The sequence below is a fragment of the Sus scrofa genome, chromosome 2 (assembly GCF_054392235.1).
Source record: "Sus scrofa isolate SSC_HxYL_T2T_F1_AM1 chromosome 2, Sscrofa_HxYL_maternal_Yorkshire_Landrace_v2.0, whole genome shotgun sequence".
NCBI lineage: Eukaryota > Metazoa > Chordata > Mammalia > Artiodactyla > Suidae > Sus > Sus scrofa.
In genome coordinates this window covers 20206932-20310573 of record NC_139384.1, presented here as the reverse complement: position 1 = coordinate 20310573, position 103642 = coordinate 20206932, and the positions used below count along the sequence as shown (strand labels likewise).

At 47.5% G+C, this 103642-nt stretch overlaps 1 protein-coding gene across 2 annotated transcripts; it reads right to left on the bottom strand.

Moving 5' to 3' along the window:
• Positions 1–10048: 10048 nt before the first annotated feature.
• Positions 10049–56455, bottom strand: SYT13 (synaptotagmin 13). Of its 2 annotated transcripts, none has more exons than XM_013994380.3 (6): positions 56064–56455; positions 27284–27509; positions 22702–22836; positions 20261–20562; positions 16232–16361; positions 10049–13889 (listed from the first exon to the last, which is right to left on the bottom strand). In XM_013994380.3, exons 1-6 carry the CDS (start codon positions 56301–56303, stop codon positions 13585–13587), a joined length of 1338 nt encoding a protein of 445 aa, XP_013849834.2. In that variant the 5' UTR covers positions 56304–56455; the 3' UTR covers positions 10049–13584. The 2 variants fall into 2 exon arrangements, with proteins under 2 accessions (XP_013849834.2, XP_003122894.3); XM_003122846.7 differs by having other exon boundaries at positions 56121–56455.
• Positions 56456–103642: the final 47187 nt, after the last annotated feature.

Genomic DNA, 103642 nt, shown 5'->3' with positions numbered 1-103642 from the left:
CCCACTTTTCCCTCCTTGACTTCCTGTCCATCGCACACCCAAACCACCACGTCTGCAGGACCTTTCCTTGACCATTGCACAGACTAAGATGGGTTGAAGGCAGAGACGGCTGGCAAGGTGGGCCAGAAACAGTAGGTGAGCTTGGGATCTTTTCTTCTAGCCAACAATTGCCTTACGCCTTCTCCAGCCCCACCCCCCCCCAGCACCTCCCCACCCAGCCCGCCAGGAGATAGGCAGTCATCCCCTAGACCACTCATTTGAAAACCAGCAGGAGAGGGTCACTGATGGCTGGCTGAGCACTGTATCAGGGCAGCAACTGTTGCCTCTCAGTTGGCCATGGCCAAAATTAGCTCAAATTTTTATCCAGAGCCGGGGGGGCGGGGGGTGGGGAATCCTTTGGGCTGGTGCCAGCATCTACTCTGTCATTCTGGAAAAAGCTGGGAGCTAGCCACCTGCCTCTGAACCAGAAGCATGAGTGGCGGCTAGCAGCACGGGGCTGCAGGCCATCGCCTGCCAGCCAGGCTCCAGACCTCGGAGAGGGTGAGCTCTCTGGTAGGTCCTGAAGTTTGAGAAGGCACCTCTAAAACTCCAGGCGCTCATGACACTCTGAAGGCCACTTGGCCTTGACAGGGAGCAATTGGGGTGACACACCACTGCAATTTACACAGAGTCTTTACGGAGGCTCCAGTGCGTCTATCCTGTGAATGCTGCCTGCCATTACCCATGATTTCCAGCCCAGGCGCCTCTCCTCTCCTGCCTCCTTGAAAAGGATTCTTGGGTTGAGGGGATCCTCAGGATCTGGCCCAGGAAACCACACGCCTGGGTAGTCCCCTCCCCCCTTTGCCAGGTATAAAAAGCTGTGGCCAGGCAGTCCTTGCATCGCGAATATGGTTCCTTCGGACAAGACAGAGCTTTTAAACTCAGCCCCTGGCTTAGAAGGGACATCCAACTGGCTTCGAATGAAAGGATTATGTCTCTGGCGTCGAGACTTGTTATCACTGGGTTGGCTGATGAGTGACTTTCTTTGGTTCACGGAAGGGGTGGGAAGTGATATCGGGCTTGTGGTCCATGGTGCTAAGCAAAGATAAGGCAGAGCTAGGGCGCCGTAAGGCCTTATGATTAAAATGGTCTGCTTTTCTTCAATGGAAGGGAAAAAAAGACCCACTGCCATCTCGTATCCATTTGCGAAGCCTGAGGACAGCTTAGCCGTGTCTGCAACTCTTGCCATATCAAACATGAGCGTCTGGGCATTTACGACACCAGATTTTTTTTTTTTTTTTTGGATGGCTGGGGGTGACATCCTCTAGTTCCAGGCAGACCCTCATTTCCTCACCCTCCTTTGAGGAGGAGACCAGGCTTCAACTCCTGGATCTCTGGATGGCAGCATTTGGCGCTGGGCCACGAATCTAGGGCAGTAGGGGGTCTCCACCCCTGTCCAAGTGACGTGTTTCTATGTCGAATGGTCTAGCTGAGCCCCTCTCTCCTTGACTTGCTTGGGTTGACCCTTCAATTCAGAGGAAGGACTTTGTCATGATGTAAGGTGGTGTTTAAGTATTTGCCATTTGTTTGGAAGTGATACCAAGAAGGAGAAAACCAGTGCAAGCATGTAGAATGCTGAAAAGGACCGCGGAGACACTGAAATGGACTAGATGTGGCCCAGCCTGGGCTGTGGGCTGGGCCTCTTTTTAGCTGTTCACCTGGAGCCTCGTGGGGTCCAGAAGTGGCTTGGGGGTGGAAATAGAACTTGTAGCTCCCACCCCCTTTGTTTTTTCCCCCACCCCCCTGTAGGAAGAGGAATTCTGTATCTAGATCTGGTTTTGGCTTCCGGTCTAGGTGGATTTCCAAGTAGAATTCGTGTTCTTTCTTGGTCCCTACACCAAGCATGGCCAGAAGGCTCCGGACCTCGTACCCCCTCGCCTCTGCAAGCAGCAGGCCCAGCCAGGCCAGCCTGGCACAGCCAAAGCGGGGAGGCCAGGCCTCCTTAGGCAAGAAAGGCATGTTTGGAGGGCAGGTGATCCGGAGACAGTCCCATTCCGGATGCTGGCCTCCTGGGGAGGTGGTGCTGGGTCCTGGGTCTTAGGCTAGCTTTCTGCTCCAATCTCCAGGAGGAAAGGATATGTCCAGAGACACACAGGGCTCTTCTCCTGCTCGGAGGAAGGTGTCTCTCTGCTCTCCGTTGACAAGGTGCTTTAGCTGAGTGGATGGAGCTGTGATATTTTAAGAAGCCTTTGAGGTGATCTTCTGTGTTAGCCAGAGGGAGAAAAAGTGCCCTTTGGGGAGGAAAATGGTACGTCCCTCCTCTTCCATCTGGCTCCCCCCCATCCCTTCAAGTGGTATCGCCCTGGAAATACCTATGCAATCCAGTCTCCCCAGGAGAGTGCATGGAAGCAGGGGTATGTGCAGTATATAAAACAGATGCTACAGCATATATATTGTATATATGGACATATGCAGTACGTATACACACAGAGTAAGAGATTAAATCACGTCTATATATCTATAAATAATATCCTATATATTTATACATTTCTATGTTTTAAATAGATATAAAAATAGAGTCTATAGAGAGCTGGGAGAGCAGCGGGAAAGCCTGTCGCTGTGTTGTGAGAAGAGGGAGGAGGCAGAGCCTTTGTGGAGGAGCCGGGGAGCTGAGCAGGCAGGGTTTGCTGGGAACGGGGCCTCCTACCCAGAGGGTTGGAGAGGAGAGCAGCCAGTCCCGGCCCTCTCCGTGCACTTTCTCTCCTTCCCCACAGGCTTGGTCTGAGGTCCGGAGGAGATGCTCACCCTTTGAGCTCCCCCTCAAGTGCCCCTCTCGTCCCCGCCCCCAGCCTATACGCTTGGGTGGTCACTGCTTGGCAGTGGGATGTGGTCTCTGACCCATGGTGAAGGGACCACCGCACAATTTCCCCCCAATAACCTCCCCTCCACAGGAATGAGCAGCGTTGGTGGCAATAGGAAAGATGCAGATGGGACCCAGCGAGGTCTAGGAAAGATGCCACCCCCTCCCCTTTAGATACTTTCTGCTGCCCCCTAGAGGCCAAACCTTTGCGGTACCGCCGTCCTGGCCTCCCTCGCCGACTCCATCACTGTCTACCAGGACAGCATGGCCAGCCAGGGCTGCCCACCATCCAGAGGCTTTCTGGCCAGGGCAGGGGGCATCAGCTAATGGGGAGGGGTGAGAGAGACATATCCGCACACTCATACATTCAGTAGCAACTCCAGTTCAGAAGCAGGGCTTTGGCCCAGCCCACTTTGCACAGCTGCTGCTGCTGGCTGAACTCAGGATAACGTTCTTCCCTCTCCTGCACGGAGGCCCAGTGACCCCGTCACCCCACCGGCACCATAGCAGGCAAGTTTAGTTCACGTACACTGTTCTGATTCTGTGACTCGAGGCAGAGGCTGAGCCGCATGCCCCAAGCTCATCCACTTCCGCTGGGGAGGGCACCTTCCTCCGCTTGTCCCTGCTCCCACCCCCAGATGGTGGGAATGTCTGGGGGCCAGGGGGGCACCAGTGCCACTGGCAGCATGACGAAGGGCTCGTGCAGCCCTGACAGAATCAGAAATCCGTTTCACTTCCAGGTTTCTCTCGATTGTTTCTTTCCCCGGAAGTTAGGGGAGGAGGGGCCGATGGGGCCACAGCGGAAGGGAGGGAGAGAGAGGGCAGCTGCCTCTCCTGCTCTCTAGACCCGCCTCTGCCTCGTGGCTCTCCAGAGGCGCCCATCGCCCATCTCCGAGCCTCCTCTGACCTCTGTCGTACTCTCTCCTACCATTTTACCAACGTACCTCAGTCTCCAGCAGACCCCCCCATACCTACAGTCCGGGGCGGGTCTGTTCTGCCAATGCCCACCTCCTACCCCGTCCACGTCCACCTGGGTCTCCTTGAGCCACAGCTAGCTGCCAACCGGGTCTCCAAACACCCTCCAGTGCCTGGCTCAAGAGAGACCAGGCCCGGTCCGAGCTTCCTCTTGCCGCGGTGGACCAGACCCGTGGCCAGAGGCTGGGCACCCCCGGGTAGCAATCCCACAATGCACTGTACCTCAGAGAGAGCGCTTCCCACGGGGCAGCACGGGCGCCGCCCTCCGTGCCAGGAGGCCGGCCGCTCACCACACTGCTCGCAAAAGACAAGGGCCAGGCTGCCCTCGGGGCACCCTCAGTCTTCACTTTTGTCTCTCCGGAAGAGCCAGCAGTCTGATTCCGTCTTTTTCAGCCCCGTCTCTCTCCTTCTCTCCACCCCCACGCTGCTGAACCGTTTCATTTCGATCACAAAGGAAAAATAAAGTGGGGGTGGGGGAAATACCTAGGAGTCTATTATCACATACATATTAATATGTTAATACTTTCTTTCTTAAAAAAAAAACTCTTGATGTTATTATTTTGCAGACTACGCTTTATAGTACCTGTGTGATGGGACCTAGAACACTGGATACAAATAGAGCTATGTTGGTTTATCATAATATGTACGCAGAAACTTTCCTTTTGTCATATTATCCTTGTAATGTAAGGAGATTGTTAATAAAAGCATTTAAATTTCCTCACCAAGGTGGAGTCTCTGCCTTCTTCTCTGCCCTCTAGCCCAGCCTGTGCTCAGGGTTGATTCAGAATGAGGCCCATGCTTGGGGGTCACGGTTAGATGCCTGTCTGCTGCTGGGTCTGAAGGAACTGGAAGAGTCCCTTCTTGCTGGTCTCAGGTCCCCCGCCCCGTTCAAGTCCCCTTCCGGGAGGTAACCCACAAGCCTCATCCACCCTTCAGGCCAAAAAGAAGTGTCACCGAGATCACTTAAAATGAATCTCTTTGCCCCCGCATGTGTTTATCCCACAAAAATCTTTGAGGAAACACGCAGAGCTACTGCGGGTACCTGTTCTTTGCATTCGCCCTCCTATGGCCTCACATGATTCTCCACTGGCCGGCCAGGGCCCCGGGAGGAGACCTTAGCCAGTAGTTTGCTAATGGTACTGGTGTGGAGGTGGGTGATAAGTGATGTTTTGCCCAATTTGTTTTAGAAAGCAGATAGGCATACATTCAGTAAAGACAAAGACACGGTTGTGTGGTTTCCTCTCAGGATGCTAAGCCCTTCTCCTCTCAGCTCCTGCTCACCTCAGCCCAGCTTCAGCCCCGGGCCTTCCCTCTCTCCTTTTCTGAACCTCTGCCTACTCAGGGTCCACCATCTTCCTCCCAGCCTGTGTCCCTCTAGGCCCCTCGGTCACTCGGAGGCTTCCTGCTGCAACGCAGACCCCACGGAATGTTCTGGTTCTTTTCTTTCCCCAGCGGAGGTGGTGTGGGGAAGAAAGAGCAAAGGGGCATAGCTGTCCGTGTCTCATCAGTCCAGGTGAACCAGGGTCAGCCCCGCCTTCTGCTGGCCATCGGAACATTTGCAACCACATCGGGAACTTGCTGATGAATTCATCGCTGGGAAGCAAGTAAAAGAATATCTCCCATCTGCACTTGGCCATGAGTTCGGTCTCCCCAAAGCAGGGCTTGGAGGATGTGGTAAGGGAGGAGGTCTAGTCTTCTCCCCAGCTGCCCCCAGCTTTCCTCTCCAGGGTTCAAAGACAAGCTGAGTTCATCCCAGAGAGAAGACTCAGGAGACCGGCCAGCTGCCTAAAGACCCAAATGGCTGCTCTTTGACAATTTTTTCAGTGCTCTTTTGAAAAGGTCCGGTCGGGGTAGCCTCTCTGCTTAAAACCCTCTAAAGGTTTCCCATTGGTTTTAGAGTTCAATCCAAAGTCTTGATCATGATCCATCAGCCTTGCATGACCCAGCCTCTGACTACCACTCGGCCTCCTGTGTCTTCCTTGGCCCAAGCTCCTTGGCCTCTGCTCTGTTCCTCAGCTCACGCAGCTCTTTTCCACTGCAGGACGTCCCAGCACGCTGTGCCCTCTGCCTGGGGTGGTTTTCCCCAGGAGGGCTGCCTGGCTGAGCTCTTCTCATTTTTACCTATCAGCAAAAACGCCTCCTTCTCAGAGAGGTCTTTCCTGACCACACGGCCGAAATAGCTCCCCTTGAGACACAGTTCCTCCTGATTTTTTCCTTCATAACACTTATCTCAGTTTGCAATTGTATGATGTGTGTGTGTGTGTGTGTGTGTGTGTTCCGTGTCTGGTCTTCCTCCTCTAGATCGTAATGCCCACAAGGGAAAAGTAGAGACTCTTTAATACCACTGTGTACAGTTCTTATCACATAATCGGAATCTAATCAATGCTCATTGAAAGAATGAGTGAATGAGCAAATTGAAGCGGCACGTGATGCAAGTGCAGTCCCAGCCACGCTGTGCTGGTCACCGTGGAAAGCCCAGATTCTTCCACCTTGCCCATCTCTGTCTCAGGTTCCTTGTTCCACTATGATACCCCTGCATCTGACCCCTGGCTACATCCAGCCTTGACCCAGCCCCTTCTCTACCAAGCTGGGAGGTGGCCCCTGAGGTGCTTACTTGAGCTCCCCTTCACTCCAGCTTGCTCTTGTCCTTTGGACAATGTCCCACCCTATCCAGGAAGGTGCACCTCAATTTCCCCCAGGGAAGTGAATTTTCCAGCGTGGTGCTTTTCAGAGTCCATGGGTCCAGGTTGCATTTTGAAACTGCTGTCTTTGCATCTGTTTCCTTTCCAATAAAGACGCTCAGCCACTGGCTATACGTCAGAGCCTGGACTTTCATGGTAGAGCTATACCAGATTCAAATCCCCCTCTGCAAATGGCATTATGTCATCCTTTTTTATGGCTGAGTAGTATTCCATTGTGTATATATACCACATCTTCCGAATCCAATCATCTGTTGATGGACATTTGGATTGTTTCCATGTCCTGGCTATTGTGAATAGTGCTGCAATGAACATGCGGGTGCATGTGTCTCTTTTAAGTAGAGCTTTGTCCGGATAGATGCCCAAGAGTGGGAGCTTGGGCTTATCAGACACTACCTAGAATAGATTTACAAGGAGATCCTGCTGAATAGCATTAAGAACTATGTCTAGATACTCATGCTGCAACAGAAGAAAGGGTGGGGAAAAACTGTAATTGCAATGTATACATGTAAGGATAACCTGACCCCCTTGCTGTACAGTGGGAAAAAAAAAAAAAAACAAATCCCCCTCTGCCTCTTACAAGCTGTGAGCCCTTGACGAGTCACTTATGTGAGTCTATGTCTTCAGGGGTCAGAACAGAGCAGTGACTCACACCATGGCAACTGTCATTATCATCATTCTTGTTAACCTCTTACATCAGGATGCTAGGATGTAACATACTACGCATAGTAGATGCTAGGAAGTATGGGATTCCCTTCTTTCACCAGGAATTCCTGGACCTACCCTGGGTGAGGGGTTGCCCTTTATCTTTTTTATTTTTTGCTTTTTAGGGCCGCACCTGTGGCATATGGAAGTTCCCAGGTTAGGGATCAAATCCAGGCTACAGCTGCCAGCCTACGCCACAGCCACAGCAACGACGGATCCAAACCGTGTCTGCAACCTACACCACAGCTCGTGGCAACACTGGATCCCTGACCCACGGAGCAAGGTCAGGGATAGAACCTGCATCCTCATGGATACTAGTCGGATTTGTTTCCACTGAGCCACAATGGGAGCTCCCAGAGGGTTTGCCTTTTAATACGGAGCCACCAACACCTATGCCAAAGCTGGTGTGGAAACCTCTGCCTCAATCCCCTCTTCCTTCTCAGCCTGGAGAGACAGACTCAGGGCATCTTCCTCTGCTCAATGGCTCATCTTACCTGGCTCTGGGGAGAAAAGACTGCAACAAGTTTTGGTTTGTCTGGTGCTGAAGAAACAGGTTTCTCCTTGCTGGTCCCTGATTTGAATCCCCGAGTTTCTGAAACAGGATTTCTGCCATCATGAACTTGCCAACCAGCTGCCCGGAGCCACCAAGAAAGAGTGTCAGGAGATTGAGATGTGAAACCAGGCTCTAGCCAAGTCCACCTTGAAAAGAGACCTCAGCCAGTTAAGGACAAGCTACCACCAGACTGGTTTCTATGGCAACGTCTGGCTTCCAGTCCTAAGACTGGCTTCCTCCCACCTCCTCCCAGGTAGGTGTCTGCCTCCATCTCTGGCTTGGGGAAGCTGCTGGGGTTCCTGCCAGGGCCGTCTGTGCTGGATCACCTGCAGGAGATGAGGGAGGGGAGCGGGGGCAGTTCTCCAAGGCTGATTCCGAGAAAAGGCCCAACCCCCTAAATCCATCCGCAGCCACAGCCCATGGCTCTATCCTTGTCCAGCATCTGCCCAGGGAGGGAGACAGAACAGATGCTTGAGTTCTGAGCCCTTGAAATGGCGGTGCTTCCAGCTGGCTCTAAAAAAATAGAAACTCCTGGGTGGAAAATTGCCACCGGCTCCATTAGAAATTAAGGAAATGAGAAGAGGCTGACTCAGAGCCTCAGGTAACATCACATGCTGTTTGGAAGAGCAGGTGGCTGTCAGACGGGACTGTCAGAAGATGCCAGGGGGGCATTACCAGGCTTGGGGCAGGGAGGGCAGGTACACATGTATTGGGTTTAATTTGTTTTGTCCATGACATTGTGCAAGATATGTGTGAAAAGTTTGGACTTCAGAATCACAAAATGTTAAAGCTAAATTTGGTCCAAATTTATTTTACAGATGTGGGAACAAGCCCAGAGGCAAGGAGGTGGCAGTGACAAAGCCTAGCTGGGTTGCAAGTTCTCAGCTCCTAAATGCAATGCTCTAGACTTGAGTTCTTTATGGGTAGAGAGCAGGGCCAGGGCCATGGAGGTGGCAGTGACAAAGCCTAGCTGGGTTGCAGGTTCTCAGCTCCTAAATGCAATGCTCTAGACTTGAGTTCTTTATGGGTAGAGAGCAGAATTTGCTATTTAGAGCGATTCAGTGGAAAGCCCAGGATAGAGTGATCAGCAAAGCCTTCTTGCCTCTTCTATTTCTCTTTTATATAAATCTAGACTCTCAAATATTAGTTTGGGGCTCCAGGGGCCACCTTCATAGTTACCTGTGAGACACAGTGTACTCAATATTTGGCTATGTGGGACAAGACCCACTTTTCCTATTTTATTAGGGAAATAAAAATCCTGGAATATATATATATATATAATATTTTATAATATATATATAAAACTGGTCACTTCGCTGCACAGCAGAAATCGACAGAACAATGTAAATCAACTATAATAGAAGAAATAAAAAAACTTTAAAAAATAAAATAAAAACTTTAAAAAAAGTAAAGAAAAAGATCCTAGCAGTCAGTATAGCAAATATACATATAATATAAAATAAGAAATTACAAGCACAGACTTGGAAAGCAAAGTTTATCCTTGTGGCTCATTCAGCCTTTTTGAGAGCCTCTGGTTTTAATGCCACATGACCACGTGATTTCCTACTGACCTGAGCATTTAGGCCCTGCCCCTACTTATGCCTGAGCCTCTTCCTCCAGAAGCCAGGGTTGCAACAGCCACCAGGAAGGCCTGAGATGACAGAACGTTGGAAGTCCCCTGCCTGCCACCTGGAACACAGGTGAACCCTGGGCCACTGCGCTGGCTCTTGCGGTGATGAGTGTACTTCTTTGGGGGATGTTAGAGAAAGAGATGTCTTTAGTTTTGATCTTATTGACGTTAAAGCCCCAAAAGGCCTTGCCCAAGAACATGCACAGCAGCATTTCCTCTAAGAGAAAAATAAGAAATATTTAAACACACAGTGACAGGAGAAAGGGATAGTGGTATAGTCATGCGATGGAATATAATACAGCAGTGAAAATGAATGTACGAGAACTGCATACATCTGCATGGATAAAGCTCAATATTTTAATGTAGAGCAAACAGTGTGATACCATTTAAAATTAAAACATGAACTATTCCACAGCACCCGGGGTTTACATATACATGGAGTAAGAAGATAAAGGCTGGGGGTGAGAAACCCCAAATTCAGGGTGGTTATCTCCTGCATGAAGGGATGAGGAGGTTTCTATTTGCTGAGTTTTATAAAACTTGGAAGGTGTTCATGAGTATTTTCAAATGATTTTTTTCTGCATTTTATATGTGTAAAATATTAAGTAAAAAGGGGGAAAAAAAAACAACAAAAAACACCAGGCAGGTGACCCTGTTGGAAATTATTTATTTACCACTGCAAGATTTCCAGAGTGTGACACCAGACATATGACTACAATGTCTCATGCGTCTTTTTGTGCTTCGGTTCATGATTGTAAAACAGACACACACTTGGCATGGACAACAGGAAACACGGGCAGCAAAAACAAATCACAAGGACTAACTCTCTCTTCTGGGTGGTCCTCACCTCCATTCGACGTAAGCTGCAGCCCCCAGCTGTCCAAGACTCCTTTAAAGCCCGAAGGAATTGCCCTGAAAGAGCTGCTCTCCCATCTTGCTCTCTCTACACAGCATCCTTTAGGGCGATTTGCCACTCAGTCTGGATAAGAGTCATAGCTCAGGTTGAAATGGACAGACGTGTGCAAGATCTTCACCAATAGGCGCTCAACGATGATTTATTAGTTTGACACAAGAAGTGAGTCACAGATAAATGAGATCAGACTCTCTCCCATCATCATATCGCGAGACAGAGCCAGGTCAACGCTGTGGGCAACAGCCCAGTCTGAGATCGTTTCCCATTTTATTTTCACCTCTGCTTCATGCCCTTCTTAGAAAATGCCCCCTGGCAAAGGACAAAGTGTTCCTTTCAAAAAAAAAAAAAAAAACTGATGCATTCACATAGACTCAATTACTCTAATTTGGCAGTAATTTGCAAATGCATCTGGTACAAAGTAAGCTGATGCAAAGATGACTGAAGGTTTTTCATCTGGCAGTCTGATACCTCTGGGTGATTTAAAATTCACTGAGATGGAGTTTTGGTGGAAAAGCACAGCTTTTATGTTCCTGTCTATCATTAATTACACTTACACAGCGAGCTATAAATTGCCATCAGGTGAATGGTCACACACAGTCTCATGAATTTCTAGACCGACTGCTGAGATGTCTGATGACTTGACCATTGAGAACTCAGCTAGGACTCTGGTTCTTATGCCACTTACATAAAAATAGGTCTTCTTCTGCCTGCTCTCCTGTCTGTCCTTCATTTTAATTCATCCAACAAATATATACAGAGGGCCCATGAACCAGCTTTGTTCTAGGCACTCGGAATATACCAGTAACACAACAGGCAGACCCCTTGCAAAACCTGTTTCATTTCAGTACAAGCTTGCCGAGGTGATGGCAGGCACCTAGGATGTTAAGCGGTGATACCTTTAGGGGCCACCTTTAGTTTGGATTCTGGAAAAGGAAACCTTTGAGATCCAAAGAAATGAATGCCTCAGATAGAATGACCGTGGGTAGAGTTGATATTCTGGAACCAGGGGTGCAATCAGCTCACCTCAAGCATCCTTTGGTGGACAGTAAGGCAGGTACATGGACTTAGAAGGAAGCGGAACCCACGTTTCCTGACTTTAAATCTGGAATCCAGACTTTTCTAGATTGGAGTGTGAGATGTCAGCAAGCACGGAGTAGCGGTCAGCTTCCATAGGGAGAGTTTTGCTCTGTTTGAGCACGCCGACCCCCAAAACAGGGGGGCCAGAGTGCTAAAGGGGGAAATGCCAAAACCTCTTGTAGGAAACCACTAACGAAGGCCTTGCCTAAAAAATAAAACTTGGCAGGAAGTGGGCAGCCTTAACGGGTGAGATTTCCAATTATCTGAATGATTTTCCCATTTAAGAGGGAGTCACTATTTTTTTTCTGTTTCTTCAGGGGATGAGTGGAAGTTATCTCTAAATGCTTTTCTACTTTTGTCCAGAATGGGAAAATAATGACAACAGGTGATACGTCCTTGCTCAGATTCTCAGGGCGAGGCCAAGAATGACTTGACTGAAGGAAAGAAATTCTTTTTTTAGGTCCAGGGGCGGGGGGGACACCTGAAGGCCCAGAGTTTAGATGTCGGTCATGAAGGGTCCAAATGCCGAACCGATGGTTCTGGAAATGCCTGGGATCGTTCTGGCACCTTCCAGGCATGGTCAACTGCCAGTATGAAGCTTAAAGATCAAGCTGGTGGCCTCGGAGTTTGTTCCTAGCCAGGGGGCATCTACAGCTCTTGAGTACGAGTTCATCTGCGGAATCGTTCAGAGAAGGTGCCACCTGCATTAGTGTCATTAGTCCTATTTTACGGATGGTCAACAAGAGAACCCAGGAACCCCGGTTCCCAGGCAGATATTACAGCCGCTCAGCAAGGCTCATGATATTATTCGTGATATGACCAGCTCTTGGAATGATAAGGTCGTGTTCTGAAACCTAGCAGCTGGTTATTTACTGATGAATGTGATAGGCCCTAAAAAGAGAGGGCACATTTGCAAAAGACTTCGTTTCCTTCTCCACCTCCACGGGGCCAGACTAAATTCATATGTGCTCCAAATCAAATTCCACCTCAAGTGGCTGGTGTGCTGAGAAGGGATGTGTCTGACTCAGAGGGTCACTTTGGTGATGCTGGTGGGTGTGACAACTAGCGCTCAATTAGTTCACGGTGGAGCCTACCTCTCCCTGGTGAAGGAGGGCCTTCAAATGGCAGATAAACGGATTTTGAGATGAAACAGTACAATTATTCAATAGGAAGCACAACGTTCAGTCCAACAGCAGGATCTGAGAAGCGCAAAGAAAGATGTTAGGAATTCAAATCATTAAATAATGAACACAGGCTCCCGCATTTCACACTGACGGCTGAGATGTCCAGCGTGGCCACTGGCCACCCCAGGGTGTTTGGCCCGAGGAGGACGAGGGACCCTGCCTGGAATGTTGGAAAAGGGATTTCTCCAAGCGCAGTACTTCAACCTCAGCATCCAAGCCACTCAGTGCTTATTAAAAATCAGGCTCCTGGGGTTCAACCAGGAAGATGGATTTGGAACCTCTCAAGCAGGGCCTAGGAATCTGCTGGTGATTCTTCACACACTAAGGTTTAAGAACTGCTGGGTTCGTGCCTTGGATCAGCAGCATGATTTGATGCTGGTGGAGACTCCATCCTGCCCTGACAATCTCTAATTCTTAGGATCCAGGATACTTTATTTCTGTCACCATTGTTTGTTGTTGTTTTTGTAGGGCCGCCCCTGCAGCATATGGAGGTTTCCAGGCTGTAGCTGCTGACCTGCACCGCAGCTCACCGGATCCTTAACCCGCTGAGTGAGGCCAGGGAGTGCCTGTGTCCTCGTGGATACTAGTCAGATTCACTTCCGCTGAGCCACAACGGCAACTCCCGTCATCATTTGAGCTGCTTATTTTTACAAAGCCACCATCTTTGCATCCATTAATTCCCTACATTTGGCTTTCTCTGCATCCAGCCTGATGCCCACTGCCAAAACATGTCACAGGCTGTATTTGATGAGTCTCTTCGACAACCAGATGAGACAAATATATTCTTCAGTGACCCAAATGTCCCCTCTCCATCCTGCCCTGCCCTGCTCGTTTTTAAGAAACGGGAGCGTGATGGGAGAGGAAGAGGGAGGGTCCTGGTCTTTGCACATAAGTCTGTCTTCGGGTGTCAGACCGTGGATGGGGCACAAGAGGAGGGCGCAGAGGACAGCTGGGGCTGACGGGGGTGGAGGGGGTGGCGGGCTGTGCCCGAGGAGGGCGGTGGCCTGGGCTACAGGTGCAGCTGGTGCCACATGGCGATCTGCCGGCGCGGGTTCTTAAGCATCTCCTCCCAGTGGCTGCGCTCGGAGCCCGAGGCGTGCAGGCCCAGGCTGCAGTGCCCAAGCGCACAGCTCTGCCCATCAGCGCTCTGGCCCAGCACGTCCAGCTCCACGCTGGAGGCCCGCAGCAGGTCATCCGGCAGCTCAAACATGATCATCTCGTTCCACACGGGGTTGATCTTGTGCTTGGCTCGTTTCGTCTGCTTCTTCTTCAGCTTCCGAGCCTGGTGCTTTAAGGTCACCTTGACCGAGACATCTGGGGAGGGACAGAGCAGAAAGAGACAGAGCGGAGGATCAAGAGTGAGGCTCTGGGCCGGGGCAGGGGGAGGGGGGGGCTCAGATGATGCACCCTCTTGGGGATGGAGGGACAGGGTCTCTGGCTCAAGATCTGCACTGAGGCTCCCTCTTTACCACGTTCCCCCGCCCTCCCCCAGCCTCATGGGCCATGTATTCATTCGGCAGTTATGAAATGCCCTCCATATGGCAGACACTGGTCTAGACATGGGCATTCAGCAAAAGCTCCGACCTCAAGTGTGGAAAACAGACCATAGCACAATATATATGGCTGGTCAGTGGGTAGCTCCCAAGAGAAGGGTCATGCTGCCATATGACCAAGAAATCATTGTCATGAGTCCTTCTGTGTGCTTCATGTCCCACATCAAATCAGATCTAGGATGGTGAGTTAGATGCCCTGCAACTTGTCTTTTTTTTGGGGGGGGGGGGGCTGCACCCGAGGCACATGGAAATTCCCAGGCTAGAGGTCAAATAGGAGCTGCAGCTGCCGGCCTATACCTCAGCCACAGCAACACCAGATCCTTAACCCACTGAGCGGGGCCAGGGATCGAACCCGCATCTTCATGGATACTAGTCAGGTTCGTTATTGCTGAGCCACAACAGAAACTCCCTGCAGCTTGATTTTAAACTCAGACCAGAAAATGAAGCCGTCCCTACGCCTTCATCCCCTTGATTCTGCATCCAAGCATTTTTGTCTCTTACTAAGATGGCAGGTCTCCTGTTGGTTGGTTGAGTTTTCATCTGTTCTTTTTTAACTTTTACTTGAGGATCCTGGCCTCATGCAGAGGGTGAGGGCAGCCTGGCTTGACCCCTAATACAGCTGCCCCCCCCACCCCCCCACCCCCCCACCCCAGGAAACTGGCCAACAGGTCAGACAAACCCTCTTCACGTCATATCATGAGGTTCAGGACCCAGATTGTATTTTCATTAGCCAAGGCTTCCGAAGCTAATGCGAGAATAATTGTTACTCTGAATTTATTGCTATAATTATCACCCCCAGGTGGTTAGTTTGTTATTTCAGCAGAGATATTTGAGAGGAAAAGTGCTGAGCTGTAATTGTCTTGATAGGAGCTATAAAAATTTTTTAAAAAAGAAGAGTTCCCCTTGCGGTTCAGTGGAAACGAAGCCAACTAGTATCCATGAGGACGTGGGTTCGATCCTTGGCCCCACTCGTGGGTTAAGGATCGTCCTTGTCCTGAGCAGTGGCGTAACTTGTAGACATGGCTCAGATCTGGCATTGCTGTGGCTGTGGCGTAGACCAGCAGCTGCAGCTCCCATTCGACGCCGATCCTGGGAACTTCCTTAAGCCACAGGTGCGGCCCTAAAAAGACAAAAAATAAAATAAAATAATAAAATAAAATAAAACAAAATAAAATAAAATAAAGCAGGAGGCAAAGAATTAGCTATAGGGGGTGAGGAAAAAAACATTCAATTCTGACCTTCGGTTCAGGAATCTGTCAGCCAGACTAACCCTCCTGATTTCATTCGCCCCAAATCTCTTGCTCGAAGGTTCTGAATGCAGAGCAATTCTTTGTCTCCTGCTGTAAATAGCTATTTATTTATATCTTGCTAGGAGCACTTGGCTCTGGATCCAGGCATCATAGAGGTGACCCACGTTGCCCTGACAAGAGAGCCTATTTGGTCCCTAAGACTTGGGGCCTGTGCAGGGGTATCCAGAAAGAAAAACTGAGGCTTCCAGAATGTTGCAGGCATGTTTATTTGGGTAGATGGGGCACAGGCGCTGCTTCAGCCCACGCACCCACACACCGTCTGCCGCAACCCACGCTCAGCTTGTATGGGGAGGGCAGGTTGGCAGAGGCTGGGAAGGGAGAGCAGCCTAGACTGGGTGCAGGGAGCAGGGTGGTGGCTAGACGAGACCAGAGAAGGAGAAGCCCAGCTCCCGGACACACCTGACCGTAAGGGGGGCCCAGCCAGGTTTAAGGCACAAGGGCTGGGTCAAGTTTCCCCTACAGCCCAGATACTCCATTTCATGGCTACTGTCTGATCTTTGGCTTCCTATGACCCCTGGATAACGTTTTTCATGGTGGATCTGCAAGATAGGGACCCCCAGGTAGCTCAAAAATCTGGGCCCTAACGGATGGGATTGGCCCAGGAGTCAATGAATGTGGATTTAGAGAAGTGAGCATATCCTTCGAAATTGGATGATGAGTTTGAGGTGGACACAGCTGAGGCTGACTCCACACATGTACTCATGCTCCGCCCTGCTCACCAGTCTGCACTGCCTCCCACAGCCCAGTCCTCGAGGCGGGAGGCCCCCTGGCTCGCCTCTCACACCTCACTCACCCTTCCCCAGGAGCTCCTTGGACTGGTTAGAGTGGAGGTTCTTGGCTTTAATCAGTACTACGAGGAGGCGGTTGGCAGCCGGGAGGTAGCTGATGGATAGAAGGACCTCCCCAGTCCCTGCGGACGGCTCCTGGAACAGAAGAGGGGATACAGGGGGAACCTCCTTTACAAGGCCAGGTACATGATGAGAGATGCTGGCAGTCGCTGCGCTTTGCAGGAGATGCTGATGCCTCTGAGAAGCATCCAGCATATCTGTCCCCCACCTGCAGCTTCACAGAGTGTCACGGAGACTGCTACAAGACTTTGTTTAGAATTTCACCAAATCCACTGAGGGACAAAAAATGACCAAGAGTCCCCGCAGGAGGCAGGTCACAGTCCAAGGGTGGTTTCAAGAGCACAGACCCTAGAACTTGACTATCGGGGTCTCGGTTCCGATCTCACCGTTTACTAGCTGTGTGACCTCGGGCAAGTTATTTCACTTGCCCAGACCTCCCTTTCCTCTTCCGGAAAATGGAAACAATATTATCTCCACCCAACGGGAGTGCGCAAATGAAATGAGGCATTATTTAATGGCTCAGGACCGTCCCTGGCACACACTACAGCCTCTGCCTCCTCGGTTTGATTATTGCCCTTCGTTATTCAGAAAAGACAATCACCACTTCTTGAGATCATTAAGTGGGACCGCTAGTCCAGTCTGGGTTTGGGGAGTGACGCTGGCCAGCCCTCTGCCCGGCTCCCACCAGGCAGGGTCTACAATCTGACCACAGCAATTCAACTAGCCCTCAGTGGCCACTCGGGTGGTGGAACGATTCTGGGAGTTACCAGGAACTTTGGCCATGGTGTGCAGGGTGGCAGGTAGCATGACACGCTCTGCGCTATGTGTGAGGACATTACCCATCCCTCAAGGCTGTCATCTCCACAGAGCCATCCCTGGCACCCAGCACACAGGTGACCCGCAAGAAATACTTATGAAGGCAGGGTGAGACATCTCGTTTCAACGTGACCCCAAGAGTAAGAGGGATGCTGACCTCACTCCCATTTTAAGCGTAGGACCCAGATGCTTAGAGAGGGTGCTGCATTGCCTGCGGTCACATAGCCAGTCAGTAGCAAAACGAAGCCTTGAATGGGGGGTCTGGTCTGATGGCAAAGCCCATGTCCTAAACCCGTGGTCCTCCAGCATCCAAGGTGGACAGCCCTCTCGTTTCAGACAGGGACTGAGCTGAGGCCCTGTGTCCAGGGCCCAAGAGGGGTGCCAGCTGAGCTGGGACAGACACCAGCCTCCTAATTTAAGGACACTTATTGGAGGCCCACGGCCGAACTGGGTTGTGGCCACAGGGTGGCCAGGCTTGAGCCCTCTGCCCCCGACCCGACCACATAAAGGGCTCAGCTCCTCCATGGAGGGTGCCAAGAGCCCCCCCAAAGCCCAGCAGGCTGCACCACAGCCAAAGGATGTTAACAGTATCTGCCCCATCGGTTCTGCTGTTTAATGTACCTGCTGACAGAAATAACGCTTTTTCTTTCTCCATCCTTTTCCTGTTTTTTTTTTTTTTTTTTTTTTTTTTTCCCACCCCCAGTTTTTCTCTTGAGCTCTCAATGAATCATTCAAGCCGCCCTTGGTGTGGGTCACTCTGTGGTCCCTGGTGACGCACATGCCACTTTTGGCTGAGTGTCTTCCGGGGAGAACGGGGACATTGCTGGCACCTGCTTTAACCCGTTCTGACCAAGAGAAGAAAATCAGGTGGGCCGTAGGGACCACTGGCCCCACCACTTCGCTCAAAACCACCTGCTCCCTCCAGCTGGGGTGAGGGGCTCCCTTGCCTGGCCCCGGAGCTCCCTCCTGCCCCATCACACCGAGTGCCATCTCCGACTTCCGACTCCACGCTCCTGCCTGAGATTAGTCACCTTCATGGAAAGCAGGTCCGTGGTCTAAGAGGCTGTGAAGGTGTATTTGCGGGACGGTGACGGCCACGAGCGGGATGATTATTAGGATGGATGAGCCGTGAGGGCAGGGCTTTGATTGTCCAATCTTTAAAAATTTATTTATTTCTTTATTTATCTATTGCCTTTTTAGAGCCACCCCTGAGGCATAGGGAGGTTCCCAGGCAAGGGATGGATTCGGAGCTGCAGCTGCTGACCTACACCACAGCCAGATCCAAGCCGCGTCTGCAACCTACACCACAGCTCACAGCAAGGCTGGATCCTTAACCCACTGCGTGGGGCCAGGGATCGAACCCACATCCTCACGGACACTATGACGGGTTCTTAACCCGCCGAGCCACAACGGGAACTCCAAGGGCTTTGTCTTAATTATTATGGTGAACCCAGCTCCTGGCAGAGGGTGGAAACCGGGTAAGGTATTTGCAGAATGAAGGAACAATGTTTGTTCTAGGGAAGAGAATAGAAGCAGGCGAGGTGCCTGAGCCTTCGGCCTAGATATGCTGGATTTCCACCCTGCGGGGGCAGCACCAAACTCCCCCAGGCCCTGCGGGGAGCCCCTCCATCTCTGGAGAAAGCTGGTTTGCCAGCTGAATAAACTGAAGTGATAGGCTCCTCTTCCCAGGGGCCCTGGCTGTGATTCCACGCAAGTCCCAGGTCACACGCTAATTAGACAGCGTGCTGCGGAACAGCCTGGTTCCAGCTGTGAGGGGCTGTCAATGTTTAGCAATTTTCTGAGCCTGGGAAAGAAAGGAAAATAAGGCGAAGAAGAGATCACGGTGAAAAGCGGAGCAGGTGGGAAGTAAAATTGCACTCTCCCCCCACCCTGTCCCCCAGTCCCACGGCGGCAGGAAAGGCACCTGCTGACGGCGCCTCATACCCTGTTGGGCACTTACCTCTCACGGGGGCAGGAGGACAAGGCAGGATTTACAACCAGACCAACCTGGCCTCGGGCCGAACGTCCAGGTCCCAGCTGGGCGACCCTGCGCAGGTTACTCAGCTGCACTAAGCCTCAGTTCTCTTGCCTATAAATGCCGTAGTCCCGGCATCTATCCCGCTTGCTTGACTGGGGACAGGGCTTAGCACAGTAACTGAGAGATGCTCAAAAATGAGCCCCCATGTAGTGTTTTTATTACTCTAGCATGGGGGGGCAAAATTTTCTGTAAAGAGCCAGATAGTAGTAACTCTTTTAGGCTTTGTAGGTGATATGGTCTCCAGATGAGCCACTGACCAGCTGGTTGAGAGACTGGTCATCCAGAAGTTTCCCTCTAGGCACCATCCCAGCAGGCCTTTGGATGAGGCCTTCACCCTAGGGCCTAAATAGCCACACAGTGTCCTGCAGCCCTGATCTCCCTTGACCCCCTCCCTGCCCTGGCCCTGGGGAATAATGGTTTGCTCTCCAAGGAACCCCTCTCCCAACAGTGTGGCATCTCAGCAGATACTTCCTTCCTAAGCATGGCTTCTGCAGCACCAGAGGGGTGGGGAGAACCAGCCCTGGCTAGAGCCAGCCCCGAGGCCCAGTCACTCCTTCCAAGCCCAGCACAAACACCATGACCCTCCCGGCCTTCTAGAACTTTCTGTCAGACCACTTTGGTTAGGTCCTGGTTGGATGTCTTATGTCAGATACCACCTTCATCACAGCCACCATCACTGTCATTGTCACTTGTTCCGACTGTTCCCTCTGGCCTGTACTGTCTATGAGTAGAGAGGCTTGGCCTGGGGCTCATCTCCCCTGTGGGGTCCGGCACACAGTGGATGCACAGGGGGGTACATTAAATGGGGATAATGTCATCAGCACCAGAGCAAACAAACTCATTAGGTGATGTTTTTCGTGACAGCCAGGCAGGGGGTTGGTTGGGGTGTCTTTGCACGGCAGGCTAGAAGCAAAACTAGACACTAGGGATCCCAGATCCTGGGATAGAGGTCCACTCCAGCCCTCCACCCTATTCAAGAGTCCACCTTCCTCCTACACCCTGCCTCCCTCCCCAGACCACCCCCACCCCCGGGCTGGGAGGCTCTCTGAAGCTTGTTCCATGACCACTGACTCAAGCCCTGCCATCCCATGCTCCACCAACGGGAGAGAGACAACCCTACCTTAACTGAAGTCTTCAGCTCTCCCCACTGGGCAACCCCCAGGGGCACCGACACCCCATCCAGGCCCAGGCACAGCTCCCCAGCCACACTGTGGCGGGAGAAGCGGTCGCAGGTCCTCAGGGTCAGTGTCAGGGTCGCTGTGCGGAGCTCCTCCTCCGCCAGGGGGAGCGCGAGGCCTTCCTCCCACACGGTGTGCAGCTGCCGCTTCTTCAGGGCCGTCTGGGCCTCCACGGAGCCCAGCCTGTTGGCCACGCTGCCCTGGACATAGCAGTCACAGCCTCCGTCCTGGTCACTGGTCACAGCTGCAGCCAGGGAGAAAGCAGCACAGATGGGGGCGTGCCAAGGACAAGGAGAGGAGAGAAGCGTGGCTCTCCTGTGAGCTGCAGATGCTGGCTTAGAGGTCATGACTTTGGATGTCCGAAAGACCCGACGGCTGACCACTCTGGCTACATGGAATCTCCTTTCAATGGGACAATTCCTTTTTAGGGCCACACCTATGACTGATGGAAGTTCCTGGGCTAGGTGTCAAATCAGAGCTGCAGACCCTAGTCTATGCCACAGCCGCAGCAATGCCAGATCTGACCTGCATCTGCCGCCTACGCCCACAGCTTGTGGCAACTCCGGATCCCTAACTCACTGAGCGAGGCCAGGGATCAAACTCACGTCCTCGTGGACACTATGTCAGGTTCTTAACCCTCTGAGCCACAATGGGAACTCCCAATGAGACATTCAGAAATAGGAGATATGGCAGAGCTTCCGTTCCTGTCTGCTTGCATCTTTCACAAGTGTCCTATCCTAATAAATCTATTTCTCACCTATCAAAAACAGACAAGAGAAATAGGAGATACTCCTCAGGACTCTAAGATTTCCCCAGGGCACGAGGGCCTGAAAGCTGCTGGTGATTTTTATTAGTCTTGCTGCTGATTCCATAATTTGTTCTGTATTTTATTTTATTTTATTTTATTATTTTATTTTATTGTTTTTGTCTTTTTGCCATTTCTTAGGATGCTCCCGCGGCATATGGAGGTTCCCAGGCTAGGGGTTGAATCGGAGCTGTAGCCACCGGCCTACACCAGAGCCACAGCAACGCGGGATCCGAGCCGCGTCTGCGACCTACACCACAGCTCACGGCAATGCCGGATCCCTAACCCACTGAGCAAGGCCAGGGATCAAACCTGCAACCTCATCGTTCCTAGTCAGATCCATTAACCACTGCGCCATGATGGGAACTCTAAGAAAGTATATGAAAATATTAAAAAAAAAAATCTTGAAAGAAAATAAAAGGGAAAAACACTCCCTCAAAAAAATTAAATTAAATTAGACATCCAATTTATCCTGTCCCCAGGTTCTAGTGTCCAGGAGCCATGGAGAAGTCCATTTTTAGCCCCAAATTCTTTGCAAAATCTGAGCTTACCTTGCTGGTGATAAAGTGAATTGTCAGGATAGGAAGATTAGGGACATCCTGACCCTGCAGGAAAGACTACCTGGTTCTAGCACTATAGATGCTTTTCGGAACATTCAGAACTCCCTCTGGGTCCAGCACAAAGCTCTGTCCAGGGTCAAAGGTCCCTGTGGCAGAGATGACGAGCTGTTCACCAAAACTCACTCCTTTTTAAAATTTTGGCTGCACCCGTGACAAGTGGAAATTCCCAGGGCCAGGGATTGAACCTGTGCCACAGCAGCAACTTGAGACACTCAGTGACCACATCAGATCCTTAACCCACTGCACCACAAGGGAACTCCCAAAATCCATTCCTTGTTTTAACTGGGCACCTACTAGGCCACACTTCCCAGCCTCCTTTGAAGTCAGTGGTCATGTGACTGAGTTCCAGCCAATGGGAAGTGAGCAAGAGTGATGCATGCCATTTGTAGGTTACAGCTTTTACGGAAGGGTTGTGCCTGCTTCTTGTTCTCTAATCCTTCTACCTGCCGATATAGATCACAAGATCTCAGATTGGGGAATACCTGTCACTCAGGGGTAATGAATCCAACTAGTATCCACGGGGACATGGATTTGATCCCTGGCCTTGCTTAGTGGGTTTAGGATCCGGTTGCCATGAGCTGTGGTATAGGTCACAGACGTGGCTCAGATCCCATTTTGCTGTGGCTGTGGCTGGCAGCTAGAGCTCCAATTTGACCCCTAGCCTGAGAACCTCCATATGCCACAGGTGGGGCCTTGAAATGACCCCCCCCCAAAAAAAAGATCTCAGATGGAAGGAGCCTGGTCCCTGAATCACTGTTTGGAGGAAAGATATCTGCCAACCAGGAGTCTCCACTTTGGGCTGGTATATGAGGGACAGAAAAACCCTCGTGTGTCTGAGTATCACATGCCTCCGGGTCTTGTTTGCTACAGAGCGTTAATCTGCCACCCAGTGCTCGCTCTAGCCATAGGGGAGACAGGAACACCCACAGAAGTCGGTGAAAGTCAGCTACGAGCATACCTTCCAGGCGAGTCACAAACAGTTCAGCCTTTTGCCGGTCATAGTCCAGACAGTAGTGAAGTTTGGGGGCTTGGTTCCAACTGGCAGCCTTCTCTGGGTTCCAGGTTTCCATGACACAAACATCCTCCACTACACCTGTCAAGGAGGTAAAGCCATTACTACCACCCACACCAGGATCCCGTCTGCCACCCTTGGCAATCTCTGCCTCCTGCGCTGCAAATCCAAAGCCACAGTTTCCTAACTGGATGCGAAATCATGATGGCTGCACCTGGGCAACACCTGTGGTCCTGGGTATTCCCTCTCAAGGGAGCATCACAGCCCAGTGGGTGAGGCATGGGCTTGGGTGTCAGACGTGGGCTGTTGCATAAGGGTTATGATGTGACCTTGCACAAATTACTCGACTTCTTTGAAGCTGAGTTTCCCCATCTTTACCATGAAAATGATAACAACTCCTTCTTGCTGGAGTAACTGTGAGTATTAAAGGAAATAAAGTGAGAAAAGTACTTAGCCCAGGGCCTGGCCTTGGGTGAGCTTTCAGGAAGGGAAACCATCAGAGCCTGTGTGGTTCTGGTCACCCTGTTTTAGGCAAATCAAGCCCCAGCCCTTCTCCAGCTCTGCCTCTCCCATAGATGCCCAGGAGCCTTGAACTCCTGATGCCCAGGAGTTCAAGGTTGGAGATAAAGGTCAAAGACTGTCAGGAATAGATGCTGGCGGGCAAGGTCAGGGATAGTGGGCTTGACTTTAGAGCATGTTCAATAAATACTTGCTGAATGAATGAATGACCTTATCTTCAATTCAGAAGCTCCTAAAACCACACATATTGCTCACGTTTCCCCTCACTTGGACAGGAGCCAAACATCCGGAAGATTCCCATTAGTCAAACCTAATATGAGAATTAAAGGATTCAGCAGCTGCAACAGACTCCACTTGAAACAAATTGGAATTAAATTTTTTGATTTTCAGAATGAATTTAAAGAGCAGGAACACAAAAGAGAATCTCATGTCTAAAAAGATTCATCATTGGGTTCCTGCAGGTAGTTGAAGACTCTCCCTGGTGCAACTAGGTGGGGAACGGACTGACCAGGATGTGAGCCGCAATGTGTAAAGCGTGACACGCCTGCACCCATGATGCAGGTGTCTTCCAAGGGCACCCTATGGATGGCTCCAGCAGGGTCAGTGCCAGAGGGAGCCTTCAGCTCTCAGACTGCCTCCACCTTCAAAATCAAAGCCAAAGCCAAACCAGCACCACTGGGAAATGCAGCAGCAGATTCAGCTTCAAGAATCGGGACTCCGAGTTCTACAAGGGGCTGGTGAGGATCTTTGCCGGTGGAGGTGGACCAAGGTGGACCCACGGCGGGCACAGTATCTGACAGATCCGGCAGCCGCCTCCCCCTCGCTCCCTCACCTATGGTCAATATCTCCTGAACCAATCAGCTCCTGCTAGATTTCAGTGGCATGAGAACTTGGTTACCTTCCGTAGTGGGGAAAGGAATGAAGAACAGAGGAAAAGAAATCCCGCAGCATATGGAGGTTCCCAGGCTAGGGGTCTAATTGCAGCTGCAGTCGCTGGCCTATGCCACAGCCACAGCAATGACCTATACCACAGCTCACGGCAATGCCGGATCTTTAACCCACTGAGTAAGGCCAGGGATGGAACCCGCAACCTCATGGTTCCTAGTCGGATTCGTTAACCACTGCGCCACGACGGGAACTCTAAATGAATGTGTTCTGAATTCTTCACAGTTTCAGACTCTGAAGGGCTCTGCTGTGGTCCTTGGTGGAGCGGATCCGGCTTCGTCTCAGCTTTGGGGAATCCAGGCTCCCAGACTGGTGATGATTATGAGGGCCCCTCCCAGGTCCTCATTCAAATGGTTCTGCATCCTCCAAGCTTAAGCTCTGAAGTCCTCAATAGGGAGTTCTCTCGCGGCACAGTAGGTTAAGGATCTGGCGTTGTCACTGCAGCAGCTTGGGTCACTGCCATGGTGTGGGTTCAATCCCTGGCCCAGGAACTACCACGTGCCAAATTGGGTGCAGCTCCTCTCCCCCCAAAAAAGTTATCAATAGGTCTATTTTAATTTAATTTATATTTTATTTAATTTTTATTTTCTCTTGGAATATAGTTGATTTACAATGTTGTGTTAGTTTCATGTGTTCAGCAAAGTGATTCAGTTATTCATATATATTTATCCACTCTTTTTCAGATTCTTTCCCCATATATGTTATTACAGAAGATAGAGTTCCCTGTGCTATACAGTAGGTCCTTGTTGCTTATCTAGTTTATATACAGTTGTGTGTATATGTTAATTCCAAACTCCTAATTTATTCCTTCCCTCCACATGCCTATTTGGAGGCTATAAGTTTGTTTGCAGAGTTTGTGGGTCTGTTTCCATTTTGTAAATACATTTATTTGTATTTTTGTTAGATTCCACATATAAGTGATATCAAATGTTATTTGTCTTTCTCTGCCTGACTCACTTCACTCAGTATGATATCTCTAGGTCCATCCATGTTGTTGCAAAAGGCAATATTTCATTTCTTTTTATGGCTGAGTAATATCCTCTTGCATATATGTACCACATCTTTATCCATTCATCTGTCGATAAACACTTAGGTGGCTTCCACGTCTTGGCTACTGTAAACAATGCTGCAATGAACGTTGGGGGTGCATGTATCTTTCTGAATTATGGTTTTCTCCAGATATGTGCCCAGGAGTGCTGCACCATATGGTAGTTCCAGTTTTAGTTTTTTAAGGAACTTCTGAAACTGTTTTCCACCGTCGTTGTACCAACTGACATTCCCACCAACAGTGTAGGGGGCTTCTCTTTTCTCCACGCCCTTTCCCACATTTATTGTTTGTAGACTTTTTGATGACGGCCATTCTGACCAGCGTGAGGGGATACCTCATTGTAGTTTTGATTGGCATTTTTCTAATAATGAGTGATGTTGAGCATCTTTTCATGTGATTTTTGGCCACCGGTGTATTTTCCTTGGAGAAATGTCTATTTAGATCTTCTGCCAATTTTTTGATTGGGTTGTTTATATATATATATATATATATATATATATATATATATTGAGCTGCATGAGCTGTTTGTATATTTTGGAGATTAATCCCTTGTCGGTTGTCTTATTTGCAAATATTTTCCAATTTAAAATGTAGGCTGGCAAACCTGGAGGCTAGAAGCCAACCAGGATTCGTTCCTGACACAGGCGCTGCATGCGTTTGTGCTTGAAGAAATGCCAGTGTAATCACTGTGGTTTGGAGCTGGGTTGGGGGCAAGGCAGGGGCATTTATGCATTGGCCAACGTGGGTACTGGACCCAGGCCAGGAGATGCCTTAGGAGTGGGGTCAGTGTCGGAACTGGTTATGCTGCTTCTGCTTCCACCTTCCTTTCCAACCACACTAAACAACACCCCAAACCATGTCACAATCCGTTCTCCTGGCTGTATTTTTTGTCTCCGTAAGGACTGTCTTTGCTTCCATATCTGCCCCAGTGCCCAGCATGGGTGTTATACACCGAAAGGTATTACACTCTTGATGTTGATGCTGCTGAGGAGGAGAATAGAAACAGCAATGACAGTAACAAGGTTTCAATGACATCCTCGGACCAGGCCCTGAGGTAAGCACTTCGTATGCATTATTGTATTCACACTTTACAATGACCCTACGGGACAGGTGATCCCATTTTATATATGAGGAAACTGACGACCCAAAAGATGAGCCACATAACTGACGTCATACAGTGGGTATATCAAAGGGGAGAGAATTAGGAGTTCCTGTTGCAGCTCAGGGGCAACGAACCCAACTAGCGTCCATGAGGACCAGAGTTCAATCCCTGGCCTCCCTCGGTGGGTTAAGGATCCAGTATTGCCATGAGCTGTGGTGTAGGTTGAAGGTGTGGCTCAGATCCTGTGTTGCTGTGATGTAGGCCAGCAGCTCAAGATCTGATTCGAACCTAAGCCTGGGAAATTCATATGCCATGGATGCAGCCTTAAAAAAGACAAAAAAAAAAGGGAGAGCCCATCATGGCTCGGCAGTATGAACCCAACTGGGATCCACGATCGATGTGGGTTCGATCCCTAGCCTCGCTCAGTGGGTTAAGGATCTGGCTCTGCTGTGGCTGTGGCTGGCAGCTGTAGCTCCTATTTGACCCCTAGCCTGGGAACTTCCATATGCCACAGGTGCAGCCCTAAAAGGCAAATAAATAAATAAATAAATAAATAAATAAAATAAAAAAGGCAAAAAAAAAAAAAAAAAAAAAAAAAAGATGTGGGTGGGAGGAGAGAATTTAACCCATGACTCTGAAGCCCATAGTTTAACCACGACTTTTTATCCCCTTTCTATAGGTTGCTACCTGGCTTGAAAGGGACTCTCCATTTCCCAGGGAAAAGCTGGAGGCCTTGGGGAGAAGCAATTTGAAACACAGAGGGAAGAGAGGACTGTCATTCCAAGGCCCTGAGCCCTCGGCTCGCCCAGGGTCACATGCCAGGGAAACTGGGGCTGGCCGCGCCCACTGTGTGCAGAGCTGCTTTCAAATCCTGCTGAGTGTCGCCCACAGAAGTGCGGGCAGGAGAACCCTACCATTCTGAGGAAGGACGAACAGCTCCTCTGTGACCTGCCTCTTGAGGCGGCTGTCATTTGGGGCCTGGGGGCTGGCAGGTGCAGCGGGCTCCGCCGTGGTCCTCAGCGTATAGTCTGCGTAGTTGATGACCTCCGGGGCCGTCACAGCCGGCCTGGGTCCGTAGATGTCTGGGAACTTGAGGAGTGCTCGGGGCTGGACGGGCTCCGTGGACTTTTTGACATTGAACTGCAAACACAAATCACTCCAATTAGGCCACGAGAGGACTTCTTGCCTATTTCCACCTACAGAAGCAAGAATAGATGACCTGAGCTTTCATGAGAGACAGAGGGAGGGCTACGGGTCCTTTCTGCTCTGGGGAACACGACCTGGGGAGGCCAAATGTCCTCTCCAAGCCCCACAGAATGTACAACATCACGAGTCATGCTGGGTCCCCTGAGATGTCAGCCCCGTCCATCCATCCCCCAAGCACCCTGCCGCGGTGCCTACAGGGGTTCCCTGGGCCTGTCGCCATCATCCACCCCCCAACACACACACCCACTCTCATCTGTGCCATCTGCTTCTTTGTTTTCTCTCATTGCCTTCTTCTCTTATTCCTTTTCCCACGTCCCTTCTCCACCCAAAGGCTCATACATGCCCTTGATCCCACTGCATTTAGAACAAAATCCAAACTCCTTGCCATGACCTTCAGGCATCACTGGCCCTGCCCACCTTTCTGACCTGGACCCAAACCCCTCTCTAGCCCCAAGCTCCCTGCTTCTTCTCAAACAGGCTGAAAGCTTTCTGAGTCTGGCTTCTAGCCTCCACCCCTCCCCACATACCACCCATCCCACCTCCACCTACTCTGAGTTAGGTCCCTTCTCCCTCCCCTTTCCTGTCACCAGGCTCTGTTGTGTCTGATGGCATTGCTCTCATCCTCTATGGTTTTCATCATAGTTTGGCCTGTTTGTGGTCAGTCTCTTCCACTAGTGTGTGAGCTCTGTAAGTACCGGAGTTTTGTCTTATCTTGCTCCTGCTGTAGCCTTGGTGCCTAGCCCAGCCTCTGTTCGCAGGGAGCATATAGTGCATACTCGTGGCTAGGGCCACCATGTTCAGCTGTGGGGTTTGTGCACTGCAGAAAGATGAAGGGTAAGTGGGGGCTGGAATACAATTTGCACACCACTTGCCCAGCTCTGTGCCCTGGGGTAGGGCTTAGTCCACTTAGAGGAAAGGGCATCTTTTTTACACAGATCCACCTGCTTGGCAAGCCTTAAGATAAGCAAGGCTGGGAAGCTCCCATCATGGCTCAGTAGAAACAAATCAAACTAGTATCCATGAGGATGCGGGTTCCATCCCTGGGCTCACTCAGTGGGTTCAAGATCCAGCGTTGCCAGTGAGCTGTGGTGTAGGTCGAAGACGTGGCTCAGATCCCACATTGCTGTGGCTGTGGCGTAGGCTGGCAGCTGTAGCTCCGACTGGACCCCTAGCCTGGGAACTTTCATGTGTCACAGGCACAGCCCTTAAAAAAAAAAGTAAGCAAGGCTGCCCCACACAAGAGTGAAATCTTTTACCTCTGCCTTCCTTGGGGACCGAGATTTCTCCTATGTGAGGGACTCAAAGTTGTATAACAGTCAGCACTACTGCGCAGTCCCCAGGAAATCACGGATGGATGACCAGATCTAGAGCTTGAGGGGCTGGCACCCTGGGTGGGCAGCCCCCCAGATGGCCCTCACACTGAGGCAGGTACCAGCCCGCAGCAGAGCCCCCCAAGAAGTTGTCTGCCCTCCATGCTCTCCTCTTGCCCCTCCCCTCTCTGTGGCTGCCTGAGGGGCTGGCCAGGGGTCAAGGCTGCTCTACCCAGGGTCAGGAGTGACCCGGGGCCTGGGAAGTGTGGCGTTGGGGGTGGGTGCTGTCCTGTGGGAGGGCAGTGATTGCACTGCTTTGAAGTTCATGTTTAGTGTTTGCATCTGTACATTTCACAACCCCAGGACATCTCCTGGATATTCTGTCTTTGTTGAGAGTTTGCCCCCAGCTCTTCCCGAGGGAGCCTGGAACTTGATGACAGGGACCTTCCTAATTGTCCCCCTTGACTGGACAATAGGGGGAGATTCCACAAGAAGGGGTTAAAAAGAGGTGAGAAGCAGGAGCCAGCCTCACCCCAACACCCCCTTCCTGTGGGTACCCTGAGGGCTACTGCCCCTGCATTGACTCCTGTGTCCTTCAGATGCCCCTAAGGGGCTTAGCAGGGGTAAAACATTTCACAGCTCCCTCGAAACACTGCCCCCTAGGCTATCACACAGCCAAGAAGGGACGCCTCTATCCTGACCTTTGCTGAGTGCATCTGGCATGAATGAGCTCAAAAGGCACTTCTGACTTCAACGGACTGAGGTTACCAGGGACCAGACAGTGAGGGCGGTGACAGGATCGAGCTAGACCAGCCTGGCCCCAAAGCCCACTGCCCCAGTGGCTCCCAACCTTCTTTCTGCCTTTAAGCCTTTGCCAGGCAGCACCCACCCATCAGAGATGCTTGTCATGATTATGCATTTCGTTCGCCTAGCACCCTGGCAGAGTTGTATGATGTGCCAGGTCAGGTCCCCTTTGCACCTCCACCCCATCGAAAGTGTCACTGGGCATCCGGGGGCTTGGCTTCTGGAACTGACCCAGCTGTCCAAGCTGAGTAACTTTGGGCAGGTCATTTCACTTCTCTGAGTTGTCACTTCAAGCCACAGGTGATTTCAAGGCTTGCTTCACCCCCACACAGTGATGGGAGGTGGGAGACACAGTTCTTCGTTTGCAGGGCCAGGTGAGTTGGGGAAACCATCACAAACAGGAGGTGAATAGCAGTGTATTTGGCAGCTGGGGACCACATTTCAGCCGTAGGCAGCAGACGGCCTGCGAAAATTACAGATGGGGGGGCACATGCGAGGGGGCAACAGAGGCGTCCCCAAGGCCAGGGAGGAGCCAGGGCTTGAGCAGGACCTAGAAGGAAAGGGGGTCTGGAAAGCGGAGGGAGGATGCAGGGATGAGGATGCAGGAATGAGGAGGCAGGGAGGAAGATCTGGGCCCTGGGAAGGTGACACACACAGCAGTGCCTGATGTCCTTATGCCCTTTTGTCCTCCACAAAGTGGTGTCCACCTCCAATATTTCATCTAAGTCTGAAATAGGCCAGTTACACTATTTCACACCAAGGACATAGGGAATGGAGGAAGTTCAAGGCTATACAACTGACAGGGTGTATGTTATCAAGCATCTAGATATTTTCACTTCAAATCTCTATTATCTCCACTGCCCTGCAGCCGCTTCTAAAAAAGAAAGAAAAGAAAAGAAAAAAGAAAAGAAAAATCCCTCTTTGTTTTGGATGCTGGATTCTAAGTGGCAATTGCAGCAGCCTGAGGTTCGGGTGGCTGAGACTCCCTCCTCTTCAATAGCATAGAAGCCCTCAGCTTCCCACGGGCCGCTGGGCCACCTCCTCTTCTCAGAGTCATCCTGTTCTGTCACTTGGGGCAGAACTGAGGCTGTTGGGCTGGGCTGGGTAGCACTTTGGACTTTACATTTGGCCTCCTCCCAGTTCAATCAGTTTAGAAAAGGGCTCTGTTGATTAATTCCTAGTTTGATGAAATTTCATCGACTTTGCATTTTTAATGGGGAAAAAAATCACTGGGCTCCATTCTGAGTGAGGTTCAATTTGGGTCACCTTGAGTCTCCGCACAGCCTGGAGCCACAGTCCTCCGGAGTCCTGAGAACCTAGAAAGCCCGCAGTGGGCGGGGCTTTGCTTGGTGTCTGTCAACGTCCAGCCCCTCCCCACCCTCCAGGTCCCCAGGCTTTTGGGTTTCACCTCAGCTCTGGGGAGGGAGTGGGAAGGGGGGCGTTCTGTTTGGTCTGATTCTATCCATTCTTGGCATCATCTTGGGAACTGTTTCTGCCCTGGGGAAGCCACTCCAGATAGAATGAAAGGACTTGCTTTCCAAGGCACTAAGAAGAGACCCTCCCCACTGCTGGACAGGGAGGACGTGGCCCTGTCTCACTTCTGCAAGGTGAGTCAGTCTTAGGACAGAGCCCACAAGGGGGACTGCAGAATGGAGAGACAGAAGAAAGCTGTGTCTCTGATGACAGTGTCATTAAGCCATTGACTCAGCCAAGGCTGAATGTTCTCCCACCTCTGCACTTCGGTTACACATGCAATGCTGTTCTGGTTTTTTTTTGGGGGGGGGTGGGACATATGGAAATTCCTGGGCTAGAAATTGAATCCCAGCCACAGTGCGACCTACATCACAGCTGTGGGAATACTGGATCCTTAACTCACTGCACTGGGCCAAGGATGGAACCCACATCTCACAGCAACCCAAGCCGCCACAGAGACATCCAGATCCTTAACCCGCTGTACCACAGCGGGAACTCTCAATGTTGTTTTTATTGTCATAGCCTGTGTGGATTGGGGTCTTGGTGAGTTGCAGCCAAGAGCACCCTGAACTGACACAATGCATTTTTATTGCGTATCACAAGAGATATATGGCCTTGTTGTAGAGAAACTCTGCCTAGGCTAAGACACGCCCCCACCCCAGCCCCTCTGCATCCAGCCAATGGCATCCACAGTTACATCCTGCCCTGCCTTGGTAAGGTTCTGTGCGCTAGTGGCTGCCTTTAGCGGAGAATCATTTCTAGCCCTCGACCCGGTGGAGAGCAGTGTCAGGTGACCACTACATAAGCCTCTCCAAGAATCAGAAGCAGCAGCTGCTTTCTCATTCGCTTCGTACAATCTTTAATTGCATTTCAAAAGCCCGGTTCCACCACATCTTTCAAATGCATGCAGGTCTCCACTTAAATAGCTTAAACTTCAGTGTCCAGACAAAGCAAAAAGAGATTTGGAAGTTGAGGGAGGAAAGGATGATTGGCGGATCGTGAGAATGCTTGGGAGGAAGGAGGTGCTCCGGCGAGAAGCCCTCGGAGAAGGACCTGAGCTCAAGCCTCACACCATGGATGCAGGAGGGGGAAATTTGGAAGTGGGATCCCCTCTCTAAATGCTCCCCTGAACTCATGGAAGAGGGTCTGGAAATAAGGCTGAAGGACGAATCAGGTTTCCAGTGGAGGCAGGGGTTAAATTCTTAGGAGATGTCCAGCTGTGCTCAGCATTGCAGGTAAAGATGGAAGAAACACCCTCACTGGTGCATCAGCCCCTTTTGATGTGTATCCTTGGCTTCTCCCTGCCTCACCTGTCTCCGGGGCGGTGGGCCACTGGCTCCTCTGCGAATGGCCAGCTCTGTCTGAACTCTGGTCAGTTGCACATGGGCACAGCCCTAAAATGCCCTCTGTCATGCCCATGCCTCCTCCACAACCCCCTTGCCACATGCCCTTGGCTTCTCCATGGCTGCTGAGGCAGGAGACACCCCGAGACACTCTCGGTCCACTCAAGGGCAACCCAGATGTGTCAAGAGCTAAAACTCCATGTGGCATGATCTTGACCCCTGCGTGTTTCTCCTTACCACCCGTCCCAACAGAGTTCAGTGGCCTCTTGGAAGATGATGCCTGGAGATCCAGCAGTTGCCCTTGGCAACAACTGGAGACTGGCTCAGTAACGCTCTCTGGGCACGCTCAACCTCCTGCATCCCTGGATGGCACAACCTGATGAAGAGCTGCACAGAGGCCCCTGGCAGGCTCAGCTTTCCCGTCATCCAGGCTAAGACAGATGGTACAGGGCCGGGGCGGAGGGAAGGAGGGAAGCTTCATTTCATGAACAAATATTTATTGATCCCTGACGACAGGCCAGGTCCTGTGCTAAGTGTTAGGAACACACAGAAGTGAACAAGACAGATGCTGTCCTTTCCTACGGGGCTTGCACTGGAAAAAGAAATTAATTACGTAGTTAATGATCTGTAAACAAACATCGAACCTCACTAGAGATGTTAGGTGACCTCTTTTGTGACATGATTCACTTTTTCACCTAGACACTGTTTATTAATTTGGGTTTTCACACTGGGACATCCATCTTAAAGCATCACAGCATCCAGGAGGTGGAGGGGGTAGGGGAGACAGAGGCAGCTGGAAATGGAAACAGATGGCTTTGCCCTTCGTACTTGAACTTGAAAAAAAAGAGATGGCAGAGAGGAGAGAGTTGAACATGGATTATTCAGATGAGGCCAAACAGGGGCCAAAAAGGCTAGAGTCTGCAGCTCGGCACAGCGAAGCCCCTCTCAGAGAGAAGCTGGGTCAGAGGCCACGGGCTGCCTGCTTCTGTCACTCTGGGCTCTAATCCTGGTAATTCTGCATACTAACATGTGTATAAGAGTTTGAAATATAGCTTGGTGGTCAGAGTTCAAGATCTAAAACCAGACCACTTGGTTGGAGTCCAGACTTAGCCAATTACTTGCTGTGTGATCTCAGGTCTGATTAATTAACCTCTCTGTGCCCCTTCTGTGGCTTCATCTGTAAAATGGGGATGAGAACAATAGCACCTCCCTCCCGAGGTTAGACTGAGGAGGAGAAAAGACTACTGGGTGTAGCGCTCTTAGCACAGAGCTGACGCGGCCGGTCCTTGGCAAATGCTGGCAATACTTGTTTGACCCCAGCATCTATGCAAAGTGGATTCATGCATTGTGGCCAGTCCATCAACTCTTTTTTTATTCATTAGTGATGAGCCAAGTAGGTCTTACAACGAAGCAAGACAGGTCCCATTCCTGATAGATGGTTTCAGAAGCTCTGGTCTAGGTGAAGCTTCTCACACCAGAGCTGCTGGGACAGGTGTTTCTACAATGGCACCCAGGTGCCTCACCTGGTGGTGTTCACAACTTTGTGTCTTCCTGTGCCCCTGAGGGCTGGACCTTGTGAGTGGTTTATGATGAGTAAATTTTGCCAACAGGATGGCTGTCTTTTCTGATATTCGGTTACAAAAAGTCTGATTCCATCTCACCTGAGCTTGCTGGTGAAACAAAAATGCTCATTGCTACCCTATAGGGAGGCCTGGGTGGCAAAGAACCAAGGGATGCCTGGGGAGCTACATCCTGCACCAGGATGGCAGCCTGTGGGAGACCCTGAGCCAGAGGACCAGCTCTGCCATGACCAGAGTCTCAACCCTCAGAAACTGAGCTAGTGAGTGTTGCTATTTAAAACCACAAAGTTTTGAGATCATTTGTTATGCAGCACTGGATAACTAATACATCTATCTATTCATGAGAATTATCCAAGAAAGTGTAAGAATTACGGACATAGCCGCACCTCCCTTTGGATGGCTAAAATGAAAAAGAATGACAACGCTAAGTGTTGGCGAGGATAGGAAACAATAGGAATGCTCACACATTGCGGGAGGAAGGGAAAATCGTCAGCCACTTTGGACAACTGGCAATTCCTTTTTTTTTCCTTTTTGGTCCTCAGCCATGGCGTAAGGAAATTCCCAGCCCAGGGATCGAATCTGAGCTGGAGCTGCAACCTACACCACAGCTGCAGCAATGCCAGATCCTTAACCCACTGTGGCAGGCCAGGGATCAAACCAGCACCTCCACAAACACAAGCTGGATCACTAACCCACTATAACACAGTGGGAACTCCCTCTTTTTTTAAAAATTGAAGTATAGGGTTTTGTTTTTTGTTTTTTGTCTTTTGTCTTTTTAGGGCCACATCCGCGGCACATGGAGGTTCCCAGGCTAGGGGTCTAATCAGAGATGTTGCTGCCAGCCTATGCCACAGCCATGCCAGATCCAAGACACATCTTCGACCTACACCACAGCTCACAGCAGTGCCAGATCCTTAACCTACTAAGCGAGGCCAGGGATCAAACCTGTAAACTCATGGTTCCTAGTCGGATTCATTTCTGCTGCACCATGACGGGAACTCCACAATTGAAGTCTAGTCGATTTACAATGTCTTAGTTTCTGGTGTACAGCAAAGGGATTCAGTTATTTATATCTAGAGATATAGACATATCGATATGTATTCTTTTTCATATTCTTTTCCATCATGGTTTATTACAGGATATTGAATATAGTTCCCTGTGCTATACAGTAGGCCTTGTCATTTGTTCATCCGCTATATAATTGTTTGCCTCTGCTGATCCCAAACTCACTGCCTGTCCTCTTTTCTAAGCATAAGTTTATTTTCTATGCCCGTGAGTCTGTTTCTGTTTTGTAAATAAGTTCATTTGCATCATATTTTAGACCTTGTTAATAAATGATATCATATAGTATTTCTCTTTCTCTTTCTAAGTTACATCACTTAGTATAATGATCTCTAGGTCCATCCATATTGCTGCAAATGACATTTTATTCCTTTTATGGCTGAGTAATATTCCACTGTGTATGTATATATGTATATATCCACTCATTTAGGTTGCTTCCATGTCTTGGCTATTGTAAATAACAACTGGTAGTTTCTTCAAAGTTAAACATGTAACTACCCTATAAACCAGTAATTCCACTCCTAGGTATTTTTCCAAAGAAGATGAAAATATATGCTGACAAAAGATTTATACCTGAATACTGAAGGTAACTTTACTCATACTTGCCAAAAACAGAAAGCACCCCAAGTGTCCAGCAACAGGAGAACGGGGAGGTAACTTATGGCATATTCTTACAATGGAGTACTCCTCAACAGTAAGAAATGAATTAGGAGTACACTCAAAATAGGGGAAAAATCACAAAAAAACATGGTGAGCAAAAGAAGGCATAATATGAAAGCATCTATACTGGGTGATTCCATTTATATCCGTTGTTCTCAACTCAGGGGACATTTGCAATGTCTGGAGACATTGTTGGTTGTCACAACTTGGAGGGGAGGCTGTTACCAAGTAGAGGCCAGAATGCTGCCAGCCATCATCCTACAAAGGGCAATTCCCTACAATAATGAATTATTCAACCCCAAATGTAAATAGTGCCAGGGCTGTTTCTCAGGGTCGTCTTCGTCTACATCAGTGAAGTTCTAGAACAGGTGAAGCTTACCAATGGTGATAGAAATCAGAATAGTAGTCGCTTCTGGGAGAACTCAGTGTTAAGAGGCAAGATGGAAGTATGGGTTACAGTATAGAGGATAGATATTTGTCAAAATTGACCAAACTATTGATTTAGGATATACTTCATTGTATATCAACTATACCTCAATAAAAATTTAGATAGTGATACACACACACACACACACACACACACCCTCGTGGAGAAGCAGGACTCTTTCTCCCTATTGTTGGACAACATGCAATGAGTCAAGCTAGAAGTTAAGTGAAAAAAACAGTCATTTTGCCTCCAGGGAAGGACCAGCTCCTAGAGCTTAGTCTGTGTGAATGGCTCTCTGTCCAAGTTTTCCTTCCAAACACACAGACAACTCCCCTAAAGAGAATTTGGGGTGTAGTTGTAGAAGCTCTTAACCAACTCAAAGGTTTGTTGTCCTCTGTTCACTCCCTCTATAGAGCATCCTCACTCATACCGACAGCTGGTTGAACCTTCATGGCTAGCAGGCCACCTGTTAAGGGCCTTGTATTAGTCAGGGAAGGCTATTTGCTATGTAACAAACAATCCCCAACCTCAGTGGTTGAACACAATAAATTTAAACACACTGATTTCTCTAGTCTTAAAGAATCTTCTGGCTCTTCTCCAAACACAGAGTCCTCCCAGCCTCTTTGATTTTCTGGTTCTGTCCACATGTGACTTGCACTGTTTAGATATGAGCTCACTGAATCCTCATAATAACCCTATCAGGAAGACCTGCTATGGTCGATCCCAGTTTACAGATGAGGATGCATAGTCAGCTAATAAGTGGTAGAAGAAAGATTCAAACCCAGGCTAGCTCCCTCCAGAGCCTTCTGTTTATTGGCTCTGCTGGGCTTCCAGCCCTTTACCACCTCTTCATATTCCTAGCATCCTTTATTTTTGTTCCACTTAGACTGATGCCTGAGCCACTGCCTGCCCACCTCCCCAATTATTCTGCCCTTCCATGCCCTTTAGTCAGAGGAACAGGGTTGAGGCACTGGTTGTCACACTTTGATGTGTAGAAATTTCACCTGGGGAAATGTAAAATTCAGATTTCCAAATGCCTCCCCTACCTTGACTCAGAGGTCTGTCTTAGGTGGATCCTAGAGAATCTGCATGTCTAAGAAACTCCCCAGGGTAACTGATGCAGGTGGTCCCTGAGGCTCACATGGAAATGCCAAGGTTTGGGGGAGGTCCCAGAACTCCAGGCAGGGCAGGTGGAGAAATGTCCTCTGGTGTGGTGAGCTGCTCACAGCAACGACCTCCCTCTCAGTCAAGTCCCCTTGGCTCCCCACAAACAGTTATTTGTCTGATTAATGTCCAGCTCCTGGGGAGATGCTGGTACCAGGAGCTCTACTTCTCGGCTGCTTATGGGCAAATCTACAAGGTCAGGTCATGGGGGGAGGGCGTATTTCAAGCTACAAAGTTGAAATTCACTTTGAAGAAGCAGCTTGTCTTCCGGTCCAGGCACCACGCAGTGTTTCCATGGTAACCCAGCCACTGCACATCTTTTGTTATCCCTTCCAATACCTCCTCTTCTGTTTATTACTTGTCTGTGCCCCTAATCCCTTTTCCAATCCCCTTCCCTTGAGATGCATCTCCTGCTAGTCTCTCTCCCCTCCATAGTTATTTTAAATTCTAAAAGACCAGTTTGTGGTTGACCCAGCACACTCCCTGCCCCCTAGCTGGCATCTAATGCAACAGACTAGGAGGTTTATTAGTAGGTTAGCTTTGCCAGCTAGGCTACCTGTCAGCCAGGTAAGTGCACTTCACCCATACCAGCAGGAAAGCGCCACAGCTGAAAATAGCTAGCTCCAATGCAAACCCTTTCTCTGCTGGTGGTGATCCATTCAATCATTTGTTTAACATGTATTAAATCTCCAGATGCTTATCAGCTTCAGGAACAACACTATCCTATCATTTCTCTCGTGGAGTGGGCATTTCCAGTGGGGTAGGGAGCAAGAAACCAACAGAGGCAAAAAAGCAAACTCAGGAACAGATCCTATCAAGATAGGGACATGTAGTAATGAGATGAGTGGAAGGGAAAGCTGTGTCCACTGAGGATTTGAGGGTCAGGAAAGGTTTCTTGAGCTAAAATTTGGGGGAAGGGAAAAATCATAGCTAGCATTAATCATGTGTCAGATACAGACATGAGCAATTTACACACAAGGCTGTATTTCAACCTCATGGACTCATGATGGAGGCGTTACTGTTACCCTCTTTTACATGGGATCACTGAGGCACAGAGGATTTAAGTCTAAAGTCACATAGTTAATTAGATGCTGGTGACTGTGGAGCCTGCAGGCTTTACAGCTTGGCCATGAGTTTCCCTGCGTGGGAGAGACGCAATGGTCTGTTATCCTTCTGAGGTCTTGGATGGATAGTTCTCAGAAGCCTGCAGGGGCTGGGAGAAGATGTCCCACTTCCTCCCTCCTACCCTAGCCATCCATGAATAGATTCCATCAATCATTGCTTGACACTGAGAACCTTTTATGTGATGGAGGCCATGGCAGACACTGGTCCCTGCCCTCATGCACACTGTGTGCGGGGAGGAGTGGGCAGTGGAGGGATCAGTATACTAATAATACATTAGTATAATAATACTGGTGTAATGATGGTGAACAGCAAAATATGGGACAGAGTATGTAGGAGCACATGAAACTTCCTTCCCCTGAGGAGGGCGCAGGGTGGGATGTGGGAGAGTGGGAGGAGAATTTCATGAAGATTCAGAGATTCTGACTTTTGGTTGGTGTTCCCTGCCCTGAAGCCCTGGCAGCAGTGTAACAGGCGGAGAAGTGGGAGAAGGGCTTGCTGGGCCAAGGCGGCAGCATGAAAGTCTGCAGTGCGTTCAGAGAACAGTGGGTACCACCAAAGCTGAAAGCCCTGTGAGAAGAGGCGGGACAATGAGAGTTACCATTATCCCAACTCTTCTGGAGGACACAGAATTCAAAAACAAATTTTCAGAATAACAATTCCATGAGGCTGACAGCCACACAATGGCAAGATCCTGCCTAGAGAGCCTCGTAGGTGGTGCCTGCGTTGACTCGGTCAGGCCCACCACAATGCCTGAAAGGGCACCATGGCCGCCATCTCTCAACCACTTCCTCTGTACCAGACGCCCTGCAAAGCGCAGCAGACTTGACCGTGTGTATCTATCTAATCCTCACATAACCCTATAGATAGTGCCTATGGCTTTCTCTTTTCCATTCTGTAATATTAATTAATAAAAATAATTTCATTCTTTTCTCTGCTCTGCAAAGGAGGAAACTGAGGCTCAGAGACATAGAAACCTGTCCAGGATCCCACAGGTAATGCATGATAGCTCCAGGCTTGGACCATGCATCCACCCCAAAGCTGGTGCTGCTAAATGACACTGTGTGACACGGTTCCTTGGGGACTAGGTCTCTGGACACCAACCATAAAGAGGTAAAAATGGAAATGTCCAGATCATTGCTTTTGATTTGCTGGCAGATGCCGCATCATTAAGTTGATGACTCCATGCCCCTCCCCCACCCGGTTGTGTGGCTCTTAAAATGACCTGCTTGGGTATCTGGGCATCAGCTTTCTTACGGCTCTCAGCTCTGAATCTGGGTTTGATATTCCTTGAGTGGAAAAAATGTTTCCCTTGTGACCTGAGCCAAGACCATGCCAAGACTATGTAACAACCTCATCAACACACCTCAGAGGTACAGTTTCAAAGGTAGGCTGTTTTGAAAAGGTCATGAAAACTCCCCTGGCAGGTAAACTGGGATTTAAACACAGCCTTCCCCCTCCATCCACCCACCCATCCTTCCTTATCCTCCCATCTTCAGCCACCACAGTGTGGCTGATGGCAATGTGTTTTGTCTCTGAGCCAAGTCCCTCAGCCAGTCTTCAACTTTTAAAATTCTACTGCTCCCTCCACTGTATTGGCCGACTGGAGACTTTAAAGTCCTTCTTTCAACTGAGCCCATGTGTAGGAGCAGGATCTCAGCCCAGCATCACCATTAACTTTGATAACATGGGAACGTTGGTCTTGGTGGCCTTATGCAACAACGTCCACTTGGATACTTTAGATTTTTTTCTCTGTTTCTGACTTGTGGAAGCTATGTTCTTCATGAAAGACAGTCATTTTGGTATTAAACATTGAAATGTCTGGGTATGTACCCTTTTCCTTGACAATGAATTCAAGATCTTGCTCCAGAAGTGTTAGAGAATTTTTTGATTCTATGATGCTCGAATAGTTGATGAAACCATTGTCGAAGGCAACAATTTCCAACCTTGTTATTATACCAGTGTATTACAAATGATAACTAGAGTACTGAAATTTGATAATTTTTTATCCATTTAAAAAATTGATTAGAGCAAGGTTTTTCTTATAACAATACCTCTTTCATACATTTGCATTCTGATAAGATTTTCTGAGTGGGAGAGGAAGGAGGTGAATTCTGCAGAATCTGTCGAGTCTGTGAATAGCACCCATCAAAGGTGATGCAGCTCAGAAAAGAAGTGCGGAGAACCACTAATTGAAGACTTCCACTTGTAGGCAGACACTTGGAAAGCACATCCATTTCTAACCCAGTGGGTGTAAGAAACAGCCAAGTTGTTCAGTGAGGCTTCAAAACAGGATGGTAATTGTTTACTAGATTATCCTTATATTTAGCTTTTAAGCCAAAACCCCCCAATTAATCAATCCTCAGATTTCTGCCCAAACAGAAATCAGTACACACTTGTTGCCTGCTAACTATGCAGTCACCCACCCCACGTACTGTGGAAGACAGATGAATAATTCTGCGCCCTCAGCAAGTTTACCATCCAATGGTGGAGGTGAGCTACGCCATAAATGGGAAACATGAAGTATGATGCTACAACTTTCCTACCGGCTGCTGATGGCAGACATGACTAATCAATCCAAGCATTCTTGCCTGCCAGGATCAGACACAGTCCGCTCAGCTCAGAGGTCCAGGGAGCCACTCCAATTAGTAAGAACTGATAGGCAAAATGAAAGCCATTGACTCTTCTTGATGCATATTTATAAAAAGATAACTAAGAAGGTAGAATTAAAAGGCTGAAGGTCTCAACTTACATGCTCTGGAAGACCCAACGAGAACGTCCTTAAAATCAGTGAGATCAGAGAAGGCTTCCTGGAGGAGGGGCTTCAACCCAACCAAGGAATGGTGAGGCCAGGCTGTGAACGTCCTAGAGTGCCTGAGACTTCTCCCAGGAAGTGGAATTGACAGTGTTTGGGGTGGAGTGATGTGTAGGGAGAGGGAGGCATCCAAGGGAACTGCATCAGGGAAAAGTACTCCTGTCCACTCTCACCCCTCAGGTCTTCTTTTCCAGAGAACATAAGCCCTGAGCATCAGTGCACATCTATAGCCACAGCAAGGTTTGGGCAACAGATTGGTTCTTCCATGTGACTTCCATGCGTTGTCAGCAAGGAGATTTCAAGGGACCGCCACTAAGGGGCCTCTGCTAATATTCTCCTCCTAGCTGTCACTTTGGCAGACTCGAACTAGTGAGGAGCATCCATAGATGCAGCTGTTCCTTCTTTTAAATGGGATCCAAATCTATTGGATTTCCCTCTGCATCACATGGGCCAACATTCAACCCATCTACACCATGTTGTCACAAAACATGATTTGACCATGGAAGGTCTAGAAATATCAAAATATTTGGCTCCAAGTTACTAAAAATGTTAAAAATTTCCCTCAGCTCACTTCAAACTTTTCAAAATGAGAATAGCTGCCTCAAACCTTCTGACCCACAGGTGTGTCTGTTTGGCAAGCATGTATTAAAAACAGCGTACTAGATGCTGGATCAAACGAGAAAACGAAAGTGGTTTCTAAACAATCAAGCCTTGTGCAAACAGAAGGCTTTATCACATGGCCTGACCTTTGCCAGTTTCTAAACACACTCTCTGACTGGCTGGCTCTCCCTTTATTATTATTGATTATTAGGGTTTATAATCATAACTAACGGTTGTGGCAGGAGCAGATGGCACCTTCAAAGTGGATCATTGACAGGAGTTTCATAAAGCAGATGTTTACAACCGTGTGGAGGGTTAAGGAAACGAACATATAATGGGAACTACCCTGGGGCCAGGAGTAGCTGAGCACTGTTCACACTCCTAGACCTGGCCTTCTGGGGCCAGGGCATGGGGGATGGAAATGGGGTGGGGTTTGGGTGGGAGGGGGGAGGAGGAGGGGAGGAGGATGTGGAGAGTGGTTCTGGATGCAAAGGAACGATTTCCAGTTCAGAACTCATAGTCTGGGCGCCCTCCTACCCGGATTACCTGATGGACTCCTCACAAAAATCCAGGGACAATGACTCAGTTAACCGATGCACACACTGAGGCACAGACAAGTTAAGTTGCTACTAGCCCACTGTCACATAGGACGTTGCCTGGCTCTCAGGCCCAGACAACTGGAAACACACCACTGGTGTCGACCCTACTTTCCAGACTCTAAGCCACTGGGACAGCTAGGCTTGCAGCTCATGGGAGCAAGTGTCCTGCCTGATCCTCCTGTGGCCTTCAGACGTTACAGATTCAAGGTGCTCCTTCTTTATTTAGAGTCTCGTGTTTTCCTAAAATAAAGAATTCCAGAAACAACACATGGCATGTGACTGCTGACTTAACCAGCTGCTGACTCACCTGGTCTTCCTAGAAGAGGGGCTTCCAGATCCATGGATGTGGACAGCCGAGGAAATCACTTTAAATCCATTCATTATTCACTCTAACTCTGTGCCCTTGTCCCATCCCCTACCTGCCTCGTGAGGGAGGGAAAGGATGCTTCTGGCACCTTTGACCCTGGTGAGCGTATTGCCCTCAGGGCATCCACGGCTGCACCCCTTTCTTCCAGCTGTGGACTGAGCCCTCCACAGCTGCTCTTTCAACCCCAAGGAACCTTCAGACCCGTGGAGCCCTCTACTCTCTGTCCCCTATCCTCACTTGGCTACGTTCCCAATTCAGTTCCATAGTCTATTATTTCAACAACGCCCTTTTAAAGTCTAAAGACCTCCCTCGCCTCCCCACCCTGGTCCTGATGCCACGTGAGGAAACCCCAGCATTGGATGAGCCCTGCCACACTGTGATGCCTGCATCCACCAGGCCTATACCATGGGAGAGTCGTTCGACAGGGAGGGTGGTTCCATGATAAATTCATGGTCGCCAACCTCAACCTCAGTCCTGCCCAGAAATCCTACTGTTTCCCCAACTCCCCCCCTCAAGCCCACATGTTGGAATTTCTCTATATCCTCTGATTTCCTTCATAGAAAAAAAAGGAATCCAAGAGAATGGAAGCCCTTAACGTCCTGCTAACAGACACGTCCATCTGCCCTTCTTCTCTGGACAGATGATGTGGCCAGTCCCTGTCTGGTGACCCTGCAAGACGCATCTCCCTCTCTCCCTTCCTCCAGGACCAGCCCCTCCATCTAAGCCTGTGTCCCATGCCCACATGCGGGAGCCTCTCCCTACTATTTTTGATCTCTCCCCCTCTTTTTGGAATGTCCATCCTTCTCTTTCAACTGGCTTCCTCTCATTGGCTTTTAACTGTGTTCAGTATTCCTTTGACTTCTTGTCCCCTGCTTATGGCCCTGGCCCCCTCCTTCCCTATGCAGCCATGCATCTCAAAAGAACTGCCTGTTCTTGGTGCTGCCGTCATCTCTCACTTTCTCCCCATCTTGCAACCCTTTTCCAAAGGCCCCCTCAGCCCAGTGTTGGTCTCCAAGGTCACTGATGAACCTTCGATTCCTTTTTTTTTTTTTTTTTTAAATCGCTCTTGCGGTATATGAAAGCTCCTGGGCTAAAGGTCCAATCAGAGCTGCAGCTGCCAGCCGACACCACATCCACAGCAAAGCCAGATTCAAGCCGCATCTGTGACCTATGCTGCAGCTTGCAACAATGCCGGACCCTTAACCCACTGAGCAGGGCCAGGGATTGAACCCACATCCCCATGGATACTATGTAGCATTCTTAACTTTTGGACCTGCAACAGGAACTCCTGATCCTCATGTCCTATGGGTTTTTTCAGTCTCATCTTAGTTGAATTTTCAGTGACTCCCTTCTTCTTAAAATGTTTTTCTCTTATTATTATTACTTTGATATCACATTCTCCAGGTTTCTCCTCCTTCCTCTCTGGCCGCCCCTCCTTGTCTCATGAAATGCGAGTGTCCCTCAGGACTCGCTCTTAGGCCCCCTTCCCTCTCCTTCTGCTTTCTTCCCAGGAGGTCTCAGCCATGCTCATTGCTGTGGTTTCAACTCACCAATACACATCACTTCTCTCTGTGCCTTCTGCCTCTACCCAATTTGACCCTCTTTCAGTCCCTCCTAAGTGATATTTTTTTCTTTCCACAGGGCCTTTGCACATGCCCTATGCCTGGAAGACTTCAATCCCTCATCCCCAAGACCATTACCTAGTAAATGGCAGTACCTGTATGCCACAGGGGTGTGCAAGGCAGTCCATTTGGACTATGGGAAGAAAATGAAATAATTTCATTTCAGAATTTTTTTTTTCTCTTCAGGGCTGCACCTTCAGCATGTGGAAGTTCCCAGGCTAGGGGTTGAGTCCAGGCTGCACCTGCTGGCCTACACCACAGCCACAGCAATGCCAGATCCGAGCTGCATCCTTGGATCCTTAACCCACTGAGCGAGGCCAGAGATCGCATCCGAATCCTCATGGGACTAGTCAGGTTCTTAACCCACTGAACCACAATGGGAACTTCGTTTCATAATAATGTTTACATTATGGTTTGAAACGGTCCATTTTTGTGCATTTTAAAAAGTATGGACACGATGTATTAGTAGAGCAATCCATATATATAACATAACTATACATATACTTTGCAAAGAATTAAATATATATGTAGGAGGGGTACAAAATGTTTTTCCCAAAAGGAGTCTCCGAGAAAGTCAGAGCACGAGCTTGAGTTACCACTTCCCGTGAGAACTCTCCCCTCGCTCACCGCACCTAATACGATTAGATTTATATTCATCAGTAGGACTGTGAAATGATCTCTATACCCCTAGAACACGGACTGCAAGAGGTCAGGGGTGTCGTCTGCCCAGTCACTTCGGTGTCCCTAGTGCGAACTCAGTGTCGTGCACATAACAGGCGATCAAGACATGTTTTTTGAGGGAATGGATATCCTAGAAGTGTACTGTTCACGCCCCCTTCCCATCCTAAGAGAAGGCTTTCATTTTTCCCATTTGGAATACATTGAATGAACTCTCTCTTTCCTCCGCAATGAACATATGGACAAGTCATTGCTTTGGTAAAGGATAAATAGGAAAAAGATTCAGGAGTTCCCGTCGTGGTGCAGCGGAAATGAATTCGACTAGGAACCATGAGGTTGAGGGTTCGATCTCTGGCCTCGCTCAGTGGGTTAAGGATCCGGTGTTACCGTGAGCTGTGGCATAGGTCGCAGATGTGGCTCGGATCTGGTGTCGCTGTGGCTCTGGTGTAGGCCAGCGGCTACAGCTCCGATTGGACCCCTAGCCTGGGAACCTCCATGTGCCACCGGTGTGGCCCTGAAAAGACAAAAGACAAAAAATAAATAAATAAGATTAAAACCTTAAAAAAAAAGAAAGAAAAAGATTCAGAGATACATAAAATAAACTCAGAAGTTTCCTGGTGGCCTAGAGGTTAAAGATTCGGCATTGTCACTGCTATAGCTTGGGTTTGATCCCTAGCCTGGGAACGTCCACATGCCGTGTGCACAGGGAAAAAAAAAAAAAAAATATATATATATATATATACACACACATGTATATGCATATATGTATATATATGTAAATATATATGCATACACACACACATTCTAATTGTGAAATTTCTGGGTGCTTTCAAAGGTGTTATCTCATTTAGTCTTTACTATTACCATGGAGAATCTTGTTATTATCATCTCCGTCATGTTGATGAGGAAAGTAGGACTCAGAAAGGTCAAGATCATTTAGCTGGAAAATCGTGGAAGCTGAATTCAAATTCAATTTTGGGGTCTGAGTCTAGTTTGCTTCCTGTTATATCTTAGCAGTTTGATCAGGAAGTGAATATTTCATTCAAAGAGGCAATTTCCTCTTTTGAGTGGTCTCCAAAAACTAGACTGTTCTTACCTAAAACTATAGCTTGGGTTTGATCCCTAGCCTGGGAACGTCCACATGCCATGTGCACAGGGAAAAAAAAAAAATCCAAAATCAAAGCAAGTCTCTCGTGTAGTGGTTACCAGCCCCATATCTAAGCTCTAGTTCATTCCTTTCTGTCCATTGTCTCTGAGAGTTTTGCAATGAGGCTGTTGCACAAAGAATGACAGTCTCATTGCTACTTAAAGGATGTATCCCACTTGCGTGGTAAGAGATGGGCTATTAAGTGACACATTTGAAGGGAAAGTGCCAAAAAGCCCTGAGACCATGACAATATTTTCCTCTGGACTTTCATCTCTCACTGGATCATCACTGCCTCCACTGTGTGTCTCTCTAGTAGCCTTGCCTTTTCTTTTCTTTCTTTCTTTCTTCCGTCCTTCCTTCCCTCCTTCCCTAGCTCTCTTCTTTCTTTCTTCCTTCCTTTCTTTTTCTTTCTTCCTTTCTTCCTTCCTTCCTTCCTTCCTTCCTTTCTTTCTTTCTTTCTTTCTTTCTTTCTTTCTTTCTTTCTTTCTTTCTTTCTTTCTTTCTTTCTCTCCTTCTTCCTTCCTTCCTTTCTTTCTTTAGGACCCCACTTTGGCATATGGAAGTTCCCAGGCTAGGAGTGAAATCAAAGCTTCAGCTGCCAGCCTACACCACAGCCACAGCATCACCGGATCTGAGCTGTGTCTGCAACCTACGCCACAGCTCATGGCAAAGCCGGATCCTTAACTCACTGAGCAAGGCTAGGGATCGAACCTGCATCCTCATGGACTTTACATCAGGTTCTTAACTTGCTGAGCCACAGTGGGAACTCCCAGCCCCTTCTTTGTGAAGAGACTGAGCTGGAAATAAAAACACATTCTAAGATGCTTGGGGGTTGGGGGTATCTGAACCATGGAATGAGCTTAGAGCTCACTGAAGTTATTCTAGGCTTCCTTCTGCAACTGTTTCCAATGAGTCTTCTAACTGCCCAACTAAACTGCACTTCCCCAAATTCCTTCCATCTTCAGACACGGTCCTCTCCAAAGCATCTCCTTGAGAAGCAAAGTCTTCACTGTCCTGCATCAGTAACTTGCATCCCTCTCCTCAGGCCACTCTTAGCAGCAAGTCCAAAACTGTGTAGTTGATGATTTTCCAAGTAAAACGTGGTCTCCCAGGGTCCTTCCTCATTGGCCTTTGCAGCAGGAGGTTTTTTAAACTCTCTCCAATATCAGCCAAATGAAAGGAGGCTTGAAGGGAGGGAAATCAAAAAGAAGTGAAGCCACCATGGCCTCTAGGCCTGTTCTGATTCCTTGCTGCCTCCCCAAAGATGAGCCCAGAGGTTCATCCGCAAGCTCAGCACCTTGCCCTCCATCCTACGCTTGTGGTTTTTATTTTGGCTGCAAGCAGAGGCGGCAGCCCCATGACTCTCCTCCTCCCCATTCATCTACCCATCCATCCAATGACTCATGCAGTCATTCAACATTTCTTCTCACTTCTCTTGCTCTCTGCCAAACCTGCTCGGTTTTTCTATGAAGGAAAAGTCCGTCTTGACTTAATGAGTGGAGGGCGGGGAGGAGTCCATGGATTACATCAAAGTACCCCAGGGTCTCTGTCAAATGGACTAAGACTCAATTTCACAGAATTTCCGCCCCCCCCCCGCCCAGATGCTCTTCCTCTTTTCTCTTATTCATATATGCATATGTATAGATTCACAGCCATATATTCACCTATGCAACCACCCCTCTTATTTGACTCGAATCTGTTCATGAAAACACACGGGCTAGTGCATTTCAGAGAGTAGTCACTTGTCTTCTATTATTTTAAATGAGAAAAATTATAATGCAGTCCCAGACCATCCCAAGTCTCAATCAGTTCCCAAAATATCCCTGTATGTCACTGTAGCACTTTTAAACACCATGCAAAACTCTCCCAGGAATGTTTTATAATATGAATCAATTAAAACACCCCTTGGTTAATTAGCACTTAAGGAATCCTCAGTGGGAAGGTTTGGGTGTGTGCAACGAACTGACACCGTGAGGGTTCAAAGCTCCTCCTCTTGGCATCGCACTGGCCTAGAGATGCCAACAAGGGAGAGTGAAGTTGAAATGTAGGAAACACCACTTCGACTGGACCTGGGTTTTTAAAGCCCCCAGGAAACTGGGTGAAGCAGATTGTCACCCAGGAGGGGATAAAGCTGGGGGCAAAAGTGTGAGGAAGGTGACAGTGATAACATGAAACATACTTAAAGGACATAGCAGCAGGTGCAAATTTGCTGGCGGAAGAGAAGAGCCAGGACTGCCACACACGCCACTCCTCTTGAGAGACCCAGGAGCTATGAAATGTTTTTATGGGTGTGCCCGTATGGATTCCCTGTAATGGGCATTCAATACAAGGAGAAAATGTTTGTTAAAAACCTGCCAGATACTGATGAATATTTTTTGTTTTCTTTTTAGGGCCGCACCTGCAGCATATGGGTGAGGGGTTGAATCGGAGCTGCAGTTACCACCCCATAGCAACTCAGGATCCAAGCCTCATCTGTGACCTACACCACAGCTCATGGAAATGGCAGATCCTTAACCCACTGAACGAGGCCATATCTTCGTGGATACTAGTCGGTTTGTAACCCACTGAGCCACAATGGAAACTCCTAATGAATATTTTCTAAATGAGAGTTTGCTTTTTTTAATGAAAAGTCTAGAAAATACCACTAGATAGATAACACTTCAGACCCTTTTGGATATCTAGAATAAAACACTAAAACAACAACAGAAAAGTAAAAGAACAACTGCTGGCAAGGATGTGAGGAAATTGGAATGCTCAGACCTTGCTGGTGGGAACAAAAATGGTGCCGCCTTTGTGGGAAGCCATTTGGAGGCTCCTCAAAAAGTAAAACAGAATTAGCATAGGACCCAGCAATTCCATTCCTAAAGATACACTTGAAAGCACTGAAAACTGGTACGCAAACAAATACCTGTACAGGAATGTACGTCGCAGCACTATTCCAACAACGGAAAGGTAGACTCAACCCAAATGTCCATCAACCCATGAATGGAAAAACAAAGTGAGGCATATACATATAATGGGCTATTATTCATCCACAAAAAGAAATAAAGTACAGATACATGCTGCAACATAGATGAACCTTGAAAACACTGTGTTAAGTGAAAGAACCCAGACTCAAAAGGTCACATATTTTGAAATTCTAAATATATGAAATGTCCAGAATAGGTGAATCCATAAAGATAGAAAACAGATTGTGGTTCCCAAGGACTGGAGGTGGAGAGAGGAACTGAGAGTCTGCCCAGTGTGGACAGAGTTTTCTTCAAGGGGGATTAAAAACTCGAACGAGAACTAGACGGAGGTAGTGATTGTCCACCATTGTGAATGTACAAAAAGCCAGTGGTTTTTACACTTTAAAGTACTTAATTTTATGTGAGTTTCACCTCTATTTTTTAAAAAAGCTTTGAAAAAAAAATCATAACCTTCATATTGTCAGTGCACAGATCAGTGGCCCTCGTGTAGGTGTTAAGGAATGTTTGATACACGAATGAACAAATGAACAGATGAACCTGCCCCTGGTCCTCGGTGCCCTGCTTGCCCAGGCTCCTCCCCACCTCCCCAGGCGCCCCTTCTCTCTGTGCCCCAGACATACCAAAGTTTCCCTGGGCCCCCCTGAGTGCTGGGCTGCCTCCTGTCCCAGGACCTTTGCATGGCCTCTTTCCCGTCTGAAGCCCCTCAAACCATGGCCCTGGCTCACTTTCCCTCAACTCAGCTTGGCCATCAATCTCTCCAGGAAAGCCTATCACCTGAATTACCTGGGTCACCTGAGTCCCTTCCAGCTTGCACTCTCAGAGCACCAGAACTTTCTCTTTAGGTCACTTGCCATCATCACACATTTCTACGTCTTTGTGCTCTTCTGCCACCTCTGGTCTCCTCCATTATAATGTACATTTCACGAGGGCTGAAAAAGGGTCACTGTGTCATTGACGGGGTGGTTCCTGCCTCCCCATCCCCAACATAGAACCTGGCGCAGCTCTGTGCTCAACAAACAACTGGGGGAGGGAGAGAGGTGGGAGAAGCAACAGGTCTTTCTTTCTCCTCTGATCTCCTTTAGAAAACCATCAACTCGTCATTTCTTAACCAGTTGGTTATGGGGGTCCTTTGTGTGCAGGTGTGCTGATTCAGACATGCGCACACACAAAATCCCTTCTTTCTTAAAGCCTGTCTCTGTGAAGTTAGTCTCTTATGAAGCAGGGTTTCCCAGTATTTGTTAGCAGAAATAAGCTCCAGAGGCACTGAATGCAATGACACCACAGACAAAGTGAGAGATGAACTCTTACTGGTTTGGGCAGGATTGTAGGTCAAACAGCATGGACAGCACAGGGATTGTCTACACCACATTTTGATTTCTCCCACTTGTCTCCGACTTGGGGGTCAATCACTCTAGAGCTTGTCTCCTCTTCTTTGTCTTCTAGGTCTGCTGCACCCCCATCCTGCTGGACTCTCCCCTTCCTTCTGCCTTCACTTTAAGCCCCTCTGATTTCTTTCTCTCTCTCTTTTTTTTTGGGGGGGAGCGGGTGCTGTGCTCATGGCATATGAAATTTCCCAGGCCTGGGATCGAAGCCACACCACAGCAGCGACCCAAGCGGCTGCAGTGACAACACCAGATCCTTAACCTGCTGCACCACAAGGGAAATCCAAGCCCTTTTGATTTCTCATTCAGGTGCTCCTTCCATTGTGATCTGATGGCCTCTCTATTCCTCCTCTGCACCCCACGTACTTGGCGGAGACTTGGGCCAGTATCTGAAAATCTAAAAAGGTCAAAGATGTAGGACCATTTTCTGCTGGAATTAACAAAAGGTGCGGGTGAACCACCCATCGCCTGAGAAGAGCCTTGCACCTGAATTATCTACATGTGGTACCGGAGGAGAAACTAGAAAGGGAAGAAGATGTGACAGATCTAGGATCTGCCACTGGGAAGGGATGGGTGCGCACAGACCAAAGGTCCCCATTATGTTTCAAAGGACCTAGTATCTCCAGTGGGTATGCGCTCATCTCCCTGAAATAATATATGCTAATTTCTTGATGCAAAATTCATACTGTCCTCCTGTTGCTAAGCGACCAACCCAAACATGTTTACTGTGTAAATTTCTCTGGAGGGTCCATGTCTGCACCCAATGCTTGAAATGTGATGGATGCAAGAGGCGCTGAAAACATCCGAAGCTTTGGACAAGTTTTCTGAAGCTGACCTGCAAAGATGCATATATTATAGACAATTTCATGCCCTATCCGGGGAAACACAGTGGCTCAAGTAAAATTTTGATGAGTTTTTCTGCTAATCTCCAGCCTAATGGACAAAAGTGTGGGCTCTGGAGCCAGATTTCCAAAATGTGATTCCCAGCTCTGCCACTGGGTAAATTATTTCAGCGTTCTGTTTTACTTTTCCCATGTGTAAGGCAGAAATAATAATCATGCATATTTCATAGGGCCATTGTGAGGATACAATTAATATGGTTAAAGAGCTTAATAGCGCCTGGCACACATAAAGAACTCAATAAACGTTAGCTATACTATCTCTGTTATTTATTACTCTGTGGAAATGGATCTATTCTTTGTTTATATGAAGAGGAGAGTTTATCAGCCAGGAGATCAGCTGAGAAATCAATTCTTTAAGAGGACTGAGCATCCAAGGAGGTCAGACCTTAGAGCAGCCCAGAGTCAGATCAGCTCCAGGAATGGCAGCTGATGACTTCCTGTGATCACGAAAGTACAGAGGAGACAGCAGCAGAGCAGCCGGTGAGACCTGGAGAAAGTTCTACTCTGAGCTGAAGGCGGGGAGACCCTTCTAAGGGTTTCCCAGGGCCTCCCCCCTCCCCGTACCTCCCCTGCCATGGAAGCACGGCAACATGCTTCGTGGCAACAGCTGACTTCATTGTCCGCCTTCCCACTTCCAAAGAAGAGCAGACGCCTGCCTTTTACTGCTGTATCCCCTTGTCCTTTAGGTTAGCCAAAAGGAGGGCTTCCTCTGAAAGGACCCAGAACTGTGGTGAGTGGCAGCCTGTGCAGAAAGCATGAAAAGGATAATTTGGGGGAAGGAACCAGTGGGTCTGGCTGCCTCTCATTAATAGATTCAGCAGCAGTGGTGAAGCGAAGATGACCACACACACACACACACACACACACACCCTATTCTGCCTCTGCGCTGTCTGTTTACTCAAGGGCCCAATTGTCCCTGCATAAGAACCAAGCTTCAAAGCTGGGCTGACAACAGGGAGGGAGGTCCCAGATGATGCTGCCAGGTCACAAGGGCAGCGTGGTGAGACTGAATGTCTCGCTTCCCCCAAAGGACCGCGTGCACGGGGGAGCCGGGGCGGGGGGCGGCTCTGCAGAGGACGGCAGGATGAAGGGTCCACAGTGTGCAGTTCGGAAAAGCCAAGAAGGATTATGAACCGATGACAGCTGGAGGGATCAGGGGCGATGGATGAGTGAGGACTTGCACCTTTTCCCACCTCCCACTCAGCAGAGATGCCTGTGGGTACGTCCTCAGAATGTTTGAAAAAGCAGCAGAAAGAAAACAGAGGATGACAGCAGCACATCTAATAAAATCAGTTGGGAGAATGGCTATACTTGTGCTTCTTCATTCATTCATTAAATAATAGGATCTAGCGGGAGATTTAATAAGTACCATAATTTAGAATTAGAGGCGAGCATAGATGCTATCGTGAGGCATCTGTAACAGCCGTGCAATGCTCTGAAACTGCCTGTGATTTCCCTTGGGGCCGAAGTCATCGATACTGTTAATATTCCTGCAGGGTGTAGTTTATATCCCCACCTACAGAGAAATGCTAAGTTTTGGGTAGAGGGTCGTGAAAATAAAGATAGCCTTTCTTTCCTCTCTAAGACCACAAATCCCTTAAATATTACCTACAGACCCCTTGGGGTCTGTGGGCCTCGGGTTAAGAACCTCCAGGGAAAAACTCCAAAGCCCTTTTCAAAATCACTACAAGCTTCAACGTCAGCCAACCACTCATGGCCAGAAATCAGATTCCCAGGCATGGCCTGCACATCCAGGAGTCTTTCCAGCAACCACAACCAGCGACTTCCAGAGTCATGGACAGTCATTCTGTGTCCCACAGACATGCCGGTTCTCAGCAGCTACAGGAATCTAGAACCCTCTTGCCCAGCCCCCATGCCCTCTCTGTTGAAGGAACATCTTCAGAGAGCCTTCCGTTCAGGACTCTCCTCCTCTTTGTCAACACGTGCCACGCCCATCACCCTGTGGCCACCTGCCACCACCAACACCGCCTCCTTTACTTGATTTGAAACGTCGATGGTATTGTCTTCTCTCTGTGGACTTTATCTGGGTCAGTGGCTGAAGCAGTCTGAGCACAACAGCAGTCACGCCAACATTGTGAGATCTCGGCTTTGTCACCTTCACGCCTATAGATTCCACCCCAGGTGCCCAAATCCTTGTCACTGAGGGACTCAAGTGAGGGATGTAAATGGGTCTCCCTTATCAACAAACGCCTACTGTGCCCCTACTGTGCCAGCCCTGGGTTGCAAAGGCATGGTATATGCACCTGCACTTGAAGGAATACCTCAGACAATAATTGCCAACAGCTGGACACTGGGATGCCTTTATTTGTCACCTATTTCCTATTGGGCACCTGCTAGGTTCCAGACACTGAGTAGGTCCTGGGAATAAATATTTTGCAAGTAAGCAGATATAAAAATCACATCCAACTGTCATAAGTGCTACAGAAAGAATTGGGGAGGAATGGTTTAGAGAAGGCAGTGGGGGAGGGAGGCTTTGTTATATGTGGCCTGAGACAAAATCCTCCCCAAGGAGGTGAAATTCAAGCAGGAAAAAGCCCAAAGAATGAGAGGGGATCATCTGTGAAAAGCCAGAGGAAATGGGAGGCACTGATGTCTTTAAGCGGCATCAAAAATCCAGGGAAGCTGAGACAGCCCATGAAACCGGCAACTGGCACGAGCTGGGCGGCAGAGGTAAACACCTGCCACATAAGGAAAGTGAGAGTGGAGTAGAGTAGCTAGCCTACAGCATGGACTCTAACACCAGACCTACTCAGCTAGAATCCGGCTCTAAAACTTCTCGAGCTGTGTGGCCTTGGCCAGGTCACTCACCCTCTCTGAGCTTGAGCTTCTTCATCTTTCAGTTGGGCTCATCATATATGTTCTTCAACTGAGTTGCTAAACACATTCTGCGCAAAGCACAGAGTATGCGGCGCGCTAAGGTTTGCTGTGATTTATTCCAAAGAAGCTGGGGAGGATTTTAAGTCAGGGAGAGGCCAGATCTAGTTTGTCTTTAACAGATTATTGGCCCCTGTGTTGGGTGACCGGTCATCAATAAGACAAAGAGTTGGAAGAGATCCTGGAGGTCATTTACCCAAACATCTTCCCCAGTGGTTTTCCTCGGGAAGAGGAGGGGACTGTGCCTGAAGAGCCACTGCCGTGAAAGGCGGAAGAATGACTGTCCCTTAAGTATGCCGGGTGGAAGAGGAGGTTGAGCGGGCAGCAGGCCCCAAATTCTGGAAAATGGCTCATCCAACGTCCCTCCTCCCCCACCCATGCCCACCCGTGGGGAGCCCACTACTCCCATTCCAGATGGTTCTGGGTCCCACATCCTGCTGCCCAGCTAGCTCCCAGGGTTCCTGCCAGTGTCAATGTCACTCTTCTCGGATTGTAATGTCTCAAGGGCAGCAACCATCTCCTTTCACTCGCACTGTTCAGTGACTGACACAGGCCCCAAGCAACTGGGTCTCGGAGCTTTTGAATGATGAATTGGCAAACAGAAGGTGGGATCACTGCGCCCTGCTGCTTCTCCTGGAATCAGGAGCTCTGTAAGGAACCCAGAGGGCCTTGGGAAGTCATTAAGTCACCCTCTGCCCCCGGGGCCAGCCTTCCTCCATCAGTCTCTCCAGGCTCTTCCTCCCAGGTCTCCAGAGGTCGTTTGGCACTGGCCACCTTGGGGACGTGTCCTGGAGTTCACAGTCTATGGAGGACGGTCCTTCCAAACCTCTCCCAGACCCCTTCTACGGCGCTTACAATGGGGACAAACTAATGCACGGAATAAAAAACCTTCCTGTCTCCAGGGGCATCTCCAGACAGCAACCCCCTCAGGCTGGCTGGAGCTGCTGGCTGCTGGAAGGGGTGGGGGGTGGGGGGTCCTGCAGGCCCCTCCGTCTGCACCTGCCTCTCCAGCCCCCAGGCATGCGCAGCCCCACTGCCCCCTCCCCAGCCCCGACAGCGGCCAACCTCCTCTCTGGGTGTGGGTGGCTTTTCCCCTCAGCTCTGTCAGTGCGCTCCCTGCACCAGCCCACAATGGCCCCCTTTCTTCCCTCCCAGAGCCCCCTTCGTCTTCTCCCCAATTCTCCATCATTCCTCTCATCTCCCCTCAACCTCACCAGCCCTCTCCCAGCCCCTTCGGAGCCTTCCTGCCTCATTCCTCCTCCCAGCCCCCCTCAACCCCCCTCCCAGCCCCATTCCCAACCAGATCCCCTTTCCCGTTCCCTCCCATGCCCGCCCCTCTAGCGCTCACCGTCCGCATTCCTTTCCCGCTCCCCCCCGCCCCCCCACCTCCCCAACCTTCGTTATTTCCCCTCCCCCTCCCCCACCCCCAGGCCTTCAGGACCCCTCAGCCGTCAGGGAGCACGTTTGCCGTCCCCACTCCCCGCCGTGCCTGTCGCGCAAGGAAGAAGGCCGACGGACCGTTCCGTTCCCTCCCACCCACTTCCCCGCCGCCGCCCGGGAGACCCACCTGGCCCGACTCGGCCCGGCCCGGCCGGGGGGAGGCCGAGGCGCCGCCCGCGCTCACCTGTTGGGCGGACCCGAGCACGCCGGGCCTCGCCTTCTCCGGATCGGGGTCCTGGTCCCGCTGCAGCACCCCCTTCTTGGGGTGCATGTGCCGGCACAGGCAGGTGACCCCGCACAGCGCGAGGATGCTGGTGGCCGTCCCCAGCGTGGCGCCCAGCGCGATCACCGGCACCGACAGCACCATGGTGGCCGCTCCGCGCGCGGGGCTCGGTCCCGCCGCTGTGCACCTCCCCGGCCTGGGATCCGGGCGAGCCAGCCGCTCTCCCGCCGCCGGAGAGGCGGGGATGGAAGACGGCTCGAGGACGTCAGAGCAGGAGGCTGGACCCGGAGCCGGCTGGTAGGTCCGCACTGGGCACCGCGTCAAGCAGCATCCCTCCCCGCCAGCCACGTGACCAGACACCCCCCCCACCCCCACCCCCACCCCGGAGACGGAGCTGTTCAGGTGGAAGGAACCTGAGGGTCGCCTCGGGCCATTCGTCGCGCTTTACGTAGGAGGACATTTGGGTCCCGGGAGGGCAGGATCTCGCTGAGGTCACACTGTGCGTTAGAGGGCAAACCCGGGCTCAAACCCAGGCCTGTCGCTCTGCTCTGATCGTGTAGGGTTCATTCTACCGGATAGCTAACCCTTTGTTCACTCTCTCTGGCCAAGCGGGCTGGAAAACACCTTCCTCCAGGAGTCCTTTCAAACACACAGAGCTGGAGCTTAACCATCTCCCCATCTTGCCCGGTATTTGCTACCAGGGAGAGGGGCAGGCGACCAGGGAGAGGGAACTGATGCGGATGGAGGCTGGGGTTGAGACTGTGCAGCGTCCTGGCAGAGGAGGAGCAGTCGTGATGCTATTCCCATCTGCACCTCCTTCAGCCTTGACTCGGTAGTCTGCCTTTACTACCTAATCAGATTGGCAGGTGTTCTCAGCTCCATTTACAGCTGAGGAAGCTCCAAAGTTCAGAAGGGATGTGGGGCAGCCAGAAAAATCCAGTCATCCTGAACCCAAACTCAGGTTTGCAAGACTCCAAGTCTGCATGCTACCCTTAAGGAAAAGACTTATCTTAGGAGGATAAAGAGTGTCCAGTGCAGCAGCTAGGAGTCTGCACTTTATTTTTATTTTTTTGGCTTTTTAGAGCTGTACCCAAGGCATATGAAATTCCCAAGCGAGGGGCTGAATCAAAGCTGAAGCTGCTGGCCTACGCCACAGCCACGGCAGTGTGGGATCCAAGCCCCATCTGCGACCTACACCACAGCTCATTGCAACGCTGGATCCTTAACCCACTGAGCAAGGCCAAGGATTGAACCAGTCCTCAGGGACACTAGTTGGGTTTGTTACCGCTGAGCCGCGATGGGAACTCCCTAGCACTTTGATTCAGAGAGGGAGGAAGTAAAAGAAGTGTGCTTAGAGTGAAGGGAAATTCGAATTGCAGGCATGAAGAGGATGTCTTAGATCCCCAAATAGGGATTTCCAGTGTCTTCCATTACGCAGGGTGTTTAATTTAATTCAGCAAGCATTTGCTGTGAGTTGGCTGTAGTCTAGGCATGCTGGTCATGTGTGAGAAGGAGCGGAGGTGATTCCCTTCAAAACGGGGCTTTCGCCATCCCGTGAAGCTGATGACTCCCAAATGTATGATTATTCCAGCCAGACCTTTCCTGCTGAGCTCCAGACATGATCATCCCCTGCTGCCTCCCAGTGTTTGTTACCTACTCATACGTAATAAACTACCTGTGACTTCATAGCTTAGAAAAATTCCTTTGTGGCTTTGCATTTGGTTTGTGAGTGGACTGGGCTCGGCTGGGAGGTTTTTCCTGCTCAACATGGTATCTTCTGGGACTATAGTCAGCTGGGCTGGAACATCCAAGATGGCATACCCCATGGCAAGCGGTGGGTACTGGCCACTGCTCAGACCACGACTGGGCTGTGTGTACTGAGCACCTGGGTTCCTCCATGTGGCTGGAGCATCTCACAGTATGGCAGCCAGTTCCCAAGAAGAAGGAAGCAGAAGCTACCAGTTCTCTTAAGGCCTGGCTTCAGCATCTTAGAACATCTTTTCTTTGGCTAAAGCAAGAGCCCCCCTCTAATCCTTTCCCTACAGGGCATCCAAAAGGATGTTTCTGAAATGCAAAGCTGATCCTATCACTCATGTGTATAAAAGCTTTCAAACCCAGCCGTAAACCCAGGACACTTCAGAAATGCAAACCAAAACCACTATGAGGTACCACCTTATACCAGCCAGAATGGCCATCATCAAAAAAATCTACAAACAGTAAGTGCTGGAGAGGGTGTGGAGAAAAAGGAACCCTATTACACTGTTGGCGGGATTGTAATTTGGTGCAGCCACTGTGGAAAACAGTATGGAAATTCCTCAAAAAACTAAAAGTAGAACTACCATTTGATCCAGAGATTCCACTCCTGGGCATCTATCCAGAGAAAACCACGACTCGCAAGGACACATGTACTCTGATGTTCATTGCAGCGCTATTTGCAATAGCCAAGACATGGAAACAACCTAAATGTCCATTGACAGAGGACTGGATCAAGAAGATGTGGTACATATACACAGTGGAATATTACTCAGTCATTAAAAGGAACAAAATACCAGCATTTTTAGCAACATGGATGGACCTAGAAATTATCACACTAAGTGAAGTCAGTCAGACAATGAGGCACCAGCATCAAATGCTATCACTTACATGTGGAATCTGAAAAAAATGACAATGAACTTCTTTGCAGGAACAGATACTGACTCACAGACTTTGAAAAACTTACGGTTTCCAAAGGAGACAGTTCGGGGAGTAGGGGGATGAGCTGGGGTTGTGGGATGGAAATGCTATAAAATTGGATTGTGATGATCATTGCACAACTATAAATGTAATAGATTCATTGGGTAATAAAAAATAAATAAAATAAGTAAACCCAGGAGATCTTCAGTTGAATCCAAAGTCCTTTATGATGCAATCCCTGCCCCCAACACACTTCCCAAAATGCCCTTGAGCCCCAGATACTCCCAGGGACATGGGATTCATTCAGCAAATGAATATCTTTAGATCCTCCATCCTATCACCCATGGGTGCATACAGCAGTCTCTTAATAATTGCTGAAAAGATGAATGGTTCACATCATCATCTCATGCAGGACTTCCAGTTCCTGGAGATGAGTCCCGTTTGCTAAATGTGCTCCATTTGATTAAACTGACTCTTCTGCAAGTACTAATTTTGTGCCTGCTGTATGCCAGGCACACTTTCCTACTGAATGTCATTTGCTGCCAACTGTGGAGCCCAAGGGCCTCATTCCCAATGGTAGACTTAGCATTCTCTCTCCTAGGAGCTTCCCTGGCAGGTTTCTTGGCGCCCGGGCCTGGCATTGCAAAATGTTCTGGGGGAATAAGAGATTTAATTAAGGCTGTCACTCCAGATTTCCCCTGCCTGAGCTTCTCCCTTGGGAGACCCTCAACGCCAGCTAACAAGATCTGGGGTGGGGGGTGAGGGGAAGGATGAAGAACACTTGATATCAGGCATTTTCTGATGGCGATCAGACATCTGTCATGTGGTCCACTGTTACTATGGTTACTGAGATGTTAGCAGCTGCAGTGACCTTCATTTTTAGCAGGAAGAGGGACTCCAGCCCAAGAAGAAGAGCTTGCCTTTCGCCTCTTTTATATCCAGTGAACCCATGGCAGAGCTAGAATAGACCTCGGGAGATGTGAAACCCAGTTAAGTCATTAAGACTCTGGGTCACCTTGACTACAACGCAAAAAAGCTGTGGCTTTTGCTTCTTGGATACTGATATCCAGGCAGCAGCCTTTAGTGTCAACTCTCTAAGAAAAGGCATTAGTGGAATCTTTTGAAAAATGAGACCACCTCTATTGAGAAAGGCAGTTGACAGAGTCGGCTGAGTGGAACATTGAGACAGTCTGAGGATGAGACTTGCAAATAATTGGAATGCTGCCAAGGGGAGATGGAGTGGGATGCTTGGGGGAGCTTCTGGAAGGCTGGGGAACAGATCTCTGAAGGTTCCCCAGCCTCTTGATGAAAAGCCACCATTGTCATTTGGATGGCTATATTACTTGTTAGATGCTGGAAGTTGTTTAAATATTCTGAGTAACCCCTTTGAATTTCTAAGGCATTAAAATGCTTTTATCTGGGGGGAAGGATTTCAACTATAGGAGACAGGGTTCGTTTGCCAACCTTTATGGTGTCTGCCCATAGCGCCAGGAAGGAGGGAGGACACAAGCAGAACAACCGAATTTTGACATCAGAAGATTCTCGAAGATCAGAATGCAGAATCCTTTCATTTTACCGAGAGGGAACTTGGGGCCCAGGAGGATTGTGGTTGGCCCAAGGGTAGAAGGAGTTAATGGCAGATCTGGCAGGATATTTTCGGTGAGGGTAGATTAGGTTCTGCTGCAGAAACAAATAACTTCAAACCTCATGGGTTAACTTAATAATAATAATAATAATAATAAAGTATATATAATGTATTACATATACATGTAAGTGTGTATATATCTATTTGTGTGTGTGTGTGTGTGTGTATAACATGTGTGTCCATATTTTTTTTCCGTTCTTTGCAGCTTGTGGAAATTCCCAGGCCAGGGATGAAACTCGTGCCCACAGCAGTGATCTGGGCCCCTGCAGTAACAATGCCAGATCCTTAACCCTCTGTGCCACAATAAAAGTATATCTTTCGGAGTTCCCGTCGTGGCACAGTGGTTAACGAACCCGACTAGGAACCATGAGGTGGCGGGTTCGATCCCTGGCCTTGCTCAGTGGGTTAACGATCCGGCGTTGCCGTGAGCTGTGGTGTAGATTGCAGATGCGACTCGGATCCAGCGTTGCTGTGGCTCTGGCATAGGCTGGTGGCTGCAGCTCCGATTCAACCCCTAGCCTGGGAACCTCCATATGCCGCGAGAGCAGCCCAAGAAAATGGCAAAGAGACAAAAAAAAAAAAAAAAAGTATATCTTTCTTGGAATTCCAATTGTGGCTCAGTGGTTGATGAATCTGACTAGCATCCATGAGGACGCAGGTTCGATCCCTGGCCTCGCTCAGTGGGTTAAGGATCTGGCATTGCAGTGAGCTGTGATGTAGGTCACAGACACAGCTCAGATCCTTCATTGCTGTGGCTGTGGTGTAGTCCGGCAGCTACAGCTCTGATTTGACCCCTAGCCCAGGAACCTCCAAATGCTGCCGGTGTGGCCCTAAAAAGCAAAAAAAAAAAAAAAAAAAAAAAGGAGAGAGAGGGAGAAAATATATCTTTTTCTTATCACATTCAAGGGGGTCAGGGGACCCCCGTGTGGGAAGCTCATCCCCATTCAGTGACTTGGAAAAACTGGGTTTTTCTGTCCTTTGACCCCTTCGCTTCCATCCATGCAGATGAAGAACAGAGAAAGAACTGAAGTCCACTTGTGACATTTCAGAGGCCAGGGATGGAAACTGTGCATGGCTTTCACCCCACTGATTGGTCAGAATCTGAGAGCATGACATCGCAAAACATAGCAACCAGGGAGCCTGCGAAATACGGAGGAGAAGCATAAGCAAAAGTAGTCTTGGCCACAGAAGCCAGAGCTTACGACTTCTTGTCTAGTGCCTATTGCTCTCACTCATTCATTCACTCGACAGGTTTGTTTGAGTTCCCACCAGGTGCCAGGCAGTGCGCTCAGTGACGGAGCACAGCTCATGTGCAAGAGGGTGTGGTCCCTCTCACCACGGGGTTTATGCTCCCACAAGGAAGACGGGCAGTAAGCATTCATCACACGAATACACGTGAAATTCCAAACATGGTACAAACTAAGGAGATATTTGATATTTGACTTATTCCAAGACACTGATGAAGGCTTCCCAGAGGAAGCAGGACTTGGGCTGAGGTCTAAAGGAGTAAAGTTACTCCATCAAAAAAGGAGGAGTGTTCCAGGCAAGAGAAGCAGTATGTGCAAAGACCCTGTGGTGGGATCACACAGTAGGTGGGGATTGGGGGGGGGGGATTTTAGCATTTCTTTTTTTTTTTTTTTTTTTTAATCTGAACCAAGTTTATTTTTTTGTTGTTATTGTTGCTATTTCTTGGGCCGCTCCCGCGGCATATGGAGGTTCCCAGGCTAGGGGTTGAATCGGAGCTGTAGCCACCAGCCTACGCCAGAGCCGCAGCAATGCGGGATCCGAGCCGCGTCTGCAACCTACACCACAGCTCACGGCAACGCCGGATCGTTAACCCACTGAGCAAGGGCAGGGACCGAACCCGCAACCTCATGGTTCCTAGTTGGATTCGTTAACCACTGCGCCACGACGGGAACTCCAGCATTTCTTTTTATTTGTTTGTTTTGTTTTGTCTTTTTAGGTAAGGGCTGCACCTGCAGCTTATGGAAGTTCCCAGGCCAGGGGTCGAATCGGAGCTGCAGCTGCCAAATTATGCCACAGCCACGGCAACATGGGATCTGAGCCGCATCTGCAATTTATGCCACTCTTGTGGCAACAGCGGCTCCTTAATCCACTGAGCGAGGCCTCATCCTCATGGATACTTGTTGGGTTCTTAACCTGCTGAGCCACAATGAAAACTTCAGATTTTTAGTATTTGTTGATTTCTCTGGTGTAAATACTCCCACTATGGTCAATTTCCAGCTGCTAACAAATTCCTGAGTATTTGCCAGTCGGCTCTGTGAGCTGGTAGGAGCAGCTCCAGCATGCAACTGGGAGATGCTTCGTGTGAGATGAGCTTGAAGGGAGAGGTGGGGGCCGGATGACAGGCCTTGTGGGCCGTGATGAAAGGGCACTCAGTGCTTTTAGGCAGGGGAGCAGGATGCGATCAGATCTGTGTTTTGAGAAGACGCCTATGGCTGCAGCATGGAGAATAGATTGGAGATGGACAAAGCGGACACTGTTGGGCTAGAGAGGAGGTCACAGCAGGCATCCAGGAGACGGCTGTCAAGCTCCCGTCAAGACAGGTGGCTTAGCAGTTAACGAACCTGAATAGGATCCATGAGGATGCAGGTTCGATCCCTGACCTCACTCAGTGGGTGAAGGATCGGGCGTTGCCATGAGCTATGGTATAGGTCACAGATGTGACTCAGATCCTAAGTTGCTGTGACTATGGCATAGGCCAGCAGCTGTAGCTCCAATTCAACCCCTAGCCTGGGAACCTCCATATGCCATGGGTGTGGCCCTGAGAAGCCAAAAAAAAAAAAAAAGACCAGCATAGTCTTATGATGGGCTGGCATTATCAACAGCATGAGGAGGGGTTGGCCATTGGTCATTTTTCCCTGCCTGCTGGCCCCCACTCTTCAGCTTGGCACGTTGTTATCCATCCATTTGGTGACTTTGTGCTTCTCCAAGTGGGACAACTGCTAACAGAAGTTTCCCAAGCCCTGGGCTCTGCTGAAGGCAGGATGTACAGAAGGAAGCTGCCTGGGATGAAGGGAGATCCTGGGTCCCCAGCAGGGTGGTGCAGACCTTGGAGGGCTGAGACCTTTGAACAGAGGGGCAAGGAGGTAGGGAGTTCCATCAAAGCCCGGGAGTGACTGGGTGTTCCCTTGGGGTGCAGTGGATTAAAGATTGGGTGTGGTCACTGCTGGGGTTCCAGTTGCTGCTCTGGCAAGAGTTCAATCCTGGCTCAGGAATTTCCACATGGATGCAGCCAAAAATAAATAAAGAAGCCCAAGAATGAGGCCCACTCTCAGGACTCCTGCCCCTGGCTCTGAGCAATTCTTGGGCCACATCATAGTGTAGAGAGAAGAAAGGGGGGGCCTCTGATACAGAAATCCAAGTTGGCAAAAGGTGGATGAATGTTCTGGAGTTGAGTAAATCACAGCATCACCTGTTGACCACTGCTGATGCCAGGTGCCCTGGCAGGTCACCTTCAACAACCCGGGTTGTTCTTTCAACCCCCTCCCCCATTCCATCTCAGCACAATACAAAAGCAACACATTCCAGCTCTCAGAGGTAGAGCTCCTTGACTCCATGTGGAGATTCCCAGGCCAGGGGTCCAGTCGGAGCCACAGCTGCCAGTCCGCACCGCAGCCACTGCCACGCCAGATCCAAGCCGCGTCTGCAGCCTACACCACAGCTCATGGCAATGCCAGATCATCAACCCACTGAACAAGGCCAGGAATGGGACCCGCAACCTCATGGTTCCCAGTTGGACTCCTCTCTGCTGCACTATGAACTCCATCCATCCATTTTTTCACGGAGCTTCCCTAAAAGCTCCCCTTCTCTCTAGATTTCTCCAATATGTGAAGATTATGGGGCTTTGTGTGGAGGGTTTCTCCTGCCTGGTTGGAAGGAAGATCAGCACGTGTGCTGAAATATGGTGCTTTACCTGGCAGGGGGACGTAGATCCTTTTCAGCATCTACCAAAACCTATTTCATTCTTCAGAATGATGCTCGAAGGCAATATATATGAAATTTCACATGGAACTCTCAGTTGCTCAAGGACCATGTGCCACCTTCTCGAAGCTCATGGACCCAAGAACCCCAGAGGAATCTTTAGCATGACCGAAAGAATAGCATACATTGGGGTTCCAGTTGCCGCTGTGGCAAGAGCTCAATCCTTGGCCTGGGAACTTCCGCATGTTGTGGATGCAGCCAAAAATAAATTGGAAGAAAGAGGTTCAATTTCTTTGTCCTTGTGGACACAAGACTGTGTGATCCATCAGCAGATAAAATTAAGTCTTCTGAGCCACGATTTCTTTATCTGTAAAAGGAGGACAATTAGCTCCACTTCATAAAGACATGAGGATCTAAGGCATCGTGCTGTACAAATAATAGAGGCTACTCAGTGAATGTTAAGAATTAAAATGATCCCATGTGCTCCAGACCCTTTAATTTCCCAACAAAACAGCTTAGCTCTGAAAGTCCCACAGGTATGTGTTAGTCTATCTATCTCTTGCTTATGAGCTGAGCGTTCCTGGATAGGTTAGTCAGATTAACCTGCTTAAGCTTTAGTTTCTTCATTGATACAACAAGTGCGGTATATTTGCAAAGATGGTTGTAACTATTCCCCTTCCTGTGCCCATAATTCTTTGCAACATTATGACTTTGGAAAAACTGGGGTCTCCTACTTTACTCCTTAACCTTGGCTGGCCTTGCGACTTCATTTGGCTGATAGCCTGATAGCTAATGAGACAGAAGCGTGAAAGAGTATTGGTTCTATAAAAACTAAGGTGAATACTTTGGAAAGACCCATAAAGGTAAGTGGCTTGTAGAACGTCTATTAAAATAGCAAGGTAGGAAGATCCTGCTGTGGCTCAGCGGTAATGAGCCCAACTAGTATCCATGAAGATGTGGGTTCGATCCCTGGCCTCGCTTGGTGGGTTAAGGATCTGGCATCGCTGTGAGCTGTGGTGTTGCAGACGTGGCTCAGACCTGGCATTGCTGTGGCTGTGGCATAGGCCGGCAGCTGCAGCTCCGATTCAACTCCTCATCTGGGAACTTCCATGTGCCACAAATGCGGCCCTAAAAAGCAAAAAAAAAAAAAAAAAAAAAGAGCGAGATAGCTGCAAATGGTTGGGGGAAATTATAAAATTCTAGGATTCTGCCATCAGATTGCAAGGTAGATATATCTAAGCTCTTCCTCCACTGCAAAGAAAGTGAGACTGGATATTACAGGTGACGCAGTGTGTTGTGTACAAAAGGAAACGGTGTTAGCATTTATGGAATGCTTCCTACGTGTCAGGAGAGGCTCTGAGCATTTTATCTGTGCTAATATGCACTTAATAAACTTGAAGAAAGATGGCACAGAGCTCTAATCATCAAAAGATAGGAAAGATAATAACTGTGATTTACATTCAAATAAAATCCTTAAGACGTATGTGACATTTTTAACTTTTTTTTTTTTTTTTTTTTTTTTTTTTTTGTCTTTTGTCTTTGTTGTTGTTGCTATTCCTTGGGCCGCTCCTGCGGCATGTGGAGGTACCCAGGCTAGGGGTTGAATCGGAGCTGTAGCCACCGGCCTAGGCCAGAGCCACAGCAACGCGGGATCTGAGCCGCGTCTGCAACCTACACCACAGCTCACAGCAACGCCGGATCGTTAACCCACTGAGCAAGGGCAGGGACCGAACCCGCGACCTCATGGTTCCTAGTCGGATTCGTTAACCACTGCGCCACGACGGGAACTCCCATTTTTAACTTTTTATTGAAGTATCACCTATGGGCAATAAGTACACAGATCATAAGTATGACTTGACTTAGTGGATTTTTTTACAAAATGAACACACCTGTTCTATGTAGCACCCAGATCAAGAAACATAATACACCCCAGGATTTCTTCATGCGTTGTTTTCCAAGGTTCCCTATTTCAGCTGGCATTTCTAAAAGGGGCCGGCAGCCCTCTTTCCTGCAGTGTCAGACTTAAGCTTCCCTAAGGATACTGCCTGGGGCTGGGAGAAGCCCCGCCTGCGTGGACAGATGGGGGAATGCTGCCACCTAGAGGATACATGGGGCATTGACACGCCCCTCCAGGTGGCTCCCTGCATCAATCTTCTTTCCCTCCCAGGCCTTTTTTTCCACCTTATCGAAAACTACCAGCCCTTTGCCCTTTGCCCTTTGCCCCACCATTCCCTGTTCACCTTTTATGCCTTCCTTTTTAACATTATTTAATAGCTCATATAATTGTCCTCACCTGTCTTACTTATTAATTTTTTTTCTAATCTGGCTTTCCTGCAGTTATGGAATTCTTGGGCCAGGGATCAGATCTGAGCCACAGATACTACCTAAGCCACAGCTGTGGCAACACCAGATCCTTAATACACTCTGCTGGGCCAGGGATGGAACCTGCGTCCCAGCGCTCCCAAGACACAGCCCATCCCCGCGCACCACAGCGTGAACTCTGTCATTTGTCTTGATGGCCTGAGACTCCCTTTTGGAATATAGGCCTAGGAAAGCAGGGGCATGTGGCCGTGTTATCCGCTGAAGTATCCCCAGCCCTATAGCAGTGCCTGGCACACAATAGCACCTCAGTAAGGATGGCGAGTGGACAGAGAAGAGCTTTGATCCTGCTCTACAGCCCTGCCTTGTGGGTTTTCACCCAGCCCTGAGGCTTTGTTACCCCCTCAGGTATAGCCCTTTCCATGGTCCCTCCACTATTCAACTCCTGGCCCTCTTCCCACCCATGGGAGGCCCTGGAACCCCTGCCACTGTTTAAACTGCTCCAGGGGGCCAAGGAAAGCAGGAGGAGCAGGGCTGGAGACCCTGGACACCTGGTCCATGTCAGTCTAGGCCAGTGGTCAGGCTGGAAAGTAGTACCATGTAGTGGTCAACCAGAAGGTGGCACCAGCTACCCCAGAGTGAATCCGGCCCCACCAGGGAACCAGCTGGGTGGCCCCTGGCAAAGTGCTTTATCTTAGGGAGGCTCAGGTTTTGGCACGTATCAATGGAGAGAATTAAGTCATGTACTGGGTGGGAAGTGCTTGGCCCGATGGCTGGCCCATGGTTAGCCCTGGACTGTTGGGAATTATTACCCTTACGTTGAACTGTTAGGGCTGAAAGGAAAACTAGAGGTCGCATGGTCCAGGAGAAGCATCATTTATTGCTGTTATTGAAAAACAATCCCCCCCATGGTTTTATGCGGAAATTCCTCCTGTAGACAAAAGATAACCTGTTCTGGTGGACGGGTGAGGGGGGGCGTGGGGTCCCCCTCCCCACATTACATAGCAGCACCTCTAAGGAGCTCCCCAGACTCTCCTAAGCACTCGTGAAGCCACTGATGATGGTCGACACCCTCATTTCACCGCTGGGGATACCAAGGTCCAGAGAGGAAAAGGGCCTTGTTGAGACAATGTAGCTGAGCCAGGCTGAGCTTCCAGACCTTGTGCCTCCACATCCAGGCTTCCCCCAAGCTCTATGCTGCTCCCCAAACCTTTCACAGGTTTATTTCCTGGCGGATCAGCGAAAGACCTAAGGGATCCCTCATGAGGAGTGATCTCGTTTCCCCTCATTCGAATCACAGTGGGCTTCCAGTGGGAGGTGGAACAGGAAGAATTGGGGAGGTGTTTTGGAGGAGACGTCATGCCATATTAGAGAAGAGATCTCAGAGGGAAAATCAAGTTGGTGGATTTGAGGCGCTCTGTAGGCAAAGCCAGGGTCAATCTGGATGTCACAGAACAAAGACGCTAGAGGAAGTTTGGGTAATTCTTGTGAATAATCAGTGAAAGGTACTTTGAAGGTGGCTAAGTGCTAAACAAATGACAAGATGTTTATTGTCATCAGTGTCATCTCAATACTTTGTGTTAATCAACAAGCCTGGAAGGGATTCCAATTAGGAGAAGAATTAATGCTACGAACGAAACACCATGAATAAAAATGACAAAGATGTCAATGTCTGGGCCCCACCTCTAGAGAAGCTGATTTGGGGTCACTGGTGGGCCCAGTGTTGAAGATTAATGAGATCCGTGCCTTAAACCACTGCTCCTCAGGGAAATTCCTCATGATATTTTGCTCCAGTTCTGTCACAGAATGAGAGTTATTTACTGACTGCTTATAACACTAATTACATTCTAGGTCTTACTTTCAAAATGCCAAGTGATCATAATTAACAAAAGGACCTAAGACATGAGTGAGGATGATATCCTCCCTCTTCTGTAACTGCAGTGGAAGTGAGGTCTTTCTTTTGCAAATAATCTGACTTGATACAAATTAAAATTGAGATCATTCATGAGAATATCAGCCTTGGTTTCCAGGCATCATGGAGACGAGTGGATGTGACTGATAATCTCCAGATGACCATCAATTCCCTCCCTCCCTGTAATTGCATGCTGCCCACCCCCCTCCATGGAGAGGTGGATTCTGTTTCCGCCGCCTTTGGTGTGGGCTGGCCTTGGTGATCTGCTGGACAACAGAATACATAGACGTGATGTTCTAAGACTTCCAAGACTAAGCTGTAGGAAACCTCCCAGCTTCTGCCTGGACCTCTTGCAATGCTCACTGGAGAGGCCCCCTCTAGGAGCCCAGCTTCCAATTTCTGGAAAGGCCAAGTACAAGGAGAGGCCATGCACAGAAGCTCTAGTCAACAGCCCAGCTGAGCTCCCAGCCAACAGCCCACACAGACTGCTTTGTGAGTAAGCCATGTGGGACGTTCAGCTCGGTCAAGCCTTCAGATAACACCAGCACCTGCCACTATCTGAATGCAACTGTCTGAGAGACTCCATGGGAGATCTGCCTGACTGAGTCCAATCAAGCTACAAAGACAGGGGAGATCATTACAAAGTATCATTTTAAGCCAATGAGATTTGGGGCTGTTTGTTACATGAAATAGATAACGAGAACATACCAATATTTGTGAACCTATTGCCAGGTTATTCTGTTTCCCGTTGATATAAATCTTCCTGCAGAAGAAGAATTTGAACAAAAAGATCTTGTAAAACTTCTGAGATTTTACTGTGTCCTGTGAAAATAAAGAGAAACCCACAACTTGGACCATTTCCCTGATGATACTGTTGCAAAGGACATTTCTATATTTGTAAAGAGCATAAATACTTGTAAGATGCTCCATTGAATCAGGACAGAACTGTTGGACTTTCTTCTTCTGCCATTTATGTAATGGGAAAAAAATTCAAGCCCATGATTCTCTTAGATTTCTTACTTTAATAAATAAATAGTCTTTGTCATTTAAGTTAACATGGGAGATACACAATTTACAATGAACTCCTTGAGTGGCGATGATGGGGGTGGCCCATGGACCATAATTTGAGAAGCATCAGTACATTGGTTGTGCCTGAAGGGCAGAGCAGGGGCCTGGGTTCTTGGTTGTCGTTGTCTCCTTACACCCCACCAACCTTCTAGCTCCGTCTTTGCATACCACTCCTATACCTGCCTGCATCTGTCTCTAGCCTTTTGCTATCTGCCCCTAAGGAAAGTCACCTGGATTCAGGAGAGAATCAATAACAGATCCTCTCTGCTATCCAGGAGGCCCCACAGCACACTTTGTCCAGAAAGTTTCACCTGCCCTCCTCTGCCCTATTGCCCTCGGCTCTGTTCTGGGGATCTCACCATGCCCTCCATCCACAGGCACCTGCTCCTCAGGGGTTCCATCTGTTGACCTCAGAGGCCGAGGGGTACCCAGCATGGGTCTGAGCCGTCACCATCTCTGTGGGTCTCACTGCAGGACCTTGGGCAAAGTCATTTCCCTCTCCTGGTCCCTGATGGCCTTAATCAACCTCATAGGGCTTTTTTAAAAAGAAAAATAATATTCATTTTATACTTAAGTAACTACAATTACTCAGTAACGAGAAATGTGCTTCTGTTCACACTGCCCAATTTCTTAATCTTCATTTTATTTCTTTTTTTTCCAAAATAGCTTTTTTAGGGTATAATTGGTATTTTAAAACTGCACATATTTAACAGGCATTTGTGAGGATTGAATGACTTAACACAAGCAAAGGGCTTGGAACAGCAATCATTGCACATGAAGGGGCTCGGGAATATTAGCTGTTACTTATTATTGCCATTATTATTTATCAGAGCTTCTCTAACTTTCCCATGGTCCCTGGTAAAACCCAGAAGGGCCTGAAAGGATAGCAGTAATGTGCATTTTCTTAGAAATCTCTAAGAGTTCCCATCGTGTCTCAGGGATTAAAGAATCCGACTAGGAACCATGAGGTTGTGGGTTCGACCCCTGGCCTCGCTCAATGGGTTAAGTATCTGGCGTTGCCCTGAGCTGTGGTGTACGTTGCAGATGTGACTCAGATCCCACGTTGCTGTGGCTGTGGAGTAGGCTGGGTGGCTACAGCGCTGATTCCACCCCTAGCCTGGGAACCTTCATATGCCATGGGAGCGGCCCAAGAAATGGCAAAAAAGACAAAAATAAAGAAATAAATAAAAATAAATAAATAAACATATGGTGCTTAGCCCTTGAGAATGCTTTTGTTCTCTTCATTTTCCCAGTTCTTTTTCTAGTAATCCAGTCCGTCAGATGTTATGCTTTCTGGATAAGTCTCTCATGTGTCTCATTTTTCTTATATCTTCTATCCCCTTGTTTATTTCGTCTACTGTCGGTGAGATTTTATAAATCAACCTTTTAATTAACTTTTAATTTCGGTGGTCATCTTCTCACTTTTCAAGAGCTCTTTGTTGTTTTATCTTTACAGCCACTCGTGATTTTCTTGGTGGCAACAGCTTCTCCAAGCTCCCTGCAGACATTTTGAGAATGACTGCCTATTACCCACACTAGCTCCATTTCCTTTCGAGTCAGTTTTACTATTTATTTATCTTATGATTTCTGTATGGCTGTTAGCATAACTGACTCCATCTTGGGCCCTTATACTTTCTCCTATCCTTCCACTGACCCTACCCAGCATTGTACTGTGCACTGAATCACTTCACTGTCAGCAAAAGGCTTTGTAGTCAATAAATATTGTTTAATCGTCATTAGAAACAGGCGACCTCTATGCTCCATTAGTCCCCAAACAATGATGAAAACCTTCCCTAATGTATTCTGGGCACCCACACGACTGGTTGCCCATTCATAAACCTTAACCTAGAACTGCATGTCTTGTTTCCAAGCACCTACCACACACCCTAGACTAACTATAGAATTGTCCCAGGGGCCCCTCAGCTATGTGAGTGCAGCTGCAGACGTTTCCAGGTCATTGTCTGCCTGATTCTCATAGCCTCCTGTGAGTAAGTTACCCTGTAATAAACTGACTCATTGATTATATGGAACTGCCTGCCTCAGTTTTCAGTCTCAAATGCCTTCTCAGTTTGGTGGGTACTTCTTTCCCCTCCATTTGGCAATGCTTTTTCTTTCATGTTGTGAGTTTTTTTGTCTTTCCCCCCTAGGGGATCGCTCAGTTTTAGGATGAAGCAGTAAGAAGCTGATGGGGAAGTTGTTTACCTAACTCACTGACTGGTGAACTTGGTCTCAGTGTCAAGGGGCAAGGAGCTAGTCCTTTTCCTGAGAGACTCCAAAATGCCACATTGCAGAGCCCAATGACTTCTTCTTAAGTGGCCACAGCACAGACCTGGGAAGCCAGCATATCCCATCCCCATACCCACAGGGATGGGTTCAAAGTAGGCACTTGGTCCAATGAGACTCAATTTTGGGACTTCTATTGGGACCAAAGGAAAAAAACAAGCTCTTTCTACTGAGATTTGTGGCTGTAAGAATAATGCAAATCTATCCTTGCTAGATGCCACCTAGATGTGGGTCTGCTTTAGACACAAGCCCACAAAGGAAACCTGAAAATAATTTTTATTTTTAAAGTCAACTGGACTCCAATAACATTTCTAAGTAAAAAAAGAAGAAGGAGAGGAGGAGGAAATTTCCCTTGTGGCCAAGAGTAAGGACCTGGCATTGCTGCAGCTGTGTCTCAGTTTTCAGTTGTGGTGCAAGTTTGAGCGCTGGCCCAGGAACTTCTAGATGTTGAGAATGTGGTGGAGAAGGAGGAGGAAGAACAGAGGTGAGGAGAAACAGGAATTCCTGGATTCAGCTATGCCTGAAGTCAGCCCAGCCTTTGGGTACATGAGTAGCTACATTTCCTTTTCCTTGTCTTATCCAGGTTGAGAAAAAAATCTATTACTTGCAACCAAAAGAGTCCCAAATGATATATCTAACCAGTTACCTACTGACTTTTGGCAAGTCCTTCCCCCTTTTAAAACGCAATTTCCTCATGTGTAAAATGAGGGTGATGATTCCTGCCTCCCTCCACGAGGGCCGAGTGAGTGGTTGCGTGGGATCACCCTTTAAGAACTCTAAAAAACGCTATGAAAGGCAAGCAGTTGATATCAGAGTGATTTATCTTTTTACTTAGTCCCTTTGGTGGGGCAGGCTTTTCTTTTTCTTTTTTTCCTAGCCAAAAGAATTGCTAAATCTTTGTTTCTTTGGGAAACTAAAACTAACGAAACCCAACTAAGTGACTTTGGCCTTCCCACTCCCACTGTAGGGAAGGAGGCTTGGGCTGGAATATTTGGCAGAGACCCTTCTCCAGGAGGGCACTGGAACCGGATGGCTTTCTCACTTAATGTTTGTTTAGTGCTCTGAGCCTATGGAGTGGCGTTTGTTATTGATGCCTAGTGAGCCATAAAACTCAATTTCCTGCCTGCACCCCAGCCATAAAATAACAGTTTACAGCAGCCTGTAAACACCCCGTGGTCAGCAGGCCCCAATTCTGGCGCCTGTGGGGCTGGTTAACAAACATCCTGCAAAGGCCGGCTGACAGCTCTTCCGCCCCTCCGTTCTCCCTTGCTGACGCCTCTGACTTGCTCCCCAGTTGTGGCCTCAACAGGCCTGGTTTTCCCACTGATCAGTGGCTGGAACGGCAGCCTCGCCACCCCCACCCCCCAGGACAGGCTTGTCTCTGAGCCTCCATTTTCCCATCTGTAGAATGGATTAACAATACTGACTTCGCCAATGTGTTGTCAGGCTCAAAGGAGACAGTGTATGACAAGTTCTTAGTGCATCACCTGGCAACCTGGTTAGGAGTCAAAAAACGGTAGCCAGCAATACTACTAGTGGCGGTAACCAGACGTGACAGCGGTGGCGTTGGAGTGGGGCAGGAGATGTGTGATTATCCTGTGAATCCTTTTAAAGGGGGCAACTGAGAGGAGTGAAGAGTCTCTGACTTCCCTGCAGGCCCTCAGAGACCTGCCAGCGATGTCTTTTTGCATATGTGACACCAGGCAGTGTTCTGACAGTGATGCGCAGGTGGGCAGTGGAAGCCACAGTCTGTGAGGACCCGAGGAGGGATGGCTGGGGTGGGCTAGAGGTCCAGACGGCGAGAGCCAGAGGCACCTTCCAGGGCACCATCTACCAGGACGGCTCCATGCAGATATCTTTAGAGCTCTGCTGAGGGTACGAATATTTGGTCCAATTTCCTCCAGAAAGTTTGGGAGGAAGTGATGGAGAGGCTGATTCTGGATCATTCCAACCAAGGATAAACTTCCCACGATCTGAACACCATCCAATAGGTGAGTCTGCCTTGCGAGCAATGAGTCCCCTGTCATTGTAAGGGATAAGGGACAGCCCCCCAGGATCTGTGGGATCCAAGGATATAGGTAGGATCAAGATCCTTTGTTTTCTTTTTCTGCATTTCATACTGACCTCCATTCCTTCAAAATCCTCCAGGAGGTCTGGAGGCCCGTCCTGAAGCTTGTGTTTTAACGGGGGAGAACTTCCTTCTCTTTCCCAACAACCGTATGTAAAATCCTAGGGAAGATGCCTGATTGGCCCAGCTTAGGTGGTGCTCCCGCCCCTTGGACCAGTCACAGGGCCTGAGAGAAGGAGGGTGTAGGAGTCAGTCTCCTTTTGAGAAACACACTGAGTGGTGACAGAGCCTGGCTCAAAGGAAAGTCTGCATGCCCTTGCAAGACAAGAGGGGCACAGCCCTAGACAAGTGCTCTAAGTACTTCTGGAGGATGCTGAGAGGGAATCTCTGCTGGGGCAAATTGGCCTTCACATACTGTGAGCCCCTAGTGTAAGTCACTCTAAGGATGCCACGTTTCATGCTCTGCCCTTAGGCACGCTGTCCTCCTCTCGGTGACTCCATAGACTGTGAAGGCAACGCGGGGACTGGGTTATGCTCGTGGATAGATGATCAGAATGCTCTTCCCTGTGAAATTCTCAAGAGTTTTCACAGCAGTAAGTCTGGAGAGGTCCTCAGAGGTGTGTCCCTGCCTTGGTGACCCACCCAGTCCCAAGGAGCAGCGACCTTGGACTCTGATAGTCACTTTGCAGAAGCAGAAATGCCTATGGATGCAGGACACCACCCACCTTGAGGTGTTCAGATTCAGAGCCTGCGCCCCTCTCCGCATCAGCCCTGTTCAGGAGCGCCCCAGCCTTTTGGTTTCATTCTCAAGGCCACCCAAGGTGACTCCTGTGGGGCCCTGCCAGTCCTCCTTGTAGTCGAAAGCCAACAATAACAAATTAAATGAACTCTTTTTCTGGCCCTCCCTCCTGTATGCTGGCAAGTGGATGAGTTTTTATGAGGTTGATGTGGGTAGCTGGGCAGTTAACATATACAGACAGGCAGGGCTCATCCCAGGACGCATTCCTCTGTCTTCATCAAAAAGACCATGTCATGCGTCCAAATCGCTAAGCTGCATCTGTGAGTCCTGGGAACTGACACGTGACTGCCCTTTTCAGTTGGTTGTGATGGGGGTGGAGGGTACCTCATGGCACCTCACCAAGGAGCTGGTACAGCTTTCTCCCAGCAGGATAGTAAACTGGTTGGGCAGAATTTTTTTTTTCCCCGCACATGCTCTTTCCTCAAGTGTAGGTCCCAGATTCTAAATCTCTGCCCCTCCAGTGGCCTCAGACAGCACGAAGAGCACAGCTGGGAGCAGGACGTGAGAAGGGCTGGGTGGTGGTGAGTGTCCTGTAGGATCCTCAGCCTTAGCTCTGGCTAACTTCCCACATTTCTGGGACTTCCTTCGACTCTGGCACCTGGCACTTTCTCTCTTGCTCTCGAGTCGAGCTCTGCGTCCCCTGGAGGTGGGCATCCAGCATTGTGTTCGGATGGGAGAGGGGACCTCCAATGGAAGTTCAGGTGCCATATTGACCGGAAGTCTCTATAATGCCTTCCCCAGAGGCAGGCAGGTGGGGTTTTTCCCCTTGCTTCCTCCCTTCCTTCTTTCCTCCTTCCTTCTTTTCATTGAAGCATAATTTATATGCAGTAGGATCCACCCTCCTTTTAGTGTCCAGTTCTATACACTCAGATAAAGGCACCCAATTGTATAGACCGTCTCATAGGCAAGCTAGAGAATATCTCCTTCGCCCCAAATATTCCAGCTCCCCCGCCCCTTTGTAATCAACAACCTCCCAGCCAACCCCAACATAAGAGAGCTGCTGGTCTATTTTCTTTCCCTACAGATTGGCTTTCCCAGGATATCCTATGAATAGAATCATACAGAATGAAGCCTTTTGCATGTAGCTTCTTTTACTTAGCAAAATCCATTTGCAATGTGTCTATGTTGTTGTGTAGCAGTAATTTGTTCCTTCAATTTTATTTACTGTACATCTGTCCCACACATTGTTTGACTGTTCATCCATTCCCCTGTTGAAGGACCCTTGAACGGTTTCCAGTATTTAGCCAGGCAGAACAAAACCTCCACGTACAGATTTGTGTGTGTGTGTGAACATAAGCTTTCATTTCTCTTGGGTCATACGGCAAATGTATGCTGAGCTGTATGAGAAACTGCTAAGCTGTTTTCCAGGGTGGCTGTACCATTTTGCATTCCTGCCATCTATGGAGGAAGGTTCCAGATGCTCAGGATCCAGGCCAGCACTTGGTACTGTCAACAGAGTAAACATCTCAAGATGTAAATCTGATTACGTGAGTTTGTGTCTTTTTATTGGTTTTAGGCTAAAGACCCTTATGTGTCCAGGAGACCTTGCATGGCCTTGCTCTGTCTCCTCTCCTGGTTCCTCTGGCCTTTGCCCCTCTGTGTCTGGGGCCTTGAGCCCACTGCCCTTCCCCCAGCATCTCCAGGTGCTTCCGCCTGCCTAGACCCCTCGGCCTCAGTTCCTTTACCCTGCTTTTTGTTGGGTTAATGCCTCCTCAACCTTCACATCCCAGCTCCAACGTCCTCCTCTCACAAACTCCTGACTCCCAAACTATATGTGGGTGACCTCACAGGCTTTCTTATAGTATCTTGAGATTTCTCCATCACAGCACTTGTCACGATCTGGAAACACATGTTGATTTCTATGATCATAAGATGAAGGCCCATCTTGGCCTCTAGCCTGTCATCTTGATGGCAGGAACTGTGTCCACTGCTTCTCACTTTCTTGGTCACATACTGAGTCGTCTATAAATATTTGTCATAATTACGAATCAATGACTGGTGAGATTCCCTGACAGCTGGGATGAGCTTGAAAATGAAACGACTTTTTGTGGATTTTACCCATTTGACTGTTGAGTGGTTTATCTTTTTGTGGTTTTTTTTTTTTTTTCTGCTTCGCAGAAGTTTCTCATGTGTCCCTGATCCTCATTCTGTGTCTGTCTTTTATGCTGCAGATTCCCTCTCCCAAACAGTGGTCCTTTTTTCACTTTGTGGTGACTTAAGGTACACAAACATTTTTAATGGAAAGAGGGTCAATTTTTTTTTTTTTATTTTATGGCTTATGTATTGGTTACTGTTTAAGACAAACTTTCCTATTCCGAAGCAATATATTCTCTTATTTTTTGTTCTAGAAGTTTTAACCTCTCCCAACATTTAAATCATTAATTCACCAGGTTTACTTATGTGCTTGGTTGGAGGCGGGATCTAATTTTACTCTTTCCATGAAGATAATTGATTCATTGACTACTCCATTCTTTTCATATGGATTTGTAATGCCACCTCTGCCATTTCCACTCATGTGGAAATGTGATGTTGCCGCATATGTTTCTAGGTTCACTACTCAGTTTCCCTGGTTCCCGTGTCCATCCTTGTATGGAGTCCACACTGTCTTAATGACACTGGCTTTATATTTTCGTAACACCTGCCAGGACGAACTCCACTAACTTCAAAATCGTCTTGGCTATTTTTGCTCGTCCGTGTCTATTTTTAGAAACCATTTTTCCAACACCATGAAAAACCTTTGGGAGACTTTGATGCGTATTGAATTGAATTTAGAAGTTAATTTGGAGGCAATTGACATATTTATAATGTTGACTCGTACCGTCTCTGAACACAGCATCTCTCTCCATTATTGTGGTCTTTTTTAATGCTTCTATTTTGTTATTTTAATAAAGTCTCACTGGTTGTTACATAAAACAACCTGTAAATCCTTTGCTGGATTTATTTTTCGCTTACTTATTTTTGTTCCCATTATAAATGGAATCTTTTTTAAATTACTTTCTGTAGCTCCATGGTGCTAAGATATAGAAATGCATTTTCTTTTTGCGGATCGATCTTCTTCGCAGCAGTCATAACCAAACTCCTTTAGTTCGAATAATTTGTCTGCGGAGTCTCTTGGGTTTTCTATGTAGATAATTTTGTTTCTTCCCTTCTATCTTTATTTCATTTCTTTTTTGTTTTATTACTTTGTGACTAGAACCTCCAATTCAGTATTAAATATAGACAAGAGTAGCAGATATTCTGCTCTACTGATGCAATTTCTTTTCAGGTTATAACCGTAAAAAAGTCTATTTGGATTTTCTATTCCATCTTTGTGTTTTTTTTTTCCATCTTTGTGTTTTCATCTACACATTTTCTATAATTGGTAGGCATTACACTCATTTTCCTTTCATTTTCTTTTGAAAAAAATCCCAGCTTCTAGAAAAGTTAGAAGAATCATTCGAAGGGTACCTACATACCTCTCACCGAGATTCACCACCTGTTAACACTTTGCCACGCTGGGCTCCATCTCTCTGTGTGTAAATACACACACACACACACACACACACACACACACACATACACACACACACAAAATTTTCCCTTTTAGCAAGCCATTCAAAAGTGAGCTGCAAACATCATGGTATTCACCCCAACACTTCAGAGTGCATCTTCCAAGAATAGGATATCATCCTAAGTGACTTCCTCACTGTTAGCACACCTAAGAACATCAGTATTGTATCAATAACTTCATCCAACATGTAGTCTATATTTAAATTTCTCCAGTTATCCTCAAAGTGTATTAAGATAGCTTTTAAAAAAAAATCTGGAATTACAATCAAATTATACCCATTGCATTTGGCTATTATGTCTCTCTAGTCTCCCCAAATCTAGAACTGTTTTCCTGTCTTCCTTTGTTCCAATTTGACTTCTCTCTCTCTCTCTTTTTTTTTTTTTTTTGTCTTTTTGTCTTTTTTCTTTTTTTAGGGCCACTCCCATGGCATATGGAGGCTCCCAGGCTAGGAGTCGAATCAGGGCTGTTGCTGCCGGCCTTCGCCAGAGTCACAGCAATGCGGGATCCCAGCCGAGTCTGCAACCTACGCCACAGTTCACAGCAATGCCGAATCCTTAACCCACTAAGCAAGGCCAGGGATCGAACCTGCAACCTCATGGTTCCTAGTTGGATTCGCTTCCACTAGGAACTCCTGATTTGACTTGTCTCAACGATCATCCTGCTGTGAATTTCATCCATGCTACTGCACGTAGCCAGAGTTCATTTCGTCTTATTGCCGTGTGATATTCCGTGGTGGGTGAATCCTCCACGATGTATTTACCTATTTAAACGGTGGTCATTTGAGTAGTTCCCAGTATTTTGCGCCTGTTAATGGTATTGCTGACAATCTGTGTGTACATGTCTCTTGGTGAGCATGCACCTCTGCCCAGGAAGGGATTGGGGGTCTTTGGATGGGCGTGTGTCCAACTTCAGCTGATACTGCCAAACAGTTTTCCAAAGTAGTTCCACCAATTTATTCTCCAGCTAGCAATGGATAAATGTTCTGTTCACTCCAATCGGTACTGTCTATCTTCTTAATTTTGGTTGTAGGTGAGATATAGTTTCCGATTGGGTTTTATTTTGCATAACAGAGTAGAGCACTTTTTCACATGTCTGTGGATCAATTTGGGAAAAATTGATGTCATTGCAACATTTATGTCTTTAATTTATTTCAATAATTTTTCATGGTTTTCAGTGAAAAGCTCTTGCATGCATTTTATTAAGTTTATCCTCAGATATTTAATGTTCTGTGATTTACTGTAAAAGATTTCACTTTTTGTTTTCTGAGTCTTGTTGATGGTATGTAGATATAAAATTGAGTTTTCATATTGATTTTGAATCCAGTAACCTTGCTAAACTAATTCATTTAAATAGTTTATCTATAGATTTAGATTATCTGCATATGCCATCATATCCTCTACAAATAATGAGTTTGATTTCTTCTTTTCCAGTATTTACATCATTTGTTTCATTTACTTGCCTTACATCATTAGCCTTGTTTTGAATACAATACAGTGTTGAATAAAAGTGATTATAGCTTGCATCCTTCACTTCCATTTGATTCAGATGGAAAGATTTCAATAGTTCACTGTTGGCATAACCGATGCCATCTTGGGCCCTTACAGTTCCTCCTGTCCTTCCACTGACGCTGCCCAGGACTGTACTGTGCAGTGAATCGCTTCTTTGTCTATAGTCAAGGGCTTTGTCGTTAATAGATTTTGCTTAATAATCATTAGGACCAGGTGGCCTCTATGCTCTGTTAGTCCCCAGACAATGATGAAAACTTTTCCCGATGTATTCCCAGCACACACAAGACTAGTTACCCATTTGTAAATCATAAGACTAGTTACCCATTTGTAAATCTTGACTTAGGAATGCACATCCCGTTTCCAGGCACCTACCCCATACCCTAGATTAACTATAAAATTGCCCTGGTGGCCCCTCAGTGGTATGGAGTGCAGCTGCCAGTGCTTCCAGATCATCGTTGGTCTGATCTAGATCCTACCCTGCTTGTAAGTTACTCATAATCCACTGATGCATTGCCTGGATGGAGCTGCCTACCTCGGTCCTCTGTCTCAAGATGCCTTCTCAGTTCAGTGGGCACTTTTTATTCCCTCCATGCTCCTTCATTCACCATTAAGTACTATATTCTCTGTAGATTTTTTGTAGCTACCCTTTATCAAATTAGAAGTTCCTTTCTATTCCTAGATTGCTAGGAGTTTTGTTTTTTAATAATGATTGGGTAGTTATCAAATGATTATTTATTCATTTATTTTTGCTTTTTAGGGCCACACACTGGCATATGGAAGTTCCCAGACGAGGGATCGAATCGGAGCTATAGCTGCCAGCCTACAGCACAGCCACAGCAATGGGGCGTCCTGGCCACATCCGCCACCTACACCACAGTTCATTGCAGCAATGGCTACCTGAACCACTGAGTGAGGCCAGGGATCGAACCTGCATCTTCATGGATACTAGTCGGATTCATTTTTACTGTACCACAAGGGAAACTCCTCAAATGATTTTTATTTTTTTCTATTGTAGCCGGTTTACAGTGTTCTGTCAATTTTCTACTGTACAGCATGGTGACCTAGTAACACATACATGTATACATTCTTTTTTTCTCACATTATCCTACTTCATCATGTGACTCAAATGATTTTTGATGTATCTATCAAGGTGGTCATATTTCTTTTTCTCCTTCATCTATCAATGTGGTGAATTACATTGATCAATTTTTAGATTTTAAAGCAACCTTGCATACATGGGATCAACCTCTCTTGTCTATGATGTGTTGTCCTTTTTATATACTCCTGTATTTGATTTACTATTTTAAGATTTTTTTATGTATGTTTATACTAAGTATTATCTATAGTTTTTTTAACATCCTTTTCAGGTTTGGGTGTCTAAGTTCTGATGACTTTATAAAATGAGTTTTCTATTTTTCTATTCTCTAGAAGAATTTATGTGAGATTGGTGTTATTTCTGCCTTAAACATATGAAATAATTCTCCCATCAAGCCACTCTGGCCTAAGGTTTTCTTTCTGGCAAGATTTTTATGAACAGATTCAAATAACTTAAATACAGAAAAATTCAAATTATTTTTTCTTTTGCTCTTTTAGCGAGTTTTTTGTTTTGTTTTGTTTTGTTTTTTAATAAAGACATTTGTCTAGGAGTTCCCTGGTGATTTAGTGGTTGAGCACTTGGTGTTGTCACTGCTGTGGCTCAGGTTCAGTTCCTGCCCGGGGAATTTCCTCATGCTGTAGGCCTTGCCCCCAAAAAGGACATTTGTCTATTTCACCAAAATTTTAAAAATGGACTCAAATAAAATTGTATATAATATATCCTTTATATAGTTTAAGGTTTAAAATCTGCAATGATGTCCTCCTTTTTCTGTCTTATACAGCTGACCCTTGAACAACGAGGAGTTTGGGGGCACCAATCCCCGGCATAGTTGAAAATCTACTTACAGCCTTACAGTTGGCCCTGTGTCTGAGGTTCAGATTCAACCAACCCAGGATGACGTAGTCCTATAGTACATATTTATTGAAAAAAAAATCCACATATAAGTTCAAACCCATGTTGTTCAAGAGTCGACTGCATCAGTGACTATGTGTTTTCTCTTTGTTTTTGCTCAATTTTGCTAGAGGTTTATACATTTTATGTATAGTTGCAAAGAAACAAGTTTAGTCTTAACTGCTTCGTCTCTATTTTGTGTATGCATTGGTTTCTGATTTTGTGTTTATTATTTCCTTCCTACTATCACTAGGTTTAATTAGCTGGGTTTTTTTTTTTTCCATCTTATTGAGATAGGAGTTTAGACCTTTGATTTCACGCTTAGGTTTAATATGAGCTTTTCTTTGACTTTATCTTACATATTTTATATGCCTTATCATTATCATTTTAGTCAGAGTTCTTTGTAGAAACAGAACCAGCAGGATATGTGTCTGTACATAAAGAGATTTATTTTAAAGAATTGCTTCACGTGATCATGAAGACCTAGGAGAGAGCTGATGCTGCAGTTCAAGTCCAAGGGCTGTTTGATAGCAGAACTTTCTCTTGCTTGAGGGAGGTTAGCTTTTGTTCTATGCAGGCCTTCAACGGATTGATGGAGGCGCACCCCAGTGTGGAGAATAATCTGCTTTACTCAGAATCCACCAAGTTAAATGGGAATCTCATCCCCCAAAACCCTCACAGAAACAGCCAGAATAATGTTTGACCAAATATCTGGGCACTATGGCCCAGCCAAGCCGACACATAAAGTTAACCATCACATCATTCATTTGAAATATGTTCTAATTTCTTTTGCAATTTCTTTTTTGACCTGTGGATTATAAAAAATGATTTATTTTTAAATTAAACATGGTTTAATTACCATGCAGTTGGCAAATTTCCAGTTATCTTTTTGTTATTGATTGCTAGCTCAATTCTACAGTTATCAGAGTATATACCTTGAATGCTACCAATCCCTTGAAAAAAATAAGGCTTTTTAAAATGGCCCAGCATATGGTAAATTTTGATAAATATACCATGTACATTTGAAAAATATGCAGATTTGGCCACTGTCAGTTGCAGTGTTCTATAAATTAGTAACTGGGTCAAGTTCGTTAAGTGTATTTTTCAGATTTTTTATATTCCTAATTTTTTTTTTTTTTGGTCTAGTTTTTAGCAGGAACTGAGCAAGGTACACCAAAATCTTCTGCTATGAGGAGTTCCCTGGTGCCTCAGTGAGTTAGAAATCTGACACTGTTACTGCTCTGGCTCCAGTCAATGTTGTGGCATGGGTTCAATTCCTGGCCCTGGAGGAATTTCTTCATGTTGCAGGCACTGCCAAAAAGTCTCCTGCTATGATAGTGCATTTGTTTCTTCCTGTTATCTTTAAAGTTCTATCAATTTATTGTTTCTACATTTAGAGTGAAGCTATTGAGGACACACAGATTTAGGCTGTAATAACTTCCTGGTATATTTATCCTCATCCTTACAGAGTGTCCCTCTTTCTGGAAATGCTTCTTGTTGTAAAGTTACTTTCTTTGACATACAGTATTTGAAGTACTTGCATCAGTTTTTATCTGGTTCAAATGTTCATATTGTGTAATTTTCCATTCTTTTCAATTCAACTTTGTCTCTTTTGGAGTTCCCATTGCAGCTCAGCGGAAGCGAATCTGACTAGCATCCAAGAGGATGCATGTTCCATCCTTGGCCTCAGTCAGTGGGTTAAGGATCCAGTTGTTGCTGTGAGCTGTGGTGTGGTTTGGAGACGCGGCTTGGATCCACTGCTGCTGTGGCTGTGGCATAGGCCAGCAGCTAAAGCTCAGATTTAACCCCGGGGGCGGGGGGGTTAAATCCATATGCCTGCAGCCCTAAAAAAAGACAAAAAATAAAACAAAACAAAAAAACCTTTGTCCTTTATGTTTAAAATATCTTCTAATTCACACACTGTCTTTCGGAATTTTTCCTTCATATGAGGGGGGGTCTGTATGTGTCTTCCTTTCTGCTTAGGTCCCAGGTTCTGTGTCCTGTTCTTGGCACCTCCTGGTCTGTTAAAATCAGACTTTAGTCATCAGGAAAAGAAAGATGTATTTTAAGAAATTTTATTTATTTATTTATTTATTGTTATTTTTGCATTTTAGGGCCATGCTTGTGGCACATGGAGTTTCCCGCTAGGGGTCAAATCAGAGCTACAGCTGCCTGGTCTATGCCACGGCCACAGCAATGCAGGATTCGAGGCCCATCTGCAACATACCCTACAGCTCAGGGCAATGCCAGATCCTTAACCTACCAAGCGAGGCCAGGGATTGAACCCACATCTCATGGTTTCTAGTCGGATTCACTTCTGCCATGCCGTGATGGGAACTCCCAAGAAGTTGATTTTATTTTAAAATCACTTAATTGAGGTATAATTGACATTTGAAAAGCTGCACTGATTTCGTATATACAACTTGATGAATTTGGAAATAAGTATACATCTGTGAAACCAGCACCACGATGGATGCCATAAACATATCCATCACCTCCGAAAGTTCCCTGCCACCCTCTCAATTATTATTATTATTTCTTTGTGATCAGAACATAACATGAGGTGTGCCAACCTTTTAAGTATCCAGTACAGCATTGTTGTCTTTAGGCATTTTGAGGTATAATAGATGTCTAGGGCTCACTCATCTTGCATAACTGAAACTTTGTACCCCTTGACCACCTCCTGTCCCCAACCCACCCCAGCCCCTGGCAACCACCATTCTACTCTCTGTTTCCATGAGTTTGACTCTTAGACTGTCTGCCTAAGTGGTATCATATCATTTTTGACCTTCTCTGTCTTATTTCACTTAGTATAATGTCCTTCCTCCAGGTTTATCCATGTCGTCAGAAATGGCAGGGTTTCCCTCTTTTTTACGGCTGAATAGTATTCCATTCTATGTACACACCACATTTTCTTCATCCATCTGTCGATGGATGTTCAGGTTGCTTCCATGCCTTGGCGATGCTGCAGTGAACATGAAAGTGTGTCTTTGAGATGCTGACTTCAATTCTGATGGATTTATACCCAGAGGTGGGATTGCTAATTCGTAGGCTAGTTCTAGTTTTCATTTTTATTTATTTTTTTTTCTTTTTACAGCCAATTCCTGTGGCATATGGAAGTTTCTGGCCTGGGGGTCGAATCAGAGCTGCAGCTGCCGGCCTGCACCACAGCCACAGCAACGCTGGGATCCCACCCGCGTCGGCAACCTACATCAAGCTCATGGCAATGCCAGATCCTTAATCCACTGAGTGGGGCCAGGGATCAAACCCGTCCATGTCCTCATGGACACTAGGCAGGTTCATTACCACTGAGCCACAAGGAGAACTCCCTATAGCATTTTTAGATCTAGGTTTTAATATCTCCCAGGGCCATTTCCTTCTCACTATTACTTTTCACAATTTTTCTTGGCAATTCTTGATTATTTATTCTTCCAGCTGAACTTTTCAATAATTTTTCCTGTTCCAAAGAATTATATTATTATATTTTACGTTAATTTGGGAAGCATTTTTCCTTCCATGCCCTTCTCTTTTTAGTTTTTTTTAAATTTTTTTGTTTTTCTTTTTTATAAAACAGACACAGAGTTTATTATTATAAGCACAGCACATGTGGGACAGCCCACACAGAGAAGCAGTTTAGAAGCAAAAAGCACACTCAGAGAAGGGTGTAGAAGCTCCTGAGAGTGGGGAGCATGCTGAAAGGGGTATTTTATTTATTTAGTTAATTAATTAAATTTTTTTTAAGGGCCGTAACCATGGCCTACGGAGGGTCCCAGGCTAGGGGTTGAATTGGAGCTGTAGCCGCCGGCCTACGCCAGAGCCACAGCAACGCCAGATCCGACCTGCATCTGCGACCTACACCACAGCTCACAGCAATGCTGGATCCTTAACCCACTGAGCGAGGCCAGGGATCAAACCCACAACCTCATGGTTCCTAGTCAGATTCGTGTCCACCGAGCCACGATGGGAACTCCCAGCAGGGGTCTCTTTTACATCAATGTCCAACAATTCTCTCAATTGGAAAACGAAGCCCAATTAGGAACACAGCCAACTGAGATCAGTTCTGTAAAATCATCTTTGAAATAAAGGAGGGGCTTTTATAACAACAATCTCATGAACAAGGAAAGAGGGGACGGTTTGGGGCAAGGGGCAGAAACAAAGGCAGCTCTTTCTCTCATTACCTTGTCCAGACTCCCGCCTGCTAAGAGGACATTGCTGAGGGCCAGGATCCCAGGAAAGGAACTGGGGACATGTGGGCTGGTTCTTCCTTCCTGTATAAGGGCTGGGCTTCCTCTTCCACCTGCTACTACTGGGCTTCCTCTTCCACTGCGGCTACTTTCCAACAATAGAGTCATTGAAAAAGAAGACAAGAGAGAAAACTAATTTAAAAACACTCACGGGCTTGTCAAAGTGAGAGGATCCAGTAGACTCAACCCCAAGACTGGCTTACCCAATTCGTCCTCTCGGAAACTTTGTACAGCTGAAGGGCTGGGTAGGGTTGCACAAGAAAAATATGAAGAACAGTTTGTTGATAGTGAGAAATTTAGAGTATGCAATACTTCTTGGAATTCAGTGTTAATAATATCACGTTGACCCAAGAGTTAGCAAACTTACTTAACTTGGCCATGGTTTTGAAACCGATATGCTTTTGTTTCAAAGCCATATATCATTCCTCTAAAAAACATAAACCAGTTGTGTCAACATGGATGCATATAATAAAGGAAAATTAAGTACTAGTTTTAGTTATTGAAAAAAAAAATTTGGTGGTGAAATAAATGTAACAAAATTGACCATTTTAACCATTTAGAAAGTATACAGTTCCTTCGCATTAAGTTCATTCACAATGTTGTACAGCCTTCGTGTCTGCCCAGTTCCAGAAATTTTTATTTTCCCTCATAACGAAGGAAACCTCATACCCATTAAGCAATTCCATCCCTCCCTTCCCTGCAACCTGGCGTCTGACACGTACTCATCTGCTTCCTGGCTCTATGGATTTCCCTGTTCTGGATATTTCACATAAATGGAATTATAAATTATGTGATCTTTTGTGTTTGGCTTCTTTCACTTATCATGATGCCTTTTTGTTTGTTTGTTTGTTTTGTTTTGTTTTTTCTTAAGGTGGCACCCAACGGCATACAGAAGTTCCTGGGCCAGGGACTGAATTCCAGCCACAGCTGCGACCTGCACCACAACTGCAGCAATGCCAGATCTTTTAACCCATTGCCCTGGGACAAGGATCCAATCCATGCCTCCATGGTGACTGGAACACTGTAGTCAGGTTCTTAACCCACTGCACCACAGCGAGAACTCCAGCATGATGCTCTCAATGTTGATCTACATGGTAGCCTGTATCGGTGCTTCATTCCTTTTTATGGGTGAATAATTTTCCATTATTTGGATAGCCTACCTTTTGACTCATTCATCATTTAGTGGATATTTTGGTTGTTTCCACCTATTTCCTATTGTGAATTGTGCCCCTATGGAATTTGTATACACATTTTTGTTTGAACTATTTCCCATTGAATAGTCTTGCTATTCTTGCGGAAAATCAATTTACCACATATATATTTGTTTCATTCTCGACTTTCAATCCTATCCCATTAATCTATATATCTATTCTTATATAAGTTCCACGTTATCTTTTTTTTTTTTTTTTTTGCCACAGTGTGCAGCAGCTTGATGAGGGATCTCAGTTCCCAGACCAGGGATTGAATGGGGGGCTGTAGCAGTGAAAGTGCCAAATCATAACCACTTGACCACCAGAGAACTCCCCCATGCTGCTTTTATTATTGGTAGCTCTGTAGCAATTTTTTTCCTTTTTTTTTTCTTTTTTCTTTTCTTTTTAAGGCCACACCTGTGGCATGTGGAAGTTCTGAGGCTAGGGGTTGAATCAGAGCTACAGCTGCTGGCCTACGCCACAGCCATAGCAATGCAGGATCCCAGTGGCATCTGCAACCTACACCACAGCTCACAGCAATGCTGGATCCCCAACCTACCAAGCAAGGCGAGGGATTAAACCAGCATCCTCATGGATACTAGTCGAATTTGTTTCTGCTGGGCCATGATTGGAACTCCCATGCAGTAATTTTTAAAACCAGGAAGTATGTATGAATCCTCTGTGGTTTTTTGTTTTTTGTTTTTTGTTTTTTGTTTTTTTTTGTCTTTTTGCTATTTCTTTGGGCCGCTCCCGCGGCATATGGAGGTTCCCAGGCTAGGGGTCGAATTGGAGCTGTAGCCACTGGCCTACACCAGAGCCACAGCAACGCAGGATCCGAGCCGTGTCTGCAACCTACACCACAGCTCACGGCAACGCCGGATCGTTAACCCACTGAGCAAGGGCAGGGACCGAACCCGCAACCTCATGGTTCCTAGTCGGATTCGTTAACCACTGCGCCACGACGGGAACTCCCCTCTGTGTTCTTAAAGATATTTTTTTGACTATTTGGGAGATCTTGTAATTCCATATGAATTTTAGGATAAACTTTTCCATTTCTGCCAAAAATGCACCTAGGATTTTGATAGGAACTTTTACTGAATCTGTAGATCACTTGGGATTATTGCCATTTCAACAATATTGAGTCTTCCAGTCCGTGAATACAGACTGTCTTTCCATTTATTTAGATCTCCTTTAATGTCTTTCAGCATTTTTCATGTTTGTGTAGGAGTCTTCCTGAAAAATAGGAGGGATCCTTTTAACATGAGGCCAACATTAGCCTGATATCAAAGCCAGTCAAAGACATCACAAGAAACTACAGATCAATATCTCTTATGAATATAGATGTAAAATTCTCAACAAAATAGCAAACCAAATCCAATAGCATATAAAAAGGACCACACACCATGACCAAATGAGATTTATCCCAGCATTGCAAGGATGATTAGCATATTAAAATCAATATAATACATCATGTTAATAGAATGAAGAAAAACTACATGAATTAATGCCAAAAAGCATTTGACACAATCCGACATATTTCATAATAAAATACCCAACAAGGAGAAATGGAACTCCTCACCTAATTAAAGTCATTTATGAAAAATCCACATCCGACCTCATCTTCAATAATGAAAGACTGAAACTTTTCCCCCAAGATCAGGTACAAGACAAGGATGCCCTCTTTCATCACCGTTAGTTAATACAGTACTGGAAACTCTAGCCAGAGCAATTGGGCAAGAAAAATAAATAAAAGGCACCCAAATTGGAAGGGGAGCGTTACTAAAAGCATTTGGTATTCTTTGGAGGGAGGTCTGTTAGTAGCAAGTGCTCTGTTTTGTGTGTTGCTTTTGTGATGCAAAGATCATCTCACTGGTTGTACAGCCCTAGGTTGACAGTTTCAGCATTTTGCAGACAATATCCTTCTTTCTTCTGGCTTCCGTTAGGGTTGTAGCGAGGTCCCTTGTGGGTATAATTGTTTTTCCTGTGTAACAATCTCTTCTCCCTGGTTGCTTTAAGATGCTCTCTCAGTGTTTAGTGTCCTGCAGTTCACTGCCCTAGATCTAAGCGGTGGCTGTGAGGGTGATCTGTGCTTCTCAACCTTAAAAGAAAATAATTACATGGGGGCAGGAGGGCGGTTTTCCAGAAAAGAGAAACTCACAGTCATTTGGAACCCATGGACACAAGAAAAATTTGCTTACATTATATTTGCCTCTGAATTCAAGATTCTCCCTTCACCCAGGTGAGCAAACAATTTCTTCTAAAATAAAGGCCACACAGAATTCCTATAGTGGCTCAGCAGTAATGAACCTGATTAGTATCCATGAGGATGTGGGTTGGATCCCTGGCCTCGATCAGTGGGTTAAGGATCCGGCGTTGCCATGAGCTGGGGTGTAGGTCAAAGATGCCACTTGGATCCTGTGTTGCTGTGGCTCTGGTGTAGCCAGGCAGTTACAACTCTGATCCAACCCGTAGTCTGGGAACTTCCATATGCCATGAGTGTGCTCCTCCCCCCAAAAAAGACAAACAAAATTAGTAAAACATTAAAAAAATAAAAATGAGTAAAGCCCACATCACCCGAGGTTGGCCTCTGGGGGCGAGGGTCCCAGAAGCTGGTGTGGTCAGGGGGGCGGTGGGGACTTTCCTGTTGGTTGTTCAGTTTTGTGCGGGGCTGGGGACACTGGGTAGACATGTTCCATCATCCCAGGGATAATGACCATGAGGTCATTATCAGGTAGGGATGAGGGAGTCAACACGGAGTGACCCCATCCCTACCTGAACAGTGCTGCCTACAGAGACCTCAACCACTGGTTATCCTGGGGGGCCTCACTCCTAGAGTGAGGGGTCAGGCCACAGTTATGAATATTATTATTGTAATGTTACCACCAGAAGGTGCTTTGTGGGCTCAGGAATTAACCCTCTCCGCTCGCACAGAGGCCTCCCTCGAGCTTTCCACATACTGCAAGGGTCCCCCTCCTGCTTCCTTTCCAGCCCAGGCCCAGGTCTGTCTAGCTCAGAGCTCAGGTCCTTTTACTGTCCTGGAACTTCCAAGCACCCCCAAAGTGCCCTGTCATCCCTAATTCTTTGTTCCAGGAGTGGTGGGAATAACAATCGGTACCATTTAGCACTAGCTGTGTGTCTGCACAACACCGAGTCCCGAAGGGGTGTGTCCTGCTGTGACCCCCATTTGTCAGCTGGGAACACTGAGGCTCTAGCAGTCACAGGGCCCATCAGGGTTGGAACCAGTGCAGCTCTCCTTTCTCTTTCCATCTTCAAGGATCTCGCCGCCTTCCTCAGGCCAGGCCCCCCCCCCCTTTTTTTTCTGCTCTATTTTTCCTTCAATCAGACGTACCCCTGACACTTGTACACACCCCACCTGGCTCAGCCATTGAACTGATTCTCAGGGTGACACCAGTCTCCTGTCTTTTCAGTGAAAAACTACCTTCAGCCTGACGCCTGGCACTACCTAACGAGACCAGACTTGCTTGGGCCTGAAACCAAACCAGATGAGGCAACATCCAAACGGCCTATGTGGCTGTTTCTCCGCTTCCAGCAGGTGGGCTGTTTTCTGATCTGACCGGCGGCCTTCACCTCAAGCCTGATTAATGAAGCCAAGTGCCGACTCTGCAATCCTTGGTGGCTTCTGCAGAGAGCCTGTTTATAACAGAGAGACCTGGGGAAATTCGAAAAGCTGAAACAAGTTTGGTCACGTTGGGAAATGCAGCGTGGCAAGTCGGCCTCCAGCCCTTGAGGCCTGAGGGAGAGGGTGACGGCTCTTTCTATACTTGGGTTTCTGTTCTGAGGCTGGACACATTAGCACAGTTTAAACCTCAGGCACAATCTCTGGAGGCGCAGCAGTCATCATTCCTGGCAGCTGCGTGCTTCCTTCCAAGGTTCCTGACTCTGCGTTGAGTTTGTAACAAGCAGCGGTGGTTTGGTTGTGGTGGGGTGAAGGGTGCCGCCCCCAAGAGATGAGTCCCCATCCTGACCCCCCGGAGCCTGGGAATATGACAGTATTTGGGGAAAAGGCCTTTCTAGACATAATAAAGCAGGAGATCTCAAGAGCATCCTGGACTATCCAGGTGGGCCCTGAAGCCAACGCCAAGGTCCTTATAAATTAAGGCACTTAGACAGACACACGAGGAGGCCCCTGTGAAAATGGAGCAGAGGTTGGAGTGAGGCAGCCACAAGCCAGAGATGCCTGGACCAAACGGGAGCCAGAAGAGGCAAGGAAGGATTCTCTTCTAGATTTTCTGGAAGGAGCGAGGCCCTGCGGATGCTTTGATTTTGGACTTCTGGCTTCCAGAACTGTCAGAGAAAGAGTACATTTCTCTTGTAAGCTACCTTACTTCGGGGGGTTCGTTAGGGCAGGTCTGGGAAAAGAATGACCCCCTCAACAGCCCTGGGAAACGGGCGCTGGTACCCTGTCCCATTTTAGACATGAGGAAACAGAGACGCAGAGCTTGGATAACTTGCCCAGGGTCCCCAAAGAGGAAAAAGACAGCAGCAAAATGCAAATGAGACAGAATGACCCCACAGACCAGGCTTCTGGCCACTGTCTGCCCAGCCTCCTGCTCTGCCAGACTGCTAGAAGATGCCTGAAAAAGAAGGCATTCATACCCCCATTTTGCAGATGGGGAAAAGGAGGCTACCACAGAGGAATTGTTGGGCCTTGGGGGGAACTTGGATGATACATTCAAATGCACAAGCGCGTATGTTATTTTGCGGCACACTCACCAGCCAGCTGTTATGTTGCGCATTTTCCAGATGCAGACACTGGAGCGGAGTGACTGTTTACCATTGCTGTCCTGAGCTCCCCCGGGCCTGGCTGAGAGCCACTGAAGGAGGTATAGTGACATGCCCAAGGTCACAGCCTTCCAGTGTCAGGCCAGGGACTCAAGCCTAGGTTTTTTTGTTCTGTTTTGTTTTTGTTTTTGTTTTGCTTTTCAGGGCCACACCCACAGCATATGGAGGTTCCCAGATTAGGGGTTGAATCTCAGCTGTAGCTGCTGGCTTACACCATAGCCACAGCAACACAGGATCCGAGCCACATCTGTGACCTACACCAGAACTCATGGCAACACTGGATCCTTAACCCACTGAACAAGGCCAGGGATCGAACCTGCATCCTCATGGATGCTAGTCAGATGGATTAACCACTGAGCCACAACGGGAACTCCAAGTCTAGGTTTTTTAACTTTAAGGGCTGCTTTTGTCTGGCTAAACAAAGCTAAACTCTCTTGGGCAGATTGAGAGGGAATGAGCAGACGGCAGGGAGACACTGTGAGCTCTGGATGGGTGTTGGCAGCTTTGGGATGATGACACTGTGCCTTAAGGACTGGATGTGTTTAGACAGGTGGGGACAAGGCAAGAGAGATGAACTCTACCCCCCCCCCCAACTCTGAGTGATGCTGCAAGGGCGGCGGGAGTGGGGAGGGCAGCAAGGAGACCCAGATCTGCTTGACAGCCCCCCTCCTCCTGAAGCCCCCCACCTCCACCCCCCTTCACCCCCCTCCCCATTGACAGCACCACAGGCTTGAGCCATCAGAGACAGTTTCAGGACCACCTTTATTCATCTAAAGTCAGAAGCGGTGGGTCAGGTGAGTCCAGTTTTGTATATTTCCCAGGAGCCTGGGAATGTCAGCTCAGTTGCAAAACCTGGCCACGTGACTTTTCTAGTCTTCGAGGCCCTGTTCAGGAGCCTAAGGCCACTTCCTCTGGTTCTGGTGAATCTGTTTTTATAGTCAGAGAGCTGGGTTCTTACGAGCACTGTTTTTCAAAGGGCACAATTTTTGATGGGGAATCCTCTTCCTGCCTTTTGATAATCTCTCTCTTTCTTTCCAGAAAGGCTTTTCCTTTCTATTGTTTACCTTCTGCCTACAATCCCTGTCCCCGACACCCAGGAACTGACAGTGAAAGGATGCAACGGGAGAAAGAGGGCATAGGGGGAGCCCTGGCCAGGACACAGGATTTCAGGGTTCTAGTCTTTGTTCTGCCTCTCTCTGGGATAGTGAGGGTGAGTTTTGTGCTGGAGTCCGGTTCAAAGCCCATCTATGTCCTTTCCAGGCTATGTGGCCTTGGCCACGTGGCTTAATCCCTCAGAGGAGGTAAAAGGGAGATAATAATTATATGCAAGCCATAGATTTGTGGTGGTGATGCAGTGAGATGCGCGCCCAGCCCAGTGCTTGGTACCTAGTGAATGTTCAGTCCAAGGTCATTATACACCATTGACTCTCCTCCTCTCCTTACTTCCCGGACTAGACCCAGCCACGTGGCTGCTCTACCAGGTTCCAGTACAAGTCCTCTTCCTCTTTGGTTCCTTATTCCTAGAATACTTGTCCTTTGGCTTGACTACTATGCACCTTGAAAGCTGGGGAACGTGCCACTTCCGCAGGACACCTCATCCCAACCCTCTCTTTCTCGGCCCCTCCCGCACAATCTCTGATAATGTAGTTGATTGATTACTTCTCATTGTCCACATGTTCCACGAGACTGCAAGCTCCTTTCCTGCCCACTGTGTGTCTCCACTGCTCAGGTAGTAATTGTGTATAACATGTGCCACTGGATGAATGAATATGCCATTATTTGTTGACGTCATGATTACCAATGTCTGATCCCAGGGAAGCAACCTGACCCCAGTGGGATTCCTTTCTTTCCATCAGAAAAATGAAGGTGTTGGAATAAAAGGCTGAAACACTTTCCTCCCCTAAGTTGCCTCTGAATTTGTAGTGAATTCCGTGGAACCTGGGAAAAAAATCTGCAGCAACGTGGCTTCTTGCTGCCCTCTAATGGCCAAGGTGAGGAATGCCACTGTATCACTTCCCCTGGTTCTCCTGTTGGTAATAGCTCCACCTAGAACCAGTAAAAGTCAGCCCAGTTTAGCAGAATAAAACTTCAGAAAAGAAATGTCGGGAGTTCCCACCGTGGCTCAATGGTTAGCGAATCCGACTAGGAACCATGAGGTTGCGGGTTCGATCCCTGGCCTCGCTCATTAGGTTGAGGATCCGGCTTTGCCCTGAGCTGTGGTACATGCGACTCGGATCCCACATTGCTGTGGCTCTGGCGCAGGCTGGCGGCTACAGCTCAGATTAGACCCCTAACCTGGGAACCTCCATATGCCACAGAAGCGGCCCTAGAAAAGGCAAAAAAAAAAAAAAAAAAAAAAAAAAAAAAAGGTTGGGAGTTCCCATCGTGGCTCAGTGGTTAGTGGTTAGCCAATCTGACTAGGAATCATGAGGTTGTAGGTTCAATCCCCTGGCCTCACTTACTGGGTTGAGGATCCTGCGTTGCCTTGAGCTGTGGTGTGGGTCGAAGACGCGGCTCGAATCCCACGTTGCTGTTGCTGTGGCTGTGGAGTAGGCTTGCGGCTGCAGCTCCGATTAGACCCCTTGCCTGGGAATCTCCACATGCTACAGGTGCAGCCCTCGAAAAGATAAAAAAAAAAAAAAGTCTTTGTATGCTCTTCCAGGGTTCCCTTGTACATATTCACTGACTGAGGAAGAGGAGTCCTATCTACTTCAGTAGAGCACACCCAGCACTGAGCCCCAAAGCATGAGAGGAAGTAAGATGTGGCAGGAAGGGCTGGGCAGGACAGGTGCTTCCTCTATTCCTGGGTGAACCTAGGCATGCTGCAGCGCTCTCAGAGCCTTCAATTCCTCATCTGTGAAATTCTAAGGTTAAATAATGTGAAGTGCCTGGCGTGTGGTAGGTCCTTACCAAAGGTTGATACAGCATGTATTTTGTGTGAATGAAATGCCATCACCTACGTAGTCTAGAGGAAAGAGAGCCATAAATGGTGTGTGAACCATAAATGGTGTGTGAATGAGCAGAAAGCAGGGCTGTATCCTGGGGAAAGTCCTGGACTTTCCAAGAGCTTGGGGACTTAAATGTATCAGCTCTGACACACATTAGCTCTATATCATTTCTCCAGGACTCGGCTTTGTCACTTGTGAGATGGAAGATTGGATTATAGAATCATCTAGAAGGCACTCAGCTTCCAGTAACTGAAAACCTACAGACAGTGATTTCACCCAGTGGCCAAATCTGGCTTGTTGCTTGTTTTCCTGCCACCCATTAGCTAAAAATGATGTTTACAGTGTAAATGACCAAAACAGATCAAAAGAAGAAATCCATGTGAAACATACATGAAATTCAAATACCGGTGTCTGTGGATGGGGTTGTACTGGAGACCAGCCATGCTCCTTCTATATACTGCCTGGGGCTCCTTTCCTGCTAGTGGCTCAGAAAGCTGAAAATATCTGGTCATCAACAAAAAGTTTGCCAGCTCCCAGGCTTAACCAAGAAAGCTATTTAATTATCTAACACAAGAAGTTCAACATGACAGAGCTCCGGGTCACAGGCCCATAGTTCTCTCGCCTTTCCCCCCAGGCACAAGGTGGCAGACTCAGTTCCATGAATCCCAGTCTATTCAAGACAGGAAGCAAGGAGCAGGGAGAAAAGACTTTCTCCTGCCATGGCACTTTTATTCCAGAAAAAGAAATTCCCAGAGGCCCTACAGTTTGATTATAAGAGGGTGAGAGCGTGGGAGGAAGGAACAGAGAGGCAGTAACAGCAAGAGCCCAAGTGAGTGATGGGTGTGGCTTGAACTCAGAAGATGAAGATGGCGAGATGTGTACAAATTCTGGATACACTCTGGGGAGTTGCTGCTGGGCTGATTGGGTGGGGGAGGAATGCAGAGAAAGGGGGAACCAAGGGTGGTGCCCACATACTTGGCCTAAACCCCTGGGTAGCTCATGGACAAGTTTTATAGAAAAGGTAACACTTAGGAACTAATTCAGTGCTTATATGAGGGGGGTGTGTGTGTGTGTGTGTGTGTGTGTGTGTTTTAGCTGGCAGACCTCCTCCTCTCCCGTCCCCAGCAGGGTAGGCAGGGAGCAGAGGGGTTGGGTAGTGCTCAGCACCAGGGGGTTGGCACAGGCTTGCCCACTGCAGCGCTTGCTAAAACCAGCCCTCACAGCGTGCTCGCCACAAGCCACACACAGTGCAAAGCCCTGTGAGATCAGTGCCATTATCCATCCTCATTTTACAGATGGGGAAATCTGCGGCTCAGAAAAGTGAGGTGACATACCCAAGGTAACACAACTGGTGGGGGGCAAAGCCAGGATTTGAACTCAGGCCATGGGTCTTGAGAGTCTAGTTTTATCAAGCACCCCTTCCTGCCATGATAAGGAAAAGCAGGACAGGGCAGAGAGCTGAGTAGCTCGTCTTCCTTTCAGTGTCTCTAAAAGTAAAGGCACTTAGCAAAGTGCTGGCACATAGTAAGTGCTCAATAACATATAATAATTGTTATTGTTATTAACATCCAGCAACTAAGCAGACCCTGGTCCTCCTGATCTCCCATGTTCTGTAAGAGGCAGAAGACGCAAACTGGGGCAGGGGGAAATGGATTTACATCAGATGCCAGGCTGTCAAAGATAACTGGCAGGAGAGGAGAGATCAGACAGAATGTATACGTCTCTCTGTTTCTCTTTATTTGTTATCACACTATTATAGAAAGAGGAAATTTAGCAAGAAAAAGAGCATACATCTGCCCACATTTGTCTAGATTTACATCCTTTTCACTTATTGGAAAAGAAAAAAAAATAAGACCAAATGTTAAAGGCATGAAAAAAATCAAAAGGCAAGAAATATAAAGGGGGAAAAAAATCTGACTGGCGGCTAAGTGGAAATTGAAAAATGCAAATGACATGGAGCTTGTTTCAATCATCTGACACCCCCGTGCTGGAATTGATTACTGCTGTTGGGAGGACAAAATGGGACGAGAGAATTTTGCAAGTGAGCTCCTCAAAACATTGGAAGGAAATTCAACCCAAAACATAAAAGTGAGCCTGTGAGTTGGGCTGGGAGGTGGAAAATGTGGGAATCCTCTTGGGAAGTGAGCTGACCAGAGCGCCTGCCTTTAGGGTCGATGTCCCTGTAGTAACACGGATTCGCCTCCGGGGGGCGATCAACTCCCTGCAGGGAAAGCTCTGTCTACCGGGGCAGGCTTGGGAAAGTCGGAGACACTGGTCGGTCCCACACCGGAGAGAGAACAGATCAGTCACCCGAAAGGCAGGAGAGCTCCGGCTGTCCCAGCAGTGCTCTCCCCCATTCAGAAGGGAATTGAGCAAGGCCTTCTGGAATTAAAACCAAACGACGAAAGAATAACTGTACAGAAGCAAAAGAAAGTGGCCAGTTGGGCAGAAGGGAGCCACCCACTCCAGCTCAGCCATCCCAGAAGGGAGTTTGTGGTCAGCACCGGTTGCCCAGGAGAATTGCTTTTCTGGGAAAGACGAGCTCATTAAGGAGGAAATGGAGACGATGCCGTAAATCAGAGGTCAACAAACTTTTCTGTCAAGGGACAGCTGGTAAATAGTTTAGGCTTTGTGGGACACTGGGCTCTGTCACAGCGGCACAGATAGAGCGTGAGATTAGCCATAGACCACGAGGAAATGGATGACACGTCTGTGTTCCAATACATTTTTTATGGACACTGAAATTTGGATTCACTGTCAAAGAGAATGAAAAGACAAGCCACAGCCTGGGAGAAAAATATTTGCAAAATACATCGGGTGGAGCGGCTGATACCCAAGATGTACAAAGAGCTCTTAAAACTCAATAATAAGAAAAGAAACAACACAATTAAAAATGAGCATGGCTTGGATCTGATCCCCGGCCCAGGATCGCCAAATGCCTCGGGGTGGCCAAAAAAATTTAAAAATTTAAAAAATGAAAATGAGCAAAAGATCTAGACAGATACCTTCCCAAAGAAGATATGCAGATGGCAGGAAAGCATATGAAGAGATGCTCAACACTAGGTCATTAGAGAATGCAAATTAAAACAATGAGGTCCCACTATACATCTAGTAGAAAGTCCAAAATCCAAAACGGCGACGGAGTTCCTGTCATGGTGCCGTGGTTAACAAATCCGACTAGGAACCACGAGGTTGTGGGTTCGATCCCTGGCTTTGCTCAGTGGGTTAGGGATCTGGCGTTGCCGTGAGCTGTGGTGTAGGTCGCAGATGCGGCTCAGATCTGGCATTGCTGTGGCTCTGGCGTAGGCTGGTCGCTACAGCTCCGAATGGACCCCTAGCCTGGGAACCTCCATATGCCAAGGGAAGTGGCCCTAAAAAAGACAAACAAAACAAAACAAAACAAAAAAAACAAACAGAAAACAAACAAACAAACAAAAAGAACAGCAATAACACCAAATTCTGGTGAAGATGTGGAGCCACAGGAACTCTCCTACATTGCTAGTGGGAATGCAAAATGATACAGCCACTTTGGAAGTTTCTAATGAAATCAACTATCCAATTACCGTACAATCCAGCAATCAGACGCCTTGGTGTTTATTGAAATGGGTTGAATTTATGTCCACACAAAACTTGCACAGGAATGGTTATAACAACCTTATTTATATTTGCCCAAACTTGGAAATGACCAAGATGTCTTTCAGTAGGTGAATGGATAAACAAGCCGTGGTCTCTCCAGACCATAGAACATCACTGAGCAAGAAAAAGAGATGGGCTAATAAGCCATGAAAATACACAAAGGAACTCCAAATGCATATTCCTAAGTGAAAGACACCCATCTGAAAAGGCGACATACTGCATAATTCCAACTACATCCCTTTCCAGAAAAGGCAAAAACAAAATTATGGAGACAGAAGATCAGTGGATGCCAGGGATCTGGGGGGAAGGGGGGAGGGCGAGTAAGTGGAGGCTGTGCACACGTGCAGATGATTTGTAAGGCAGTGACATGCCGTATGCTGCATGACCCCGTAATGATGGATACATGTCATTATGTATTTGCCAAAATCCATGCAATGTACATGGCCAGGAGTCAATGCTAATGTAAAATATGCCTTTTAGCTCATTATAACGTATCAATATTGGCTGAGCCACTGTAACAAATGTGTTCCACTAATCCAAGGCGATCATAAGAAGAGAAACTGGAATGGTGGTGGTAAGGGGGGGTGTGTGGAAACGGCTCAATTTTTCTATAAATTTAGCACTGGTAAAATAAATAAATAAATAAAGCCAGAGTTCCCGTCGTGGCTCAGTGGTTAATGAATCCGACTAGGAGTCAAGAGGTTGAGGGTTCGATTCCTGACCTCGCTCAGTGGGTTAAGGATTTGGCTTTGCTGTAAGCTGTGGTGTAGGCCGAAGACGTGGCTCGGATCCCTCCTCGTTGCGGTGGCTCTGGTGTAGGCCTGTGGCTACAGCTCCAATTAGACCCCTGGCCTGGGAACCTCCAGATGCCACGGGTGCAGCCCTAGAAAAGACAAAAAAATAAATAGGTAAAAAATAAAAGCTATTCAGAAATGCTATAAAATTGGATTGTGATGATCAGTGTACAACTATAAAGATAGTAAAATTCATAAAAAGGTTTAAAAAAAAAAGATGACAATAGGAGAGCAATAAACCAAGTACAAGGTCCTTTTTGATGTGGGGATCTGCGCAGGGGCAGAGGTGACTTTCCCACAAAGGTGGCCCTTGGCATAGCCATCAGATCTATTTCACATAAATAAATCTCAGTAAGAATTTCAGACACAGAAAACCCTTTACTTTTGTAACTGTCTTCTGGGCCACCTGTGTTCTGTCCTCTAGTAGCAGTCGAAGATCTCGGGTGGAAAGCCTGTGGGTGGAGTGGACCTCTCCTAGGAATCGTTCTGGTCATCCTGGATCTGACAGTGACTTCTGTGTGATCCGGAGAAGTCACACATTATCTACTCTTCTTATGGAATAGTATTTGACTGTATAATCCTTAGGATCTCTTGGAGTACAGATAATCCATTAAAAAGACTTCTGGATAATTGGTCTACCATTATCCAGAGTCTACCATTAAAAGCCTTGTGGATAATTGGTGGCTATACCAGCTTCAAAATTTGGTTGCATTTTCCCCATGAGCCACCAAAATGTTCATCAAATGCAATATCTTTCAGTAAAATAATCTTTCTCAGTGGAGTCCCACCTAAAAGTTTATGATGTTTTGTCCAACCAAGTCACATTACCTCTTTACATCCACTGAATGAGGCCAGGGATCAAACCTACGTCCTCATGGATACTAGTCAGATCATCGTTTCCGCTGTGTCACAACAGGAACTCCTACAGTCTCATTCTTAATGGCTATATAATATTCCATTTCATGGATGGTCAAAAGTCTAGCTAAAACAGAAGGAAAACCAGTGACTCGCTGAAGTAGTTCTTGGTAAAAGTTCAGTGTGCCCACTCCTCTCAGACAGTGTGCAAACGGGGAGCACTCAAACCAAAATGTGAAATGAGGCTTTCAGAGAGTGGAGGCAGAGACTGTGCCCTCTTCACAGTGACGGGTTACCATATTAGAGTTTTCTTGAGTGAAAGAGAATTGGTTAGTGGTTGCCTCATTTCAATTTGGGGGAACAATTTCCGTTTCACTTAGGATTTTCAGAGGCATAAGCAAGAAATGACCCAGGTCAAGTGAGTCTCATTTGTCTTGCAAAATAAGCTAAATTCAGCTTTGCTTGTACGACTAAACTGCTTTTGTCTGCCCAGGGAGTTGTCAAGTATGGTCTCTCTGTGTGTTTTCTTTCAACAGCGCCTATGGTTACCTTAATTATTAATCCCTTACTAGTGAATATTTAGGTTGTTTCCCACTTTTCGTTGTTCTCAACAAATGCTATGAACATCCTTTTGGCGAAGTATTTACAGACATTCTCATTTATTTACCCAAGTTCCGTTTCTAAAGATGGAGTTACTCAAAGGATATGCATGTTTTTAGGGCTTTGATGTACAGTGCTTAACTAACCCCAAGAAAAGTAGTGGTAAATTATGCCTCAGGGAGGGATTTTTAAGGGGGCCAAGCAGATCTTCATACGCAGGATCTAAAACAAAGCTTTGCACATAGCGGGAGCTTAATAAATATGCATGGATTGTAATTTGAGCATAATCAATTCAGACTCTTCTGAGCACCTCCCTGCGGTTCTGCTGCTATATTCTGTTAGCTCCCAGAGACGGAGCAAAGATCTGCTCATAAAAATGAGAGAAAAAGAAGAGGTCATGAGGAGAAAGATGGACAATATCACAGGAGAGTATGCCGTTTAGTGACGCCCTAGGTCATTACACAGCACTTTCATTGAAATACGGATGTCAGTGGTCCAGTTAGGAACGTATCTGCTCCACCATCAATTAGGGTCTAAGTTATTTAAAACTGCCTAATGTAACGATGCCAGGCAAAAATCAGGTACACAAAAGTACCGGACTCAGAGGTTAAAGATCTCTGGCAATACCCAACCTTGGAATAAACATCATAGAATTTCTACTCGAGAATACACTCTCCTTTCATTTGCCAACATAACCAGCCTGCGGAAAGCACTTCACAGAAGACTGGGTGCAAAGATAAAGGACCACTTAGACACAATCTGAGCTTACCCTTGAAGCTTTGATTTCTATTTTTTAGACTTATTTTTTTTTTTTTAACAAATCCCCTGATGAGAGGGCTTGGTTCATTTTGACAGAAAAAGATAATCATTGAAAAACAGGAGGGGGTTTGGGTTCAGCCTTACAATGGTTTCTATGTTAAGCCTCACAAATGAAAGTCATATTAAACTGGATTTCTACAAACCCTGACATCAAAGGGAGGAGAATGAAGGAGAAGAATGTATTAAAACATGCAAAAATAATCTTTCTATAAAACCTGACATGTATGAACATAACTCACAGAAATATCTTAAAATTAATCTGTGGATCACAGCAATTTGAAATGCATGGAACGAAGACAAGGCTGAAAAGAGGGGGGAAGCAAACAAAATGAAGGGTATTGACATTTCGAAGTCTCTTTTCATTTCACAATAAATATTTTCAAAGAACACAAGGCTCCCTCCGTTATTAACTATTCATCTCTTTTTACAAGCTGCATTCAATTTTGATCATCCACAATAATACGAAAAATCCTCTTTAGGATTACCTGCACAAAATTGCAGAGAAAAAAATTATAAGATCATACGACAGTTTCAAAACTGAATGACAAATGTGTGCCCCTCGCAGCGGATATAAACAAGGAAGAAGGAGGGAATGATTACGTTGTTTTCAATTTCCCTACAAGGATTTAATGTTAATTTCAATTCACTTTTGTGCCGCTTTGTAAACGATTATTAAAGAAAACAAATAACCCTGTGGTTTGATGATAGGAAGGTAGAGGGAAGTTATTTCCCTAAGGGATTGTCGCTGAGAAGCTGGGTGAGCTTCACAGTCACTCAGAGCCTCTGCTTCTCATCTGTAAACTGGGCAATGACCAAGCAGTCGCCCTGGTAGGGTTAATGAGAGGATTTCAATAGATGATAAAATGCAAGGGCTAGGCCCACAGTGGGCACTCCTGGAAAAATGCTGATTTTTATTGACATGAGCCTAGCAAAAATTTATTTTCAAAGTGCCAGTAAGAAAGAGACTCAATAGGAGTTCCCATTGTGGCTCACTGGGTTAAGAACCTGACATTGTCTCTGTGAGGATGCAGGTTCCATCCAATGGCCTCGCTCAGTGGGTTAAGGATCCGGCATTGCCATAAGCTGTAGTTCACAGATGCTGTTCAGTCTGGTGTTGCAGTGGCTGTGGCATAGGTCACAGTTGCCACTCCAATTCAACCCCTGGACAGGGAACTGCCATATGTGGCAGGTGCAGCTGCAAAAAAAGAAAAAAAAAATCAATAGATCTAATATGCTTTTCTAAAATTGCTTTTACTTCTTCAGTGTCTCCAGTGCAACCAGTAAGAAAGTTTGCTCAGAGTGCTTTAAGATGGAAGACATCAACAAATAATAATAATATTTATTGAACAATTACCACATGCTAGGTGCTTTATATTATCTTGAATAATCTTCATTAGACCCTACATACAGGTACTATGTATGCCAATGGAAAAAAAAAATGAGATTTACAGAAGTTTAGCAGTTTTCCAAATGACTGGAAGAAGCAGAAGTATTAAGAGTACGGGATCCAGAGCCAGGCTGCTTCAGTTTTCCTAATAAGGGGAATTAGAGAGTTGGGTTCATCGGGGTTCTCCAAAGAGACAAAACCAATAAGATATACATCCTAAATATAAATTGTATACGTGTGTGTGTATATATACATATATGTGCATACATGTGTGTCTATATATGGAGAGAGATTTTATTTTAAGGAATTGCCTCATGTGACTGTGGGGGCTGAAAAATGCAAAATTTGCAGCCTGGCTGGCAGGCTGGAAATACCATCAGGGGTTGATGTTTCAGTCTCAAGTCAAAAGGCATTCTTGGAGTTCCCTGACGGCCTACCAGGTTAAGGATC

Bases quoted from the DNA above. Each gene is read 5' to 3' on its own strand.
- SYT13 (XM_013994380.3), bottom strand. From the start codon at position 56,303: ATGGTGCTGTCGGTGCCGGTGATCGCGCTGGGCGCCACGCTGGGGACG. The intron at 27,510-56,063 runs GTGGGTCTCCCG...TTGTGTTTGCAG, and splicing joins GCCGGGCCGAGTCGGGCCAG to TTCAATGTCAAAAAGTCCAC. The intron at 13,890-16,231 runs GTGAGTGAGGTG...GTCCCTCCCCAG, and splicing joins CAAGGAGCTCCTGGGGAAGG to ATGTCTCGGTCAAGGTGACC.